The sequence below is a fragment of the Lemur catta genome, chromosome 1 (assembly GCF_020740605.2).
Source record: "Lemur catta isolate mLemCat1 chromosome 1, mLemCat1.pri, whole genome shotgun sequence".
Taxonomy (NCBI): domain Eukaryota; kingdom Metazoa; phylum Chordata; class Mammalia; order Primates; family Lemuridae; genus Lemur; species Lemur catta.
This window is the reverse complement of record NC_059128.1, coordinates 234,844,630-234,986,038: the sequence shown is the minus strand read 5'-3', so window position 1 is coordinate 234,986,038 and position 141,409 is coordinate 234,844,630. Positions and strand designations below refer to the sequence as shown.

The 141,409-nt window shown below is 39.1% G+C and overlaps 1 protein-coding gene and 1 pseudogene across 4 annotated transcripts; one reads left to right on the top strand and one right to left on the bottom strand.

Moving 5' to 3' along the window:
• The first annotated feature begins 46,250 nt into the window (after positions 1–46,250).
• Positions 46,251–122,377, top strand: HHLA2 (HERV-H LTR-associating 2). 4 transcript variants are annotated; one of them, XM_045540344.1, is made up of 9 exons: positions 46,251–46,347; positions 80,358–80,442; positions 107,553–107,642; positions 109,146–109,502; positions 110,752–111,018; positions 113,139–113,456; positions 117,700–117,825; positions 120,491–120,555; positions 121,324–122,377. In XM_045540344.1, the coding sequence occupies exons 3-9, from the start codon at positions 107,579–107,581 to the stop codon at positions 121,351–121,353; spliced, it is 1,227 nt and encodes a 408-aa protein (XP_045396300.1). In that variant the 5' UTR covers positions 46,251–46,347; positions 80,358–80,442; positions 107,553–107,578; the 3' UTR covers positions 121,354–122,377. The 4 variants fall into 4 exon arrangements, with proteins under 4 accessions (XP_045396300.1, XP_045396302.1, XP_045396303.1 ...); XM_045540346.1 differs by lacking the exon at positions 46,251–46,347 and adding an exon at positions 51,031–51,170; XM_045540347.1 differs by lacking the exon at positions 46,251–46,347 and adding an exon at positions 51,031–51,180 and having other exon boundaries at positions 117,705–117,825.
• On the bottom strand, positions 77,775–86,166 carry LOC123648427 (annotated as a pseudogene).
• Positions 122,378–141,409: the final 19,032 nt, after the last annotated feature.

Here is a 141,409-nt window from a genome sequence, read left to right as displayed (position 1 = left end):
TTCTGCAGCTATTGACCTAGAAAATGCAAGAAAGAGGACATAACTGACCACAGATACAGCCCAACTTTACAGTTTTTAAAAGGCTTGTGTATGAGGCAACAGCTATAAAAAATGAGGTAAGTGGTAGATGCCTGGCAGTTTCCTTGAAGAAGATAATTTAATGCAAGAGTTTGAACAAATGTTTGTGTTCATAGTGTGACTTTTAAGGGATCTCTGATCTCTTGTATCTGCCACTAAAGAATACAGAAGAATCACATTTTTGACATAACTGCAATTTGAGATGTATCTATAATATCTTTGTGTGTTTGTTAGAAAAATGAGAAGAGCACACTTTTCATTTTGATAAGTCTACAGCTAACTTGTTTCTGATATTAATAAAGGTATCAAAGTGAAAAATCAGAAAGGCAAATACTGTTTTCTATTCAAAGAAATACATAAAATTACTGATTTATCTAGAAAATAACCTAAAAGGGAAGCCCACTGAGAATTGCTTTTTAAAGAAAAAGCAAACATTGATTGCTACTACAATTCATTAACCAGCTGCTTTTAATTAAAAAGAGTTTAAAAATTGGGTTGACGCTACCCCACTGTCGAATTGGTCTTTCCCTTTCTTTGCCTTCTTAGAACAGTGGTTCTCTCCTTTACATCCATACCTCAATCACCACATGTGTGGGCTGGGGGTGTTGTTGTAGATGTGTATAACATTCAGAGTAGTAGTAAATAGATGTATGCCTTTAAGGATTAAAAAAAAACAAAAAAAGAAAGCTCAAATATATGTTTTGAGGTAGTTGGTTAACCAGCAAGCAACCTGTGGCTTTTAAAATGACTGTCAAAAAGTTCTCAGTCTTTAGAAGTAAAGTGGTTACACCCAGAGAGATAGATGTTCATGCTGGTTTTGCTGCCTGCATAGAATGTTCTGACATTTTCAGGAAGTTATATTAACACATAGTATGAAATAGTCAAACGTTGCATTTCCTTCCCAGGTACGATACTGACCCAGCCTGGCTTGAAATCAGTATGAAAAATTATTCTTCCCCTTAATTGTGGAGAAGAACAAAAGAGATTAAAACATAAGGTGTCCCCAGTAACTGTGGCACAAAAAGAATGAAGGAAAAGCCAAACTGTTCGATACTGAATGTTTTCCCACAGGAAAAAAACAAAGGAGAACACTGAAAGGTCATTTAGTTTTATAAGGCCCATGGATTATTTTTGCTGAATCTTTGTTTACCCGTAATAGTTGGTAACACATCAAAAGGTCTTTTCCTTGCTAGGAGTTTTCTTCTTGTGTTTAAGAATGCACTCTCAAAGCCTCTTCTAGCTGTCTCAGCCAATTGGAAGATTTGCAGAGTGTATTTGTATTAGTTTTTTGCAGGACTAGCTCATTCATTGACTAAGGAGTTAGAACTTGAAGAGAAGGGAACATTGAGGCATGTTCATACTTCCTGTAAAGGATCTTAAGAGAAGTTTATCCTTGGTTTTACTGTACTGACCACTATTAATGGCAGGGCTTCTGACTTTGACTTTTATTTCTTACAAACTATCTGTAAAGTGATTGGAGGGAATTTTTAAGACCCTTAAGGTCTTTCTGTGAATGTCTGAAAACTAAATAGCATTCTAGTCAAAAGTGATTTAAACTAAATTGATTTCCTTGGTGCTTAGCAAGGCTAGGGGTGAAAAGGAGGCAGGTTCAAAGATGGAGGAAGGCTTTCTAGCTGTATCTCCAAATCTAGGAGCAAGTCTTCCAAAAAGACTGGGCAGGCTTAAAGAACAAAGCTGTGTTGTGTCATAAATGGCTTAGTGCCACTCATTTAGGGTGTTACAAACTTAGAAAACCACTAATGGAGCAAAACTTTATTGAAATTACAGGAGAGGGAAAACTTTAATGCTACTCTTTGGTTTTGTGGCTGGGCCTGAGAATTAAACTGACATAAGATAGATTAACAGGGAAAAAGCACACAGATTTTATTTAGTATTTTTATATGCACACAGGAGCCTTCATAGGAAAAATGAAAGCCAAAGAAGCAGTTAGGACTGAGAGCTTATTTGCTTTTTTTTTTTTTTAAACAAATAACAATACATTGGTAGAGAAGTGTCAAGACAAAGGAAAAGCGGTTTAAGCTTCTAGAGGTGGTAAATTGTGGAAAACTGGCTAGAAAATATATGGGTAAAAGTAACAGATAAGGATAATTTTAATAGTTTGGTTTGTGCAGACCCATTTCAGCATCCATTTCCAGTCTCCAGTCATAAAAATTTTATTCTTTTCTTGGTACAGGAATGGCATCTTTCTCATTGGAAATTTTATAACTTGCTTTTAGGTAGAAAGGGGAAGGTCAGAGAGCCCTTCGTGCATCTGCTGTATCTCAAGTGCCTTCACCTCAAAATCATCAATATACAACAGTGGCATATTTTGGGATGGCATGTTCTAAACCCCATTCAACCTAATAAAAAGTGTCTGCCAAAAGTCTAGAAAGAAAAGGTCATACTCGTATGTGAAGCATTACAGGTGATGTCTTAGAAAGCACGGTGAAGACATCATTTTTCAAAACTGTACTAGTGATCAAAGCCAGTGCACTGAGATAAAAAATAGGAGTATTTCAGAAGAAGAAACTATTGCAGGTGATATGATTAAGTAAAAAATTAAAGAGAATCTATAGGCAAGCTATTCAGACAGCTCAGCAAGTTTGGCATATATGAGATCCAAACTGAAGAAAAGTTACTGGAGATAGTTAAACAAAAATCTCAGTAATAAATAATATATGGCACCTAGGAATAAACCTGTCATTATATGAATGGAGAAATTATTAAATTTCACTAAAAGTTTTGGAAAACTCCAAATATGAATACAATGTTCATGAATGAGAAAAATGAGTGTCTTTGCCCAGTCTGTAAACTCAGTGTAGTTTCAACTAAAATTCCAAGAGGGTTGAGCCTGAAATTCATATATAAGAGTAAATTTTAAAGGGTATGAAGAAGAAATCACAATATCAAATAGCAAGGCTTCTAATAAAACTATAACTTAATGATATCACAAGAATAAATATAAAATAGCCTGAAGCAGATGAGCTTTTATTAATATATGGAAACTCAGTACACAACAGAGTTGGTATTATTAATACTAGCTAGTGGAAAACAAACTTCATAAAATGCTATTGAAACTGTGGGTTATCCATGTGGAAATAAAATTTTACCCCTGATTTCCATCACATAAATATGAAATATTTGTAATATTTTTAGAAGAAAACACAACCTCCAATGTAGGAAAGGATTTCTTAAAGGAAATAAAGAACAAATTTTAAAAGAGAAACTCATCAAAATTTAAGAACCTAGATACAAAATAGAATTCTACAAACAATGAAGAAGGAAGATATTTGCTACCCATATAATGGCAATGGATTAGTCTCCAGGGTACACAAATGGATCATTGCAAAGACTCTGTGTCATCTAGAGGATTTTAGGTGCGTTCTTCTAGGTCAGGGTTTCTTGGTCTAGGTATTGTTGACATTTTAGGCTGGATAATACTTTGTTGTGGTGGCAGGGGGCTATTCTGTGCATTATAAGATGTTTAATAGCATCCCTGGCCTCTACCCAGTAGATATCAGTTGTACCCAGCCCTAGTGGCAACAACCAAACATGTCTTCGGACTTTGCCAAAAGGCCAGTGGGGGGCCAAATCACCCCAGTTGAGAACCATTGCTCTAAATGCATGGGTTGAAATTGCAAATGCCTTTATAAGGACCAGGCATGTATCAGTAAATGAGTGACGTGTGTGTGAGGGAACTATGGGTAACTAGAAAACTCACACACCAACTCAAAGAGGTGGCATCTTTGTCAGGCAGTGATGCAGCCTGAGCTTGCCATGTGTTCTAATTTTTGCAATGATTTGAACTTGGGTTTGTATGTTATTGTGAGATCCTGATGCTCTTGAGGGTGACTCTTCTGCACAGAAAATATTTCAGGGGCCATGTTAGTTTTTAAAGATATTTGACTTATTGCCTTAAAGTTTAAAATTGAAGAGCCTTTTTCTGGACTTTTTAGTTTGATATTGAAATCTTATTCAATTTATCAATGTAGTAAAATTTTGATAGTCCAGCTTAAGGGGAGGTGTACAATTTAAATTCCTATGGAGGTTTTAAATTGCTTATAAACTTGTTATATTTGTTTTAATATTGTCTGAAAAACCATTTCAGTTACTGATAAAACTCCTAAACCCAAAAGTAAAAAAAATGAAAGGAAGAGAGAGAATTAAGTTCTGTTAAGTATTCTAATGCTGTTTGTAAATATAGATTTCAATGTAAAACCCAAAGTCTTAAATTACTCAATTATACACTATAAACTGGAATCACAAGTCAGTCTATTTATCTAATAGGCCAACTTTTCAACTGTTAGATGCTTAAATAACAAATACATACAAATTATTCTCCAACATAATTAATACTACTATGGGTTTGACTTTCATCATTACTGTACTTAGTGTCACAACTTTTCAGAATTAAGATACAGGCAGCCTGGGAAACAATCATCATACCAAACTGAGTACATCCAATGTACTAAGAGATTCTTGGGCCAAATATAGAAGAGATTCTTGTCCAAAACACCAGTGGGAATCACTAAGTCCTAATTTGCTATAACGAACTCCCTAACTCAGAAAGGGAAGTGGTTTTGTAACGCAATCCCCTGGGTTTACTTCATTCTCTGCTTCTTCTCTGCTGATGGAAATCTAACCCTGTTAAGATTATGGTAAACTGCTTCAGCTAACTTTGACTTTCAAGGTAGATTAATGCCATCCAGTTGTATTGTACATATTTCAAGGTTTTGCTTGGCTCCATGGTTTCATTTTCTTGGGAGAGAAACAAAGTATATGTGTGAAGTGACTTTTGATTACTGCCCTGTGTAGATGATGAAGACGATTATTTAAGAGTTTCAAGTAGGTGTTGGGGGGGTGGGCAGTGAATGATGTTCAAATTTGCATCTTAGTGTTCTGGCAATAATGTAGAGAAGGGACTATAGGAAGGTGAAAATTGATTGAGAAGACAATTTGAATAGTTAGATGAGAGATGGTCCTAAACTGGGATGGGTGGCCATTAGAATGGTGAAAGCATGACAGTTCACAGATTTTAGGAAGTAGATTCAACAGAACTTAGTGACTGGCACCATGAGAGGTTCTCTGAGGCATGAATACCACTATGAAGTTGCCCCATTTTGGGGCAAGAAAGGTGGCTTTTGTACCCCTGTCTCACTGGAAGCTATGAGCTTCCCCAGACATCTGTGGCTGAGGTGTCTCCTGTTGGCCAAAGGTAATTTTCTAGAAAAAGAGGCAGCTGTGAATGCTGAACAGTCAATACACATAGCAACTGGGGGAGGGGTACATCAGCCTGGTAAAAGAGGAATCTGGGCAGGCACCAGCAGCTTTTGCTATAATAGTTGACATTAAAATGCAGCTCTTCTCAATTTCTTTACATAGGATGTATACTGAAGTAGTAAAGCTTAGATTTTCGAAAAAAAAAAAAAAGGTGGCTGCTAAAGGTATAAACCATATAAACTGTCAGAGGGAAAAATAGCATATAAGTAACTCTCTGCAAATATTGAAACGTTCAGCCTAGTTTTGCGATAAGAGTTCTATTCCATCATATATGTTAGTAACACTTTGATTTGATACATATGGGTACTAACAAGAAGGATCTGATCTGTGAGAATTTTTAAGGTTAAATAAAAATTGATTTATTCTTCAAGGGCTAGATTAAAAAGATTCAATTCATTTTACAGTCTGGGACAGCATTTTTCTCCTAAGGAAAAATTAAATTTAGGATGGAGAGTAGAGTTAACAATGAATGTCATAGGAGAAAGCTCTCTTAATGGGGCTCCCTAGAGCTTAATAAAAGCAAAGTCTGCTAGCTGCTACCTCCTGTAGAATTATACCTTCACGGTACAACTCTGCTTCTCAGTGCACAGTATGCCAGACTTTCTGATGGCCTGTTTCACAAATGGTTATTGGCACCTTATTTTGAGGTTTTGGAAACTGTTGCCCAACCCATTACATGGTAATAAAATGTTAAATCTGAATGCCTTACTTTTATTCGTAGCTCCTTAGTGGAGATGAATTCCTACTTTACACCTCTATATTTTGCTTCATGAATAGAAAAAGTAATCCATTCTGCCTTGGCATCTAGTGAAATTTTATTGAGAGAATATCTTTTTTTTTTCCTTCTTTCTGAAGGTGAGAGTGTGAAAGCCCAAACTAATAGATCTGGGGATTAGAGTTTTGCTTTTTGACAGCCACAGAGAGTATTTTTTGAAGATTTTTTTGCACAACAAACACTTGAGTACATATAATGTGTGAGGCAGTAGGCTTGGGCATGATGACACAGACTCATGGGCCTGGTATCTGTGCCCAAATAGCTCATACTCTAATGCAGGGACATACATACTTGGCAACTGAAACATAATATAATAGATAAGTAGAGTGTGTTTTGAAAGAATGCTTTCCAGACTTCTTGTGTTTCGCCCCTCCACAAAACAGTTGATTGTTTCTCCTCCGTACCCACAGAGGAGGATACTTCCTCTCTCTGGAGTCCCATTTTTCTCTTAGGCTCTGAAGGATCTGGAAGAATTAGGCTGGGGAGATTAGTAGAAGAAGCAATATATTTGAGGTAGATCTCTTGTCTGGAGAGGCAGACTTTAGAGTAAAGGTGATGGCTCTTCTCTTTTGTGTATAACGTGAGGGCTAATGACCTTTCACCTTTTGCTTAGGTGTGTAAGGGCATAGGTTGACTCTTCCTAGGAACTTCAGTATGTGGTCTACATACATAGTCAGATATTTCCAGAATCTGGAAACAACATATCCATCCACTAAGAAATCTAATCTGAATGTATTTAAGTTCATTCATTCCAAAGAAATTGCCACAAAATGGCCCTACATTGGGAGCATAAACTAAAACCTAAAACCTTTTTTAATGACTTTCTAACAACCTACAATTTTCACTAGATCTTTTTTTTTGATCTACATGCCCAGTATACATTTTTTTAATGGTAGCTACAGACTTCACAGGAATACTCATAAGCTCCATAAAAGATTTTTCTTCCTTCTCTCTAATACCCCAAGTTGGAGTATGGATTTATAATAGTAACTTTCTGAGGAAGAGTAGACAATTAATTGTATGTAGACTGTGTGGTTGAGCCCCAGGAAGAAGGGGAGATCTTCCCCCTAGTTTACCCATAAAGTAGAATTGATGATAATTCCCCTTTTACCCCATAGAGTTGTGAAAAAAATGGCTGGCCATCTATTGGCCAATTCTTTCTCTATTAATGTGAAATGTTTACACTTGTGCTATGGTTTGAATGTTTGCCCTCTCAAAAAGTCATTTTGAAATGTAATTGCCATTATAACAGAATTAATAGATGGGACCTTTAAGTGGTGATTAGGCCGTGAGGGCTCCATGCTCATGGGTGGGATTGGTGCTGTTATAGAAGGGCAAGTTCAGTCCCCCTTTACCCTCTCTCCTTCTTGCCTCCCACCATGTTAGGACACAGCAAGAAGACCCCTCATCAGATGCCAGCACCTTGATGTTGGACTTCCCAGCCTCTGGAACTGTGAGTCAATAAATTTTGTTTATTAGAAATTACCTAGTCTCAGGTATTCTGTTATACTAGCACAAAATGGACTAAGACAACTTATCTGGTCCATTTCTAGACTTCAAACAGACTTCAGTGGGTCTCTTTGCTTATTCTGATTCTTTGTGAAAATGTTTTCATTTTTGTAGCTTTAAAGTAAGATTTACTCTCCGGTAGAACAATCTACCTCTTCATTTCTCTCAGTCTTCTTGATTATCATATATTTATTCTTCCAGGCAAACTCTAAGTTTATCTAATGTCAAAATGTATACTCTAAGCTTTTTTTATAATATTGAGTTTATCATCTAGAGATACAACATACACTATTCAAATGTCTTATTGGGTTAAAGAAAAAAAACACTGAAAAACTCTCCTATTTTCTATTTTTAAACTGACAGTTTACTGTAAAACAGAAATACTTGCTATTTTCCTTATGCTAGTAAGTTAGCACTATTGAGTATGAAAACTTCATATTTTACTTTCTGAAGGCAAGAATAGACTATTACACTGTGAAAGATTTTAATCTCAGCTGCTTGGAGGAAGAATAATACTTCTGAAATAGGGAGGAGAGAGCTTTTATAAGTAAAATTAGAAATGCCTCAGAGGATCTTGCTCTTTCAAAGGAAACACCAACTCCTTTTATGAAATTAAAAGCAAAAGATCTTTATTCTTGCTTGGAATACAATGATGGCCTCCTTATAGTTTTTCCCTCCAGATCTAGTCCTCTTTTAGTCTTTTGTCTGCATTGTTCCCCAAGTAATCTTTTTAAAATGCAAATATGGACATGCCACTGTCCTATCCGACATCCTTACATGGTTCCCCTATTCTGGACAATATCCAAATTTCTTAGCTTGCTGTATAAGCCTCTAGGGACATTCAGGCTTTGTGGGGCTTGAAGCTTAATCAGTTGGGGGAGGCTATCCTTTTTTAATAAGAAGAAATACAAAATTTTGAATTGAAAATCAGCTACAGTACCTAGATGGGGCTATGCAATTGAACTACTTTGAAGCATAAATTGCACTAATCTCCTAGCATATCTGCCTCTGCTAAGGGAATTATTTTATCATCTCCAGTGAGTTGAGGTTACCAAATCAATAAATAGTAACTAAGATAAAGTAAGCTGAAGTTGCGTATTGCCCAGAGATCTCTAACTAGAACCCAAGACTTAAGTGGCTACATATGGCCAGGATGCCAGGATGATTCAGACATGCTGAACCTTCCTTGTAGTCATCATGATAAGGAGAATATTAAGCCCATAGTTTTCAGACTAGATCGTTTTCAAATAGCTTCAAGTTTGTCCCTTAAATTACTTAATTAAATAAAATTAGTTAGATTACTTCCCTGTGACTTGAGATTACAACCCTCTACCCAGGAAGCAGCTACTTTCCTTCATTAATCCTCTACTATCTGGTTGAAATATTTATTTAACTATCTTCCTATCTAGCTGAACCACAATTCTTAGTGATATTTTAATGGTGGCTGATTGGATTCTGTATCTCTTCTACCTTTGTTTGGCTCTGGAGTCAACACCACTAAAGTCATGCTGATGGCACCTATGATTAACTTCCTCACACCAGACAAGGGCTCTGATTTCTCCCCAGTTGAGACTAGAGGATTTAGTGATAGGATCTGCTACACATATTCTGTGATCATTTGTTCCTTCCCTTTATAATCATCCTCTCTTCATACTGTAAATGTTGCTCCTCTCTTTTATTTCCTCTAGAGCATCTTTTTTTAAATGAGCAATGGTTCTTCATTTCTTTGACTTTTCTCTAAGTATTTATGTTAGGCTGAGTCCTTCGAGAAGCGGAGGCTGAAATGGGATTAGACATCCATAAGTTTTATTAGGCTATGTGCCTGGGATAGAGAACGGGAAGGGAACAGGCAAGAGCTGGGACCATGGTCAGATCTTGATGCAAGAATGACCCCAAGTGAAGAGTAAAGAGAAGGAAAATTGGGTGGAAGTGCTTGCTGTATGCAGCTATGCAGTCTAGGGGCCCCACTTAAAACTGGAAGCCTTCTTCTGCGTCACCCTGTATATGGGAAGAATCAATATTCCTAGGTTTGGCATATATTACCCCCAGCAGCCAAAAAGGCCTTCCAAATGCTGCACTTCCTTCTTTGTGTAGGGAATGCAAGATATAGCAGTTTGTCTTTTATTTTGGAGGGGTTGTTGTGGCATGTCTCTGATCACTGAAGTGACTAGCACCTGGCTCCTTGTTGGGTTGATCTTTCATCCTCTAGAGTGCATGCATCTTACCGAGGCCTTCCTTCCACTCAATCTACAACGTGTCATGGATATAATGGGTCAGTGTGATACTCCATGGGATATCTTGGAGGTCCAGGTCTCTTTGGACTCTTATGACAGAGGACAGGACAGTTAACATAGCTTTGAGAGAAAACTTTAAATATATATTATCCATCTATGGAAATGCAAACTCTTTCTGATTCTCTTTTCTGATTGGGAGTAAATAGAATGCATTCACTATATCAGTGGATGCATATTGTGTATCTCAGGACATATTACTTTTCTCTGTCAACCACACCATGCCAGACCCAGCAGTATAATCTAGGATACTTCTTGGTTGACTCTGTGATAGCCTATAGTCATTCTCCAGTAGTCATCTGGTTTTTGAAGAGCCAGGGTAGCAAATTAAATGGAGTTAGGTACCACCATTCATGCATTCTTTGGATCCTTAATGCTGTCACACATCTTTGCCATGCTCCTCCAGAGGATACTATGTTGTTTTTGATTTACTTCTTGGGGTGACAGTTTCAGAGGTTTCCATTTGGCTGTTCCCACTATGACATCTCTTACTCCACAGGCCAGCAACATGGGGGGCAGGGGGAGGTGGAATACTCCCCATGCCAAATGTACAGATTTGAATCATGCATGCAGGGACTGTATTGTTATGGAACATGTTGCTACAGCATGGCAAAGTCCTTCTTTCTTGGGTTCCAACTCATTCTTTAGTCAGTGGATTACAGATGTGAAAATTTGTGTGTTTTGGGAACTGAGCAAGTAATTGTGACTTTGTTGGGCAACCACCCTCAGCATCCTGCTCCTCCATTTCTGTCTTTATTTGGTTGTAGTGTTAAGCAGCACCCTTGTTAACTGCCCATCTGTTTTTCCCTAGGGACATGGTGCTCTATTAATCATCTCTACGATTCCCTGTGGGTCAGGGGACCTCTGCTGTCCCCTAGCCTTGCCAGTCACGATGGTAATTACAGCCTCCTGGCTCTTGATGATAAGTACTGGCATCTGGCCTCTATTACTTCAAGGGCCCATCATCTTCATGGACATTTATCAGCCCAGCTGCGTGACTGCTTCTAGTATCATCATCCCTGCCTGTAGAGGAAGCCATCACAGAATTCCTTGGTGGTGCTGGTGTGCCTATCACCAGAGCATTTTGATGGCCTTAGCAAATGGTGTGCTCTCTAAGCTACTCTGAGGAACATAATCTTCTGGTGGGTTTTCTGGCCTTATATCATATAACCACATGCCCACTTTTCTCGACCTCTTAATTCCTTCATCCACCTTCTGCTAGGACACCTTCGACATTTCCACTTTACTGAGAATTAGGCAGGCTTCTAGGAGCTATTCTAGCTACTTGTTTACCCATCCCCTGGGGTTCTTGCTAGGATGTAAAATCCTGGGTCTTGAGAAAGGGCCCCCAATCAATCAATTCTTGCTTATTCAATTGTATTTTCTGGCCCCTTTGATCAAACACTTTCAAAATCCACTCCCAGGAGTAATTCCCTGACTCCCACTCATATATGCGGTCTTGTTCATGTAATTCTTCTAGGTGTAGAGTCTCTTTCCTTCCTTATAAGGCCCAGCACATCCCCTGCTGGGTTCCTGGGATTTAACCCTAGTTACTGGCCTGGCAGCTAGGAGAGGTAGTAAGGGTCGCCTTTGAGGGCATCATCTGTTGCTTTGTGGGGTGAGACTTCTGCTGTGCTGGGAAATGCCGCAGAAGTGCCAGTTTGTACTGGGGAGGGGCGAGCTACTTCTGCAAAACCACAGGGTCTGAAAGATTGCAGAGTCAGCATCCTCAGGACATCCAGTCAGATATTCCTATCTTTTTTCAGGGTTTCGGGTTTGCTCTACCAGGACTCTGGCCTTTATGCAACTGACCTGGCTTGGCTGAGGATTAAAGTGGCTCCAGACCACCTCATTGTGAGACTTCTTAAAAAGGCAGCTTGGGGCTCCAGGTGTAAGCATTCCAGTGAGCAAGGAGTATCTTTTATGGTAGCCTCTGCTATATTGTATTGTCAAAATAGTCACAAGCCCTCCCTGTCTCTTGGAGGAGGGAAAAATAATGCCCACCTTTTGATAGGCGAAATACCAGGTAATTTTGTGGAAATTCTTTTAAAGTCACCACAACCAGCCAACAGGTTTCCTGTAAGGAAGGTTGTAGAAAACCTGAAGCTTAATCTGTTGCTTCTAAGCTCTGCTGCCATTGCTAGCTTTACACTCATCATAACACTCTTTGTATTGAAGACACAAGTGTTACATTGCACTACCTATTTACTTCTGTTTCAGTCTTCCTTGTTCCCCAGCACCTGGTACACAGGAGCTTAATAGGCATTTAATTAACTGTTCTTCCACTAAATCTACTTTGGGTAAAAAAACTAACATATAATAGTGTACAATGTAGAATAATAAAATTAAAAGTTCACGTGGTTCAAATTATCCCATAAGAGCTAGGTCTTCTTTGAACTCTCATCTAAATTAAATCTAGGTTGATGAAAACCAGGAATTATACCAATAACAAATTATAGGAAGCTGTTTTGGGATTCATTCTTTTTCTGAGGTGGTTGAGAAACATTTCAACTACAGACTGACATATAATTACAAATAATATAACCCAGATTTGCCTCTCAAAATGGCCTTTCTGAACTGAGAAAGAGGGAGCTGAGTTCTTACCCAAAAGCAATTAAACAGCCTTTTATAGGTAACTAATGGCTTCGTGAGGGCATCTCAGTGTAATCAAGAATGATGTGCTATAAGAGAATTGTAAGAGAGTTGGGGAGAATGACGGTACATTGTCCTGAAGGACATTCAGAGTAATTCTTTAGCCATTTTACTTTAGTCATTTCTCCCTTGTAAAATCTTACCAAAATGTAAATGAATATTGATATAAAGTGGATTAAAGTATTTAATGTCTATCTGCACAGTGGTTAAAATTCAAAGTAATAGAAGAAGCAAAGGGAAATGAATAAGACTAAACCAAAATATATCTTATGGCTGTGTGTCAAATTGCCCTTGAGTTTGTTTAATCTCCATGTGATTTATACATGAAGAGCTAGCTAATTTGTGATATTGTTTAGAGAACTCAGAGGTATCAGAGTGAAGCCAGTTTTTCCAAACTAAAATGAGTTGGGAAGATAAGAATATCTACCATTTAAAATAAATTGGCTCAGGGACTAAATAAAACTCAGGACAAAGCTGTATCACAAATGAAATCCTTATGGGAAACTTAGCTTTGGACCTATCAGTAAATATAAAATTCTCATTTAGTTTTGTGCAGCAATAGATATCATTTTTTTTATCATTTTGATTTTGCCTGTGACAATTTGCATAACTTGGTAATTTAAGAAATTTACAGAATTTTAAACAGAAAAAACAGATCTATTGAAATTACGAAAAAAAAGAACAGCTTTTCTACTAATCCATGCTTTTTATAGTTGATTTAATAAAGCAATAAGTTTGCCTTGAGTTGTACAGAATCTAATTATTGGGCTTAGGCCTGTGATTCTTGAAGATTGGTAGGATTATACCTTTATCTTTCTTGTATTACCCTTGTTTTTGTAGTCAGACTACAACAGGGCAAAGTGGCCTGCTTTTTCCATGATCTCCCTACCTCACATCCAGCAGGACTGATCAAAGAAACAATATATAATATATGTGGAGATGGGAGATAGGTCTTTGACTTTGCTTTAGCATAAGCTCTACTGGGTTGAAAGCTTAAAATAATAGTGAAAAGCACTATGAATCCAGAAAGTCTGGTGGGGTATCTATATCCTGATTAGAGACCAACTCTAAGAGTTATGGGGAGAGGGGAAGCAGGACAGCTATGTCTGACATCAATTAAGGCTACAAAAGTAAAGAGAAGATTCTTTTAGTCTGCGAAATTCATTGAATTTACCTAAGTCTTAAGAGAACATAATTACTCAACATATATTCAGAAATACATGTATTTTATGATACCTGTTTGTTATCAGTAGTTTCTAGCTATAAAGTCCATGTAATTAACTGAGACTTAATCCTTTCAGGTACCAAAATTAACATTTTATGGGAGTCTTCTTAATCATGTGATGTAAGTGATCCAGGTCTATTGAAAACTGGTTCACCAAACAACAATTGTGCAGCTGCTGTAAGACTCCCATCTCCTACCAACAAGGTGGGACTTAGGTGTTTGGATGGAGCCTGTACATCTGTATGTTTAAAATCTGAAATGCAGCTAGGAGTTATATCATCCTCCAAGGGAAGTTACTGCTTCTATCTTGCATCTTGTTGCTATGGATAAGAATTCAGAACTACCTTCTTTCTTTTTCACCGACTATTGCTTGTCAGATTAACTATACTGCCCTGTGATATTTTGCAATGTGAATATTCCTCCCTTAGTTATCACTTCACTCCATCCATCTTGGGCTTCATCTTTCTATTAATACTGTTCTACTTCAGCATTTTCTCCTCTATGAAGATGAAATAAAGCCAAAATTAAGCAGTTCTGCTTTCTTTCACTTGACTTTTTAAGAAATCATATTCTTGAAGCAGTAGGGTCTATTCTGTCTTTATTGATGTCTTCTCCTGCAAACCTAGTTTCAACTTCCTGGTGCAATCATTTATTATTTGTGGTTATATCCTGTTCTCTGAAACTATAATCTGAAAATTGAATTTATCTACATGTTTCTCTTTTTTCTTTCCTTTATTACCTCCTAAGTGACTCCTGTGCCAGAGTTTAGTTCTAGCTTCCCATCAGTCCTGAACCTTCTTTGACAGTAATAGACTATCTGGCATTTGAATGTTCTGAATGTTTTGAAATAAACCTTCCTCATATCTGACACATTTTTCACAATGTGCTCGACATTCTTTTCTTGGTTATAGATTCTGAGGTGATTTTACTTTTTCCTAAAGTTTCCATTACTTCTGCTTCAAAAGGCATTAATTTATGTTGGTCAGAATGAAATTAATTCAAGGGGAAAAAATACTTTCTTCCAAAAAAGCAGCTTCTTGAAAATCCTGCTTCATCCTTTCTGGATGAATTTGCTAGGCAAATGAAGAATTTTAGAGTATATGCTTTTTTAATATATATATGTATATTCTCTCTATAGCAAGAAGCATCTCTATATCAATAGTCAACTCAGACAAGGTTTTATGTAAAAAGTATTTTTTATTAGTTTCTACAATAGAAAAAATTGGAATCAACTAGCATGTCTAGTGGTACATAGTTAATAGTCCATTGTGTATATGAGTGCTAATTTAGGCAACATTGAAAAAGATGTTTTAAGATATTTAATGACATGGAAAAATACTCATGCAATCAAAAAGTAGGTCTGAAAATCATGAAAATAACATAATGTTAGTGCTCTAAAAATATATGCATACAAAAAATCAGATTAATCATCATGTTAAAAAGAGTTATTCTATTATGATTATTGTATTTCTTTTTTAATTTTCCAAAGTGTCTATAATCATATACTATAAAAATAAGGAAAATTTATTAGATCATTTTCATCATCTATACACCTGTAATTGGATATCTGCCTGGTTGGATTCCTTGTTTTTATACTTTGTTCTAGAATCTGTTTAATAATCACTTTTTAAGTATAATACAGAAGACAAAGGAAATAGTTGTGTGGCAAGTAATTTTTCTAATTCCCCTTTATTATAGCATTGGCGTACTTATGTGCTGGCACAGTGCCAAGGTTCAAAGTACACGTTTTATATATCTAATTTAGATACTATCTTGCTTAATAAGCCTTAAAAAAAAATCTTGTGCTTTGTAGAAGAGGACACTGAAGCTCAGATTGCTAAAGGTCACACAGCTGATATGTGGTGAGATATATTTGACATAAGGTCTCTAATGACAAAGCCAGAATCTTTCTACTAGGACACTACCATACTTCTTCCATACCCTAGTACTTGGATAATGTAACAGCCCCTAATGGAATTACTTGCGTATACAATAAAACTTCTCCATTCCCCAGCTCTTCAAGGAGATTTTTTTTTATTGAATTAAACTTTTTATTTTGAGATGATTGTAGATTCACATGCAGTTGTAAGAAATAATACAGAGCGATAGATGTATCCTTCACCTAGTGCACCCCACTGATAACATCTAGCAAAACTATGGCACAATATCACCACTAGGATATTGACATTGATAAAGTCAAAATACAGAACATTTCTATCAGCACAAGGACCCCCCCCCCCCCGTTGACCTTTTGTAGCCACATTCAGCTTTCTCCCCATTCCACTTAATGCTTGGCAACTACCAAGCTGTTCTCTATCTGCATAATTTGTCATTTAAAGAATGCTATATAAACAGAATCATACAGTATGTAACTTTTTGTGATTGGCTTTTTAAACTCAACCTAATTTTCAGGAGATTCATACAGGTTGTTGTATGTAGCAATAGTTGGCTCCTTTTTATTGCTGAATAATATTGTATGGTATGGAAGGAAGTACCACAGTTTATTTAGCCATTCACCCATTGCAGGATATCTGGGTTATTTCCAATTTGGGGTTATTACAAATAAGGATGCTATGATCACTACTATGTAAGTTTTTGTGTGCCTATAAGTTATCATTTCTCTGGGATAAATGTTCAGGGGCACAGTTGCTAAGTTGTATGGTAGTTGCATGTTCTGTTTTCAAAGAAACTGCCAAAAAGTTTTTAGGAGTGGTTGTATCATATTACATTCTCATCAGCAACGTACCAGTGATTCAGTTTCCCAGCATGCTCACCAGTGTTTGGTGTTGCCATTATTCTTTATTTTAGCCATTCTGATAGGTGTGTAGTGATATCTCGCTGTGGCTTTAACTTGCATTTCCCCAATGTCCAATAATGTTAAACATCTTTTCATGGGCTTATTTGCTCTCTGTAAATCCTCTTGGATGCAGTGTTTCTTCATGTCTTTTGCCCACTGTCTTGTTAGAATCTTTGCATTTTTACTGTTGTGTTTCGAGAATGTTTTATGTATTCAAGATACTAGTCCTTTGCCAGATATGTGGCTTACAGATATTTTCTCTCTATCTATAGATTGTCTTTTTATTATCTTAATGGAGTCTTTCACAGGGTAAAAGTTTTAAATTTTGCTGAAGCCCAATTTATAATTTTTTTCTTGTATGAATCATGCTTTTAGCATTAAATTTAGTGCCTAGCTCTAATTCCTGATGATTTTCTGCTATTTTTTCTCTAAAAGTCTTACAGTTTTACATTTTATATTTAATGCCAGGCCTGTCTTGACTATTTCCTGCCACAGTGCTAGAATCAGCCATTTCTCCAAGGAGGCCTGGTTGCCTTTATTGGAGAATGGTATTAGAAACCAAGATCTGGGTTCTAGGCATGTTCATTGTTACTGAGGTGTCATTGTCTCTAGGTTCTATTAGTTGACAGAGCAAGAAAATATATGGGTGTTATACTAACCCATGTAATAAAGTTTGCATATGTATATCTAATAATATTTTATATGTAAACATCTATATCTATATTAAGCTAAATATGAGTTTATGCTAATGTCTCCAGTTCTATTCTATTACCACTTGGATCATTCGGGCCTCCTCCCTTTGCTTCCTTGTAAATTCCCAGTAGTGAGAAAACTGGCTCCTATTATCCACCATGTATTTACTTAATTATTCAATTTCAGTATACATGGATAGTGATATCAGAATTGATAAGCTGTACCCTGGTGGGAAATAACTTTATCAACTAGAGTACAGTGTTTATATACAGTTTCTTTTGCTTTAGTATCAGAGATTCTACTCATTTCCAAAGTTACTTAGGTTAGCACCTATTTCCTCACCCACATCAGTGAGGTGGTTCTGCATATTTGTAATACAATTAGATTGTTTTGTCACAGTCTGCATTCCATCCTGGGATTTTCTGACCTTCTAAGTGCTTTTTTAAAATTTGCATATATTAAGGTTTACTCTGTGCTACGAAGTTCTATGTATGGGTTTTGACAAATGTGTAATGTCATGTATCCGCAATGACATTATCATACAGAATACATGCCCTAAAAAATCCCCTGTGCGTCGTCTATTCAACCTTTCCCTTTGTCCCTGGCAACCACTGTTCTTTTTGTGGTCTCTGATTAGTTTTTTCCTTTCCAGAATGTCATATAGGCCAGACATGGTGGCTCATGCCTGTAATCCTAACATTCTGGGAGGCCGAGGTGGGAGGATCACTTGAGCTCAGGAGTTCAAGACTAGAATGTCATATAATTGGAATTATACAGTATGTAGCCCTTTCAGACTGGCTTTTTTCATCTTGTAATACACATTTAATATTCATCTATGTCTTTAGGCAGTCTGATAACTCATTTCATTTTTTTAAATCACTGATTACTATTCCATTGTATGGACATCCTGTAGCTTGTTTGCTTGACAACTTATTGAGGAACATCTTGGTTGCTTTCAGTTTTTTTGTAGCTATGAATAATGCTGCTATAGACATTCATGTATAGATTTTTGTGTGATTGTACATTTTCAAATCAGTTGGGTAAACATCTATGAGCATGATTGCTGGATTTATGGTAAAACTATGTTTAACATTGTAAGAAACTGCCAAACTGTCTTCCAAAGTGACTATCTTTTTCCATTATTACCAGCAATGAATGAGAGTTTCTATTGCTCCCTATCCTTGCCAGCAATTGGTATTGTCAGGGTTTTTCTTTTTTTGGGGGAAGGGGGGCGTGGATGGGGGGAATGTTTTTTGCTTTTTGTTTTTAATTTTAGCTGGCCAGGTGCAGTGGCTCATGCCTGTATTCCCAGCATAGGAGGCTGAGGCAGTAGGATTACCTGAGGCTAGGAGTTCGAGGCCACCCTGGGCAATACATCAAGACCCTGTTTCTACCCAAAAAAAAAGTTAAAAAATTAGATGGGTGTTGATAGCACATGCCTGTGGTGCTAGCTACTCAGGAGGCTGAGGCAGGAGGATCACTTGAGCCCAGGAATTCAAGGCTGCAGTGAGCTATGATTGTGCTACTATACTCTAGCCTGGTGACAGTGCAGATCCTATCTCAAAAACAAAAAATTCTTTTTAGCCATTATAATTGATGTGTAGTAGTCAGTTATATTTATATTCTTAAATATCTACTAAAGGCAGGTTTGGTGGTTTTCTCTTTTTTTGGCAATGCAGGAAAATTAAAGGCAAATATTCTATTCAAATACTGATAACCATTGATTGGCCTCCTCCTCGCAGAATGAGGATTGACCTCACTGCTAAAGAATTTGCTTTAAAACGCAGGAGATCCCAAGTTTGTAAACATTCCCTTAAATCTGTAATTCTCAGTCCTGTCAGACTTAATAAATATACCCTCTTACAAAAAATCTTTTGCCCTCTTTGCTATGCAAAAATGAAATTATCAATAATATAACCTAACTACACAATTTTAAAAAATCAATACAATTCAATGTCCTATTACATAAGGGAGAAATTTTAAAAATTTAAAATACATTATATATTCCAGTGCATAAATGTTCAGTCATATTCACATTAAAAGACAATGAAAGGCTGAGGCGGGAGGATCATTTGAGCTCAGGAGTTTGAGACCAGCCTGAGCAAGCGTAAGACCCTGTCTCTACTAAAAATAGGAAAAATTAGCCGAGCATAGTGGTGCATGCCTGTTGTCCCAGCTACTTGGGAGACTGAGGCAGGAAGATTGCTTGAGCCCAGGAGTTTGAGATTGCTGTGAGCTAGGCTGACACCATGGCATTCACCCGGGGAACAGAGTGAGGTCTCAAAAAAAAAAAAAAAAAAACAGACAAGGAAGTAGTCAGATTTCAGTACCTTCTTGAATAAGTAGGGAGAAGATAAAAAGTCATTCTATTCATGACAAACAGAGAAATTGAAGCAGTGTGTTTTAGTCCATTCTGGCTGCTGTACCCAAAATATCACAGATTTGGTGGCTTTAAGAAACATTTATTTCTCACAGCTCTGGAGGCTGGAAGTCCCAGATCAGGGTGCCAGCATGGTCAGATTCTGGTGAGGGCTCTCTTCCAGGTTGAAGGATGCTGACTTTTTACTGTGTTCTCACTTGACTGAAAGAAGGCTAGAGAGATCCCTGGGGTCTCTTTTATAAGAGCACTAATCCCATTCGTAAAGGGGCACCCTCATGACTCAATGACTTAGGAGGCTCCACCTCCTAATACCATCACATTAGGGGACTGGATTTCAGTATGTGAATTGGGGATGGGGGGGAAGGACACAAGTCCATTGCAAGAGGTATGGGTAGACACTAGAATAAAATCTAGTGTTACTCTTGTGTATAAGAAAGAGGGCTTATTTGTATACAATGAGAGGAAACAACCCCAGTTGAAGTAAGAATAAAATGCCAAGGTAAATTATAGACTGTTGTAGTGGAAACAACAAGGATATATGACACTTGCAAAGGAGCTCAGCATTACAAGTCGGGTGTTAAAATTTCCCTATATATGATATAGGATATAATAGTGACAAACCATCACATCTCCTCCTATTCTGAAATCCCATTACATGTTGGGGCATATGCTCAGTCTCATCTACAAAGGCATGGAAGGCTCTACTTTTCCACAGGCAATAGGAACTGCAGAATGGGTTAGAAGGAAACAGTAAAGTAAGTGGCTACAGAGAAATTATGTAGCAAACCATTAGGGATAGTAGTTTGAGGTAAGAGCTGCAAACAGGCAACCCCAACATAATTTCAATGCTATTTTCACAACGTAAGTTTTTATCCTTGCACTACAAAAAATAATGTAAGCTGGTAAGAACGTGAAATTTTAAAAACATTTTTATAGTGAAATGTGAAATCCTAATGTGTTCTGCTAATTTAATAATATTTGGCATCAAGTCACTTAAAAGAAGTCCCACATCTATTATATATTTGCAATCTGCCTTGTCATTCTTGCAGTAATTTCACTTCTGTACTGAAACCCTGTTTAACTAATAAGCAATTGGAAAGCTATACTACATTGAGTAGATAGAAAGCAGAGAGTATGTAAATTATTCAATAGTTTCAAAACAATGTCTTAATCCCATTTAAGCTTTTCTCTGTATAACATCCTTTTCTAAATTACATTGCTTTCTTTCATAAATGTATGTAAATTTTTTTCAGTATTTCATTTACTAAAGTATCATTGATTTTACTTGTAATGTTTGGCACCATGAGTTATTAAAAAGTTGTGCAAGAGGATACTTCCTGTATGGGATTGCTCTGTGTGTTTTACAATATCTAGCATACTTGGCTCCTACTTACTGAAAGCCTAAGCTCCACATCCTTGTCCGCAGTCATCAGACAACCAAAAATGATCCCATGTTTTCAAGATGTCCCCTAGCCTTCAGTGCCTGACTTGCTGAGAACCACTCAGTCTAAATCTATGGTTTTTGCCCTTTCGTGAGGAGTATTATGAGTTTCAGCTATTTGAATTTATGGAGTGCTGTTTGGATAAAGAGGTTTTGTAATGATTTTCTGGTGGCAGGAGAGATCATAATATAATATGTTTGATGAAATGGAGTTTTAGAGCTGAGTTTAAATAAGTGTCATGTTTTCTTAAAGGTGAGTACAGAAAAATGTCCTTGAAGAGTAAACCAGCTATTAGCAAAAAAGATAGCAGGAAAGCTAGGTCAGAAACTAATTTTACTCATATTTTGTTCTTATTGTTTTAGTCCTCCAAGCTGGGTCAGGATGAGGAAACCAAGAAGAAAAAGAAACTGATATGTAAGCAAGTACCATGTGCCAATGGCTCTATTGATGCTTCCAAATCTAATCTTCATGAAAGCTCTTTGAAGAGGTTGTCCTGTCCTCAGTTAATCCTCACTTAATAGTAGAGGAAACTGGTATTCTGAGAAATTATGTAAATTTTCCTACCTCTATTGAAAAACAGAACTGGCCAAAAAGAGGAAAATGGAGAAATTTGGATGTTGGAAGTGGAACATATTAGAAATTACTCACGCTGTTGAATAGGCAAGCAGGCCCATTCAGTGAGAGACATCAATGTATCTGAGGGGAAATAGGAAGCATTTGTGAAATGGTAAGCAGGCACTTTGCACCTGATCTAAGGTCTTTTGTCCACGTTGTAAGAATATACAACTGTTCTACTTTGTTCCTTAGAGATGGGAACAAAATATACCACCCAGGGTTTAGACTTTTTGATTCATTAAATAACGGTGTCTAAATTTGTACAAAAAGTAAACTTTTCAATGTGAACAATCAAAGAAGTTCCCCTTCGCTCAGACTAAAGATCTGATGCAAATGAAATACATTATGTTCTGGGAGATTATGGTCAGAAAACTTTTAAGTATTTGTTTTATGTGCCACCTGTGGCAAGATCTACATTTAAATCAGGGGGTATTGTACCTTAATTCTGGAGTCTCAAATGCGGTGTGCTGGAGCATACTCCTGCCAGCTGGTCAAGGTCAATTGTTAAATTTCCAGGAGTTTTGCCATGTGTTGGTTAAACTCTTGATAGTTTAAAATCAGCCATGATGGGAATATTTACATCACAGAAATAAGCAAACCCTACAAATCAAGCCTCTCCTCCTCCCACCCAGAACCAATTGTTCAATATTTATTAGCATACTAGTGTTTAAAGTTTATAAAATCATTCTACTACGGTCGTTGGCATTAACTTGTGGTCAAGAGATCTTAGATTTCTCAGGGTTTCTTTCTGTGGCTTAAAATCTTTGGCCATATGACAACTACTGAAAAAGTTATTTGCTTCTTTGCTTTCAGTTGGGATGAGGAAAGTAACAAAGTTACTTATTTTGGGGGAGATCTCTAGTGCAGATGGTAGTGTTAATCGGTTTGTGGCTCATTATCATTAAGGCTTTTATTATTTCCATTTATCTTCATTCTTTCCTGGCATTGCCCTCTGGTGTCATTGGCAAACATTCTAATCGATTTAACGTCTATCCTTTTGTATATATGTTCTTGTAAAATGTGTTCTGCATATATCTATGAACTTACAGAAATGGTTTATCTCATTCTGTTTTGTTTTATTTCACACCTTTTACACCTAGAACTAGTTTTAAGGATTCTTCATTTGACTACGTAGTGATCAATTACCCGCCGGAAAGACTTTCCCATCAGCCATCCTTGAGGATTCCCATACCTCCAACATTCTTGCCAACACTCAACAATTATCTAGCTTTCTATTTCTAGGCTAAGAGGGGTAAAGTGATATCTTTTCTTGATTTACATTTCTCTGATTACTAATGAGTTTGAGCATCTTGTTATATTCTTGCTAGCCGTTTGGGTTTTCTTTTCCATAAATAGCCTGTGGATATATACTTGGCAGAATTTTTTTCCGTGGAGTTCCTGTCTCTTTATTGTACATTTTAAATATTAATATCTCATCAATTTCACATCTTGCAAATATCTTTGGAGGAGCAAATTTAAGTACCTTTGATACCTAATCTCTGAAATTGGAAGCACATAATTATATATTTTTTGGAGGGAGTGTAACAAAAAGAAAACTGTCTCCATTACCTTGCTCTTTGTCCTTCCCATTGATTCTTTTATCAGTCTGTATTAGAAATTACCAAGACGCCAAACAGGAGTCACAGGCAAGGCTTTACTGGGGCTCATGTTTGAACATAAGGGAGACAGCACAAAGGAAAAAGTCCTCAGGTTGGCTCCCTGAGGGTTGTTCAGGGAGAGTTTTAAAGAGGCTTAGGCAGGAAAAGGGTGACATATAAGCATGTATACGTGGAGATTTTCTTGCACCTACATAGTTCTATTACAGGCTTCTTCATGCATGGCATGTCCCATTAGCATGTTAAATTTCCATCCCTGGGTGTCATTTATAGCATTAAAAAGAGATTATAATGAAGGAAAAGTCAGGGTAAGTTCAGTATGGGGGTCTTTTCTGGCTTGGAGGCAGCTGGATCCACATAGTTCTGGTTCTATTGCAGCCTTATCAGCCTGTGTCAGTACCTTGCTCCAGTGGCTCTGAAAAACATTACTCATAAGGTCATGTTGCCCCTTGCTGTCTCCCTTGGTCAGAAGTGAGGCCCAAGTCCTGTCCCTATACTGTGTCAAGACTGATTGCATTATATTGCAGTACCAAACATCCCCCAGATCTCTGTGGCTTAAAACAGGCTGCAAGCCTGAGTGAGAAATGAACATGTCAACTGTGGATCAACAGAGAGGTTCTGCTTGTCACAGTCACTCAGGGACTGACATATCAGCCATCATGTTAAGCATTGCTGGTTGCTAAGGCAAAGGGAAAAGAGAGAATTCTGGAGGATCTAGCACCAGCAATTAACTGGTTGGCCTGGATGTGACCCATGTTACCCACAACTCACTGGCCAGGAGTGGTCATGAGGCCTTATGCATTTCCAAAAGGGCCAGGAAGTACAATCCTGCCGTTTTCTAAGCAAGCAGAGAGATGTAAATAGTCAACGTAAAGCACTTATGTCTGCCCTTCTGGCCACCAAATAGGCAGGTCACTTTTTTTTCCTACAGATTTACCCTTTCTTGAGAGATAAAACCCAAAAGTCACTTCCCGTCAGCACGTGCAATTCAAATCCCAGGATCTGTGAGTGATAAATAGAATTCTTTACGTCAGGTCCAGGGCTGAGTCTTCCTTATCTGGAAACCTATAAACTAAGGTGACAAGTTATTAGCTTCTCAAACACCCGATGTACATTGGTGGAATAAGGAAAAAATAACTACAATAAATAATCTTGTTCAGATGGGAAAGAATGGGACACTTGAGGTCTATGGGATGTAGTGATTCAAAAATTGCCCTGGGAACATGTTGTGAGGGACTTTTTATGCTAAGGTTGGGGGATGTTTCTAATTAGGGCTCAATTCTACTTCCTGGAAGGAACTTCCCACACCCTTTATTTCCCAGTGTTTTTAACTTCACCCTTGGAGAGTTTTTTTCCTCTTCGTTATCTTCCTAGGCTATATCTGAGGAGAGTATTGAGAATATGTCCTCTTTGGGGGTTGAGAAGCTTTCTCAGTCTGCGCCTTAGGGCTCAAGGATCATTTTAAGTTTCAAATAGTCATCGAATTTCAGTCTAGTTTTGTGGTTCTTTGGACTACAACTACAAACGTAATTGGGTTCTCATCAGTTTGATTCTAAGCAGCAGCATGTGCCAATAGACATGTATGTAATTATTTTCAACACTGGGCTATTAATGAAGTTCCCATCTTAAGCTGACAAGGTTTTGGTGGGAGAATCATAGCCTTTGTCTCTTTTCACTGACCCATATTGTCTTTCGGAAAGGATATAGTGGGTGCTAGAACCTTCACTGGATCTGGTCCTGCCTTTGATTTGGTTCTTGCTGTAAAACTAAATTCTAATAGCCTTTGTTGCAAAAAAAGCTTTCTCATTTTTATCTTTTAACAGCTGGGAATGAGAAGTAGTGTCTCTCCGAACCTAACAAGTCAACCTCTCTGTTCCCTTTCCTTCTTGCTTGCAAACCAGCCACCTCTTTCCTGAGTTAATTGATTTCTTGTGTGTTAAAAAGTATAGCCAATGGTAACTAACGTTCTCCTCTCCAAACTTTTCCTTCACAGATGCAAGTGTAGCAAACATATACATTATCTATCTTCTAAGGTGTCACAAGTGACAATTTTACCAAATGTTTCATCACTCTATAATATAGATTATTATTCTTCAAGCCTTCAAAATTTGTTTTCTTACCATATAACACCTAGGCCAATGCCAAAAATTTTGAGATTTTAGCTATGGGAACACCCCAGTTCTAAGTACTTATTTGTAGCATGATCCAGGCATCTTTCTCTCCAGGATGGGTGATGAATGTAGCAGGTAACTGTGAGGTCCTGCTGTTTACTGTACTATCTTTCCCTGTGCCACTGAGTTAGAAGAAGACAATTAACTGGTTTATTTTCTCTAAAGGCCTAATATTTCTAAGTCAGTTGCCCAAATAAAACATATTGAAATACAGAATAAATATCAAAATCTAAATCATCAGTAAACTAATATAGTGACTATCTCTCTTCCCCCTTGCTATAACTGTAGCCATCCTGAGGAAAGTCCTTATATGATTGGAGTTCTTGCTAAACCCTTTCATATTGGTGTAAAGAATAAATGGGTAACTTGGTAATACCTTTCTTTTGTCAAAATATACTTGAATGATCAGAAATTTTCAAGAAATTACATTAAGTCAACTCAAGGTCCAGCTTCATGGATTTGTCCTTTTAAGGGATCCTTGAGTAATTTTAGACATTAATATATTTGAGTACCTATTTTAGACAATAAGAGAAATGAATGATGTTCCTCTGCCTGGGGGTTGGGGTGGTCAATAGACTTCCATGAGGCTTGAGAGGATTGGAGCCAGTTTCATGTTTGGAGTTTGTTAAGTGACAGAACTCAAACCCACGTAGCAATGCCAGGGCACAGGAGGTGGGTGGGGATGGTAAAGAAGTCTGAATAGGCTAGAGAGGGCCAAAACAATCCCTGATTAACCACAGCAATGAGCTTGGCATGAAGAAGACTCAAGTACCCTGTGAACCCAGGTGGTGAATACTTGATTATTGGGTACAATAATACCAACCCCATAGAACTGACAAATGGAGAGAAGTGACAGCATCAAAGGGATATGTGGGCCAGGTCATGGGATCTGTGTGTATGGCAGGGATTGGCAAACATTTCCTCTAAAGGATCAGATTGTAAATACTTGAGGCTTTGCAGGTTACATGTGGTCTCTGTCTCTTCTCCTTTCCCTTCTTTACAGCCCTTTGAAAATGTAAAAACCTTCTTAGTTCTTGGGTCATACAAAATTAGGCTGTTTTTGGCTATGGGCCATAGTTTGCCAATCCCTGATATTGTGGAATTTGACCAAATCCTCAAAGGACCATGGATGACGGAAGCCACAAGGAAAGTGAGGGGCATCTGCAGGAAAATCTCATGCCATGTGATAGAGTCCTTCTTGGCCAATGTCTGTGCTAAAAGACCAAACCCCTAGGCACCAGCAGCTATGCAGAGACACTTCGAAAAGATGTGGATGTGCCCTTTCTCCCCACAGCTGAGTGGACATCATTTCTTAGCAACCAGAGAAATGATGAAAAAGAAGCCTGAAAAAAGATTTTCAAACAAGAATGCAATTAAATGATTTTGAACTCAGCTGAAAATAATTGTTGGTTTGGACCACTTTTTCTGCTACTGAGCAGGAGTGAGACCCCAGAGCTAAGATGAAATTAGTTATAGAGAAAGAGTTTTCATTGTGTTCTTTCCAATTTGACTTTCAAATCTATATCTGGTTTATGAAGATATTTGAACAACCACCGGTGAATATTAGGGGCTATAAACCTACATTTTTCTGCCATTGTCACTCTGAGTGTCAAGTTTGCACACTGCCCATTCAATATCCAAACCTCTGATAAGAGATAAAGTGATATCAGAATCCCCACTTACTTTTAATCACTTTGTACAAGAGAGGTAAGATGCATTTTTAAAATAGTTTATTCCTTTGAGTTACTTTTCTAGACATTGAAAATGGGGTACTTTTCAAACCAATCCTGACAGCACCAAACCCATGGAAAGATACTATCAAAGTGTATTTGATTAGCAAAAATATTAACACTGTCTAGGCTATGAGAAAAAAATCAGGAAAATTAATTCTGATTATTGGAAATATTCAAGTTTTTAAAACATGTCAAAAGTTCAATTAAAAAATACATTTCAAAGTAACCCCTATACTTGCTGTTTGTGATTCTTAATATAAGGATCTGTAGAACAAACATGCCCTCAAATCTTGAGCTAATATCTATAAAGGGTTATTTGGTTCTTTCAATACCTTGTAGTTTTTTGGCTTATGAAGTATTAATACCAGCAATCATGCTCACCTTTGCAGTGGTCAAACTCTTTTAATTACAGCTCTTGCATACTAACACTGGGAAAAGGCTTCTTATGATTTTAAGAAGTCCTACTCCATGTGCCTTTGGTCTTCACACCTCCTCTTTTGAAGGTTTTTTGAAATTTTTACCGGGTAGCTTTTCATTCTACTGATAGACACATGTCAGAGCAGAGTTGTACAGGGTTTGAGTTAGGCTGGTGCATATGGTGTAAACCAGGTTTGACCTCATGGAATCACCAGGGCCAAGACAGATGAGAACCCCAAAGATGGAGCATGGCTATCAAGAGTGTGTATATACCAACTTTATGATGGTTTCTGCTGCCTTTGAGAGCTTGTTTGGAGGTTCTAGCAGGGGAGTGCAGCTACTCATATACCCTTGACAAAAGAACAGTCCTTCTCTATTGGGGAAGGTCATCCCCTTCGACTGGGCATGCAGCTTCAGGAGGGACACACATGGAGCAGTGAGGGAGGAAGGGAACACCTGCCTAACCACTAGATCAACTGAATCAACCCTTGTGATCAATGGATAATAGATGTCACAGCCAGATTGCCCTCAAGTCTAGTTTTTGCTGCCTTTAATTTGCAGATAGCCCAAGTCCCCTCATCCATTTCTATCCTGACTATTTAGCAGTGTAAAAATTAGATTTAAAGCACCTGCATTTTATCTCTTGGTCTAATGTCCAGCAAAATTATATTCTTGGGATGACTTAGGAGTCTTCAAAAAGACCATTTCTCAGAGGTGAGTTGCCATCTTAAGATGATCTCTCTCCATGAGATATACAGGAATTCTTTCAAGGGTTCTATTGTATCTGCGTCTGAGAACAATTCTGTCCTGGTGGGTCCCCACGCTATCCAGTTATCCCTTGTTTGCCCAATCCTTGGGCAATAGAGAGTGTGGCAATTAATATTTCTGGACATCTTTTTCAGATTTTGAGAAGAAGTTAACTTCATCCAGTTAGTTGTTTGCTTGAAGTCAGCAGCTAACCTGCAGGTCAATAGACTTCAGTAAGATCTTGGGTTGGCAGCTGACCTGCAGGTTTTCTGGGGAATGTCTTTAATGGTTGCACAACCATTAAGGCCTCTAATGGTTGTAACTTTCCAATTGTGCTAAGAATCTTTTTACTTTCCCAGAGGACTTGGGGTTAATAAGGACAGTGAAGTTTCTGAATGAAAGACAAAGCCTTTCATAAACCATGAATAATTGCCAGGGTAAAATGTCTTTCTTTTTTCTCTCTCTCTCTCTCCTCCCACCCTTTCTCTGTGTTATGCCACTGTTATTGCTATGGCTTTAACCTATTGATGGCAGAAAATTTTATAAAATTTATTTGGAGGTGCTCAACCAATCCTGTTTTTCATAGTTTCTGTATTACCTGTACAGTTTTTTCAGAATTATGTTAGTTACAAATGAGGCATGAAAGGGCATATCCTCTCTTATTCTAGAAAATTTCTACATCAATGTTGGCTATCAGAGCCAATTTTTCCCAATTGTAATAAATTGTTTCATGGAAGATTTTATCAAGACCCATTTAAAGTTCTCTGGTGACATCAAGCATCCTTCAGGGATTTGGCAGATCTTCTCTCCATAAATTTTAAAATCTGATGATTCTAATTTTTTTCTAGAACTGGGGGTCTAATTTTATGCTTCTATTGTAGAATTTTTTAATTTCTCTGTGGATTTTTCTTTCTGTTCTTTAAGGGGTCTTAGCATTAGAACTTTAGTCAAAGCAACCTGTTTAGCATGGTGCTATTAGTATCTCTTTTACTGTGGGCCTCTATCTTGATGACAGCAAATTTCTTGTATAGAAAACCTTTGTGTTTGTGTTTCTATAGCATTTCAAAGTCACGAACTATAGTGTTCCAAAAGCATATCAGTGGTCAGTGTGTGTATGCATACACATATACACATGAGTTTCTATATATTAAAATATATTTACTTTTATATTTATTAGCAATTTAACATGCTTTTGATAGGACCACAAGTACAGTCACTTTATCTGGCTTCCAGTAAGGGATTGGGTTCTACAAGAGTCTGGAGTAGTTATTGTATGTCCATCTTGGTATTATTCCTTTTCATTTTAAAGATAAAACTCATCAAAAACAAAAAAGTCAGAATTTGGTATGGGCTTGTCCAGAAGATCTGTTCAGGGATGTACACTTCTCAAGGTATAGAAAAAGAACCATGAGATTCTCCTTCAGTAGGTAAAAGTAATCAAATTGGTGGATTAAGAATGTTAGATCAGTAGATAGGAATATGACAAGGAGAAAATAACAATATTTCATAATTAGTTTTAGCCTCCACAGAAAATGTTGGATGCTTTAAGTTAGTAAAAGGGTTTGATTGTACTACATATAATACCATCATCTTTGTAGATAAACATGTCAGCTCAGGTTCTCTGGGAAAACATATGTCAAGAAGAAGTTAGAAGTGCAAGAGCTTTATTGGAATCAATGCACGTGAAATATAAAAGTGAGAGGGAGAGAGGAGGAGTCAGGCAGTCTTTGGACTGTGATACAATCTGACACTTGTGAAAGAAGAGAAGGAAAGAGAATTAAGGACATAATCCTTATGTCAAACTGAGCTACCTCTCAGAGAAAGTCATGTGATCAACCCAGCTGGGAGCCCCAGGGTAAAATTCACCCTTTAAGGAGGCACCACTTTGGGACAAATGGCCAGGGTCTAACGGCTGAGCCTCAGAATGACTGAGCACAATCTGCCTAAGGAGATTGTGTTCTTGACTGTAACATTGTGGCAGATCTCCCAAAGCACAGACCTCGGAAGTTGTCAGCTGACTGCATTCCTTGTGGCAGGTTTTCTCTTTATGAGAGACCCTAATGTAACACCTACATTGCTGCCACAGTACACAATTGCATGATGCAGACCCATTTCTCCATACAAATTCAGGGAATAGTTTCTTCAGGGTTCCTATGGGCCTCTTTTCCTGAGTGGGGACTTAGAAGTGGGAGGTTCGTGGCACTAACTATAGCTCTGTCATTGCAGTCGGTCGTGGGGCTGTAACTGGTATGGTAAGTACTAGTTGGCAGCCCAGACCTCTTTGGACTATATTATGACAAAGGATCAGAGAGCTAATGTGTCTCTGAGGCAAAGTAAAGGAATTTTCTCTGTTCCATGTGAATGCAAGTGTTTCTGATTCTCATTCTTTATAAGGATAGAAAAGCAAACATTTGTAAAATCCATGGTTGCAGACCATATACCTGAGGCCTTATTGCTCTGCTCTAGCAATGCTACCACATCCAGCACAGTGGCTCTGATGGGGCTGCTAGCTGGTTGAGCTTGCAGTGGTCTGTAGTTATTCTCCAGGAGTCAATTTCTCCAGGGCCAAAGTGGTAAATTAAGTGGAGATATGACAGGGACCACCACACTTGTATGCTTTAGATCTTTAGGGATGGTACTCTTCTCTGCCATTCCTTCTGAAATGCAATATTGTTTTATTTTCACTACATATTGGGGATATTTCAGAGACTTCCACTCAGCCTTTCCCCACTGTGATAGCTCCTACCAATAGGACTAAGACCCTATATGAGGGTGTGCCAACTGCCAGTATGTCAATCCTAATTACACACTTGAGGACTAGGGAAAGGATGGCTGCTGGTCTCATTAACTTGCATTAATGAGGGTGGTGACTGCGCCCTAGTTTCCGGCATTTAGGTACCACCACCTTGTCTCTATTATCACAATTAACCCCACTGCTGTTAATGAACCAATCTAGACCAAATAGATATACTGTAAGTGGGTGGAATCTGTTTATTACCTGATCTTTGCATGCCCAACTCTGACAGTGGAAACTTTATTTTGTTCTGTGGATATCAGTGTCAACTAAGAACCTATAACCAAAAGTCCTTGAAATGTCTGGATACTCCGTTTTCCCCTATATTCAAGTAAATGGCCATAGATCTTGTTGGGAAGGAGTGGTAGAATCACTACAGTGGACATTTACCTTGTTTTTGCAAAGTCCTTCCTCCACCTCTTTAAACAATGAGTTCTAGATCTTAAAACAGCTCAGTTCAGGAACTAAGCAAAATCACGTGACTTTTAAATGAGATGACTACCTTTAGCCTCCTGCTTTTCCATTTTTGCCTTCTTTTGTTTTTATTTATTGTATTAAGCGGCACCCTCATTAACTGCTAGTCTATTCTGTCTCTAGAGACACTGCAACTCCCTGCAGGCTAAGCCCCCTCGGCTGCCCCTTTAACCTTGCTGATTGTTAGGTAATTTTGGCCTTTTAGTTTATGGCATTGTGGCATCACCACATGGTCCCTCTTATCTCCCATTAGCCCCATTTCTATGAATGAGCCAAACTCTGAGACTACCGTTCCCACTCTCAGCGCTGGCCGGAAGAGGAGAGCAACCACTGAACTTTGAGTGATTCCAGTACACCTCTCTCCAGCACGTTCCTACTTGCTGTGTTGAATGGTGCATTTTCTGGATCCTCATGTGGACCATAATCCTGTGGTGGATATTCTGCCCCATATAATGTATCTATTCCAGCAAGCCCACTTCCCTGAGTCTTTAATTCTTTTCTCCACTGTCTCAACAACTCAGGTGCTTTTACTGTGTACCGTACTTACCTGGGTTTCCAAGAACCATCCTTTCAGCATGTTCACTCCAACCCAAGGGTCCTTGCCATGTTCCATTAAGTGCTGCCAAGTCAAAAAACTCATGTTTATCTAGTCCAGCAACCTTGAGCAAATCCCCTCAAAATCTAGTACCAGGATACCTTGTCCCTGCTAGGACAAACTAGAAAATTCTTGTAGTTGATTTGGGATTTAATCTCTACCCTCCCTTACTAAGTCTGGCATACCCTTGGCTGGTTTATGCTGTGATTTAACCCCAGTTATCAGCCTACCACCCAGGAGACAAAATTGGGGCATTTCCTGAGGTAGGTACCTGATGCCTTATGAAGAGCCCTTTAAAGTGTCTTCTTACATGAGGTCAAAGTTAGCCCTTAATATCGAGGGCTGGGCCACTATCGTAGGCTCTGGTTCAGGGTGTCCACAGAGCCACAGTCTTTAAGGACACCCATACAGACATCTTTCTACCATGTTTCCCCAAACAGGGCCTTGCCCTTGACATGCAGACACTGTCTTGGCTGAGCTTTCAATAGTCTTTGAACCTTCCCAACGTTAACTATGAAATTTGGGGTTTGTTCCTCAGTTGTGCCTGTTCTCCTTCTCTGAAGAACCTAAGGGCCTCTTTGTGAGCTACTAAACAGACCTTCTGGTTCTCACACTTAGTTTTCAACTTTTAAACTATCCTGTAGTGTCTTATTTCCCTTCTCTAGTTAGTTCATCAGTGCAACTTAGCAATAACCAGACAATTGTACTTTCCTTGTATGTATTGTTACTCTTATTATCTTTTAAATGTCTGAGTTGTCCCATTGGCAAGGGTATCAGGATATTTTTCTTGTCTTAATTAGTGAAATTTTTAGCAGGAGGGCCCCCACGTTGTGCCAGGGAGTAGCCTTGCCCCACATACCACTTAGGATGGGGTTCTTCTTACCACCCAGCTGGTGAATGAGCCAGTTCCCAAACCCCATCTTACTGCCTGTCTTCTTATACCATCCAGGTACCAATTGTGTTAGGTTGTGCCTTCCGGGAAGCAGTCACAAAGACAGAGATAGAAATGCATGAGTTTCATTGTTGGTAACGCCTGCGGAACATAAGGGGAAAGTAAGCAGGAATAGGAAGGACTTCAGGCTATGATGCAGATCTGACACCCATGAAAGACCACAGGGAAGGAAGGTGGATTGTACAGAAAGAGCATGAGACTGAGTTGCAGCTTTGAGAGTCTGTTTTAGTCTGACAGAGAGCTCCTGAGCAAAGATTGCCTATTATAGGAGGCTTGCACTGGGTTCCTGCTGTTCTCAGTCATTGGCTGGGAGCTGTCTGGGAAAGGTTGTCCTTGGCTCAAACACAGGGACAGATCCTAAAGGTGCTACGGGTAGAAGCTGTCAACAGACTACACTCCTCATTACAGGGGTTCTCTCTTAAAGGGCGATCTGAGCAATGCACTTTTGAACCATTATGCTACCAAATGAGGTGTGGGCTACCGACTAAGGCTAGGCATTACTTTTTACGGTTCAGCTCCTTTATCTGGAATCATTTCCCATCTATTTGAATAACATGCATTAGAATTTATATAGTGAAGTTCTTCCAGTTGTAAAAACAGTTTTTAATGCCATTTTTCTTGAGAACATCTCTAGGTATAAATTGCTAAGCTGTCTTTTCTCCCTACTTTAAATACATAATTAACTGTCTTCTGCCTTCCATACTTCTCTGAGGGGTTCAGTCATCATTCTAATTGCCTTTATTTTACAGATTATTTTTCATTTCTTCTCTGACTACCTTTATAATCTATTTTTCTGCAACATTTATGATGTGTTAATATGTGATTTTATTTGTATTGCGCTGGACTTCTTAGGAGTCTTGGATTTTAATAATTGTAAATAATTATCAGGCACTATCTCTTCCTTAGGCTCACAAGTCCTTTTGGAACTCCAGGTAGACCTATGTTAGGCTTTTAATTCCATTCTCTATGTCTCTTGCCTTCTCTTTTATATGTATATGTATAAATCCTTCTGTGTGTTTTAGAAGTTTCCTCAAACTAAACTGCCAGTTTAGACAGGGCAGAAATAAAATTAATCAGCTTAATACATACTCTGAATTTTACATTTGATGGAATGTATTGTTCTTTTCTACATATTATATTTGATTGTGTTTTAAATCTCTTGGTTCTTGCTCTTTAAAATCTCTTGTTGCCAGCATGTTTTCAAGAATGTCATTTCTTTAAATATATTTGCTTTTTATTCTGATTGATAATTCTGGTATCTGAAATCTTTGTGTGTCTACTTCTGGTTCCTGCTCACAGTATGTTTTCCTTTGGTATGGGTGTGGAGATGCCAGATTTCTATGCAGATTTATCTGTGGGTATCCCACAGGACCTGTTAAGTTCCTCAGAGAAGATTCATATTTTCTTTTTGCAGTGGCCAGGGGTAGGACTAATCCAGGACAACTCCAAATTAAAATCTGTGTTTGGGATTTCCTTGGATCACATAGGTTACTTGAATTTAGACAGCAAGTCTGAAGACCAGTTTATGGTTATGTATTCACAGAAAAGAATTATTTTCTTTTCCCTTCACCCACAACTAAGTTTGAGAAGGTATATTTCCCTGAGTTCATCTTTTTTGGCATTTTTTTTCTTATATTCTGAAAGAGTCAAAATTTTATGCAGGATCTCCCATTAGGTTCCCCAACTAGATGGGCCACAGGACTTAGTTGTTCTTCTTCATATTAGCTCACACACACACACACACACACACACCCCTCAAAAATCTTTGGAGTTTAGCAGAAACAGACAGGTCGAGAGACTGATTTGGTGCCTGTTTATACCCCAGCATTCCTGGTTTTAAATAATTTGAGGAATTTTTCATATGCCTTAAGTTTATACCAGCCTATTAACACTTTTGAAAAGACTTTTTTAATATTTCTATTCATTCTCTTAGATTCAGTTGGGAGGGGTTGCTTAGGATTTTTAATCTACACTATTCCTAGAAATATAACTGATAACTTTTTATCTGTTATGTTTTTCATGCAGCCTCAATTTTTTCCAAATGTTTTTCACTGGAAAGTAAGATTGCGTATTCTGGCAGCTGGGTACTTTAAATAATGCCAATTTTCAATAAAAATCTAATTTACTCAAAAATACTCTTGTGAGAAAAGTTTCCTGTTGAGGAGAAAGAAAAAAGTTAACATGGTCCAAGACAGAAGAATAATCTGTTTGTCACAAAAGGGTTTATTTTTGTTGTTGTTGGATTTATTCCCCCAGAGCCAACTTGAGGTTTACCTTTGCTGTCTAATGTAATATTTTTTTTTTTTTTTTTTTTTTTTGAGGCAGAGTCTCACGCTGTTGCCCAGGCTAGAGTGAGTATCATGGCGTCAGCCTAGCTCACAGCAACCTCAAACTCCTGGGCTTAAGCAATCCTTGTGCCTCAGCCTCTCAAGTAGCTGGGACTACAGGCATGCGCCACCATGCCCGGTTAATTTTTTCACTATATATTTTTAGTTGGCCAGATAATTTCTTTCTATTTTTAGTAGAGACGGGGTCTCGCTCTTGCTCAGGCTGGTTTCAAACTCCTGAGCTCAAACGATCCTCCTGCCTCGGCCTCCCAGAGTGCTAGGATTATTGGCATGAGCCACCACACCTGGCCAAATGTAATCTTGATGTTAACACAATGTTCGTCTCTTTCTGGTTTACTCATACTCTGTTCTACTTCTAGAGCCTCCCTGTTTCTTTCTATTCATCTATCTTCTGTTCCTTTCAGTCCCTTCTAGAGTCAAAATTCCAGGCTCTATTTTGAATGCAGCATTCAATCCATTCACGGGAAAATAGAAACATGTGTTTCTAAGGTCCCCATTTAGATTATTCTCTCTGTGAAAGATGTTGAAAGATTAAAAATTTTCCGCTTACCCTTGCAAGACCTTAGCCCCAGCTGTGCCCTCCACTTACCAGTTGTCCCAGCAATGGTTGCTAAACGGTGGCCCCGATCTTCAGTGTCTTGCTCCCTCCAGAACACTCAACTCGAGCTCTCATCATGTTGCAACTCTTTAAATAAATGTTTGAGGAAACTCCTTTTGAGTGTGTGTTTTTAGAAAATATCCTTTCACATTCCTTTCATTCATTAAATGCTTATTAGTTTCCAGGCAATGAACTAAGACAGAAGCTAGGGTGAATTAATATGACCCCTGTCCTCAAAGAGACCTATTAAATATGTTATACAGAGAAGTAAATAGTTTCCATGTGACTTGAGACATTCTTCACCTTTCCTGGTAGCTGAAGAAATATAACCTAAAGTTTGGGTAAACTTGGCCTCTGCAGATGAATATTAATAGGAGAAAAGAATACGAAGGTGTATATGACTCATTTGGAGATGACAAGCCTGTTTATCTGAGCATGTGAGTTCCTTCTACAACACACAAAAACAAAATATATTCCCACAGAGGAAGATATTCACTTAAAATAGGCTGGTGTTAAATAATTTGATCATTCAACTCCCTTCCAAAGTAGGTAAGGAGATACTGACAAACATGAACTTTTAGAAAAATAAAGAAAAATGGGTATGTGAAAATTAGATAGAATCATTTACTGTGTTTATAGGGAACTAAATATGTTAAACAGACTAGAATTATTTACTGTGTTTATGGAAAACTACCAGTGAGGCAATCAGATCACCATATGTGGGGCTCCTCAAAACGCTTGAGAGAATCTATACCTTAATACTACTTTGACTTGCTTGAATCCAGAAGCTGAACCAATTAACCTCAGGGGTACAGCTGTATACCTTGCAATGGTCTCCAACTCTAAAGCTTAGAACTATTTAATAATTATTAATAACTAATAACTACTTAATAGCTTAAAGAACATATCACTGTGTACTCCACTGTTACAGGGGACTAAAATTAATTAAAAATTAGTGTTCTTCCCCCAGTAAATGATATGCTTTTGAAATACTGTTGTTTAGATTTGCTTATGCATAGCTCTCATCCAATAACTTAACATAGGAGAAGTAAAATGCCATATGTCTACATTATGCTAGCAATGTACCTATGTTGCTATTTTAATAGTAAAGGAAAGCCTGATCTGTGACTACGGCAATGGAGTCCTGAGTTTCCTCTTGCGGTGGATGTAACTCCCATACGAGATAGTCCTGACTCTGCTGGCAGCTCTCCTCAGCTGTAATTCACTATAATTCTACTTCACCCTACGGTGGAACAATGGGGAACTGGGAATAAAGACAGGGCAAGACCCTGTGGTAATGATAGATGTTATTGCAGTCATGGTCTTCTTTTTTATTTTGTAAAAGGTGAGGGTATTTTTCAGAAGCGAGCATTTGCATGTGTAGCCACTTTATTCCTATGAGATAGGTGTCAAATGTCATTCCCATTTTGTTATTGAGGAAATGGCCTTGTTGCTGAGGATTGAGCTAAAAAGACTCACTGTAAAATCACAGTAGCATAGTAGGAATTGGCATTTGAATGTCTGCTGTGTTCTAGGCTTTGCTAAGGAAATCACATTTGCCTCTACAGAGCAAAATCACCAATTCAGGAGGGAAAGTCAGGAATATTCCTAATCATATTGAGAAGTTATGAGGGTCTGGCAGATATTGAGTCTCCGTGGAACTAGAAGATTCAGAAGTCTTTTGTAATATACACTTGAAAGATCAGAAGAATGGGAGCATAGTTTCATTTCAAAGAGAAGCAATCCAATATTTCAGTGTCTACCCTGAGTCACCTATGTAAATACCTTACATAGGCTCTTGTTTAATCTTCTGTACCACCCTGTGAAGTAGATGTTTTTCTTGTCTCACAGACAAGAAAACTGTGGTATAAGGTTAGGTAACTCACCAAAATCAATAAAGTGACAAAGAAGGACTCCTACTTCCAAGAAGATAAAGTTGAAGTACCTATCCCTTTTCCTTCCATTTAATACAACAAAAAACTTGGACATTATGTATAAACCAAACATAAGGCTCTGAAACATAGGAGACCAACAGGCTAGGGACCCTAAGACCCAAGAGCATCAACATGGAACATTCCCTGGGCTTTCTTTTAGCCTCATGTATCCCAGAGTTGGAACTGAAGAGGCTGGCAACCTGGAAATGCCGGTGGGCATAGTGAAAAAGACCCTAACAAAAACTTTCTCTCTACTAAAAAGACTAGGACAGGGGAAACCTAGCAAGACAGAAAACTTTTACACAACAACCTCTCTACTCTGGCCAAACATCCCAGAAAAACTGGTAGAGAGCTTTGATCGCCACTTCGGGGAGGCTGCGGAGGAAGTGCCAGGACCTCCTGCTGGCTGAATAGGGAACCTGGACTTTCATCCTCCTGGCAGGCAGTGACAAGCACCCTGCCCTCTGCAGGGTGTCAACGGAGGCTATGTGCAATGCCTGGACTTCCACCTCCACTCTGTAGTAAGGAAGTGGCATCCCCGCTTCCACTGCTGGAGCTCTGTCAAAAAAAAGCCAGCCAAAATGCAACGTAAAAATAAGATCCAGTGTCTCATAAATGTAAAACTTTCCCTCTGCAGAAGTCTCTGTTAAGAAGATGAAAAGATGAACTACAGAGAAGATATTTGCAAACCATCTATCTGACAAAGGACTAGTATCTAGAATATATAAAGTGCTCTCAAAATGCAACATTAAAAAGACAATCCAATTAGAAAACGGGCAAAAGACATAGACATTTCACCCAAGAGTATATACAGATGGCAATAAGCACATGAGAAGATGTTTGACATTATGAGACATCAGGGAAATGCAAATTAAAACCACAATGAGATATCACTACACAGCTATAAAAATGGCTAAAATAAGTAGTGACAACACCAGATGCAGGTAAGGATTTAGAGAAACTGGATCACTCTTATGGCTAATAGATCACTCATATTGCTGGTGGGAATGTAAATAGTATAGATGTTCTGAGAAACAGTTTGGCAGTTTCTTAAAAAACTAAGCATCCCAGAAATTGCACTCCTGGGCATTTCTCCCACAGAAATGAAAACTTATGCTCACTCAGAATCCTGTACATGGATATTTATGGCAGCTTTATTTATAATAGTCAAAAACTGAAGACAACCCAGATGTCCTTCAATGGGTGAATGGTTGAACAAAAAAACAAAGGAATGAACTATTGATTCGTGCAACAACTTGGGTAAATCTCTGGAGAATTATGCTGAGTTGAAAAAGCCGATCCCAAAAGGTAATATGCTATATGATACAATTTATAAGACATTATTGAAATGATAAAATTATAAAGATGGAGAACAGATTAGTGATTGCCAGGGTTTGAGTGGGGTGAGGGAAGGGAGGTGGATGTGGCTAAAAAGGTCAGTATGAGGGATCCCCGTGGTGATGGGAATGTTCTTAATCAAATCAATGTCAACATCCTAGTTGTTATGGGCTAAATTGTGTCCCCTCAAAATTTGTATGTTGAAATCCTAACTCCCAGTACCTCAGAAAGTAGCCATATTTGGAGATAGGGTCTTTAAAGAGGTAATCAAGTAGAAATGAGGTCAATTAGAGGGGACCCCTAACACATATGACTGCTTTCCCTATAAAAAGAGGTGATTTGGACACAGACAGGTAGGTATGGAGGGATGACCCCATGAAGACACACAGAGAAGACAGCCATCTATGCGCCAAAGAGAAACACTTCAGAAGAAATCAACCTTGTTGACATCTTGATCTTGGAATTACAGCCTCCAGATTTGTAAGGAAATAAGTTTCTGTTGTATCCACCATGTGGTACTTTGTTACAGCACCCCTAGCAAACTTACATGCCCGCTGTAATATTGTGCTATAGTTTTTCAAGATGTTACCTTCCAGGGAAAGTAAGTACTATGTACATGGGATCTCTTTGTATTGTTTCTTACAACTGCATGTGAATCTGCAATTCTTTCAAAATAAAAAAGGTTTTTTTGTTGTTGTTGTTATGTTATTTTGAGGTTCAAATGCAAGTATGTCTGTTGCTAAAACTGATGATCAAAACTGACCCACGCTTTTGACTTGGTCCTGTGTCAGAGGACCTTCAGTTCTGAGGCTAACAATAATCCAGACAATGAATTCAGACTCAGGAGTTTGATGGGCTGACCTAGAGTCTTAGTAGTGATAGGTCAAAAATGTAGCATTTCATGGAGTTTGCTGATTTTCTTTATTGAAGTTTGTCACTTCTTGACTGCTTTCTTCCACATAGAAATGACCCAATCTCATAGACCCAGAGCTTAGAGCAAGGAGTGACCTCAAGTGCTATTGCTTTCATTTGTAAGTAAAAAGGCCTCAGCAGTCTCAAAGGTAATTGATGCCACATGGTGTCCTGTGACTTTCCAAAACTCATGCTGCATAATTTTGAGTGCAAGCATTTTATAGTTATTAGGAACATACTGCTTTTAAATAAATATCATTGGTAACACATAGCCCTTAAATGCAAGCCACCTACATTGAATCTTCAATTGAAGAAAATAGTAATCTGAACTAAAGAAACGGTAAATTTTCCTGTGTTTAAAAAACAAAACAAAATAAAAACTCTGTTAGACTTGAGATGGTTCTATTTCTCATGTGGTCATGGATTTTCATAAGGCATTTTCAGAGGTAATTCTGACTTTGTGAGTGTTTTACTTTATATGCTGACTTTAGAAATTAACCTCCTCATAAAATCCAATCCCACTTTGCTATTTTGACACTTCTTTTGTCTGAAAGTATTCATTAACATTTCACATAATTGCCCTGTTTCCAGAGCAAGTATGTAATTTCCTGCAAAATGAAGACTTCATAATGCATATCCAATAAAGTCCACCTTGTCTGCCACTAGTTGATGCCTTAGCCTTATCGTGAGCTTCAAAGAGAGATTTTTCTGCTGTTAGTCCTGTTGGATCCTGTTGGTTGTCTGCACCATTAAAATGTGACCAATAGCCGTGGCCATTTGTAGTGTCTACTATTTTCCAGACATTGTTTTTCCGTCTCCCAAGAACTCCTGGCTCTTTTCTGAATATATACTGCTAGTGGTTATTGCCTGGTCAGCGTACAGGATTTTAAGCAAATTGATTAGAGTACTTTCATAATTTTGTCTTTACCAAGATGGTTGTGTAAATAGCAATCAAATTTTGATAATATTGGAGACTAGGGAAAGCCAAGATAATATGCCTGTGAGAACTTATGTCCTAGTGAAATATGCAGTCAAGGAACAGGCTTACAGAAACAAAGGTATTTCACTTTGTGACTAAAGCATAAATTGTACAGAGCTTCGAGAGGAATTAAAACATTTTTTCCTAATTAAAAGCAATTATGGAAAAAGCTTTCACTTTATAATTTTTTCAACTGAAATATGCTTCAACAAATGACAGTTATATAAAGTGTTCTTTAATAATTTCATCAAGTTATTAATCATGGATAGTTCTGGTGGTCAGCTTATAGGATAGTAGCTGAAACAGGTATCTCTAATTTATGCTTTGAGGAAAATGGACTCCTTGGCTCCCCTGTATAGATTGTATATACATTCTTTAGGAAAGTCATGAAATAAACTCAATCAATTGCTTTACAGTGTTAAACGTTTCAGTTAATATATCTAAGATCCAGAAGCTGGGTCTTTGTTTCTTTTCTTCATATTTATTTATATTTGTATAAACACACTACATTTCAATCTTTAGTGACAAACACTCATGGCAATGTTTATTTTTCTGGTGTCTGTCAACTATTGTAAAATGATACTTGTTGGCTCTTAGAAGCAGTGTGGTCACCTGATCTTATAGTCTGCACAAACTGAATAGAATTGCCCCCTTTGGACTATTATTTATATTTTGATTTGTCCTTTCCAAATCAAGAATAGTTTGATATTCAGCAGTTGGTTTTTCTTGATCTTACACTGGTATGCTGATAGCAATATGGCACTTCATCTAAGAGGTTTTATTTATTTTTTTCTCCATATCCTTGTTGTACAAGAAACAAATATGAATGACCATGCTCCATCTTTATTAAATTCTTGGAGGGCAAACTTCCATTAATATGTACATATAATCACAGCTGGCAAATATTGATATTATTGCGATTTTAAACCTCAAAGCTCTAAAGACATCATTCTGTTTTCTCCCCTTAGTGAGGCTACTTAAAATAAGCCATCAGTATATCTAAAATAAGAAGCCATAAGAATAAAAATCTTACTTGTTATTAGAAAACATAGTGTAAAGAGATGCTAGCCAGGAAGGTTTATAGACATGGAAGCTTTACAGACCCTAGAAATATTATTGTGTAAAGATAGCTACTTCAAGCCCTCCCATCTGTACAATGACAACTTGTATGTTTCTCTTCATATTTACATATACATCCTTCTTAAACAATCACTACCTTAAACATAATCACAGTTTCCTATTATTAAGCACCTAATATATGCAAGACATACAGATCATAAAGAGATTATACTTTGTATTCAAATATTAAATCTTAAAGCCTTTATAGCCTTTGTTTATCTGTGATTAGAAATGAAAAAAGATGAGTATTGAATTTTAGGTCTGGTGATTAATGAGATAATAAGAAGAATGAACCAGAAAATCGAAAAAATATGTTTGCAGCCTGTTTTAACTGAGCTTCCCCCAAGAAGCCGAGCCTGAGATAAGTCTTTTGTGCAAATACTTTATTTTGGAAAGTGACCTCAGGAAACAGAAGAGGGGGCCCTGAGACGAGTGAAACAGAAAGGAGGGAGAGCTGGTCCAAGGGTGTGTTGTTCAGCTGGCTGTCCTTATGGGCAGCTGGGGCTTAGTCCTGGTGGGGACACTTTAAGGAACCTTATAGAAGACCCTTCAGCATTGTGGACAGAGACACAGAATAGAGGAGCAATTCAGTCTCCACAGGCTAAAATGAACATTGGAGGGTGTTAATGTTCTCTGTTTTGGGAGTCTCACTAGGAAACAGAGAATCCCTGGGACAACAAGCAAGACAGACACACAATGGAGCTGGGGTGAGGTGCTGTGAAGGGCACCTGTGTAGAGCTGGTTGACTCAACAATGACAGGGCAAAAAGGTGGCTGAGGGCGTATGAGAGGGGCATGGCAGGTGTCTGATGTAATGCCCAGCTTTGACAATTATTCATTGGGTACATCACTGTTCACTCTTAGCATCATCTGTTTCTCATCCTAAAAGAGGCAGGAGGATCACCAACCCTACCTTTTTCCCAGAGTGATCATTAAGAGAGTGGTAAAAGCACTTTGAAGCAATTTAAAGGATAACTCACTGGAAAACTTAGAGTTGCTAAGGCAATTTTAGACCTGAGACACGTAGAGATACCAGGAAAATAAAGAACCAAGAATAGGTCACACAATGCATGTAGAAGGCCGTAGGAAGCCCCTGCACTGATATGGCAACTCTGTAGCTACGATAACTAAAAAAATAAAAATAAATTGACACAGAGGTCAAAGAAAATAGTATTTATTTGAGAAATAAAGAATTGCAATTCAGATATACTAAATCAGGGCAGCCCCAGAATAGTGTTTTGTAAGGCAAAGGCAGGAGATAATTTTTTATAGGAGATTTCCACAGAAAGTTGTTTTTGGAGGCAACTCATTAGCTGGGCAGAAATCCTAAATTGCAAACCCACTCTGATTGGTTAGTTAATTAGGGTACTCCCCGGTTAGAGATGTTGAAGGCCAGTGGATACTGACTTCAGTTGTTATCCAAGTTTATTGGAGCAGGCTTTGGCTTGACCTTTAGAAGGTGTGAGTGCAATCCTCTCACAATCACCTAACTCCACTTTAAAGCCGTAGCCTCAATTACTTCATTTTCTTTCACAGCAACAATGGGCCACGAAAGGAGGGCATGCACAAATGATGACAAGCACCACATTTAGCATCTTGGGACATAAATATTTGGATTTAACACCTCAAGTGTTCTACTAGCTGGAATACTAGGAGACTATTTCTTGTTAGAAATAAATATTGACTGAACTGATTCAGCAATGCCTAATATATGATAATGCCTAGTCTGCCTCTCAGACCACTTTAAGTTCTTCTACATTTCAGTCCCGTCTGTCCACCTTTCAGCTTTAGAATTCAAATTCACTTTCTTCTACAGTGTTTTGACAATTCAAAGACTCAAATTGGGTTATTAATTTCAGCCCTATTTTATGTGTTAGGATTCAGCCAGTGGCTTCTTTCCCATCCTCAACTTACATGATGGTTATATTAATACTTTAATTTCATCAGAACTTTTGCAAGTTTATTAAATGTTAAATGCCAACATTACTTTAAATTCTCCTGTGAGCCTTAGTGTAGATCCGTATACATGATGGATATAATCAGGGTTAACAATATGCCACACACCATCTCTCCTCCCAGCCACTTGAAGACATTATGAAGGAAGTTTGCAGAGGAGAACCCATGCTAGTATTGAAGTATTAATAGTAACAGATCTCAAAGCCTAACAAATGAACCTCTGCAGCAGTGACCCTATAGGCTTTCCTAACATGGAGTCCTAATGGTTCATCCTGCTTCTGTTCAGGTACCCCTTCCTGGAGTGGCAGTGCCAAATACATTGCAAGGGAGGGATACATAACTCAAAAGCCATTGATCTAGTCTTTAATGGTGGCCTAAATTTTATGGTAACTTTTGCTGTGACATAAATCTCAGAACAACCCTTATCTCTCAGCCATTGATATTTCTAAAAACCTTAGTTCTATTTTTACCTTCAGCTTGAACAATCTCTACATAGCATATATCTTTGTATGTCATGATATTTCATCCTAAAACTTCAAATATCTTCAAATATCTTGTTCTTCTCTTTTGAGATTCCATGAGAGTCTGTCCTCCACATGTGTATGCTTTAGGATCTTTGATATTTTCCTCAACTAACCTTAGAGTGGCCACGATGTACCAGAAACCACATGGCCCTGGGGATTCAGAGTTAAAAACTGGGATTGCCTGAATCTTTTAAGGAAGTCCCAGTTGGATCTTATTTCACAACAGATCTTAATAAATAATGATAAAGGTTGGCATGGCATGGGTGACTTAGGGGATTCTGGGAGGGGGCCTGGGGTTTCTGACTTGGTCTCCAGTTTGCAGTAGAAGGCTCACTCTAGGTCACTGCTCAGCAGAAGGAGGATGTCAAGGAAGAGATGGGGAAGAAGGGAGGAGGAATTTCCCCAAAGCACTTTGCCATCTCCCCTGAGTGCCTAGGTGTGGCAGGAGGTTAAAGTAGGTGTGGTGAGTAATGCATGAAAGCTTGAACTCTAGACAGGGCCCTCTGGTCATATGATCAAGGGATTTGTGGATGGCATCCTTCAATCCAGACAGAAGAATCCTGTTCATTGTCCTCATGAAGTACTTTTTTGTTCCCTTTGTAACTTTCATTCCCATGCATTCCACAAGCAAATATCGACCATCTACTACGTGCTAGTGTGTGGTAGTCACAATGCTAGTTGTTGGGAATAAAGGCTTTTCCCCTAGCTACAATACTACTGCGTATGCTGGCATGGATGTGACACAGGGGGCGGGGGAGAGAGATTAAGCTATATGACAGCATAGAGGTGGGGCACTGCTAAGCTCTTCCCGTGGAGTTCAGGGAAGTCTTTACAAACAAGGCTTTTCTCGGAAGCTGAGTTTGTTAAGCTTGGTGTTCTAGCAACCAGAACTACAATGAGAATTGCAGGTGAGGATGAACTATGACTTTGTGTAGGGTTATGTTTCTTTCTTGAAGAACTGTCAGCACCTACTGCAACCAGCTGCACAATTTTCTTTACCACTCTGCAGCAAACTAAACAGGTTTGCTAGGGACATGAAGGTCAGACAGTCTCACCCAAGGAAGGTACCTGTGTCACACTGACGGTGAAGGCTGACCCACAGCATGGAAACCAATGTGCACCACCCCGTAGGTCAATGCTCCGCTGGTCCATTGTGTTATCTGGAACTGCACCTTCTGATTTGTGGACTTTAAAAATCTGTCTGACTCAGATCTGGGTGGGGCTTAGTTTGAAGGATGATACCTTGAGTTTCTTTGGTCTGTTACAGGTAAATAATTAAACATACTTTAGACTTTACTCTCTGAGAAACTCAAACTATAGTCATCATTTCTCCTTCTCACGTCTGAATTCAGTGTTTTCTCTATGGCCTCCTTAGCATTTGACTAGAAGGTATGGATTTATAAGGTAAGGATTTCTAATTTTTTTACACTTAGAACTTAAAAGTGGGCATGAATAAATCAAATATGTATGGTTTTTACTTGACATTTTATTTTTCTGTTAGGAAAAAATTGTGACTGCTCTTTTAACTTGATTTAGTGCACGTATTAGGTAAAGTGCATATGTGCAAAACAAATGCTTAGTAAAAGGTTGTCTTGAAGGATCACGCTGATATATTTCAAATAAAATAACTTTGCAAAAAAAATGAGGAAAAGTCCTAATATTCTGATAAGATGGTGAAGAATGGCCACCATCTTATCAGAATATTAGGACTTTTCCTCATTTTTTTTGCAAAATTATTTTATTTGAAATATATCAGCGTGATCCTTCAAGACAACTTTTACTAAGCATTTGTTTATAGCAGCACAATTCACAATCGCAAAGATGTGGAAACAACCCAAGTGCCCATCAATCCATGAATGGATTAGTAAACTGTGGTATATGTATACCATGGAGTGTTACTCAGCTATAAGAAATAACAGTGATATGACATCTCTTTGGTTCTCCTGGAGAGAGCTGGAACCCATTATATTAAGTGAAGTATCCAAAGAATGGAAAAACAAGCATCACATGTACTCACCAGAAAATAGGTTTCCCTGATCATCACCTAAATGCACATCAGGGAAGGATACCAATTGGATATCAGACTGAGACGGGGGGTGGGGGGAAGGGATGTGTGTATGCCTACATGATGAGTGCGTTGCACACCATCTGGGGAATGGTCATGCTTGAGGGTGCTGACTCGAGGAGGTGGGGGGGGAGGGGATGGAGGTATGACTACATGGTGAGTGCCAGGCGCACTGTCTGGAGAATGGACACGCTTGAGGCTCTGACTCAGGGGGATGGGCAAGGCATGGACAATGTATATAACCTGAGCTTTTGTACCCCCATGAAGAGCTGAAATAAAAAAAAAAAAGTATTCTGGGACTTTTTATCTGTGAGGGTATATTCTTACTAATAATTGTTTATCTAGTTACGCTACAAAGGTTTGTTAGCTGCCCCAAAGATGCACTTTCCCCCAACTCTGTGGTAGAAAAGAACACCAAGTACTGTATTAGTGATTTTTTACAAGAATCAAGCGATCTTTGAATTCTAAAACAAGAAACTTAAAAGTTTCCTAGATATTTCCACTGCCTCAGGGAGAGTCATTAAGTTTATCTAATTTCTAACGCCTAAAAAAGTATTCAAAAAGTTAAGATTTAATTCTCATTAGGCTTCTACTGTTTGGGACTTTGGACAATAGAAAAAAAACGCTAAAACTTAAATTTTTTGTGTGTTACTGGTACCTGACAATGCAAACATGAGTTTCCACATTTCCTACAAACTTGGAGGAAATCATTTCTGTCCAGAACAGTAAACTGGTGCCATATTCCACATTTGTAAGCATATTTTAATTAAAAGACATAATAAGGTGTAGTGGTCAAGATCGTAGTCTTCAGAATGAAATAGTCTTTGGTGTGAATTCCTGCTCCACCATTAACCAATAGTCCTTGGTGTGAATTCCTGCTCCACTATTAACCAACTGTGTACTTTTTTCTGAGCCATAGTTTCCTAATCTGTAAAATGGAGCAACAGGAGCTCCTGGGTTTGCTGTGGAGATTAAATGAAACATTTTAAAGCGCTTAGCAAGGTGCCTGGTACATAGGAAGTATCTAATAAATATTATCTCAGAATATAAAATATGTAATAGACAAATATTTTTCTATACCTTGATATTGAGTGGCCTAAAATGTGATGGTTCTTGAAGTAAGTAAAGTTTGTGAATGAAGGCTATGCCCATGGTCAGCACATGGCCCACCAGCATGCACTACCCATTGGCCTGAGCTGGGGAAGGAACCAATTGCTGGATTTAATTCTCCTCCAGACACTAGAAGAGATCACAGCTTGATCATTATCCAGGGAACCTGGGCAGTTCCTCTTTGCTCTGGTCATAACCAGGTATATGTCATATTACAGTAAGGCATTAAAAAAGGTGTCTTGAGGCTGTCAAATACCTTCCCAGAAACTTGCCTAGGAGTGGAGATTTTGTTTTGAACTGTTACATAACAGCGCCCTCTTCTTTGAGGTTTTGAATGAATCTGTGTAATTGATTTTCTACTTCAGACATGCAAAACTTTCCCTTGCTTAGTAGGAATGAGTATCCCTTCTCTAAGAGTCTACATAGTAGCAGCCCAGGGGCTACCAAAGAGCCCAGTTACTTCCTCACTTCCTTTAAGTCCTGGGAAAACCAAACTCAGGAAAAACCACGTCCTCCTTAGCCTTCTGCAGTTGAGACGGCCATAAGTATTCACATTCTAGGGCTCTGACTTGACTTTGACAGAAAAGAAAGCAAGGGTCCAAGTCCATTCCACTTAACAGGCTATAAACATAGGCACTCTAAAAATCCTGCTATTCTGGTTTTGCAAACTCTGCATTCTCCTTTCTAATAGATTATGATCTTTCTAACCTCTCATTGGTATTCAGTTGTGGTGTTTATGTGTTCAAACTCCCTCTAATTCAGCCCGTAAAGTTTTCAGTATATATTTTAGGGCCTCTTTTACCCCCACCATCTTCAAAAACATGCTTATTTCTCTCTCTTGAGCATAGACTTTACCCTTGGAGGCTTTCTTTTCTCTGGGTGTTCATTTCCAGCAGGTCTCTGTGATAATGCACTCTATCACACCCCTCTCTTTTGGGAACTAAGATGTGGCTAGCAGGTGCAGCTTCTTATAATAGCTTCAGTTTCAGAATTTTTCTCTTTAAAAACTGTTAAATGTCCATTCAAAGGCTCACTTTTAAATTATGAGTAAGGGAGGGAGGACAGGTTGTTCTTCCCTAGCCCTTGATCTTGGAATCTTACAATCAGTAATTGTTCATCACTCCTTATCAGCCATTTAGAGTTCAAACTACTAGTCCCCAAGCAATAAGATATTAAGATACAAACTGGAGCTAGGCTAATGTACACTCACAGCTTTCTTACTTTAATACTTGTGTTTCAGGTGAGATGTCTTCTCCAAGGCCACTCAGGTTCTGTCCTAGACATCATCTTTGAAAAATGAGGTCTTTTCTATCTAATGTAACCTAGATTAGTGCCATCACAGAGAACACCTTGTGAAGAGAAAAACCTTTTGCTTTCTCTTTCTGTTCCGTCTTCTGTTTGCCTTAACTGTAATCACTACACTGTCCTGTCAGCTATAAAAAATCAATGTTACTAAGACTGACTTTGGTGATATTTCTATCTATGGGATACTAAGGTCTAAACATCACTTCTAATGAAGTAATCACATTAATTGCTAAACATTCCTTTTAGAGATTTACAAATTAACAAATCATATTACTAATTGGATTACATGCACGCTAAACTAGCACCTCTGTAGTTATCAAGATCAACTTGACAACCAGGAAAAGGAACCTGTTTAATCTTTTTTTCTTAAAAAAAATAGCTCAAAAAGTTAAATTGTTTTTGTAAGAGACCCAGGAAATAATATGTTATTAATATATATAATAGCATAAGTGAAAATGGGGCTGATTGATGGAGCCAGAATTGGGAAATGTTAAGATTGTTCATGAGGTGGGAGGGGGGAAAGGAGAGGAATTATTAGGATGATAAGAGGTTCCATAGGGATAGGATGTTCTGAGTTTGAGAGTTCAGGGGTGGAACTGAAAGTTTTGGACAATAAGGGCAGGAATTCATCTATGGAAATGCTGAGTGGAGCAGAAGTGACTAGTTTTGGAGTTCTTGGTTTTTTCCTCACAGAGTTTCATATTTGCTGATCAGGACTTAATAGATAACAGGGGAAGGAGGGGCATAGGAAAGCCCAGAGAGATGACCAGGCCACAGGTATTTCTTAAATACTTCAGACCTATGAAGGTAAGAAGAATACTCTAACCCTTCCATATGCCCCATCCAGCTTACATACTTAAATTGACACTCACTAGGTACCGTCCTGGGTAGAAGTCAGATTCCCAGGTGAGGTATAGAAGCCCTAAAGACACAGAAGCAATGGCAGGGAAACAGCGTAGCTGTACGTGGAGATTGCTGGCTTTATTTCTAGATTCCAGTGTGGAGAGAAGATGAGAAAATGAGCAACTCTTTTGAAGAAAAAGGAAATGGGGAAAGAGTGCTTTGGGGAAAGAATCGGGTTCCAGTGGAGGCTGGAAGGCAGCAGGAATCTCAGCAGGTTCTGGGTAAAGGGCAGTTTTTGTGGAGCAATGTTTTTAGGGACGCAGTGAAGAGGTTTGAGAGGAGCAACAGGAGTGGGAGGCTGGGCGGGTTGGAGAGAAGCAGCAAAGAGGGTGTGTGAGAAGACGTGTAAGAAGCCATCCTGTTCACCGTGGGATGTGCCAGCCTTTGCAGACACAGGAGGCAGGGTGGGTGGGAAGAAACTGCCCAGGGGTTTCAAGGGTAACCTGCCATGTGGTTTCAATGCTTGCCTTTGTGTTACATGGTAGATTCCATTGCAAGCAGCTGATGAGTGAAAAATTCAGGTGCAAGTGATTTACTAAAATAGTGCTTTCAGGAAAAGTCAGTTAGAGGACTAGGGTGGGGAAAAGCCAGAGGGGTTGGGTGTGGCAGAAATGTACCCCAGGTGAGCCAATGACGTGCAAAGAGCGATGTGCTGGCATTTCTGGGAAACAAGCTTCTCTTCTTAGCAAGAGATGCTGGTGAAACTCCTGTCCTTTTCCTCTGGGTTTTGTCGTGTGCAGAATAGGCCTGAGACAACTGCAGCCCATTTACTACCACAAGGGAAGCCAGACTGTATGTGGAGCAAACCCACAGGAGGCAGAGGACAGACAAGGGACGCGGTGACGTGAGTCCTGGTACGAGCTGGCCTGCAGCTCACAGAAGTTATGTTTCTTAGAAAATTTCCTTTGTTGTCTAATCCAGTGCTGCTTTGGTGGTGGTGGTGTTATTGCTTGCAACAGAATGCTAAATTCTCAAGCACTTTATTTTGATAATCCTATCATGTTTATCTAAATGTGCTTTAATCTTGAGATTAAGAGTAATCAAAAATGACTAATGACATCAAATATTTAGGTTTCCCTTCGAACACAGCTGAAATATTTCATAGCATTACAATTAAATGAAAGAAGAGAATTTCCTTTCACATGAGAAAGGAAGAAAAGGATTATACATCCACAAATATCACTGCTAACTTATGTCTTCTGATCTTAGCGGGGTTAGTCTTTTTAAAATTTGAGTGTGAAATGTGAAGAGAACTATGCCCTCCAAACCAGTTTTTCTCATTGATTTTAGCTTTTTATTTTATATGCAAAACAATGGTATATCCTAAGTGTGCTTTGTAGATTACATTTTTAATTCTCGTACATTCTTGTGGTGTTGCATGCTCTGACATAGTTCTGCAAGCTGTCTTTGAAAAGCTTTTTACCTCTTCTTTTTATTGTCCTTTTGTCTTGCCTGTGAATTCCAGAGATGTGACGGCAGAAATAGATGACTGAATACCAAGTATGCTTAGGTTCTATTTTCCCACTTTTGTTCATTTTCTTTTCTGAGAATTCCAAACACGTCTGTTGTTTTCAAGGCGTTTGCTTTCTTCTAGAGTTGTCATCTTGCAGTCTTTTTTATTAAGGTACCTCCTATTCAACTGAAAGTTCTTTCCCCATATTTTCCCCCCACCACAACTTGAAATAGGCTGTATTTTCCTCCCCTGCCCCCAATCACTTCAGGTGTCCTTATCCCTTATATCCTTAGGCTAATTTGAGAGACTATATTGTTTCCCTTTTTGGAATTTTAAAGGTGGCCCACAGTAGTTAATCTGTTCGGCAAATTCTTATAATCTTTTCTCATAAGGGTTCTAGGTCTATCTCAACTCAAGCAGCCTCATGGTCGTTTTGCCTCCTCTCGTCTCGGGCGCAAGCAGTACACTTTATCCCCCACTTCTCGTTTCTTCCTACCTTATATCCTTTCTGTGATCTCTCTTGTACTACTGATTCGTTTTAAATCTGAGTGATTCTCTTTTACCGAGCGTCTGCTATGAACTCAGTAGCCTGTGTTGTTTGCACATTATGAAAGATAAAGCTAATTTAGTCCACACAACTGAGCTCAGGCATTGTGTTGGTATTTTCATTTTATTTGGTTATTGTTAGGTCCGGAGTTGAGAGACACACGAAGCCTCATGTGTAGCTGTTTATTTTGAGCATCTGGTGGGTGGAGGCTGAAAAAAGTGTCCACCCCAGGAAAGGGAGAGCAGTGGGTTTTATAGAGGGTTTTTCCAGGGGAGTAGGTAAGTGGGCCAGAACAGCTGCTTGTAAGAAATTATTTTTCAAACAACCAGCTCCTAAGACCCCTGCCCTAGTCACATCCATCCTTCAGCTCTGTTGTTGTCCTTATCAGTACAGAGAGGGAGGGATAAACTTCCTCTCTATCGGGGAAAAGGAATGCAAGCTCCCCTTATGCATTCCATTCCTTTAACTTCCTAGGTGTCTGGCAAAGGCTACTTGCCTAACAGTTATTAAGTATGAAATGTCCCATTTCCTTAAGCACTAAGTTTGACAGTTGATGTCTCTGACATTTCACTTTGACACTTCTTGTTTTATTTTTATTGTGAAGGTACATCCTCATTCTTTCAAACACACGGTTTGGCTGTGATTATCTTTCAAATTCTTTCTACGGCAATTTTTGTGTAACCATGAATAAATCAAAAATTCGTGTTATTTTCAAATATGAGTTCCATTGTGGAACCAGTGTAGCACAAACAGCTCGAAATATCAACAAAGTGTTTGGGAAGGATGTGGCTAATAAACACTCAGTATGTCGATAGTTTGAGAAGTGATTTTAATCTTGAAAATGAGCCACAGGGGCGACCCGAAATCAAGGTGGATAATGATGAGCTGAAAGCTATCGTGGAAGCGAATCCATCTCAACCTATGTGCGAACTAGCAGCAAGGTTTGACATTACTATTCCAACAATATGGGACCATTTGAAACAAATCAGCAAGGTAAAGAAGCTGGATAGATGGGTTCCACGTGAATCAAATGAACATCAGGAGAGAAATCATGTCAAAGCTTGTCTTTCTTTGCTGTCATGACATAAAGGCAAACCATTTCTACACTGTATTGTTACATGTGAGGAAAAATGGATTCTTTTTGACAATCACAAGCATTTGGCACAATGGTTAGATAAAGATGGAGTGCCAAAACAGTCCAAAACCGAATATTCATCGAAAAAAGCTAATGGTGTCTATTTGGTGATCCAGTGCTGGTGCTAACCTCTATAGCTTCATGAAACCTGGTCAGTCAATTACAGAGGATGTCTATTGCAATCAACTGGATGAAATGATGAGGATTAAGCAGCCAAGATTGGTCAACAGAGACAAGTCAATCCTCTTGCAAGACAACACTCAACCACACATTGCACAAACAATGCTGCTCAACAGAGGCTGGACTTGGAAACTCTGTGTCATCCACCATTTTCACCAGACCTTGCACCAATGGATTACCACTTCTTGCCTTTGGACCGCTTCTTGCAAGAAAAAATATTCCATTCTCAACAAGCTGTGGAAAACGCCTTTTGCAATTTTATGGCCACTCGCTCTCCAGGCTTCTTCAATATTGGCAAAAGTGTGTTGATAGTTTAGGTGCATACTTCGATTAATTGTACTGCTTCTTGTTTGAGATATAATAAGCTAAACTTTTTATTCGAAATCGGACATTTCCTATTTAATGACCTAACAGAAGAAAATTGAGATGTGTTATAGGTTTAGGAAATAAGGAAGGTAAGAATATGAGATTTGATTTCTATGTTGCTATTTACATTCCCTATCTAATTCATACAAGAATGTACACTTACTAATTACATAAATCTGATTTTTCTCATTGGGAAATGAATATTAACATGAAGATTTAACAGTCTGACCTTTGGTATATAAATGAGTTTGGAAGAGAGACTCCCTCATTTCATTTTCTGTATAAGGAGGGTTAATTAGTCAATAGGTCTGAAATATTTAATGGTAAGTATCGGGATAAATAGAAACCTGTCAATATTTTACTACCCAAGGTTCAACTCACTTCCCTTTTATTCTACTGAAAGTGTGTCGAGATAGACATTATGTTATTGACTATTTAACATCTCTCCTAACTTTTTTCCCCTGCTAATTGTACTTTGATTTGTTCGGGTTACAGGTGAGGATTCCTTGATTTTGACATTCCAAGACTTTCAGTTCTGTTCAGTTCTGTTCAGGTCTATACAAAAAAATAATGCTTTTTTTGAATTCGTTTTTCAGGGTTTTATTTTTCCCCCAATTCAATTTCAAGTTGCAGCCACTTCCTTTAGTATTTCCTTGCCACAAGGGATTTTGCTAAGACTAAAAATGGATGCTCTTTAGGGCAGTGTTTTTTCCTAACATGTTTTTGGAGGTCTAACTCACAGCAGAGATTATGCAACAGGGTCCTGAAGTCAAGCGAGAGGAGGTAGGAGGAAGAGGAGAAAAGGAATTCCTTGGGGGCATTTAATAGAAATACTTTTTTCTAGTGCTGCTTTCTATTCTGCGCTGGTGCTCTTCCTGAAAACAGCACACCCTAACTGGAAATTGAAATTCATGGAACCAGCATACTCTGTCTTTTGTGGAGAAGTCAAAGGCCCTTTTTAGAAGTCAAAGGTCCTTTTTCTTGTCCACCCCTGCACCACCTCTTTGTTTATGCAAAAAAGGAAAATATCTTCTTCCCCTTTTGAGATTTAGTTGCTTAATCAGGATATGTCTTGGTCCTGAGTATTGTGTATCAACTTTTCCTGAAATGTGGATTTTTTTTGATCCATGGATTCAATTTTGCCTTCAATTCAGGGAAAGTTTCTTCTGTTTATGTATAAACTTGACTTGATGCATCCTTGACTTCAGGGGCCAATACCAATTATCCTTATATTGCATCATTTCTATTCTGTAGTTTGACCTCATCTAATTGCACTCCATTTGTGTTCTATAGCTTAACCTCATCTAAGTGCCTTCATCTCTTCTTTCATCTGAATTCATCAGGAGACCTCAAATCTTCCTCTGCTAAGGTAGTTGTCTCTTGGTGGTATTTCCTCTGCACTTTGCTAGCTCTATATTGTTGTTAGTTCTGTCTAGGAACTCTAGTCTGTGTTTTGTTTCCTTAGATCTACAATCCCTTTTTCACCTTATTATTTTGTTTAGCTTGTTTTTGAGTACTTGTTTTATTGCATACATGTTCCGGGTATTACTTTCTAGAGGGTATAGACCTAATATAAGTGAAGGTTTTCTTTCTGTTCATTGAACTGTTTTATTCCAGGCTGGGCTTTTCTTTATTTTATGTTTTGGTCGTTGGCATGCTATCCTTGTACCCCACCCCTTTTGGGGCTATAGTATGTACTGCATATTTAGTGTGTCATTTCTTTATTTTGCTCAGTCAAATTGCTCTGACATGGTAGGTGTTATAGGCTCTTGATTTTTTTTTTTTCATTACTGAGACCTATAACCCATTATCCCAACCACCACTGCCACCACCTCACATCAAAGGACTCACAGGGGGCTAGGTATTTTGTGTTCTATCCTTATTTTCTTAGCCTGAGTCATCGGCCAAGGATGGACATTAAGCCATATGCACTTTTTGTTACATAACTAGACTGAACTCTTCTTTTGGATCTACTAAATATCACATTCCAGTGTTTACACCATTTAGTTGGGGGGGAGATGTAGTTTTCTAAGGGAGAGTACATCAGGGATTTGGATGATTTCTCCCAGTTTACGATACAGTTGTGTAATCTCTGCTTCCACTGTAGAGTGAACTCTGTTGTTTGTTTCCATTTCTTCCCTACTACTCCTTTATCAAGAAAGACAGGAGAAAAATTTTCTCTCCTAATCTAGGTGTTACATCAGTTTCCTAGGGTCCCTATAGCAAACTACCACAAATATATTGGCTTAAAACAACAAAGACCTATTCCTTTAGTTCTGAAGGATTGAAGTCCAAAATCAAGATGTCAGCAGGGGCCCCCTCCTCCCTGAGCCTCTACAGGAGGATCCTTTCTTGCCTCTTTCAGCTTCTGGTGACTCCCAGCATTCCTTGCCTGTGGCGGCATAACTCCAGTCTCTGTCTCAACTTTTCCCTAAGTCTGTGTGTCCTTTCCTGTCTCTCATTGAACTTCGGGCACAGCCTAATCTAGTAGGATCTCATCTTAATCTTTACCTTAATTACATCTACAAAGACCCTATTTTTCAAATAAGGACACATTTTGAGGTTCTAGGTAGACAGGAATTTGGGAGGGAAAACTAGTTAACCCCTTGAAAATATATTAGAACTTTCAAGGTTTTGTCAACACAACACAAATCTGCCGGGTCTGAGGGTTGGCTATACCTATCTACTATAGGCCTGTCTTGCAGACCCCTGATCTCTCTAGATCTGTAAATTCCTCCTTTAGTCCAGGGTAACAGGATATTTGTTCCTGTTGCCAGCCTTGAAGGTACAGCATCATTCTTGTTAGTTTCCCTTAACCCTGCCTATAGCTTTGTAAACTATTCTTGAGTACCCTGATATGTTGTCATATTTGCTGCCCAACTGGCATTCCTGGCTGATTGTGCATCCTAGCCATATAATTGATTGTAAGGGGAATATTTCTAATGTTCCCCCCTTTAAAACTATGTTTGTTATAGGTTTCACAAATATATTCTTTCATATTAAAAGTCTTTTACTCATTTAGTGAGGTTTTTAAACAATTATTTTGTATATTATTTTTTTCTGCATATATTCAAATGATCAGTTTTTCAGCTCTAATCTGCTTAATATATTGTTAGCCTCAGTTTTCTAGAAAACAGAACCTGAAGCAAAAATTAAAAGGCTGATGCTTTATTTGGGAGGTAAGAACCCAGGGCAGGAGAGAGAAGGGAAATGGGAGTGAGGCAAGGAAAGACAGGAAGCTTTGTGAAAGGATGGCTTACCAGGCTGGCTACTGCCTCACGAGTAGTTCAGAAGAGACCCAGCAATTCTCTTGGTAGTTGTATGCACTCAGCATGAGGGACTATTCTGAATGGGCTATAGAGAGACCTGTGTCTCAAAGCCATCCACAGGAGAAAGGAAGGAGGAGAGAGGGATTCATCTGCCCAGACCTACTGGTTCCTATTCGTTAAAATTTACCCCACAGTAAGTAAACTGTCTCATATATCCAAATGTCATCATGGTCCCTCTGATGGCAACTTAGGATGCCAAGTCCCATGCCCTGCAGTACAGCACTTCGCTTGGTTCCAGACACTCCGGGTATGTGGCTGGGTGGCTCAGCTTGGAAGTGGTGGCTGAGGAGGAAGGCATAGTACTCAGGGCAAATGAGTCATCAGGTCCTCACAATGACAGGTCAGGGAAGCATCTGAGGCAAGGGAATCTGAACAGGTGCACAAGATTTGAGTCCAACACATGATAAATCACATTTATCAATCTTTCTGATACCAAACCTTGGATTCCTGGAGAAAACCCAACTTGGTCACTGTGGCAGCCGTGTAACTGTGGTGCTCAGATCTCCTGCTGCAGGGCTTTGGGTGACTGACAGCCCTGGGTGCTGCCCTCGGCGTGCATCCCTGCCTTTGTGTCCTGGCTGCAACTGGTCTCAGCTGACGCTCAACCGATTATTCAGCCCGTCTGTGGTCAGCACAGTGGCGATGCTAAGGAGGGATCCCTCTAAGGGGTGACTTTGGTGCGAGGGCTCCTCAATGATCTTGCCAGACTCTTTCAGAACTGCGGCAGTCTCAAGTTCTTTTCGCTCCATTTCCACCTTCCACTCTCCTTTAAGATCACAGGTGGAAAGTTCTGCTGGCTTCTGTTTCCTCCCCTTTATCCTTCACAGGAATTTCTCTCACTAAAATCTTTTGCACATCTTATCCCATCTTGGTGTCTGCTTTTTGGAGGAATGATTAGCACTGTCATGATATATTATCAGTTTTACCGTTGTTAGATTTGGTTTACCCCATTTTGTCTAGACTTTTATACCCGTTTTCCTGAGTGAAATAGGTTGATTGCCTTTGTTTTTGCCTAGTTTTAAGTTATATTGTCCTTGAAGTTTGGTGCACTTTGCCTGGAAAATCATCTGGGTCTCTTGAGTGTGGTCTCTCTCCCTGTGTGTGCACGTGTGTGAAGCTTTTAAGTTCGGTTCTTTAATAAGACTCTTTAAGCTTTCTATCTTGTGTGTGTGTCAGTTAAGGAAAGATTCCTAGACGCCGTTTTCAAATCCATTGGCAGAACGTTGCTGATAATATTATCATTTCAAATCTCTGCTTTATCTCTAGTTATGTCATCTTTTTCATCATAATGGTTTTTCTCGTTTAATTTTGTCAAAAGTTTATCTATTGTCAATTTTTTAGTCTTGTCAATTTTTGACTTTAATTGTTTCCAATGTATCTGTATAAATATTTTCCATTTTGTTTCCACTATATTTTCCTGCTATCTTGCTAACTTCTTAGGTTTTATACTTAATATGTTCAACCTTTATTCTTTTTCAATATTTGTGACTAAATTTCCATCAAGATTGCTTTTACTACATTCCACCTGTTTTTATGTGTTGTGTTTTTTCATTTAGCCCTGAGTAATAAACCTTTTTTAGTTTTAGAGTTATGGAAAATTTGCAAGAATATTACAGAGTTCCTGTTTACTTTTGCCCAGCTTCCCCTATGTTAACATCTTTAATACATGGTTCATTTGTCAAAACTTAAGAAATTAGCAATGGTACTATACCATTAACTAAACTACAGATTTTATTTGAATTTCATCAGTTTTCCCAGTAATTTCTATTTTCTGTTTTAGGATCCAATCCAGAATACCACACACATTTAGTAGTTCAGTCGTCTTAGTCTTCTCTAAACTACAAGTTTCTTCATGTTTCCTTGCTTTTTATAGCTTTGACAGTTTTGAGGTATAATTGTTGGGTAATTTGTAAACTTTCTCTCACTTTGGCTCTGTCTTGTTTTTCTCATGATTTGACTGGGTTTGTGGGTTTTGTGACAGAATACCACTTAGTGCCCTTCTCATCGTGTGTGGGGTGCACACGATGACAACATGACTTATCACTGAAAGCGTTAACCTTGATCACTTGGTTAAAGTAATGTCTGCCATTGTAAATATAACATTTTCCATTGTAAAGTTATTAATTTTCCTTGCTCTAGTTGTTGGGACTGAGTGACTAAGTCCAGCCACACTCAGGGGGAGGGGAATTAAGCTCTCTGTCCTGGAGGAGGGTGGTATGTGTGTATGTATATGTGTGTGTATATATTTATATTTATATACACACACTTTGGAATTATTTGGTAAGGAAAATTATTCATCTATTTATGATTGTATGAACCTAGGATTTTAAAATGCTTTGGGTTATAATTTAATATTATAATTTATTTTGCTGCTTAAAATTTCCAGCTTTGACCATTAGGGACTCTTTGAGGTTGATCCCTGTGTCCTTTTGACATACCCACCCTTTTGTTTTAAATTAGCACTTTCTTTCCCCTCTCTATAACTCCCCAAATTTGTTTTCTCATACCACTCATATTACCTAGATCAGAGAAAATATATATTTTTTGAGAAATTCTATGATAAATTAATAAAAAATATTTATTTTATCACCAATTGATATTTATAGGAAAAGCAGTTATATATTTTACAAATTGCCTGCAGGGGAGAAAAGTACCTGAAGAATCCAAAATTCATCAAAAGTGTCTGTTAATACACTTGTGTTATTGTCATCAATCATATTCTGTTGAAGCTAATGACATATTGTTCCCCTCTAACTTGTTGGAAAAAGTCAGCTGGCTTAATTGTTAATTTTTTTTAAATTTCTTGGCAAGTCAGTAATTCATTTGGATTGTCAAGAGAAATTTTTATAGTATAATGGTCTGAATTCTGATTCTCAAAAGTCGTTAATCACTAAGAATGAACTGCATCCCGCATCTAAATTGGCAGTGAGAATGAATTTGCTTTTATGATCATGGATTTGATTTCTCATCTCAGCAGATATAGAACTGGATGAACTTTGGGTATGTCTCAAGGCTGATTTGAAAGTTCAAGAGACCATTTAAAATTTGGATTTGGGGCTGGGTGCAGTGGCTCATGCCTGTAATCCTAGCACTTTGGGAGGTCAAGGTGGGAGGACTGCTTGGTCTATAGCGCAGAGTAAGTCCAATGTTTCTTTGTTGGTTTTCTGTCTGAATAATCTGCCCAATGCTGGAAGTGGAGTGTTGAGGTCCACAGTGATTATTGTATTGGGGTGTCTCTCTTTAGCTCTGATAATATTTATTTTATATATCTGGGTGCTCCAGTGTTGGGTGCATATATATTTAGAATTGTTATATTCTCGTGCTGAATTGACCCCTTTATCATTACATGGTAACTTTATCTCTTTTTACAGTTTTTATCTTGAAATCTATTTTATCTGATAGAAGTATAGTTACTCCTGCTCTTTTTTGGTTTCCATTTGCATGCTTTTTCCATCCCTTTATTTTCAGTATATGCATGTCTTTAGAGGTGAAGTGTATTTCTTACAGGCAATATATGGTTGGCTCTCAGTTTTTTAATCCATTCAGCCTCTCTGTCTTTTGACTGGAGAGTTTAGTCCATTCACATTCAATGTTGTTATTGATAGGCAAGGACTTGTTACTGCCATGTTGTTACTTGATTTCTGGTTTTCTGTGGTCCTCTTTCTTTCTTCCTTCTTGTTTTCCTTTGTTAAGTGATTTTCTCTGGTAGTGTGTTTTAATTTCTTGTTTTTCATTTTTTGTGTACCTGTTGTAGGCTTTTTGATTCAGGATAACTATGAGGCTTGCGAAAAACATTTTGTAACCAATTATTTTAGCACATTGATTACCACACTAGAAAAAAATTTTTTCCTTGGGGCCACGGTGTTTATTACAAAAATAGAATAAAAACATTGAAAACAAAACAATTGTTTCTAATTTAATGAAAAATTTATTTTTTTTATTGTTTTCTGTGCATGAGTTATATGCAACTTGAAAAACAGTTCTTGCAGCTCCCAAGGTGAAGAGATGTGTGAGTTACATATGCTTTGCCAGGCCCTGGGCTCAAAATTAGCATGAGTTAAATACAACTCCCATGGTAGTTAATGTGTTAAATATATGACAACTGTGCTTATAATCAAACAAATAAACAAGAAATGTAACAGAAATTCTACCTTTAATCTCATTGACCTCCCCTTTTTTAACTTTTTGATGTTTTCTCATCCATATCTTTTTATACTATGTATATTTCAAAAGGTTATTTTTGATAGGTTTGTCTTTTAGTCTTCCTACTCCAGATATAAGTGGTTTATATACCATGATTATAGCAATAGAGCATTCTCTATTTGTGTCCTTACTACTACCAGTGAGTTGTATACCTTCAGAAGATTTCTTATTCTTCATTGATGTCCTTTTCCTTCAGATTGAAGAACTCCTTTTAGCATTTCTTGTAAGACAGGTCTGGTGTTGATGAACTCCCTTAGCCTTTGTTTGTCTGGGAAAGTCTTTATTTCTCCTTCATGTTTGAAGGATATTTTTGCAGGATATAATATTCTAGGGTTAAGGTGTTTTTCTTCAGCCCTTTGAATATGTCATGCCACTCTTTCTTGGCCTATAAGGTTTCCATTGAGAAGTCTGTTCCCAGATGTATTGGAGCTCTTCTATATGTTTTTTTTTTTTTTCTTTTTTCTTCTGTTAGGGCCTTTTCTTTATCAGTGACCTTTGGAAGCTTGATTATCAAATGCCTTAAGGTGGCCTTGTTTGGGTTAAATCTGGTGTTCTGTGATCTTGTACCTGAATATTGATATCTTTCTATATGTTTGGGAAGTTCTCTTTTATTATTTCTTTGAATAAAGTTTCTACCCCAATCTCTCTCTCTGTACTTTCTCTTTGAGGCCCATAACTCTTAGATTTGCTCTTTTGAGGCCATTTTCTGGATCTTGTAGGTGTGCTTCATTCTTATTCTTTTTTCTTTTTTGTCTTCTGAATCTGTATTTTCAAATAGCCTATCTGCGCTCACTCATTTTCTCTTCTATTTGGTCAGTTCTGCTATTGAGAGACTCTGATGCATTTCTCAGTTTGTGAATTGAATTCTTAAGGTCTAGAATTACTACTTGATTTTTTAAAATTATTTTTCAATCTCTGTTAAATTTCTCCAATAGGCTTCCGAATTCCTTCTGTGTGTTGTCTTGAAACTCATTGAGCTTCTTCAGGATAGCTATTTTGTATGATTTGTCTGGAAGGTCACCTATCTCCAACACTGTGGGTTTGGTCATTGGTACCTTTTTTAGTTCATTTCAGGAGGTGACGTTTTTCTGGATGTTGATGCTTATGGATGTTCATTGATGTCTGGGCATTGAAGAGTTAGGTATTTATTTTAATTTTCACAGTCTGGGCTTGTTTGAACCTGTCCTTCTTGAGAAGGCTTTCCAGATACTCAAGTGTTGTGGTCTAAGTCTCTGTTCATTGCAGCTGTATCGCCACTGGAGCGCCCCAAGAGCAGTAATGCTGTTATTCTTACTGACTCCTGGTGGCACTGCCGTGGTGAGTTTGGGTAAGATATAAGAGAATTCCCTGTATTACCAGGCTAAGTCTCTCACTCTCTTCTGTCACTCTCTGTGCTGGGCTGCTGGAGTTGGGGGAGGAGTGATGTGGGCACTCCCTCGTGGCCACCAGTGTCAGGTCACACCTTAAGCCAGCCCAATCTCACACGAAGCCAGTGGTGGCTGCTGCCTGGCTACCTGTGGTGCTTTTCAAAGCCTAAGGGCTCTTGAGTCAGCAGTGGTGAATCATGCCAGGACTTGGTCTTTCCCTTCAAGGCAGCATGTTTCCTTCTGGCCCAAGGCGGGCCCAGAAATGTCATCCATGAACTTTGGCCTGGACTCAGGGGCTTTAGGAGTCTGCTTGGTACTTTATTTTACTGTGGCTGAGCGGGTACCCAAGTTACAAAACAAATCTCTAAGCTTTTCCCTTTTCTTTCCTCAAGTGGAAGAAGACTCTCCCTGAGCTGTGCTGCCCATAGTTGGGGGAGGGGTGACACAGTCACTGGCTTGGCCGCAGCTGCTGGTGCCTCCCTGGGTCGTGTGCACCCAAGTCCACTGACTCTGAGCCAGCACAGCCGCAGGAATTGCCCAAGCGCTGCAGTCATTCTGGCCCGACTGCTTTACGAATTCAGTCCAGGCCCCAGGCTGCTCTTTTTCTGCTGGTGGTGGAGCTAGCAAGAACTTGGGCTTCAGGGTGGAGGATTTCCTTCTGGCTGGGCTGGGCAATATGCTCCCTCTGTGGGCACCGCCCGCCCTGTGCCGTGTTCCCCTGTGCCAGGGCAGCCCTGAGTTTCAATGCAGAGCCCCACTATCATGTCACTGTCCCTCTCCGAGGCACACAGATTCTCTCTCCACTCAGCGTGCTGGCGCAGCACTGCTGGCAGGGGGTGGGAGGGTGTCATAGGCAAGGCAGAATTGTCTTTTCTGCCCTCCTCAGTTCCTCTTTCTTTGGTATAATGTTAAAACCCAGTAGTATGATTGCTCACCTGATGTTCGGTTCTTCTGAAAGTGCTTGCTCACGTGGATAGTTGTTAAATTAGGTGTTCTTATGGAGGGATGAGTGCTGGAGCTTTCTATTTGGCCATCTTGCTCCTTCCCCTCTCTCAGAAACTTTTTTTTTTAATGTAACACTTGACAGATGTATTGAGTCATCATCTTTAGCACAAATAAAGTTTTGGCAAATGTGGGCTAATATGCCTACAAAAAAAAATACTATTTCTTGCATAAGCTTTTACCATTCACCAGAATGCACTATGGGTTTGGTAGAGTATTATAACGTACAGACCTTCCAGGTTGTTTTAAAGCAATATGGAGTTGAGAACATTTATGGAAATCTACTATTTTTATCACTTTACCAAATGAAAACAGGAGTATGTGTCTGTCTGCGGTATATGTACTTGGGAAATTGTTTCACTCATAGCAAACCTATGTTTGTTTGTTTTTTTTTTTCCCTGCTGCATGATTTGCAAGTGGGAGACAATACCTGGGAGGCTTGTCTTTCTATGTTTTCTAATAAGCCTGTGATCACTTTGTTAAGCCCCTTGGGATGGCCTTTGTCTACACTGTCTGTTGAGTAGTCTCAAGTACTGACACAAAATGACAAATAATTAAAGACACATGTAAATGTGCCATCTAAATTTGGACCAGTGGTTAATGCTTAATTATTATTTAGTGCACAGTGAAGCATTTAAAGCGATAGCTAGCATTTTGAAAATATCAAGTAATATCAAATAGTAAGTTTTAGTTGCCCAGATATATAAAGGAGAAAATGGAAATTGAAGCAAAAGGAGCATCCTGGCAAGTCAGCCTGTGCCAAAATTATGAATAGAATGGAACTCAGTTCTTGATGCTACCTTCAAAATCTTCCAACTCTTATCCCTTTTGCCTAGATCTAATTTGGGGTTGGGAATGGGCATGAAGAGGAGTGTTGCTTTCAAGTTTGGTCTTTTCCACAGTTTGAGAACGAGAAACTGAGCTGAAGAAACAACACATGCTATATGTAAAAATTTGATTGCATTAACTGGGACCTGGCATAGACTTGATTACTTCTATTTTAATCTAAAGAGATGTCTATGTCTCCAAACTAGTTTATTCTGTATAATAGCAGAGAAAATGGACAAAACACTACTGTTGTGGTAAGCATGTAAATCACTTGGAACGAACAAGAGTGTGCGCTGTACTGCAGCGGAGCATCAGGACCTGCCTATTGGCTCTTGTTCTCTTCTGCCCTTCCCTACTCTGCATTGCAAGGAGCCACATGTCTGGGGCTCCTTTTCCCTCTGGCTTCTGTGTAGGGTTGGCCGATGGGAGGCACAGGCAGAAAACTGGAGCATGGGAGGGAAGGGGAGAAGCCAGGTTCTTCCTCCCATCCTTACTTTAGGAGGAGTCCTGGAGAGGCTCCCCTTCCTCTGCATTCTCTTAGTGGTTCTCACTCCCCCCAGACAGCCCCAACAGCTAACGCCACCTTTTTCTGTTGTCCCTCCGGCTTAGGGGTGTAGCAGCTGCTTGTCACTGCTAATCACCGGCTTGCCTCGCTCACCCCTATTGCTTCCCAGCCATCACCCATGTAGCCAATGTTCTGTAATTGATTTCTTCTTTATCAAAAACCTATGGTGTTGCTGTTTCCTGACTGGACGCTGAAGACTATCAGCCATGTCAATGGACAGGTGTCAACAAGAGCAGCATCCTCTTTGGATGTCTGGCAAGATCCCATTTTCTGGGCAGCGGCACCCAAACTCCAGCTGCTGTGAGTGTTGGCTGCTAATGGCTCATGGATTCACTCTTCTCCAGACACTTGCCCTTGCCCGGAGATGCCTGGGAAGCTATGCGGTTCCATCTGGGGGTGGTCTATGGCCAATGACTGACTGACTCACGGACACAGAAAGCTTGCCCTTTACTGCAAGGGTGAGCAAGTCTGTGTTGCCACTCAGGCTCCAGTACTCCCCTGCTACGAGCTAGAGACCAGACCTTAGCCAAGCCCCTCTTTGCTTGGTTTCTTCTTCTCCTTCTCTGCACTGTTTCCTCATTTCCTTACAGCTTTTTCTTGAAAGCTTACCCTCAGTAACTCTACTGCATGGTAACCCACATCTCTGGCTCTGCTCCAGGGTAACCTAAACTAAGTGTATTTTACAGAGGGAATAGAGAAAAATCTGTTAATCTGGTGAGATGGTTAAGTTGAGGTTGTGAACAGAGCTTCAATTACAATTCCCAACAGTGTAGTGATGGTGAGAATGGATAAAACAGTAGCTGAACATCCTTGAAGAATAGACAGTTGTTGGAGGATTCAGTTTTACCATTGTGGAGGAAAATAGTACCTTACCAAAATTAAGGAGGTCTGGAGAGATTAGATTTCATGGTGAAAAGATGGTACTGTATTTTTGACCATTTGAGCATGAAACCCCAAGAGTTTTCAAGAGTACAAACACTTGTGGGATAATTAGAAATGCAAGTCTGATCTAAGACTAGAAATACAAACTCTGTAAGATAATTATATGAAGGCAGTTTTTCTCAGACTTGAGTCATACATAATTCTTTTTTTTTTTTTTTTTGGAAAATGTCTGGTACAGGTAGTCTTGTGGTGCTATGAGTAGGACTTCAATTCAGGGGGAGTAAAACCAGGAATAAAAGAAGGAAGGTCAGCACAGATGCAATATTGATTAGGTCACCACTGATGGTAACTGTGCTTAATACTGCGGGATTTTCTGAGGAATGTTAGGAAATGTGTTTCAGAACCATTCAATAAAGGGGAATCGGCAGAGCATTTATCCACCCCCTCCATCCCCCAGGGACATTACCTCCTCAATTTCTGGGTTGTGCGTGCATGCATTGGGGATGATGCTGAAAGAATTCTCGTGGCCCTCTCAGTCTCTGCTTCAGAACTCTCTGGGCAGTGGTATGGTCTCAAGGCAGGGAGCCCCAGGCTGCCTCTGCAGCCCACTGGTTGAAATCTTTGCAGAACTCATTGCTACAGTGTGGCCAACTCAAGTATGAGGTGGACTAAGTGGGACATGTGTATGGATCCGACCTGCATGTACACAGTGAGGGATGGCTACGGATAGTAAAAAGGCTTGATTTGGAGTAAGTCCTGGCTCTTTGCCACATAGAAGTTAACCTCTGTGATCTTTGGGCAAGTCAGTCCTAACTTGCTAGCATGGAAATGGAAGCTGAGGGAGTTTTGGAACTGACCTCTTATCATACCTCTTTTCAGGGTTACGATGACTTCATGAAAGCTCCTCCCTTTTCTCTCCAGACCCCAACTAAATCCTTAATTTGCAAGGTACAATTCAATTATTATCTTCTAGGGACTATGATCACTTCACAGAGCAAGTACTACTTTCTCTTGTGTGTGTCCGCTGTTCCTGGCATGAATCTAGTTCTTCACCATGATGGAGTGTAATTGCCACCACGGTGTAGTGTAATTGCACGTACCTTTACTTCTGCTGGACTGGGCTGTGTGGGGCACAGATTGTTGTTGTTTTTTTTTTTAGTCTTTGTGCCCACAACACTAGCAAGTTGGCAATCGATCTCTTGTACTACCAGTTCTGCTTATGAAAATATTTGATATAGAGAAAGCAGTTAAGGGAGAAAGAGGAGGTTGGGAACAAATGTAGAACCCATTCCATATTCTTGTGAGCACCTACTCTAATCATCAGGAGCAAAGCAAATTCATGGCTCTATACTGTCTCTTTAAACAAACAGAAGTTTTCTCCACTGTCACATCCTTAGGTTTGCCTTTTGCCATTTTGTGGATTTCTTCCCCCTTTTGAATCTATTCTTGAAATTCAATGCTTCCCAATTTTTAAATAGAATAACATTAGGGGTGAGGGAGGTTGGCAGGGGAGGGGTCCTCAGGGCAGGGCCTGGTTATACCCATGGCTCCTTTCTCCATCTGTTCTGCAACTTCCCTCCATCCATAGAAAACTTAGAGAGGCAGGAGAAGGTGAAGACAGGTGGTAGAATGTGAACAAATGTTTGTGTACCTATCACATAGCAAGACACTTTACTTCATCAGGTTGATGTGAGGATTAAAGAGACTATTTGTATCCTCCACCAACCTGAACCTCCATTTCACAGGCAAGGAAACAGTTTAAAGATTATCCTATTACCAGTGATGTAACTAGCAGATTTTGGAGCAGAAAGTCAAACCCGGGCCTGACTCTGTAGCCCCTGCTCTCACCTGCCTCCTGCTGACGGAAACACCTGCTGGTATAGGCAGCAGGGCTCAGGTTTCCCCCTGCCAAAGGAGACTGCCACTCTGAGCTGGGACTTTTCCCTCTACTCATCTGAATACAAAGGTTGCTGTGCCTACCGAGCAAGATGCCAGGCTCTGTGCCAACATTTCTTTTTAGCTTTTCGGAAGAACACCCTTATTTTCCCAGATGGGTTGAAAATGGTGCTTTTGTACTTAGGTTAAGCCTTGCCCTGTGGAATTAGATTAAATTCAAGGTGGCTCATCAAATGTGTGCCAGGGGTGCCTTCTCTTGCCTCTCTACCCTTAAAAAAGCCTTGAGTTCAGAACTGAGCCCTGGGTGTTCCATAAAAGTGCTGTGCATACGGATTGAGTGTGTTCTGGGGCTTTGGAGACAGGAGCATCAGCAATTGGAGAATCCTCGCATATGACAGAGATGGGCCCCTGTTCCACAGAATGGGGGAAGCAGTCTCTGATAGCCTAAGTATGTGCCCAGGGTCTGTGTCGTACCCTTTCTCAGAGCTGTTGACCTATCATTACAGGTGATACATGCCTTAGATGAGTAATTAAGCCAATCAGGGATTATTAACCTCTGTATATTTTGTGTTAATCCTCTTTATTAGAAAATAATGCAGAATTTGAAGCTTAATTGATATTTGGCCTGGTTTTAAGTAGTATTTACCAAACCAGAGAGAGCTAGTCTAATCCATTTAGAATGTTAATAGCAGACCTACAGAAGAAGCTTTATGGGAGAAAGAATGTCTTGATGCTTCTTCAAAATCTTTGGAAAGTACCTCAGCTGGCAGCTGGCTTTTCTTGGTATTTTAAAAGGGCATATAATAAGCATAAATAGAAGTATAGTTTTCTTATGATTGTTTGTTTGTTTTTTAAACCAGAATGCTATACCTTGCATTTTCTTTTCTCTTGGTTTTCAAATATCTACCTGGCCCTTAAAACTACCTCCATTCACAGGCCTGATCTATTTGTGTGGTTGATGTTTATTTGGATAATCTGAAGTAGCAGAAGAGGAATATATTTAATCATCTAACCTTTACAATAAGGAACATTTGAAATGTCAGCATTTTATTTCAGGAACAGGTGAGCTATTGCATTATAAAAAGCTTCTATTTATTTACACCCTGCATCTTTCTAAAATTCGAAATGGCTTAGAACAGCCTATAATAAAGAGTAAAAAGGAGAAAGAGAGAGAGAGAGAGAGAGATGAAAGAGGAAACAGAGTAAATATTGCAACCAGAAAAGTCAACACAGTTGCTGTGATGTAACATAAACCTGTGTCTAAGATTCTAGAAAACAGGGCAAGGCAAGAAACCAATTATATAATCTTTAATATTCAAAAGAAGGGAAGAAGTTCTTCTGGTTCAAAACTCAGATCTCTCACAGAGAACATTCTATAAAGGATGTTAGCTTAATTCAGTCAACAAATACTTAAGTATCTATTACGTAGCCAGATTCTGAGTCAGGTGACAGAGGGAAAATTACATGGGCATAAAGATTCTTCTCGTAAAGCTCATAGTCTAGCAGGTGTGATAAATATTAAATCTATTGCTTGTGTAACCGATTATACTTTTCTTTTGTATCATTTATGAAAATAGTAACAGTTCCTAAATTTGCTTAAATGTCTCTGGCTTAGAATCCTTCCCTGACTCCCCAGTCTGAGTCTTGAAAGACTAATAGGCACCAACCAGGTTCAGAGACTGAGAAGTGGTGGGGTGAGCTAGAGAACCTAAAGACAACCAGTATTGAGAGAGTGGCACAGGGGACACTGGAAAGGCAGGCAGTGACAGCTAGGTCAGCTGTATCCTAACACATTGATTTAGCTTTACTTTATGAAAGTATAAATGTGGGTTTAAGTAGATAGCTTTTATTTCTTGAAAAATATTGGCCTTTTATTTTTAAATTACTGTGTTTAGTAAGTCACATTCTTTAAGTCCTATTTTTATTTTTCAAATAAAACTTGGCAGCCCTGTGTCAGTTCCCCAAAGCCATTTTTGGGGAATTTAGTCCATGAAATCCAAAAAGCTGGGAAACCTTGTTCCACTAAGACCCTCAACAAGTATGGCTGGAGAGACATGAGGATAGTAAAGGTTTAGAGTTGAAGCATGATTTTGTGGCAGGATTTCCTCATGGGACTAAATTAATGTCTTCTAAGTACATAAACCATGTTGCCCTGGACAGTTGATCAGATTGAACAATGTATTAAGGTGCTCAGCTCATGGAGTAAAGAGAAATTGAAAGTCAATCCTGGTTCCTCTCACCAGATCATGTAGCCTGGTATAGGGCACAGTCTGCCTGGGAGAGGGGAGCCTTTTGTCCTTTATAGGAAGACATTGTGGCCAGTGGTTTAGCTTAATTCAGGGATAGAACTTGATGAGTCTGTAGGATTAGATATAGGGCATGCAGTTATGATATCTGTGACATTCTTTTAGCCAAGAATTTGTTAATGAACAGACCTTCATTCGCCTCTAGTAGGCGGTCTAAAGTGCCAGCTGTTGCTGATTGATGGATCCATAGGCTTTAACAACTAAGCAGGCAAGTGGAAGGCTGAGTAGCAGTGAGGGAAGAAGGGAATATCTTAATGTCCCAGTCATTGAGGGAGGTCCTTTATTATTTTTATATAAGTAGTACAAAAGTTTAGTAATAGAATCCTGATAAGTCAAGGCCATAAGAGGGTGAGGTAGCCTAGGATACTGGGAGATTGCTTCATAAAGAAGTGTTAACTATAGCCAATTTTGAATTTATTATACTACTTATTGGAGCAATATTTTTCTTCAGACCTCATTATAAAGCAAAGAAAAAATAGTACTGGTCAAAGAACTTTTCAGTGAAGCTATCATCAATGGCCATAGGAAAAAAAATACTAAGAGTTCTTCTTTGACAGACATGGTCTCCTAAATATGTCTGCCGAGATGAATTAGCTGCAAAATGCATCCACAGGTTACAGGGTAAATTGAACTGCTCTTTGGAGTTCTTTTATAATTGACCAATTATGTTGGAAACTGTGCTGAAAACGATGACTTTACTTAGCTAATGTTCAGTCTAGTCTCTGGAAATATGCGATTACCCAAATTATTTCCTTTTCCCACAAATATCTACTTCTTTATATTATACCAATTCACGTTCATTGAAGAAAAGTTAGAAAATACAGAGAAGAAAAAAATGTCCATAACCCTCTCATGTATAGAAACAATACTAACATTTTATTCGTGCTGTCAAATATTTTTCTACCCTCATATATTTTGTGTGTGTATATTTTTAAGTAAGATATAAGTTGTGTTAACCCCGTCTCCTACAATCTACAGTACCTTAGCTCGTATTGTACACCCACCCTAAGTCACGTGGAAGGTTTAGTGCATGCCCCAAGATTTCTGGAATTTCTCAGAGGCTCAGATTTGTCTTTGTCTCTTTGTCAACAGTGGTTATCATGTCTCACTTCATTCATCTTGTAGCTATTGCCTTATCTCCATTCAGCAAACAACTCCTTCTCCTTATTCTCCCCAAACATATACTATATCACTCACTAAGCAGCTTGAAGTCCTTTGGCCGCTGACTACCTTATTCCTTCTCTCTCTTCTCCCTTCTTTCCCACACCCCAAATTCTTGTTAATTTCTTATTCACAGTGCCTTCGGAAAATGCCTTGCTAATATAGCCTAGGACTTGAGAGTCTGGGTGGGAAGCAGGTAAAGTCCCTAAAAAGAAATGTAGTGGTAGCTAGTAAAATACTTTTTAACCTCTACTATATCATGTATTTGACTTTAAAACAATGGAGTCATACCATATTCACATTGAAACACTCTCACCTACTTAACAATTTTGTTGGGAACAGGTTCCAGCTAATTTGGCCATTTTACAACCATCAGATTCTTTTTTGTAGTTATCTCTTGTTTCCAGTGACTAGATTATTGATGAGGGCACTCACAGTCTTTCTACTAAGTGGTTTGCCTTAGTCTGAATTCTGCCACACACTATGGCAACCATGAGAATACTCGGGCCTCCTGCTGGGGGGAGCATAATTGGCAGTGGCAGCTGTTCGGTTGGGGGTGTTAATGCAAGATCTGATTCTCCAGTTGGGTGACTTTGGCATAAGACCTCTCCATATGTCTGGCTGAAACTTTCTTTGAACCTCACTGTATGTAATCTGAGACTCTTCCCACCTGATCTTCCTTCATTACAGTCAGGCTTTCATTATGGTCTGAAGGTTCTTCTTGCCGTCTCCACTTTCCTCCCCTTTCTCCCAGTAAATCTCCTGCGATTAACCTGTCTTGGCATTTGCTTCTCAGAAGGACCCAAACTAATGCACACATTTAGCAAATGACCATAGTCATAAAACCTGTTCATCAAGCTTGGTGATGTACCAAATTCTTCTCTCTTAGGTACTCAAACTTTCTTTCATGACACGTTTACTAGAAGCAGACACTGAAATATTCTAATGCTAACCACTTCTGTGAATATGGGTTTCTGTTGTACTCTTATTTGTGCAAGAGCAGATGTGCTTATATATTTTACCAATGAAAAAGTATTTGAGCATGTCTTACTCTAGTTAGCAAGTCCTGCAACACTGGTGGAGTTAGCTATCATTTGAAGGACTTGTAGTAGCTGCTTCTAAAGCACAGACTTCTGGAGTGCTTGCTCTGAACAGGGTTCTTCAAATACCCACTAACCCACCCTGGGGAGTAAATTAAAACCAGTGTATGCACATATCGCATGGTCTATGCTTAAGTATTTGGAAGTAAATTACAGTGTAATGTGGACTTTACCTGTGTCAGTAAACAGCATCACATCTAGTGACTGCATGCTGGTCAACTGCATGAATATAGCCCACTTATTTTAATCAATTCTGCAAGACTGGGTGTTTTAGGGTCCTAATTTTTAACTGTTAGTTTCTGATTTAGCAAATTCTCTATGTATTTTATGGCCATTTTCTTAACTTTTCACAGCATATTTCCTACATGTAGAATTGCTGGGTCAAAAAGCATGCCTAATAGATTTTGATATTTGTTGCCAAGAAGTCATCCAGGAAGTTTGTTCTAATTGGTTGTACTTCAACCATTTCCATGAGTAGGCTTATTTATTTTTCCTTTATTTTCTGTGTGTGAAATTATGTGTAAAATGTACAGTCCAAAGAACAATAAAATAACTTAACCGTTGAATCCTCCACCAAGGTTATGAAATAGGATTTAGAATCCTGAGTTTGTCCCTTCCTCTCCTCCCCCTCCCCATAAGTAACCAGTCTAGAATTTAGGGTTAAGCATTCCCTTCATTTTCTTTATAGTTTTGATAGTTTAATGATAGAGTGTGTGTATCTCTATATAGTCCTAAATATTTAGATTTTTTAAATGTGGGTGGCAAATGCAAAGCTAGTTATGCAAGGAAAGTATGGTCACCGTACTTTAGGTGAAGCTTCCAGGACAGAATGAACTCAATGGTCTCGGGGTCGTAGGCTTCTGCATCCTGCCAGTTTATAAGAGGGCCCTCTGGGGTATTCAGAGGGAGAGCCCATGAGTGAGTTCTAGAAAATCTGACGCTCGCCAGTTCATAAATTAGGGAGGACTGTGGTGTAAACTAGGCACTAAACACATGATCAGTGGGAGTGGAGTGAATTGCCCTGGCATGGGTTTCTTGCTGCAGAGCTTGTTCCAGTTCTCAGAAATCAGTCAAAGCAGAATACTTTGGTGGGATGAATAAATGTCCACAGCTGATCTAGGCAGCAGGACCTGAAAGAAAGAGCAGGGAATTTATTAGCAAATTGTCAAAATCACCAGATTCTTATCTGGGTCAGGCTCTGCAGGGTATTTATCCAGCTGTTTTTTTTTAAAAAGAAAAAAGACTAGGACCACGATGCCCACTGCTTTGGTATAATGGGCTGTAGCATGTCTGTCTACACTTGCACTGTCCAGACTGGTCCATTTTCCAGCTAGCATTTTGGGATGCCCACTATCCTGGTAAGCCCTTCACGGCTCTCCTAAAAGGAGGATGGATAGTATACTTTTTTTTTGAGACTGTGCATGTCTGAAAATGTCATTCTGCCCTCCCAAGTTTGAGCGTCTGACTATACTTCTAGGTTAACAAGTAATTTTCCTTTAGAATTCTGAACATGACTGTATTTTCTTTTTGCCTGCAAGTCATGGTGCTGCAAAGTCTGAAGCCCCTGTGATTCCTGATCCTTTCTGTCTGCTTTCTCTTCCTGGAAGTTGGTGAGATCTTTGTCTCTAGTGTTCTGAAATTTCAAAATGGAGGACCTTTGGATATTTTCCATCCACCACTTCTATTCATTAAGCTTTTTTCAGTAATAGCAATTTACTTCCTATCTTTCTGGGAACTTTTCCGGAATAATTTTGTTTTCTGCTATTTTCTCCTCCTCCTTCTCTCCCTCTCCACCCCCCCCACCCCCCCCCACCCCCCGTCTCTCTTGGTTTCTGGAGTTGTGTCACCCAATTTTATCTCTTTTTCTCCTGTTTTCTGTCTTTGGCTTTTCACTACCTAGGAGACTTCCTCTACTTTTATCTTCTGACCCTTCTAATGACTTCACTTCTGCTCTTGTGTTCGCAATTCAAGATGCCTTTTTTGTTCTCTGAATTTTTTTATGGCATCCTTATTCCTCTTGTATGGATGTAACACTTTCTTATCTCTCTGAAGGTGTTCTGTTTCACTTGGTTTTGCTCATTTCCTCCACTTCCACCACCACCACCTCTGCATTTTTTATTTACTTCAAGATGTCTTTTTGTGGGGGAGGTTGGTTTTGTTTTAATTTCTGTCTTCTATGAGAAGGGGAGCTTTCCTCAAAGTATCTGGTAATCTCTGAATGTCTGCTTAGTACTGGAGGAATCTAAAAGCTCATCCATCAGAGGCTCTGACAGCTTGGACTGAGGGCCATGCTTAGCAGCACAGGTCCCTGTAGGGCGCTGCAGGCTGGGGGATGGCCAGGGTCACTGTTCAGCATTAGGCACACGCATTGGCTGACTTAATCCTGATTCTTACCCTAATGCTAGTCTGTGTCTGGACTGTCAGTCCAGACCTTCTTGCTTTCAGTTTGTCCAGGGAACAAGCCTCCAGATTTCTCTCAGTCAGGAGAGACAATAGCTCAGCAAAGTGGAGTGCAAGAGGGAACCTGGGAGGTTTAACTTCTTAAATAGTGTAATAGAGCCTGACTCCATTTAAATAAAAAAAAAAAAAAAAAACTTGACTGCTGAGAGCTTCACACCCTGCCTCCTTCTTCCCTTTCTTCCAGGCTGGTAAGAAAGCCAGCATACTCCTTCCCTTGACACAACAGCAAGTTCAAACCATGTGGGGAGTGAACTCTTCCCTAGTGCCACCCCTAACTGATAAAAAAACCAAGCCTACTTGCTCTCATTCTTTCTCTTTCAAGACACTCAAATCAATTCCAGAGAGGCTTGGGTGTTGTCCTGCTCTGCCCAGAAAGTTCCACATTGTAATATGATTCGTTCTTATCTCTTGATGTGTTCATGGCATCATTAGTCAGGACATCTCACCTGTTAGCTGGGAGGGCGCCCATCCCACCTGGATTGGATGGCTACATGTAACAGCTCTCCCATGAGCTTTTCTTATATTCGTCTTCCTTTCAGCACCTGTTCCAAAGGCCATTCCTATGCCCTTTGAGCACCCCGTGGTACAAATTGAGTAACTCACATTTTCCCAGTACTAACTAGGGATTCTCTTTCTTGGGTCAACTGGGTCAGTTACTACTTGCCCATATTTCTTTAGCTTCCACATTTTTTTGATTTTTTAATTTATTTATTTATTTTGCCTCTCCTGTTTTTCTGCTTTGTATCTTTTTTTTAAATCCCTTCTCTAAGTTTTTATCAAGTTATGGAGGTAAGAAATAAAATTAGAGGCATGTGTTCAAGCTTCTGTCTTAACCCAGAAATCCTGAGTGGGCTTATTTCTTGATCCTTGTCAACAATGGGTGCTGTCTTTCCATTTATTGCTAAGGTCCTAAAATGCATACTATATTTACTTTTAAGTGCTTTGACAATTCAGATTATCCATGTTATTAGATACTGATCTACTTGCTCATATGACTGAAAGCTTAAAGTACAATTTCGTGATCTGTGGCAGATTTTTAAATTCAGCCATTTGGTTTACCCTAAATTTCTTTTCTCTTTTTTAGTAGCACTCCATTGTAATGCAGATGAAAACAATCACAATGTTCTAGAAGGGAGCTGAAATGCAAATAAATTATCTATACCTATCTCAACTCCACTTATGTGAGAGAAATGGAAAGGTAATCAATTCATGAGTATCAATTTAAAATAAAAGCCACTTTTCTTCCCTTTTCAGTTATGAAAATTTGATCCATCTTTTGAACAAATTTAGCAATGATTTACAATTCTTGGTTAAAAATCCCAGACTTAAATTAAGATTTCAAAATGTAATCCTTTGTTTTGAAAACATTGATTTCATCAAATGGTAACCCTGTTGTTTTCAGTTAACTGACAGGTTGGTGAAACTTATATTATTAAAAAATATAATTTAGTATATTTTCACAGTAAAAGCATGTAGATAAAAATCAGCCCCTGCTTCCTATAAATACCAGAGTCCTAGTCTCCCCTCTTAGAGGCAATGGGCCAGATTAAATTTATTATGTATGTTTTCAAAATTATTTATGTGAACACAAGCATGTATAGGAAGGAGTGTGTGAGCTTTTTAAACATAAACAGGAGCATACCATTTTTGCCATTCTGTACCTTATTTTATTTAACTATATATTTCTGAAGATTTTACCATCACATTTAGATCTCCCTAAACTCTTATTATTTTTTTGTGGAAATAGAATAAATACAGAGAAATGCACAAAATATAGCTAAGTGAATCAGCACAAAAGCCCGGCAGGTGAGCACCTGGTTAGCCAAGCAATAAAGCCTTCCTAGCCTTTCACGAGGCTCACACGTGTCCCTTCCACATCCCTGCCTTCTGTCTCCCTCAAAGGAAACCAGTTCCTAAGTTCTGTGGTGATCCTTTCCTGGCTTTTCTTTAGTGTTACTACCTAAGAGTGCATTTTTAAGCATTAGAGTTTAGTTTTGCCTGTGTTTAGGGTTTCAGGTAATTCAAATCCTATAGTATGAATTGTTTGTGTCTGACTTAGTGTTTTCTACTTGTCCCATCTATTCTGTTTTTCCCCCCAAATTTTCTTCTTTCTGGGCCTTATTGCAAATTTATGATTCTATTTTTTTCCTCTACTACCTTGGAAGTTATATATTCTTCTATAGTTTTTTACTTGTGAATCAAAAAATTATGATATACCTCACTGTGTTCTTAAAACCTTATATTAATTGGTTTTAATGAGCAGTAAAAGGACCTTAGATTCCTTTTAGACAGCTCAACTCCTTTTAGCCCCTTCTAAACTCTTAAGTCATTGTTACGTCCTTTAATTCTATCTTTAATTCATATTTAAAACAAGAATGTCAATAATGTGTTTCATTTATATTTCAAGCATCTGTATTTTAAGCCTCATTGCCATTAGTCTACTTATTTTTTTAAAGACACATTTATTCAGCATCATGATCAGACGATTACATTTAGCAATCAACAGCATGACTGCAAAAAAATCTACATTAAAATCCTTTGTTGGAATGCTTTACACTTTCCACAGAACAGAAACTAAAATAACCTGGTATGCAATTAGTCACACATATAGTCCTCGAGTTTTTTGCCCATATACATGAGTATTGTCTAAAACATGTCTTTGTAGCAGCTAGGCCCTACCATCGCTGTGCTTGACTGAGTTCACCAATCCTATGTAACCTATACCTCTCCTGTCACTTCTCTGGCTCTCCTCTCCTGCTAAGATTTGTTTTCTGTAATTAAAATCTCCTGCCACTGCCATAGCTACTGCTGCTGCTGGAACTGCCATAGCCACCTTGGTTTCATGGTTTGGCAAAGGGTTGGTCTCTACCACAATAGGGGCCAGAGATTGTGCCTACAAAGTTTCTTTGTTTTGTGGATCCAGAATTTGAAGATTGCTTGATATAGTTGCCAAAACCATCATACCTTCTACTACCTTCAAAATTGCTCCCATCATTACCAAATCCATTAGAGCCATCCCCACTGCTACCATGTCCACCACCACCATGGCTACCACCATGACTAGCGAGGTTTCCTCTGAGACCAAAGGTATCATTCCCACCAAAACCACCTCCACAACCACCACCAAAGTTCCTAGAACACTTCAGCCTCTTTGGCTGGATAAAGTACTAGCAATTTATTGCTTCCATAGGGGTTTCCTTACATCACAGTTGTGGCCATTCACAGGATGGTGTTTCTGAATGATGATCTTATCCAAGGAGTCATGCTTTTCAAAGGTGACAAAAGCAAAGCCCTCTTCTTGCCACTGCCTCAATTAGTTATGATTTCAATCACTTAATTTTTCCACATGGTTCAAAATAATTTCTTAGGTGATGTTTTTCAGTGTCTTCTTTAATATTACCAAAAAAGATCTTTTTCGCAGTTAAGTGGGCACTTAGTCTTTGAGAATCTTCTCTTGGGACAGTTCTCTTTTATTCCACAACTCTTCCATACACCTTGTGTGGCCTTGCATCTACATGGCTGCATCTACTTCCTCCACAGTGGCATATATGACAAACCCAAAGCCCCTGGAGCACTTGGTGTTCGGATTTGTCGTTACCACACAGTCCATGAGCATGCCCCATTGCTTAAAATGGCTCCTCAAACTCTCAACAGTTGTTTCAAAGCTCAACCATCAGGTAAAGAGCTTCTGCAGCTGTTCAGGCTCTTCTTTTTTTTTTTCTTTTTTTTTTTTGAGACAGAGTCTCACTTTGTTGCCCGGGCTAGAGTGAGTGCCGTGGCGTCAGCCTAGCTCACAGCAACCTCAAACTCCTGGGCTTAAGCGATCCCACTGCCTCAGCCTCCCGAGTAGCTGGGACTACAGGCATGTGCCACCATGCCCGGCTAATTTTTTTCTATATATACTTTTAGTTGTCCAGATAATTTATTTCTATTTTTTAGTAGAGACAGGGTCTCACTCAGGCTGGTCTCAAACTCCTGACCTCGAGCGATCCACCCACCTCGGCCTCCCAGAGAGCTAGGATTACAGGCATGAGCCACTGCGCCCGGCCTATTCAGGTTCTTCTTAAGGAGACTGTGACTTAGACATGACTACAGAGGGAAGAGGGACTTTAATGATGCTTTCTCAGTGGCACCCATGGGCAGAAACCTAGTCTACTTATTTAAATTCGTCCCATACTCTACTTTTCATCTCTTCCTGAATTTGAGCTTCCACCTGTTATCATTTTCCTTCTGCCTGAAAAGCATGCCTTTAGTATTAAATAATTAATACAGATATACTGGTTACAAATTCTGTTTTGTGTGTCTGAAGATTATTTATTTCACTTTATTCTTGAAATACATGTTTGCTATAATTTGGGGTTAGAAGTTATAATTTGGGAGTTATAATTTTCGGTTGAAAATTATTTTCTTTTAGCACTTTGAAGATGATATTCTCATCTTTTGGTTCCTATTACCTCTGTTTAAAAGTCAGCTATTTGCCTATTAGTCTTTTGACTTGTTTTTGTTCCTTTGACTGTTTTAAAACTTTCTTTCTCTTTGTTTTTTAACATTTTGCTGCAATGAACCTGGTTGTTTATCCTGGTTGAGGTTTATAGGGCTTCTTAAATCTATGAATTAATGTCTTTCAGTTTCAGAAAATTCTCATCTATTTCTTCAAATAATTCTTACACATTCTCATTTTCCTTTCCTAGAATTCTACTTAAACTATATTACACCTTCTCACTGTATCCTGTTTCTAATCTTTCTTTCTAATGTTTCCATCCTTCTGTTTCTCTTTGCTTCATTGTAAATAGTTCTTTTGGACTAATCAATATTCAGGCTACTGATTCTCTTTAACTGTCTAGTCAAATTAATCTATTCAATTGTTGCTAATTTCAATGATTTCCCAGATCTTACAGTTTCTATTTGGTCTTTATTATGGTTTTCAGTTTTCTATTAAAATTCTTTATCTTGTCTTGTCTCTTTGAACAAAACAAGTATGGTTATTTTAAAGTCTATATCTAAAAACTCTAATATCTGAAGTGCTTGTTAGTTTTATTTGCAGTTATTTCTGTCTGATTGCTCTCTTGTCTCTGAATGCCTGATTATTTTTTACTGTGTGTCAGACATTGTATTTGCAAAACTGTTCTAGAAATATTTTTTGGCTTGATATAATATCTTATTTCAAAAATGTTTTCAAAATGTTTTATTTTGCTAGTCATGTGAGGCACTAATAGTCTCAGATCACTGTAATCTAATTTCATCCACACAGCATGCAGGAGAGTACTCACTCTGCACCAGATGTGATGGTGATGCCGCTTTTGAATGATACTAAAGCCTAAGGAACACCTCCTATGGTAAGTGGGGAGATACACAATCAGGTGTCAATATGATCTCTGCAGCAATTTAATAATTATTGTATGCCAGGCAATATTTTAATTACTTTGCAAACATTAAGGTAATTTTTAAAACATAGATTTCAAGGTGGATATTACTATTATCCCTGTGTTACAGATGTGAAACTGAGGCAGAGTGGAATTAGGTAACTTGGCCAGTGGTACACAGCTTTAAATGGAAGACCTGGGCTTTGAACCCAAGTAGTCGGTTCTAGAGTCTCTGATTTAAACTGATAAGGTAGACTGAGAACATTCTTTAGGGGGAAAAATGCAGGATATTGTTTATACTAATTCCTCTGAGTGCTCTCAACTTGGTTCCTGGCTGCTCTGAATATTTTGAACCAAAAGGCAAAAACTATTAATAGGAATATTTAACTTGAAGTTTTTAGGTTTTTTTTTTTTTTTCCTTTAGGAGCAGGTTTGCGAATGGTCACCAGGGCAACTTAAAGAAATTGATTTGATAAGAGATGATGCTTTTGAGGTGAATTTTCAGACTTTGTATACTATATTATTCTGAGAAATGGTAAATTTTGGAATTATGGGGGAGGGTAATTAGGGAGTGGCATTTTACTTTGTCTAATGATTATAAATTTAGAAGTGCATTATCCATGTGTCACTTTGGTAGTGGTATTAGGGTGTTAGGAGAAAATCACAATAGCATTTGTTGTGCAAGGGAGGGGACTCACGGAGAAAGATCCCAGTTTGTGTTAACGCATTGCTGCAGTTCAGCACTGGGAGGAGGCAGAATTATGGGTTAAGCATGGGGTCTGTAAAGACTCTTTTGCACTTAGAGCAGCAAGTATGGAGAAATTACATCTTAGAACTCAGAATTTTTGCTTGATTCATGCGTGGGATTTGTTTATTGTGTTTCTCTTCACAATGACTGCTCAGGCTGCTTCAGCATGAACAGTTGGCTCAGTACCCAGAGAGTGTTTGATTAGCTAAGTTAGGAAGCAAAAAGCCATACATCATAGAGAAAATTTACCCTGAAATAAATGTAGATCATTTAGTCAAATTGCTATATTCTCAGCATGTTAAGACTTTCCTAGGAGAAAATGCCACAGGAGCTTTCTTAGATGCACGAGTAAACAGAAGTTATTTTCCAGGGAACCTGAAAAGCATGACCTAACACGTGATTCAGGGTCAGCCAATATGACCTTGAGGAACAGTTGCCATAAAAAAAGAAAATGACCAAAGTGAGTCATGAAACTGATCCTCCACAGGGTTTTTTGAGTCAGAACTCCTGGTTGCAAGTGACAGAAATCAGATTCAAACCAGCTTAATCACAGCTGTCATGGTGGGGGTGGCAGGGGGAAGGAAAAAATGACTGTTTTTGGCTTTACTTTGTTGCATATCAGTATAAATTCACACTTGCAGGAGTTGGAGAGAAGGCTTAAAATGTTTTCAGCAGATCTAAACGTACTTTAAAGGTTCTGAACTTAAAGGGAGGAAAAAAAGGAATGCCTTGGCTCATTATACTGGGAACAACAGGCAAGGCACTAATTCACACCTGGCTGGATCCAGAGACTGAAAGAATACCACTGCTGCTCTTGCCACCATCAAACTACTTTTGATCTCTGCCCCTCTCTTGGCAGGCTCGTTAACTCCTGCTGCACATGTGCTTCTCCCGTGCTGCTAGGGAAGAGGGACGTGGGTATCTTTCACTCTTCCCAGATTAGTCAGGCCTGGGTCAGGTGTTTATTAGCAATCTTCTGCATAACAAATTGCTCTAAAATTTAGCAGCTTAAAACAACACTCATCTATCATCTCAGTATCTGAGGACAGGAATCTGAGAACAGCTTAGCCGAATGGTTTTGGCTCAGGGTTTCTCAGGGGGTCGCCATTATCTGAAGGGGCTGGAGAAACTGTTTCCAAGCCCATGTGTGTGGCCATTGGTAGGAGGATTCAGTTCCTTGCCGTGTGGGTCTCTCCACAGGGCTGTTCATATAGCACAGCAGCTGGCTTCTTTAAGGGTATGTGATCAGAGAAGGGAAGAAACCAAAATGGAAGCTACAGTGTCTTTTATAACCTAATCTCAGAAGTGATATATGATAATTTCTTATGTATTCTATTGGTCACACAGACAACCCTGGTAAACAACGTGGGAGAGGAAGATAGAGGGGTCTGCATACCAGGAGGTGGAAGTGACCATTGAAGGCCATCTCAGAAGCTAGCACCACAGGCGCCGTGGTGGGCAGAACTCTAAGATGGGCCCCAAGATTCTCACCCCCCCCCCACTATACACACTGTATAATTCCTTCCCCTTGAATGTGGGCTGGGCCTCTGAATATGATTGGATAGTCACTGCCTTGGTTAGCTTATATTATATGACAAAAGCGAGGGGCTTTTGCAGGCCCCATATCAATTTGAGTTAGCCAGAAAGTTTGTTCTGGGTCAGCCTGACCAAACCCAGTAAGTCCTTGAACAGGAGGGTCAGAGACTTAAAGCAGTTGTCTCCTGATGGCCTTGAGGAAGCCAGCTGCCATGTTGTGGAATGATGGTTATCTCTGGTGGCTGAGGGCCTCCGCGCTGCAGCTGCAAGGAACTGAATTCCGCCAACAACCAACGAGCTTGGAAGGGAACCCAAGCCTCAGACGAGACTGGAAGCCTGGCTGACTCCTGGACTGCAGCCTGGTAAAACCCAGAGCAGAAGACCCAGCTAAGCTGTGCTCACACTCCTGGCCCACAGTGATTAGAGATGATAAATATATGCTGCCTTAAGCTGTTAAATCTATGCTATATTGTTATTCAGCACAGAAAACTTATACAGGCGCATGCTTCTGAAAGGTAGGGGTGAGGTGGGTGTCATCTGTCGATGTCTCCTCAAATTGTGAACTGGGGAGAAGATCCCCACGGAAAGGAAAGTGCTGTTTGAGGGACAAGCGGGATGCAAAGGCTGCCAGGCAAACCAAGCTATTGCTACCACAGCTCATTAGAGTGTTTCAGACCTGGGGACCCTAGCCATTTCAAGAATCTGAGTCATCAAGTAAACAACATTGTCTGTTAACATCTAAAACTTCGTTCACAAGATGTGGTCTGTGTACAACCTGTATGGACCTCCAGGGAGTGTTTCAGATGCAGGCTCCTAGGGCTCACGCCAGACATGCTGACTCCATCTCTGTGGGTATAGCTTAGGCACATGCATTATCTTGATCATTTCATAGAGATTTTTATATTGATTTCCAGAATCTGGAAAAAGTTAAAGGGAATAGGGCAATGATCATTTGTCTTTCACCAAGATTCATCAGTTGTTAATACTTTACTCCATTTTCTTTATTTCTCGTATAGATATTTATGTACATAATTTTATACCTGAACCAATTGAAAGTAAGTTACGGGAAGCACGACACTTCTCCCCAAAACACTGTAATACGTGTCTCCTACAAATGAAATTACTCCATGCAATCACATGTGTCTACCACACTGTAGAAATAAAACATTGATGTATTATTTAAAATGCGGTGAAATTTTTCCGGCAGGTCTCAAAATGCCCTTTAGAGTATTGCTTCTCAAAATTTGATTCTTAAACCAGCAGCATAGGCAGCACTGTATTTTAACAAGAACCCAGTGAATTGTATACATATCAGCTTGAGAAGCCCCAGAGCAACTGTGCAATGGAAAATCTAATCAAGGATCACATTACATTTGGTTATCAATGTTTTCTTTACTCTTTAGCATTTCTAAGCTAGAATAGTTCATGTTGTTTTCACTTTCTCCGTCTTTCCTCTTCATCTTTCCCTCCATCTACCCTGGCAAAAACAATGTGAAATTTAGAAACCCTCCCATGCTTTTGAAACTAACCATAGAAAGCTCTGGAAGGGCTTAATGAGTGATACAAGCAAGATGGGAGTAGTCTTGTGGCAAGTGAGATTGCTAAGAGTTGATTGAGGATTTCATGAAAAACGTGGCATTTCTGTGAGTCTTGAAATCATAGACCAAGTTAGCCAGTTTCTCTTGACTAGCTAGTTCAGGAAACAAAGGACAACCATTTTGAAAGGTAAGCTGGAGCCAACCAAGGAGTTTAGGTCATAAGCAATCAGATATTTTAACTTAAAAAAAATAATATCCTGACTCATAGAAAAATGGAGGCTACTTAAGTGGGCAAAATTATCTCTGGGTGGTGGGGACTAAGTTTTACAAAAAGGAACCATTATAAAATTCTGACTTGTATTATAAATTTCATGTGGGAATTTTCCATAACATTAAATATCAATCCAGCATTAATGATCACCTGATATATAATGTACATTTACATTCCATAATTTTATCTCTCCCCTATTACTAGACATTGAGGTTGCTACCAAATCTTCACTGCAATAAGAAGCTTTGCTCATATACTTACTACATCTGATTATTTTCTTATAATAGTGTCCTAACTATAGGGTTGCTGGGGCAAAGCTTACAATAGACTCAAACTGGGGCATGTGCCCAGCTCACATCAATTCCCTTAGAGGCTGTGCCATCATTCCTACTCCTAGGACCATTCCAATCCAGGAATAGAACACCCAGATTCAAGCTGGGCAAAAAAAAAAAAAGAAAGAAAGAAATTAAAAAATGTTAGAAATCTGACATGCAAGCAGTAGCAGAAAACACTGGAGTCAGCTCAGGTAAGGACCTGGTACAAAGACATCAGGCTTCTACAGTTGGCTTTTGATGTTGTACTGCTCCTATTCTTGTCTTTCCTGAAGCTGGTTTGTGTGGCCCTTCTTCAAATCATGTGAGCAACCTTGGACTCCTTCCCTCAAAATCTGTGGTTTCCTTGTTAATCTGAATTCCTTTCTGTTGAATCGAACAAGAGAAACCCCTAAATAAAACATACAGTAGACACCTAGAGAAAGATAATTATCTGGAATTAGCCATTAGATCTTATGGGGGTGAAAGGCAGTAAGGCTTCCTTCTATGTGCTGGTATAGAAATATGAAAGCTCTTGGTGAGTGGTGGCCAAATAGCTAATCGATCTGTTACTCCAGGCAACTGGACATCTCTTTGTGGGCAAAGCTCTGGACATCTAGGTAGCTGTTGCCGAAATGAAGAGAATGGCAGCTGGTGAGGTGCCCCAGCTCTACACGTTATGTAGCTGGTTCTGGTTCAAAGTCACATGGTCATTAAGTAGAGGTTACATGATTCAAACCCAGGCAATCTCAGGCGGTAGCCTTAGTTCTTAACCATTTCTTCTTTCTCCCTTGCCAAAAGCAATCAATGAAGTCTCCTTTATATAAAAAGCTAATGTTAGCTGTCCTACCTATACAATTGCCAGATTTGGCAAGTAAAAATACAAGTCCCCAGTTAAATTTGAATTTCAGACAAACAATGAATGATTTGTTTCAATATAAGTATGTCTCAGATATTGCATAGGACATACCTATATTAAAAATTATTAGTAGTTTAACTGAATTCAAATTCAACTAGACATCCTATATTTTATCTGGCAACCAAATGTGGCCCAAGCCCATATCAGTCTTTTCATTTTCATTGTTCTCTTGGTAGCAAAAAAAAAAAAAAAAATTTATTCAGCACATATTGCTTCAGAGGGATAGGGGGATAAATATTTTCAGAAGAAATTTCAGAAATTCAGATCTTGCTGAAATCATTGCAATAGTACTCACCAGGTCGTCTGTATTCAATGAGCAAGCCTAGGCAGACAGCTTTAATTTCAAGTCTGATGGCCTGGTGAGTGCAAACCATTGCTGAATGCTGTCCGATACTAGGTGACATTGAAATTCTTTCCCTTTATTATACTGGGGATTTTCTGGCTCACAAAGACTGTAAGAACTAGAAATATTGGTTTGGATATTTGTGTGTGTGTGTGTGTGTGTTTGACTCACCTACCTCTCATTCTGTTCTGCTTCAAGGCCCAGAAGAATCTTTTCTCCATGAGAAATAGATTGCTGAGGCAGGCTGCAGAATCCCTTAAAACGCACATCACTGTTCATAAGCCAGGACTGCAGATGGGAGGGTGCAATGAAAATGGGATCCCTAAACTAGCAGAGTTAGGAGAAGTCATGCTGAAAGCAGGTAATTGCAGACTCCAAGTGGGTGTAGTCAGAGATCCAAAGGCAATGCAATAATCAGGGCTCAGGAAATGGTCAGATAGGCAGAAATCTCTGGCTCAGATTAAACATGGTATCTTGGGGAATTAAATGGAGAAGCTAGCCTGTAAGGTCTGTGTTATTTTTATGTTTTGATAATAAAACAAAAACTTTTGTTCTCCAAGGGTCATCAGTGTTGTATGATGGCCTAACCAAGAAACTAGATGGGCATAAGGTATGAATATCCATATGTACATCTTTCAATCTTTTGAAAATAGCCTAGGATATGATATCACTTTTGATCAATGATTTTGACAGTACGAGGTAAACAAAGAGCTGCCACTTGGTTCTCCCACTGTCATAGCCTTTATAAAAGAGGTCAGGCAGCTAATTTGGGGTTTCTGAAGGTTGACAAGGACAGACATTTCTATTATATACTCAGAGAAAAATGTGTTAATTATATCCCACAGGGACTAATGTGAGTCAACTTAGCTGACCCATAGTCTACCCAGGAAAACAGCATCCACTTCAAGTATTTACAACAAGGAAATTTAATGTGGGGAAGCAGATAAGAGGGGAGCTGGAAAGTCAAATAGAAGATGAGCCCAGGAAACAAGTAGGAAGTCACTTTCATGCAGGAAGGAAATGATGGGATCCCGGGTTGAGGTCACCTCCTGGAAGCTGGAATGGCAGATCTGTCTATCAGGAGCTTGAGTCATGGAAAAGATGAAGCTGGTGCCAGAAAAGCTGCCCCGCATATCATTACTTCATCAGGTGGTGATTCTCACTGCAACTGCTCTTCCATATGTTGTCTCCTCAGTGGAACAAATTAATGCAGTGACTAAGGCAGACCCGAATACTAAATGATTCCTGTGGCAAATCTTAATAGAATTGCAACGAAAAGCTCCTAGACTTGGGAGAAAGCCTTCGCTTCCTTTAGGAAGTGACTCTCCTTTTCTGAAAATTCATCTAAGTGAATCAGATAGTATACAGTGCATGAATATGCTTGAGTTTTAGCTTCTATGATCAAGGATCCAGGATCTGCAGCAAAGTAGGAACAAAGTGGAATGTGCCTGGCAGAGTGCCATCAAGCCCCCAAAGAACAAGTCAGTTACATGAGCAGATTGCTTATGTGCCCCTTAAGCATATCACGCTGCTGTTCCATCCTCAACCTGAGCTTATGGCCTCATGGGGAGCCCCTTTAACAAGCTGTTAAATACAAAGGATGACTTTTTTCCAGATAACAACTGCCACCAACTATAAGTAGACTTTGCAGCTTTAGTGCCCCTGACAGGGTTAACTCTGAAAGATAATAGAGAAGGGAAAACCTCCAGTTAGGTAAAATGTTGAGTGAAACGTCTCATTATAACTTCACCTGGATGGAGATGAGGCCTAAAGTCAGGCTCTGACCAGTTCTTGGACATGTTGCTCTAGGAGATAGAGGAAGGCTGACTGAGGAAAAGGATGTGAGCACGGAGAATGGATCCACAAGATGAGACGGTTCAGGAGTCCATTGAGCAAGTGTGAAAAAGAGCTGAGCTGACTACTTTAATGACTATTCATGTGATTGAGAGCCTCTTTGGCCGCGGGGACTTTCTGGTGGGCATCCAAATGGAAGGTGACTAAGACACCATGGGAGTAGGCATGGAGGCTTTGTGTAGACCCCACCACACGGGCTTTTCCCTCATCAGAGCAGACCACGCTGCTACCAGAGCTGAGTGCTCAATTTGTCAGCCTTAGAGACCAGCCCACATCTCTGATGGGCATCACACTTAGGAAACACAAGTCAGCTCCTTGTTGAATTTTATTTAATTGCCCTCATTATGGAAGGGAACAGCATTCCCTTTTCTACTTCCTCCTGGCCATGCCTCTGCTGGAACTAACTGCAAACTTTTTGAATGCTTTATAGGCCATCTTGTTATCCCACCCAAACTGGCTGTAACGGGAGTTCCTTAATCAAAAACAAAGAATGAAGACAATGGACTAATCCACATGTAATTCACTATTTTATGTTCCGTATTAATGAAGCAGTTAGCCTTTTGACATGGTGGAATGGTCCTTAAAGTCTTAGCACCGTAATCTCACAGGGCATTTTCTTCTACCTGGTGATATAGCTACTTTGCAGAATGCTGGTTAGGCTCTGAACCAGCATTTGAGATAAGACACTGTTTCCCCACAATTAGAAAATGCAGATCTAGGAACCAAGGAGTGAGAAGGGACTGATATGTCTAACAATTATAACTAATTACTCTCAAAATTTTTACTCATTGTCCTTTTTAGTGTCACTCACTCTCATCAGTACCCAAGGGAGGAATGCTTTTATCATGAGTATAGTGTGGTTTCTCTGAATTGGAGGCTGAAACTGGCTGGGCTCTTCATACCAGGGGACAAATGGCAGAAAATGAAATACTGTGTTCGTTGCAGTGACTGACCCTGCCTAATAAGGAGAGATGCACTTACCACTGTATAACTGGACCTAGGAGGAATAGGAACTTAGTGGCTTCCTTTATTTTTCTTACTTGCTAGGTGGGAAAGGTTGATAGATGACTGTTGCCCTTCCATAGGCAAGACCACCAAGAACTGAAATAGCTCAAGAATCAAGGTTCAGCTTACCCCATTGGGGAAGTAGCTGAAGGGATGTCAAAGGTAAAGAGAGCACAGAATGGATATTAGAAAAGGGAAGACCAGCTCTGGCTTAGGGATAAATGGCAGAAAGGGAGACTTATTTCCTTGCTTACTACTTAGAACAAAATGTCTTCCTTTCTTTGACATTGTATACAGAGTATGTTGGTGGTGGTAAAGTATGGCTTTTGGACCATGTGATGAAGTAGAATTTGAGGGGGGAATGGATGTCTTCTGAAGCAGTACTACTCAAAGTGGGGGTGTGCAGGCTAGTGCATGAGCTGTTTATTACTGGTTCATGGTGAGAGAAGTAAAGACATAGAGAGTATTTAAGATTATTCTGTCAATTTGGCATTAAAATTTCTATGCTTATTGTATGTAATAATAAAAATCAAGGCTTGCATTTTATGTTCTTTTAAATTTCGTTTTTCTAGCAATTCATTGTTGTTGCATTTTCTTAGTGAATGTGTCCATGACAGATTAAAAACAAAAGCTTAGTGCTCCTTTACTGGAAATAGTTTGAGAAGCACTGATCTTGATGAGCAATGGCCCTGTGAAATCTATTATTACTCCTGGATGCAGCAGCTGTAGGTAACTTTGGTTACTTCCTGCTGTGATGGAGGTGAACAAGTTCACCATCGTTCCTAGTGTTTGGGTGGTGGTAGGCAGAGGCGTCTTTGGCTGTACAGGTGTGTGTGTGTTGGAAAGCCAAAGGTGAATGTATATATGTATACCCACATGTCTTATTTCTTGTTGCCCTCTCTCCGTCCCCTAGTCACTGGATGTCCTAGCCATGGCTGGACTTCCTGAGGGTGGAAATACATAACTAAAGCTGGAAAGTAGAACAGAGACCCACCCAGATGAAATTTGATGGGAACTGAGTCACTGTATGGCAGAACCCAGGAAGTCTTTGGGTTCCTGTTGCTGACTTCTTGAAATTGTCTGGGCCACTACTCTTTCTGATGCTTGGTTGGTCTTCAGTCCTAGAGTTCCCCAGTGTCTTTCTAATTTCCTTCTTGCTTAAGTCCTAAACCTTGTGGCTTGTCACTAAACTCAAATGATACAAAAGGTCTTACAATTCTAAAGGCATTGGATAAATATCACCAAATTGCTTTCCAGGAAGTTGAATATCAGCATATGGCATCACTAATGACATAAGCAACTGTCTCCAGGTTATCTTTCCCAGAAGTAAATATCAAATGTATATGAGTGTGCATATAAGTGCATGTGTACATATGTATAGAGAGATACTTGTCTATATATATCTCGCTATTCTGCCAGGCTGGAAATGGGGCCTTTATTAAAATATTTTTCATGTCTTTGAATATTATTGAAGGTGAACTTTTGGAGAATGAAGTGTCAGGTTACTATTCTGTGCATGCTTAAAAACCAAATTCAAATGAACTTAAGTAGAAGGGATTTTGTTAGGTACTAGGGCGGTTTACAGAATTGAATTAAGAAGGATGGGAACCAAGTCATGAGGAAATGCTTATTGGAGGGCATTCATATTCACTGTCATGCACTTTAGTGCTTACTATCAAGCGCTTCATCCTCAGCCTTCCTGTTCATTCCTCATCATTGATTTCTTTCCAATGAAGTTCTCCTTGTGTGGCAAGAATTACTGCTGCCAGTGGTTCCAAATACATTTCCCTAGTCTACAAGCCTAGCAAAAAGAGATCCTGTTTAATTGCCAGTAGTGCTCTGGTCTTTCTTGGATCACTTGCCTACCGCCTCTTTTTGCAGATTGCCATGATTATTCACAACTGAATTATTAGCCTGCCTTTGGCTAGAGTGATAGGGCAGGACATTGTGATCAACATTGGTTAACAGTACCCACTCCCAACAATGAAATAGGGAAGGAGGGTTGTCCTGAAGGCAGGGATGCTGGGCAGGCAGAAATGTCCCCTACACACTTAGTAAGAGCTCTTAATTTTCGAGCAGATGAATTACCTGTTGAAATCAGTGTTTTCAGAAGACTAATGGTAATGGTACCTAAACAGGGTGACCATATAATTTATCATTCAAACTAGGACACTTTTGAAAGTGAAAGAGGCTACTATTAATAAGTAACAGAATGCCTGTTTACCCTGTCTGTAGGAAAGCTGAGCAACTGGAAGCCGAGAGACCACTGTGGAATTGTTGGAATTGTTGCACTAACCTCTTCCCTGACGTGATACGGGTCTAATAGCAGTTATGGCTATAAAACCATATATAGTTTTCTCACCATCAGCCACTCCCTGAAAAAAAAAAAAAAAAAAAAAACTTCTCATAATCAGGGCCAAGATTGCAAAAAGTCAAGATTCACAAAAGATTAAATTTTCACTGGAAGGAACTGTCTGCTCCTAGAGCTTTGGTTCTCAGGAAAATAGCCTTGGGGTCGTAAATCACTGATGGTGATCTGTGAGGTTTCACAGTAGAGTGGTTAATAGGAGGTTTCAAAGCCATGAGCCTGATGCAGTTTAAAGTCTTGAATTTGCCATTTGTCAATTGTGACCTTGAACAAGTTAGTTAATCCCTATAAACCTCAGTGTCTTTATCAATGAAATGGAAATTATACATCATATGATTGTGTTTAGAATTATGGTATATTACTATATGCTATATTAAGATATACCATATAATATACACATATTACTATTTTCTTATTAGCACTGAAAGATGTATTACATTTATTACTCCAAAATTAGTGAAATGCAGAAGAAAATAAAACTACAGATTTTTTTAAAACAGGTAGAGCCTCTTAGTACACATTGTTCTCACTGGTTCTTTCATTCATCTTTATTTAAATAATCTGCTCTTCTGATCTGACAATTCCTCCCCCCCGCAAGCTGACCACAAATACAAAAAAGAAAAAAAAATCCCATATTTTGGCCAGGGAGGAGTGGCTAATTATCTCCTGTGTGGTTTAAGAATGTCTTTGGGTTGGTCAGTGTGTCACTAGGGCCTTTCAAAAATAATTTCAGGATTTGTAGGAAGAAAAAGTCTGGTTCAAAGGACTTTAATCAGCATGGCGTAAGAAGGAATGGCAATGGATAAGGTTCCAGATAAAATCCAGAAGGTAGAAGTAGTTGGGAACTAGGATCATAGCTAGAGGGAACAGCAGGGTTAAGGAATGTCATTGAGCATGTGTGCAGGGATGGGGGAGAAAGCCACCAAGTGAGGGGGTTGGGAACACTGGGAAGAAGGACTGAGGTCTAGGGAAAGATAGGAGGGGACAGAATTGAGACAGGGAGGAATTGGCAGAAGGTGGGTTTGATAGAGAGAAGATGAGAGGATTCATATTTCTCAAAGAAGGTGGTAGCTAATCTTTTGACAGTAAAGGATTGGAAGCCAATACAAGGAGACTCATTCCATAGTGACTTGTAGCTGGCCTGGATCTCACTGCCTAAACAAATGGGGACATGGGCCAAGACATCCCACTTAAAAAGATCCTCTTATCCTATATATCACTCAGCATTGCTTGATTGATCAATCAATCTCTCTCTCTGCTGAATTTGCCAGTGTATTTACTAAACTCAAAAAACTCCATAGGTGAATTCTAACTGTAGAAACAAAACTGAGCAGACATTGATTGATCTACCTGGTGCATCTGGGCAGCTTGATTTGTATGAATGGACCAACGTGCCCACATGTCCAAATGAGTCAAACTCAAGATCTCTTCATTTGAAAGTCTACACAACAAATTAAAGCTTTTATATTATCCTTTCTTTAGTATTTATAAATTCAACAGTGAATTTATGGCATTGAAGTACATAAGTATGTCACAAGATGTCAAATTCACTCTGTCTACAAATATTCAAATCCTAGTTGTATACTATGAAGTTACTTTACTACATTATAGCCTTATTTTTAAAGATCCCTTGAAAGCAAGGATTTATTCTTTTTTTTCTTTGAAAGTAATAAGGTAACAGGGGTCCTAGAAAGTGAAATAGCTAGCCAACCTCTTTTCTTGTTGTATAAAAGAGAATTTCCATATTTGTAAGACAATGCTTTAGTTGAGAGTGTTTTCCTTTTAATGTTGACACTAAAAAGAAATAGGAATTTTAAAGTTAATGTGGTTTTGCTACTAGAAAACTCCTGTAAAAAACCATAAGGCACATTAAACTTACTACAAATTTCCAATGGCTCATAACTAATGTTTGTTTTAGCTTCAAGATTAAAAGTGTTTTTGCTACCATTACCAAGCAAATGTATGTCTCTTATATTTTACATTACTCTTTTAAAATATGACACGACTTCTTTCAACATTTCACTGTGGTGAAGAGATTATTTTTTTCATTGATTTATTTATGTATGTATTATGAAATGTTGGTTCATGGTGTGCTCTTGGCCAAAGAATGACCAGACACACCAAAAGCAAGGTAAGCATGAAGCAAGATTTATTAAGGAGAGAAAGATAGGATTACAGAACAAGAGCAAGATACGTTTGCTATACAACAGTGAATGGGTCTCTTGTCCTAACAAAAAGGACTTTGGTTATGGTCTAGGCCTCATTTTATAGTGTCTAGGTTGGGCCCTCTTCATGGTTCAGACGTCTCCATGAACTACTTTGATGGACAGTTGGGGGTTATATGACCTGAGTCTTACCGAGCATGCGGATCTCCCATGAGCCTCTCTGAAAATCTATTGGGGGGTGGGGGGAATCACAATGTAGATTTAAGCTAATGACATGATATTAGCTTTAAGTTGTCCTAGGTCAGCTTCCAGACCCTACTGTACTTCTCATTCTTTTGTAGTTGGTGTGCTAAGTTCTGATTTGGCAGATTGTTACATCCTCCCCCAGATGTAGCAATTGCTCGAGGCAGGATCAAGGTGGGGCAACACCAAGACGGGCCACCCTTGTCCTTCTTCCCAGGTGGGGAAATTGCTTGAGGCTGCACCAAGGCAAAGCACCCACTTTTATCCCTAGGAGAGTCTTGGAGGTTCCTTACTATCTACCTAACAGACACACAGACATTGTAATTGGAATCTAACACTCAGAAGTCATGTAAACATGGTTAGTTAGTGGACTCTCGGTTTCCAAGAAAACTGACAAGCTCTGACTGGCTTCCGCTTCTCACCCCACACCCAACTTTGCTTCACAGTGGCCACCCCCTCAACCCATCCTTTCCCAAATTTAGAGGCTCTCACTCCTATTCTGGCCCAGACATGGTCATTTCATTTGCCCTTTAGGTATACTTTCTCAGTTCTCCCTTTTCAATAAAGGTAGTTACATCCTGCAACACGGATGGGCAGAGGAGTTCTGTTAGCCAGGAAGCAGGGAAATGTCACTGGTGTCTGTCACAGAATCCATTTCATACTAACACTTTCTTTTAAACAGCTTCCTATTAAATTTACTTAGTTGATGCTTCTAGACTGGCTCCTTTTATTCAACCACTATAATCCCACTGCCATGATCTTCTTAAAACACAAATCTCACTTCAGCGTGAGCTTTCTAGTGTGGCTCACAAGAACGGCCATAATCTAGCCCTTGTACATCTTTCCAGCATTTTCTCTTCCATGTGGCCTGCTTGGTATTCTTATCACATAGGATTGATGTTCTTGCTGCTGTGTCTTTGTTCTATTATCTGTCTGGAATATCTTACCCTACTCTGCTTCTCTGTGCTCCTTCTGACAGGCCAGTTTCCCCTTGTCCTTCAAAACTGATGCCTTGGGAGGCTTTCCTAAACACCCTGCCCCCACCAGGCTCAAATGTTTTTCCTCTGTCCTTCCACAGCACCTGGTGAGAGTCCTTCTTGCTGTGTCTCTGTATTATGATTTATTTGTTTACATAATTCACCTGTCTTTTGGTACCAGATGGAGCTTTCTGAGATTAGGGACTGACTCATCCCTATACGGTTTGTGACCCATAAGTGTACTCAAATTGTATATTTTTAATGGCAGGAAAGATGTTAAACTTCCTGGATGACAGTGTGGGGTAGCACACAAAGACCTAGTCCTATTTCCTATGAGGTCAGGATAAATTTGAGGTATTTTGTCCTTGCTTGTTTCTCAGAGCTTGAATGTGTTCTGGCTGTAACTTAGGAATGGATTGTGAGTAGAAGACAGGGCTGTAGCAGTGGAACTTTACAAACAAAAGTTATTTGGCAAAATTGACTCTGAGCTATACAGAAAACTCACAGCACAAAGCAAATGTGATAACCAGTGTACTTTGGAAATGACTCACTGAGCTGTAAACACAGAACTAGGCCAGGAGTCTTGCTTTTCTGGTGTAGTAGCTAGTTGGGTTAGCAGCAGCTTTAAATTCTAAGGACTGGAAGCCACTAATTCAGGTATAAATAGGCACAACTACTTGCCAGAAAGCAGATTATTTTAAAGCATCACTTAATAAAAGATCTAAGTGGTCCATACAGCTAGGACTAAGTCTCGTAAAGATGGAGTTTTGCCTATTCTTCACACCAAATCCTTGATTCTGATAATCACTTATGGCTCACCCACCCCAACACATGGATATGCAGACACAAAGAAGAGTTCTTTACTTCTGGATTTGAAAAGATGACACAGGGATTGGGTGAGAATGATTAATGTCATACTGGGGAATAAGGAATATTGGATGTATCATTTACCATGCATTAGATGTATTTAAAATGGAACAACTGTGACCAGCATAGGACGGAATTCTGATATTAGAATTAATTGAAAAGCCTAAATCAACATTAGAGAGGAAGCTTCCTACTTCAGCATTGCCCAGATTCTTTGACTGATCCTACTCTATGTTATAGAAACTTTGTCTCACATTATCTGTGGTTGAGAGTTCACTACAACATTTTAGAGTTTTCTTTACTTCAGTGCAAGTCCTTACACCTGACACAGTCAGGTCCAGTAGTTGGACTAGTTTTAAAAAAATTAGGTATCCAAATTATACATTTCAAAATTTTTAAACTTAAAATATAAACACTAGTTCTCCAGGGGCAGGCAGTCACCATTGTTGGGGTCCCCAGTCTGGAGATGCTGTGGTGTATGGCACTTTTGGGCAAGAGTCTCCCCTAGTCTGGGGACTTTTGCACCGGGCATGGCGGACTCCGCCCTTGGAGATGGGAGGAAGTGAGAAAAGCTGATTTTTCTGTGTGACTGGTATGAATCTGCAGGGCTTTGGTGCTGAAAAATAGTGGATGGCCTGTTGATTTGGCCCACTGGACTAGTTTAGGTCATCTAACAAGAACGTAACTCCAGGGCTTGCTCTCCAGGTCTGGGCAGCCGCCAGCATTGGGGTTTGTGGACAGGAAAGGAAAAACCTGGCCAGAGACGTCAGCAATTGCACCAATTGACCCCTCCCATCAGGAGCAACCTTCCAAGTGTGGTGAAACAGCCCTGAATAACATATTAGCAGCTCCCCCTAGCGGCAGATCGAGCAACCACAGAAGCATACACACCCAGGCTTGCACACACCAGCTGGGATCTATCTTCTCCTTACCCCCACCTTAATGGGGAACAGAGTCCAAATAAAGCTCGGGAGTGGCAAGTCCCCTCCCAAAGATCAGGGCATTTGTATACCCCATCCTGGGGATCAGAGCCTACCACACAGACATCAGATTACCTCAATAATTGCTCCTCTACTCAAACTGCAATCAACGACAGAGAGGGTAACCCCATAGTTTAACATAGTGCCTTCCATCTCAAGCTATTCGAGGGCAGTGGAGTCATACCCACAAGTGCGATCCACCAGCTGGGAGCTTCAGCTGGGGGACCAAATTCACTAATCTCCATTGGCAATAGGTGAAGACAACAGGTCAGAGGTAATCCAACTTGTTAAAATTACCCCTAAGAAGATAATGACCCAGCACTGTCAAGGAATGACCCTTGGGGACTTGGAGATAGGGCCATGAATCAGTCCTAGCACCCCTAGTTCTTAACCAAGTAGCCTGATGAGAAAAAATCAGTGAAAGAATGCAGGAAACATGAAAGAGCAGAGACAAAAGTCACCACCAAAAGAAATCACTACATCCTCAACAGTGGACACCAACTTAAATGAAATGATTAAAATGACAGAGGAAGAATTTCAAATATGGACTGTAAGAAAACTCAATGGAATTGAAGAGGAAATAGAAACCCACCACAAAGAAGCCACAAGAACAATACAAGAAATGAATGAAAAATTCTCCAAAGAAATAGAAGTTTTACAAAAGAACCAAACAAAAATACTAGAAATTAAAGAAGCATTCAAGGAACTACAAAACAGAGTAGAAAGCCTTAAGAATAGGGTGGATCACACAGAGGAAAGAATCTCAGAGCTTTGAAGATAATGCTTATGTGCTAAACAAATCAGATGAAGAAAAAGAACACAGAAGTAAGAGACATGAACAAAACATACAAGAAATATGAGAATATGTAAAGAAACCAAACATAAGAATTATAGGCATCTGAAGAGAAAAGAAGAAAATACACAAGGGCTGGAAAAGCTATTTCTTGGAATAATAGATGAAAACTTACCTGACCTGACCAGAAATCTAGATATCCAGGTACAAGAAGCACACAGAACTCCTGGGAGACTCAATGTGAAAAGGTAATTTCCACCTCACATAGTTATTAGGCTGGCCAAAGTGAGCACAAAAGAGGCGATCCTTCGAGCAGTAAGACAAAAAGCAGATAACGTACAAAGGAAAACCTATCAGAGTAACTGCAGACATTGCACCTGAAACCTTACAAGTCAGAAGGAACTAGGGACACATCCTCAATCTTCTAAAACAGAATAATGGCCAACCTAGAATTCTTTACCCAGCAAAACTAAGCACCATCTATGGGGGAGAAATAAAGACTTTCCCAGACAAGCAATCACTGATGAAATTTGCGAAGACCAGACCTGCCCTGTAGGAAGTACTCAGACCTGCATTATATACTGAACCATGCAATAGATACCCACCAAAGTAAAATAGCTCAAGAGTTAAAGTCCAGAATCCTGATTCCACAATAGTTCAAAAGGTAAAACAAAACAATAAAAATTTATCCAACAGTATGAAAAGAAATGTACCCCCAATATCAATTCTCTCAATAAATGTGAATAGCTTGAATTGTCCACTGAAGAGACATAGACTGGCTGAGTGGATTAAAAAACACAAGCCAAGTATCTGCTGTCTCCAGGAAATGCATCTTATCCACAAAGACACTTTCAGACTCAAGGAGTGAAGGGTTAGAAAACAAACTTCCAGGCAAATGGAAACCAAAAGAAAGCTGGGGTAGCTACTCTTATATCAGATAACATAAACTTTAAATGAGCAAAAGTAATGAAAGATAAAGATGGTCACTATATAATGGTGAAGGGAAAAATCGAACAAGAAGATTTAACAATTCTTAATATTTATGCATCTAACACAAGAGCACTCAGATATATAAAGCAAACCCTGTTTGATCTAAATAACGTGATAACAGTAATGCCATAGTAGGTGGGGATTTCAACACCCCACTGACCAAACTGGACAGATCCTCCAAGTGGAAAATAAGCAAAGAAACAATGGACTTAAACAGAGCTCTAGAACAAATGGGTCTAACAGACATCTACAGAACATTCCACCCAAATAAAGCTGAATATACATTCTTCTCATCAGCTCATGGAATTTTCTCTAAAATTGATCACATCATAGGCCACAAATCAGGTCTCAACAAATTTAAAAAAAAAAAAAAGAAATTATACCATGTACCTTTTCAGACCACAGTGGTATAAAATTAGAGATCAATTCCAACAGAAACACTGACCACTTCACAAACTCATGGAAATTAAACAATCTATTGCTGAATGACTATTGGGTCAAGGAGGAGATCCAGATGGAAACCAAAAGATTCTTTGAACTAAATGATAACGGGGATACAAGTTATCCAAATCTGTGGGATACAACAAAAGTATTCCTGAGGGGAAAACTAATAGCATTAAATGCTCACATCCAAAATACAGAAAGCTCACAAATCAACAAACTTAAACCCTCTCAAGGAACTGAAAAAAGAAAAGCAAAGCAATCTTAAACCTAGCAGAAGAAAAGAAATAACTAAGATCAGAGCAGAACTAAATGAAATCGCGAATAAAAGAACTACATAGAAGATTAATAAAACCAAAAGTTGTTTTTTTTAAGAAGATAAACAGGCCAGGCGCGGTGGCTCACGCCTGTAATCCTAGCACTCTGGGAGGCTGAGGCGGGTGGATCACTCGAGGTCAGGAGTTCGAGACCAGCCTGAGCAAGAGTGAGACCCCGTCTCTACTAAAAATAGAAACAAATTAGCTGGCCAACTAAAGGGTATCCAAATGGGGTCAGAAGAGGGCAAACTCTCACTCCTTGCTGATGATATGCTAGTATATCTAGAAAATCCCAAGGATTCAACCAAGGGACTCCTGGAATTGATAAATCAGTAAAGTCTCATAATATAAAATCAGTGCACACAAATCAGTGGCATTCATATATGCCTATAACAGTCAAGCCAAAAGTCAAATCAAAGATGCAACACCTTTCACAATAACATCAAAGAAAATTAAATATTTAGGAATATATTTAACAAAAGAGGTGAGAGACCTATATAGAGAGAATTATGAAACACTGAGGAAAGAAATTGTAGAAGTTGTGAACAGATGGAAAACGCTACCATGCTTATGGATTGGCAGAATCAATACTGTTAAAAGTCCATACTACCTAAAGTGATCTACAGAATTAATGCAATCCCTATCAAAATACCATCATCATTCTTTACAGATCTAGACAAAATAATTCTATGCTTCACATGGAACCAGAGAAGACCTCATATAGCCAAAGCAATCTTAAGCAAAAAGAACAAACTGGGAGGCATCAGTCTATCAGATTTCAAGCTTTACTATAAGGCTATAGTAACCAAAACAGCATGTTACTGGCACAAGAACAGAGATATGGACCTTTGGAATAGGATGAAGATCTCAGCTATAAAACCATCCTCATAATGTAATCTAATCTTTGACAAAATGGACAAAAAAATACAGTGGGGAAAAGAATCCCTATTTAACAAATGGTGCTGGGAAACCTAGGTAACCACATGCAGAAGATGGAAACTGGATCCCCATCGCTCACCTCTCACCTCTCACAAAAATGAACTCTCATTGGATAATGAACTTAAACCTAAGGTATGAAACCTTAAGAATTCTAGAAGAAAATGTTTGGAAAACTTATAGACATTGGCCTAGGCAAAGAATTTATGAAGAAGACTCTCAAAGCAATCACAGCAGCAACAAAAATAAATAAATTGGACCTGATCAAACTAAAAAGCTTCTGCATAGCCAAGGAAACTATCATTAGAGTGAATAGACAACCTACAGAATGGGAAAAAATATTTGCATGCTACACATCTGATAAACAGCTGATAACTAGAATTTACATAGAACTTAAGAAAATCAACAAGAAAAAAATCAACCCCATAAAAAAGTAGGCAAATGACATGAACTGAAACTTTTCAAAAGAAGACAGAATAATGGCCAGCAGACATATAAAAAAGTGTTCAACATCTCTAATCACTAGGGAAATGCAAATCAAAACTACAATGAGGTTATCACCTAACTGCAGTGAGAATGGCTTTTATCAAAAGGCCCAAAACAACAAATGCCGGCATGGATGTAGAGCAATAGGAACACTCTTACACTGCTGGTGGGACTGCAAATTAGTACAACCCCTGTGGAAACTAATTTGGAGATAGCTCAAAGAGCTAAAAATAGAAATACCATTTGATCCAGCAGTCCCACTACTAGGCATCTACCCAAAGGAAAAAAGACATTCTATGATAAAGATATCTGCACTAGAATGTTTATAGCAGCACAGTTTACAATTGCAAAATTGTGGAAACAACCCAAGTGCCCATCAATACATAAGTGGATTAATAAAATATGGTATATATACTACTCACCTACAAAAAACAATGGTGAACTAGCACCTCTTATATTATCCTGGATGGAGCTTGAGCCTATCCTTTGAAGTGAGGTATCACAAGAATGAAAAAACAAGCACCACATGTACTTGCCATCAAATTGGTACTAAGTGATCACTAAGGTGCTCACATGGAAGTAATATTCATTGGGTGCCCGTCAGGTGGGAGGAGTGTGGTGGGGGTGGGTAAACTCACAACTAATGAATGCGATGCACACTATATGGGGGAAGGACAAGCTTGTAGCCCTGGCTTGGGCAAGGCAAAGGCATTATATGTAACCAAAATGTCTCTACCCCCATAATATTCTGAAATAAAAAAAAAAAAAACAAGAACATCTATCCATTTTCTAGTTTTTTTGGGAAGGGGGAGTCAAGGCCTTGTCCTGTTTGAGCCACTGTTTGATTTTTCTGTAATAACAGAACAAGCTAAATCAATAATTCACTATTCAGTATTCCCAGTTTTGTTTCTCAAAAATGGCCAGAGAACTCTGCATTCAAATTGTTACAGAAGAGTCCAGCTCCTTCTAGACCTATATGATTTGCTTTTGGTCTTCTACCATTGTCTCTCCTATACTTAATCCAACAGCAGATTTTTTTGTGATTTGCTTTTATTTAGCCTTTCCACAGCTTTCATCTTATTCAACTTAGTTGTTGAAGAAATATCAAGTTTGTTCTTTTCCTCTCATTTAATTAACATAACATTTTGTTACATTATTTAATGATGATAACATACTGAACTAGTGGGAGTATATAGAAAAAGCAAAGCAGCTTCCCAGAGGCATTTGGTGTGCCATGGGCATCTATCAACATGTTTTATAGAGGGGAAGGTGACTATTTTCAAGAAGGCCTTGGCCTTACATGTGTCCATGTTCAGCACTAACTTCACTTAATGGACTTTTGTTCAATTGTTCACTCCCTTTATGTGCTCAACAAAACGCCTGCTGTCTGCCTTGTTAACCCTGGCAATTTCTTTTGTCTGTTTTCTTGGCTGTACAGCATTCTTGCTTTAAAAAAAAAACAAAAAAAACAAACCTTGCTCTGTCCAGCTATATTTTTTCTTGTGATAGAGGGCTATGAAGGAGAATTATGTAATCTACACTTTTGGCAAGAAGAAAAATTTTGTGATTGAAGCCTGAGCTGGAAAATGGTCCTTGGAGGCATGAGTAGTGACCTGGACCCTCCTGTATGATGTCGTCTCTTATACAAGTGCTTTATTCTGGGCTCTGTTTCTAGGGGGCCAGTGCCTCCTGAGGTGGGGATGTGTGGACAAGCAATGAGGAAGTGTTCTCAGTACCCGTCAGAAACCTGTACAGAAGTGTGGGAAGCAGGATGAGGCAGAGAAAGAAGCTAAATAAGAATGTGGCTTCAGGTGAGGGTTCAGCCTGAAGCCAATGGAGCTCTTGGCCACAGAACATTTCTTGCCTTGAAGGCACCACTGGGGCAGGGAGGAGTGAAGGAGTGTAACTCCCAGAACCTCAGCTTCCATCATCCAAGTGCAGTCCTCCAGAGAAGGTTGCAGTTATGTGAGCAGGTAGCAGCTAAGCAATGCGTGTGTGAAAACTAAATTGACAGAAGCAGTTGAAGGGGATCTGGGTAGATAATTAACTGTCTTCTAATTAGCAAAATATCAGATGTTAAATGTGTGGCATTTTAAAAACAGCTGCTTTTATTGGACCCAATTTATGAGCCTTCCTAGGTTTTCTTGGCTTTACTTGACTCCTGGGCCCTTAACTGGTGGGACAAAAAGAGCCCCTGCCTCAGTGCAATTGCCACGTTTCCAAATGTCAAGAGCTGACCCCATCTCTTCTGGGGAGGCCAACTTCAGCACGTCCTCCATTGTACCCACCACAGCAGGAACTGAAGCAGCTGCAGAGTCTAGACATGCCCCCGGGAGACTAAGAAGGTGGTTTCCTCTGCTGCCTTGTACATGCCAGACTCAAACATAAGGTATCATACAGTTCAAATGTCATACAGTGAGGCAAGGCACCTGGCTTTTGCAGTGGCTATCCCTAGGGACCAGGTGAACAACCAGGAAGAACATGGGAATTAACACCCCATGTTCTTAGGGTGTTCTTGGAAGAATCTTCAACCAGTGCTGGAAACCTGTGGATTAATTCCTTTTGCTCTCTTCCTCTGACGAATTGTTTTGAGGTGCTGAAGGTCTGGATAGCATGTCTAGAGATGGCCCTTGTGACTGAGCAAGTGTTTCTATTTTCTATTCTGAAGCTGTTACCAGTGAGACAGTTACCACCTAGTATCTGCTTTCTGTTCTTCCTTGTTTCACTTCCCCTTTTCCTTCACTCTTGCTGTCCTGTAATTGCATCTCTGCACTTCTCCCAAAATGTATTGGTGCATACTCTTAGCCTGTTTTTTTAGAAAAAAGAAAGAAAACCCTAGAGATTTAAAGTTTTAACCTAATATAAGAATCCTATAAGTGGTAGAATTTCATTGTAACACATCAGGGGAGATAGTTTGAGTAAAGAGAGAGTAATCTTAAAATTGTTCTTTTGTTCTTTTTCTGTCTAAACAAAGTCAATCCTATTAAAATCTAAGTGGATGCTAAGGAGAAATCCCCAGGATGCTACAAAGAGTTTTCCTTTTGTTAAGACTTCTTTTATAAATTGGCTCTACGCCATGAGTGCCGTGGAGAGGCACCAAATGCAAAAACAATGCAGAGGAGAACATAGCACCCTAGAAGCTGCTTTTCCTCAAAGGAATTCAGAAGTTGTGAACTGGAGTGATGATGTGAGTGATGTGAAACATTCTTCTTTTTCGAAAAGGAGAACTGATGTGTTCTGTGGCTCTGGCCAGATTGAGACCAGCAGGTATGAGGTCAGGACTAGTCTTTTTTTTTTAATTGGTGAATAACATTGTTTTTATCATGTACAACATATTTTGAAGTACATACACATTGTGGAATAGTCTTGAGTACTGCTAAGGTGCAGGCTAGAGAATCTGACCCAACCGCAAATGATGTTTGTCATTGTCACAATTAGTGCTGATGGCTATAGTCCATTTGGTCTGCAGTTATTAAGATGGGCAGAGAAATAGCTGTTCTACCCTCTTTATTTTATGGTTATAGAAATGGCCTCAATTTTCTCATCTGTCTGATTAGTCTTAGCATCTAAATTTCTTTTTGCCGTGTTTCATCACAGAGGCTGCCTCTCTCTGCCTTTCTCCCTCACATCTGAAATCTAGCCCAAATGTACCAGAACAAAATGCTTCTAATATTTGAACCCTTTTGTAAGGGTGCTGATTGCAACTTGGGTAATTTCAGTTTAATCCAAGGTGGAAGCTTTCTGCTGCTTTTGAGGAAGAAAATAAAAGTCTAAAAATAAAACTTAGGCATAAAAATAAGACCAAATACTCATTAAATGCCTCATTTAGCTGGAAACTGAAATTATTTCAACCATGCTAAATCAAGCCTTTGTGTAGAAGAGGTTGTGTATTTTTTTTTATTCGTAGTACTTTATCTTAGATGATAAATGGGTTACTGTAATTTGTCATTCAAAAAGCATGAATTAAATAGTTCTCAATTACCCAATTTTCAGCTCATGCTGACCGTTGAATTGGAGCACTTGTGTTCACAAGTCTTTTGGAATGCATTTTGAGGGCTGCCATGGGAGAGGTTGAACCAGGAGTCAGAGTATGCAAGGCTTGAGTTGCCAGGGTTAAGAATTTGGATCTTACTCTGCATGTGGTGGGAAGCCACTGGAGTGATTTAATTAGAAGACTGTTACAGAATAATTTATTTTTTAAAAATATGACTCGACTGCTGTGTTGACAGTGGATTGTAAGATGACAAAAGCAGAAAAATGATAACTAGCCAGATATCTCTTTTTAGCTATCCAGGCAAGAGATGATAGCGGCTTTGGAGGAGAATGGTAATAGAGTTAGAGGTGGAAAAATAACCATGTTTATCAACAACAACAACAAAAGACTGGTTAATGGATTAGATATGGAACATGAAGGAACGGAAGAATCAAGATTGATCTCTAAGTTTCTGGCCTAAACAACAGGAAGAATTTGGTACCAATTATTGGATGAAAACTGGAAGAGGAACAGGATAGTTTTATTGTCTCACTTTGTTTGGGGTGGGGCATGGGGCAATGGAAAAAGGGAAACAGGGAATGAAATGGAAATGAAGGGCTCCTGTTAGCTTTGGGCATCTAAGCGAATAGGTCAAATGACCGGTTGACTTAGTAGGTAAGTTTGAAAACCCTTGGCATACAGACTACATTCAGAGCCATGAGAGGAACTCTCCTAGGGAGAGAGTGTAGAAGACCTGAAAACAGTCCATATTTCCATATAAGTAGGGCAAGCAGAGAAGAACCAGTAAAGGGCTAAGAAGGAGCAGCAGTGAGGAAGTAAAAACTCAGAATGTGGTACTCCAGAACCCAAGAGAAGAATCTTACAGGAGGAAGATAACAGTCAACTTATTGAATACTACTGTGAGCGTGAGGAGGACGGGACAAATGACATCACTGTTTTGGGTAATATGGAAGTTCTTGGTGACACTGACAAGAGGAGTTTATGACATACCATGCAGACAAGAGCCCAGAGTGGATTGAGGAGAGATTGTGAAGAGAGAAATGGGGACAGTTATTTAGACAACTATTTTAAGAAGTTAATGGAGCTGAAAAATAGGTAGATAGCTACTCAAGAGTCAGAACAATTTTTGCTTTTTCTCATGTTCCTAAGATTGGTGATACTGAAGCATTTATGCTTATGAAATTGATCTAGTAGTGAGATCCTGATAATGCAGGAGAAAGGGGATCTTTCCACTACATTACCAAGAAATTGCCAGCACAAATTTCTTGAAGGTGTGGGATACAGAGCACGGTAAATGGTTTGGCCTTGAATAAAGGCAGAAGGAGAGGCAGAAAGAGTGGACCCAGCAGTTAATGGTTGGCTGAACTGGTGATAGGAGGATAACGGAGTATCCATAATCAATCACAATGAATTAATGAAGGGAGAGTATCAGCCAAAAGGAAGATGGGAAAAAGGGAATGTTGGAAGTTTCAAGAGAAGGTGACAAATATTGGAGTCATTATGGGCAGTGGGATGTTGAACATATAGTAGGATAGTGTGCATGGAATGTCCCAAAGTTACAAAAATCAAGGTGGATTTGAGTAAATTTTTGCCTGGAAAGAGGCTGTGATTAAAGTTTTTTTTTTAATGGCCTATGAAGGGAAAGTATTATTACATGTGTATATATTTTCATAACTATATTTCAATAGTTACTTGTAATCTTACCAGAGAAAATCATTGTCATATATCCTTTCGCATATTATATATGCAAATGCTTCTATAGGAAGAAATATAAAGGTCTTAATTTTGATAATACTATTTTAAAGAAGTTTCTACTATTTTAGCTGTTGCCCTAAGAGAAATGGAAGCTATTGGAGTGATAACTTTGTCATATTGCAAATGTTTTTCTTATTTATTTTAATATTTGTTTTTGTTGCTTTTCTAATTTTTATGTAGATAAAATAGAAAATGTATAATCATGCTAAAAAGACCCTCTTCTAAGGTTGTATATACAATTATTATAGTCTTTAAAATGTAAAAAGAACCTATAAATTATTAATCTACCAGGTTTTGATAAGATATGATAAAAGAATCTAATTTTACTTTTGAGGATAGTTTTAATCATTCTTAAAGCTCATATCCCACAACAAATATGGAATACATTTTTGTAATAGAGCTCTCAAATGATGTTTTTAAATATTCTTTTGGGTTTTAAAACCAATTATATATTATTATTTAAACAAGCTATTTCTTAAAGAGTAAAAATTATCTGTAATACCATCATCAGAGAAAATCAGTTATATTTTACTTACTTAAGAGAATGTATTATGTGTGTACACAGTGTTCTATCTGTGTTTGCTCACTTTTTTGAGTTTTTGAAACATTCTTTTAAACTATAATATGAATTTAGTGGCTTGCCCTATTATTGGACATTTAAGAATATATTTCTAGGTTTTAATTGGTTTTTAATGTGTGATTTTAAATAACACCATAGTTAATGTCATTGGCACTTAAGATTGAATTGAAATTGTTTTTAGTATTTTTTACTATAAAAGCAATACATGTCTATTATAGAAAACTTTAAAAATAACAAAAGCAATTATCCAGAGAAGCACCATTGAATGTATACCAAATCTTTATTCACTCAACAGCCATGTTTCAGCACCTATTATGTAGTAGGTAGTGCTTCAGATGTGAAACCTCTTCAAGAGTTAACATCCTAGTGTATATTTAGTCATATGTCCTGTCAGTATCGTAGTGCAGAAATCTGTGTTCTTTTTAAAAAGGGACCATGCTATTTGTAAGTTGTATTATAATCTTATTTTTCTCCTAGAATGTCTTAAGAACTTCCTTCCATGCCATTTAACCATCTTTTACAATGTCATGTTTAATGGCTACAAAAGAATTATTTGTGTGGATGTAACATAGTTTAAATAATTTCCTAGAGTCAGACACTATAATTCTTTTCTAATTTCCTTTTGCATTTAAAGTCCATAACATGTATATTTTGCTTCTTTGATAGCATAGCTAATATGACCTCCACAAAACATGACGGCACAGGTGGTGCTATCTATCTTCCTCATTCTCACACCACTTCTGAATGGATTTGAAGGTAACTTCCTCTATAATACAAGTGGTTTTTGTATCATTTAGTAGGAACATGAGTACACAATGCAAGGTGGCTATTGCCTCCATAGCCACAGCATTTCGAACTTTCCTAAATGACCAGTTAATGAGAAACAGGGATCATTCTGGAAGTCTACAAGAAGATTAAAAGTCATATTTTCTTCTGTTTGCTCTGATTAAGGCTCTTTCTAATCTGTTATCTGCTACCAGAAATAAAATCACTGGAAAGGCAAGTTTGATTGATTTTAAGTGTAAGCTTGGTATTTAACACTTGACAGAAGGCGTTATCAGCTTTGCTAGGTCCAGTGACCGACATTCTTAATTATCCAATGAAATATTATATTAGAGGGGTTTACTAGAGCAATTAGGGAGGTTGATAATCACTCCTTCCCTTTCCCACATTTCCATATCTTTCTCTCGGCATATACTACCACATCTCTCTCTCTCTCTGCAGAGAAACCCAATCTGAGGAAGACAGGGAGGGACGTGGCAGGGTAGAAAGTGCCCCAGAGGGGAACAGACTGTGCGGAGCCACCTGAGCACCCAGTTCTCCCATCTTGGGTGGTCTTGGCCAAAGTCCAAAGGATTTTACTACTTGGTCCATAAATTAGGTCCTTTGCTGTCCTACTGTCTTAGAATCCATAGAGAAGGGCACCAGATCTACTTAAAATAATTTGTAAATTGGTCAAAGAAACTGAATACTGCCTTCAATAATAGGAAGTGGCTAGATATATTTTCTTTGCAGAAATACTTCTTGAGTTAGATTCATTTGCCTTTTGCAATCAACTTCTGAAGTTGATAGAAAAAAAAATCAAGAAGATTGGACATCCACAATTACTCCAGAATAATATTCCTTAACTATGTATCCTGAGAGTGGTCCTAAAGTTAAAGTGAATGAGTTATTTCATTTCCCCTTTTGGACTTCTTCCCAGGTCCTCTCCTGCTTGAGACAAATGTCCAGATATTCTAGCAGAGTCCTGAGCCCAGAACTGTCTTCTATATGCTCCAAATATTTCCTAATCCTACCAAGCTAAATTTGTTTCATTTTTCCAGGGCCTGATGGCTCTAGTTAGCCGAATAAACTAATTTATTATTGTTATAGTAGGTGTTAAAAGTGTTCTGAGAATGAAAAATTAACAAGAGTCTTTTATATATATAATTTCCAGCACTGTGGCAGGCCAAGATTGGAGGAGAGACAAAACTATGGATCAAGTGGGTAGCAAACCAGCCCTATGCTTTGAGCTGTTGCCAATTCTCACAGTTAGATTGAATAAAACAGCTATTCAATTGAAATTGAAGAAACTCAAATCCAGAGCTTCATGGCTTCTTTCTAATAATCAGAATACCAAGAGTTCTTGATGATGTGGTCTGTTAATTTAGGAAAATCAGGCTGCTGATTTAGGAAAAGTTCTTCTTGATAGTCTTGATATGACACTTGACAAGCATTCATCACTAATTCTCTTTATAACTTCTCTGCCCTTGATTATAGATACCTTGTTTTCAGCTTTCTTTAGTTATTTGAGTAGTACAAATGAGCAAATCATCATTGGAAGATTTGATGAAGATATAATTCTCCCTTGCTCATTTAAGAGTGGGTCCAAAGTCATAATTCACTGGCAGAATCAAGGTACCAACAATGTTCACAGTTACTACAGAGGCAGTGACCATTTGGAAAGGCAAGATCCCAGATATACAAACAGGACATCCCTCTTCCAAAGTGAGATTCACAACGGGAACGCTTCTCTGTCTCTCAGAAGATTAAGCCTTGTGGATGAAGGAATTTATGTCTGCTATGTAGGAACTGAATTTGGAAAAAGCAAGAACACTGTGGTGCTAAAGGTGGGAGGTAAGTGTGCACGTAATGTTTCATAAAACACAACAATGACATCATTCCATGTTTTTCTAAAATGTCTTTTTCCTAACTTTATATGCTATGGGCTTCCTTGCCAGTGAATACTTGCAAATCTACCACATTGTTTTTAATGTGTAATATCTCATAATATAGACATGTTATAATTGATACAAGCATTCCCCTGTTGGTGGATGTTCAGGCATTTCCAGTGTTTTGTAATACATCACAAACAATAATAAATATCCTGATGGTTAATACTGGGACATGATCTGAAAACAAAGTACCAAATGGAAGATTTTAATACATTACTGACACTATCAGCATAAGAGTATTGATTTTCCCCTTAGTCTTACCCCCACTAAATATTGTCAATCTTAAAAATTTCTGCCAATATGACTGAAAAAATATTGACTTAAATTTTATTTTTCTATATCATAAATGAGGTTAATTTTTATATTACATGCTTTCTTGCTCTATATTAATGTATATCTAACTATATATATACACATAGATATATAACATATATACAGTTAATATGGTTAATATATTAATTGTTTCCAATTCTCACAGTTACATTGAACCAAGCAGGTATACAATTAAAATGAAGAAACTCAAACACAGAGCTTCATGGATTCTTTCTATTTATCAGGTTACCAAGCGTTCCTGAAGATGTGGTCCATTAATGATCAGGCTGATCATTAATATATATAATAGTTAATATCATATATATAATACAATAACATATAATTATCTATATATGTGGGCAGTATTTTCTAATAAGTTGTTTTTTCTAGCACTTGTTCCTTTTCCCTCTGTCCCATTTAGCTGCTTCAGACCTTGACTCAGAAATCTAAGAATTATGTGTAAACAAAGAGTCAAATAGGCTCTCTGAGCTAGTATCTGGAGAGTTTAGAGTGCTGCATGAACTCTAGTTTATAGACCATGACACCCTCATTTTGGTTGCTCAGTGAGGCCATTAGATTTCTTTTTCAGCTATGTTTCTAGAGAATTGAGATTGCTAGTTGACAAGTACCCCTGCAAACTCTTTTTGTATTCTTTCTAGATAACTATACTATATCTGAAGGTTCTACAGGGTTGTTTTTTCCCCCTGTCAGTAACTGCTGAGTTTTGCTCACAAAACTTAGCTTTTCATTTCATGGGTATTAAAAAGTATTATGCACAGATGGCCCATAAATAAGCTAATGATGACAGTTCTTCATGTACCCTTCTTTCTCCTATGTAGCTTTCCTCATGCCTGTGATGAAGTATGAGAAGAGGAACACAAACAGTTCCTTAATATGCAGCATACGTATTCATCCTCCTTCAAATATCATGTGGAAAATGAACAACACCACACCTGTCTCTGAAAGCAATATGGAAGAAATCAGGTCTTCGGGTCCTTCTTATATTAAAAGTACACTGGATATTACAGGATCACATTCATCTTATGAATGTGCTATTGAAAATTCATTGCTGAAGCAAACCTGGATGGGACGATGGGCAAGGAAAGGTAGGCGATGTAGGACTTTCTGTGGACAAGTGCTATGCAGAAGTTGGGAGGTAATAGGGATTTTTATTTACAAGGAAAGAAAAGAATAAAAAAAAGAAAGAAAGAAATCTATTTATGGCAGTTAGAAGACCAAGACTGAAGTCCTAGGACTAATCCTTACTGACTGCTTTACATTAAGCAATCATTTTTACTTCTGAGCATTAGTTCCTCATTGATAAAGTAGAAGTAATTCTTACCTTGCTGAGTATTTGAGTTGAATGAAAGCATTTGTGACATGGAAAGAAGCAGATCTATCCATGACTATTACTGTATCTCTTGATGGCTCATTCTCTAAACAGGATTTTCTATCTGCATCGCACTTTAAAAGATCAGAGGAGAAGGAAGGAGTACTTGTCTTTTAGAAGGTCACAACCTCCAATTCTTCCCAATCTTTCAACTAAACAAAAAATTAACTAATTAGCAGTATTCCTTCTGTCTAATCTCTATATCTACCACCTCTACAACAGCATGATCAGTTTTTAATACTCCTTCGTCTCCTTTATTTGAACAAACGCAAACCATGATCAATCTCTATGTAAACTACTGTTCAAGAAAATATTAAGGGGGAGAAAAATTAATTTGCTATCTCCCTATTCAATTCCAAGGAAAAATATTATTTTATATTAGTAACAAAGCAAAAATTTTCTTGCAATCTCCCTTATATGGGGAAAAAGGAGATTAGCTATTTTTTTTCAGGCTTCATTTCCCCAGGGTTTCATATTCTGAAAATACCAAAAAAATACTGAGTGATTCACCACCTTTACATGAACCCAGTGTTAAAGATATGAGCACCCAGTGTTTATTTTCCATCAGTCAGGCAGCAATAGAAGTATGGGAAAGGGTTGAAAAGGTTAATATTAGATTGTAAATATTTTCTTTGGAAAATCATTTCTCATGTTTACTCAGGATTGAGTGTCCTGAAGCACCAACAGTTCCTTAGGCTCAGTACTGTTTTGTCTTGTTGAGAATCTATTATGTGCCAAGCTTTGTCACTTTTAGACTGTGAACTCACGAACGTAGACTCTTTTACTCATTTCTAGATCCACAGCATTTAGCACAAACACACCGAAATAAAACTAAACTGGGAACATAGCATACAAAGGGAGTGATTTATTCTTTTAACTGGGGTTGGACGTGAGTGGGGTTGCTACAGAATATATGCTTAAAGAAGTTGCATAAGGGAAGAATTTTAGAAGAGTAGTAAGACATTCCAGGAGGACATAGGCATTCCAGGTAAAAAGCACAGAAGAGTAAATTTGCCTGGATTTGTGAAGTATAAGGTGGTTGAGGGTGAAACTAGAGGATTTAAGAGGTGAACAGTCCTGGAGGTAGGATGGAATCAAGGAAGGACTTGAAGCATCAGAGAGATCCTGGATTTGCATTTTAGAAGAATTGCTTTGGCCTCACTCACCTGCAGGTAGACTGGAAAGTAGGTGAGTCTGGAGCCAGGGAGAGCCATCCATGGTAGTCCATGGAACTCAGCTTACAGAACTGGGAGGATGAGACAAAGCTGGATCTGGAGACAGATGCCAAGAAGACCCAGCAGAATCCCTCTGCTAAAAGCTCAGTTTGGGGGCGGGTGGTGGGAATTACCTGTATATGCTTGGAAATATTCTTATGTGCAGGAAAAGAGACTTTGTCTAGATAAAGAGATTAAGAAGCAGCTGAGGTCATAAAAGTAACAGGTCTCTAGGAAGCAGGTAGGGTGACAAGAGGGTAGTCCTGGGCAATACCAGCATTTAAAGGGTCAACAGAGGAAAAACATTAGGTTAGTAACTGGTAGCAGCATTCCTGAACGTTTACTTTCAGTTGTAGGAGTTAAAACCCAGGGACATCATTTCCCCAGCTGGCCCTGGCTTTCTTGAAGGCCTAACCTAGTGTTGATGGGAAACTTCAAAGTGGTGGTAGCAAAGCTTTTCTTTCAAGAAACGCCACAGCATAAATATCTAATTGCTTTCCAAAAAGGTATCTCCAAAGATATCAATGTTAGCACCTCTGTTCCCTGCTTTCTAAGTGTGACTTAAAAAATACATTTGAAATTTTTATCTCCAATGATGTTTCCTTTTCTATTCTGTTGTTAGATGACCTTCGTAGAATGCAAAGTGAACATGTTTCACTTTCATGTCAACTTGTAAACAACTCTTTTCCACCAAACCAAGACTTCAGAGTTACTTGGTCCAGAGTAGAAAGTGGGACTTCCTCTGTCCTGGCTTACTATCTGAGCTTCTCACAAAATATAATTATCAATGAACCCCGATTCTCATGGAACAAAGAGCTGATAACCCAGAGTGACTTCTCTATGAATCTGACAGATCTCAGTCTTTCAGACAGTGGGGAATATTTATGTAATATTTCTTCAAGCAAATATACTTTACTCACCGTCTACGCACTGCATGTAGGTAAGTTGCAAATAAGTTTGGATAATGGGTTTTGGTTATAGCAGTAAAGGTTTGTGACTATCGCACAGAAAGACTAGCTTTTAAAGAATACATTAGTACTTCTCAAAATGTCATCTACAGGGATATTTCTGATCAGGATATAGATACCCATCCCTGTCCTTCAACCACACAAAAGCCTTATATTGGGGAGAAAAAATACTCCTGCAGATTTCCTCTTCAAGATTTCAAGGCTTCCGAAATGAAGAGGAGTCCCATACATTTTGATGACTTCCTGGACTAAGCATCTTAAATTTCTGCTTGCTTCTGTGCCCAATATGTGACTTAGGGCCTGGGGTTTGGGGAGTTGAGGCTGCAGACACATTAGGAAGTTAAAATTGAGGCCCTGATGCATACTGGTGAGATATGGCACTGTCCACGAACTTAGTAGAAATAGTCACCACACAATATTTGAAGCACTAAGTGTATGCCTAATTCAGCCCATTTTTGCCTCTGTGAACTGCCAAAATTCATTATCTAAAATATTTCTAGTCAACCAACCACAGAATCATGAAATGTTACTCTAGGTGAGCTGGATGTTCTCCCTACCCTTAAACTATCAATTTTACCTCATGGGAGACCATGGCAACTCTTTCTACCCTTTAATAAAGGTATTTGAGTCAGTAGAACATATGTTTTAGAAATAGTTCTATCATCTCAATTGTGAAAATCAGGAATAATAGATTTGAAAGTTTGGCAATTCTACATAGTGAGATTTGGAGATAAGAGCACAGAGTTGTGTCCCTAGGTTATATGGTCTTCAAATAGATAGAAGCTTCCAGTCGCTGAATGATAGCACTCCCTTTTTGTGGAGCTGCCACTTGGAAAGTATAGAATGAAAAACTTAGGATGCATTTGAAGCTCCTATTTTTCTCCAAAATATAAGAGTGTCAGTTTTATGTAGAATACAGTTAAGCCTACAGTCTATTTTTAAAAATGTTGCCTCATGTTGCATTCATTTTGGAATGTAAAAAAATAATCAGGAAGAAATGTCCCAAGGACCACATATGGCCCATCTTCCCACCCAGATATCTAATTTTTAGTTAATGCAAAGTGAAACATCAGGAACATTTCATCTCTGATGAAGAGGCTTCTCAGAAGCTCTCATTCTCGAGTAAAGCCTGGCCAGTTGGGACTGAGGGAGGGTCTGCCCTCCTAGGAAAAGGCCTGTAGCAACAAAACCACCCTAGCAGGAGAGAGAACAAGTCAAAACAGTCCTAGTACTCTAAACCCCACCCTTTTAAGGAAACTCGGTTTTCTACTCTGAATTGCAATTTTCCATTTGCAGCCTTGCCCAGGAGATGCTCCAACATTTGAAAAGGAGGCCCAGATGGGGGGTATTTATGATTCTGAGAATCTATTAATAGATCTGCCCAATTAAGGTTGCACTGAACTGAATGGAATGAAATAGTTCTTGCTAAATGTTGCTGCTGAATCAGTATGTGACCTTGGACAAATCTCATATGAAGGAACCTTAGGGTCATGGATAAAGTGAGAAGCAGCTATACCTTGCAGAATTTCCTTTGGGAGGAAAACAATGCATATCAAAATACTTTAGAAAGTCAGCCTAGCATTTCTATGTAATCTCTCCTTCACATAGGTATAGTAGCACCCCGTTATCCTTGGGGGATATGTTCTAAGACCTCCAGTGGATGTCTGAAACCATGGATAGTACCAAACCCTATGTGTGCATTGCCACATAGTACCAGAGTGAATCTATTCTTCCATGTTTTATGCCCTGCTGCCTCCTTTGACCTTTTATGAATATAGGTTCTATTTGGGATTTCCTTCCAGAAGAGCTCACTTTCATTGCAATTGAAACGAAGACTTGCTTTGGATGGTATCCTTAACTTCAACTCTGCCAGAAGTGCTGCAATAGCTTCTTTCTCAGCAGATGCAGCCTCTTCAGTAATTTTTGTGTTTTCATCCCAACCTATTCCCTCATTTTCAGTAAATGGTTTGGTGTCACTCATTTAAGGGGATACCTTGCCGAAATCTTCATATATGCTCAATGCTTTCTGGTACAACACATTGTCTTCAATTGGAACATGTTTCTGTTCCTGTCTTCCACCCACAAATTTAATGCTTTTTCTATCTTCACTAAGCATTTATAATAAATACACTGAGGCTGTAACTTTTGCAGTTTGAGATATGACAGCAAAACTAGCACAAATTTCTTCTTTCTTCACAATTTTATGGGTAGAAGATTCATCATTTTTACCATAGTTCTTCCAAACCTCAGTATATGATTTTTGTTGTTGTTACATCAAGAACTTTCACCTTAAAAAGAAGCACTTTATGGCTTCTCTTTGGCATATCCAAATTGCCAGCTTTACTAACTTTTGTGCTTTGGGGCCATTCTTAAGCAAAATAAAGATGACTTGAACAAAAGCACTGCAATTTCACAATAGTTGCTGATAACCAAGATGGCTCCCAAGTGACTAATGGCAGTAGCACATACAACATTGGATCTCTGGACAAGGATGAATCACACCCCAAGTGGGATGGATCAAGATGGTATGAGATTATATCATGCTAACTCAGAATGGCATGCAATTTTAAACTTACATATTGCTTATTTCTGGAATTTTCCTTTTAGTATGTTGAGATCACAGTTGAACACGGGTAACTGAAACCTTAGAAAGTGAAACCACGGATAAGGGGGGGACTACTGTATAGAATTTCAGGAGGACACAAATATGTGGAGAAATTAATGTTTTATTGGTTATAAAACATTATAACTAATAGTATGTTCATAAAATTGACATTTGTTTAAATAGAACTATTTGTTTTATAACATACTATTTTTTCCCCTGAGTTGGCCTTTGTGCTCTGATGCTTGCTCCCCACTTTTTAGTAGAACATAGATCACAAGATTAGCAGAGTTCTGACTTTGGTAACTGAGGGTTTTCAAATTTCTGCCTTCTGAAGCCCCCACTTCCATTAATACTAATTTCAAGAATTCTAGTTCTGTCTTAGCTGCTGCAGAAAATTTAGGTTTCTGCAGTTATTCCTGAGGAACTCCAAGTGCTAGCAGTAGGTTCCCCTTTCTTTTGCTTTCTGAGGTTTGTTACCCACAGTCAACCATAGTCTGAGCATCTTAAATGGAACATTCCAGAAGTAAACAGTTCATAAGCTTTAAATTGTATGCTGTTCTGAGTAGCAGGATGAAATCTCATGTTGTCTCCCCAGGTTCATGGATCATCCCTTTGTCCAGCCTCCCATGCTGTCCACGCATTAGTCACTTGCTAGCCATCCTGGTTATCAGATCAACTCTCTTGGGATTTCAGTGCTTGTGTTCAGGTAACCCTTATTTTACTTCAAGTGCAAGAGTAGTGATGCTGACAATTCAAATATCAAAGAGAAGCCATGAAGTGCTTCCTTAAAGTGAAAAGGTGAAAGTTCTCAACTTAGTAAGGGGGGAAAAAAATCCAAACCAAAAACATATGCTGAGGTTGCTAAGATCTACAGGAGAACAAACCTATCCATGAAATTGTGAAGAAGGAAAAAGAAATTTGTACATAGTATAGGTTAGGTTACTGGGTTAGATATTGTCTGAGGTTTCAGTCATCCACTGGGGGTCTTGGAACATAGCCCCTTGGATATGGGGGGAGTACCATATCTATTATCCCTATGGTCACCTGCCACCTCTAACTCAAGACCATGGTTTCTACTAGGTACCTTTTAACATCTCTGAACTTCTTATCACTATTTCCTTAAGATACTGTCTTCTCTAAGCCGGGGGTGGACTGTACCCTCACTTTATCCTCTAAAGTTAACACTGGCTGAGGCTAGTTTATACTCATTATTATTCCTTTATAAAAGTGTGTTTATTTTCTTATTACCATACACAACAATAGACTCTTAAAATGCATAATAGACTTATAGCCTCTCCAGTTTTCAGACTCTTTTTTTCCCCTCCCACCCTTCCAAGGTCCAATAATACTGTGGCATCTGAGGTTTCCCACAATGGAGACATTGAGACTGGGAGATACTTGTAAGCTCATGACAAACTCTCCTATCCAGACTGGGCTCTTGGTTTTATCTTTAAAGGACCTTTTCATTATGCATATGAATTCTGCCTCCTACCTGTAATGCAAAAATAACTAGTTTTAAAAATAGTAAACATACTCTACACCCACCCACACTTTTCTTATTTGGTAATTTTCCTTCCAGTTCACAGACTTTGTTTCTTTGTTTTATTTAGAACAGAGCCAAGGAACAGCTTCCTGGTACATATTGCTTCTGATGTTGGTGGTTTTTCTGATTTTGTCAGTTCCTGTGATAAAATGTTGCCTGGACCGTATGTTAAGACGTACCTATTATGGCATAGGTAATATCTCATGAATAATTTGGGCTCTACCCCTGGGTGTTCCACGTCATGTATATAGATAACATGGAAGTACATGCTGCTCCTGGGCATGTAAATGGATCTGAATTTTCTGGAGTCATTCACAAAATTTATCAAATGCTTTAAAATGCTTCTATGTTTTCACCTAACCATTCTACCTCTAGGAATTGGATCTTGAGTTAGATAATCAGGCACACCAACATATATACAAACACATTCATTGTGGCACACTGCCATTACTTCCAGTTTTCCTACTATTTTCAATAAATAATAGGTGAACTCGTTAATTGAAAATCATGTGGTTTTCTTTACAAAAAAATTTTAATCTGGCATTAAAATGACAAACAGGGTGATTTATTCACCCCACATAGAAAAAAGCCAAAGCTAAAAGAATAGCATCAAGTTAGATGGAACTGGAGACCACTATCCTAAGTGAAGTAACCCGGGAACAGACAACCAAATACTATCTGTTCTCACTTACAAGTGGAAGCTAAGCTATGGCTACACATGGTCATACAGAGTGGTAAAATGGACACTGGCGACTCAGAAGGGGATGAAGGGTAGAAAATTACCTCTTGGGTATAAAGTACTCCATTCGGGTGATGGGTACACTAAAAGCCCAGACTTCACTACTGTACAATTCATCCATGTAACAAAACTCCACTTGTACTCCCTAAATCTATTGAAAAAAAGAAAACACATTTTAAAGAAGCTAAAGCTTTAAAAAGTTGCCTTTGGTGTGATGAGACCATAGATTCTCCTTTTTCCTCACACCTCAGAAGGAAGCCCCGATACTTAAGTCCCTGGGGCTTCCTGCTCACTACTTCCAGTCCTGGGCTCTGTTCTCTTTTGCTCTGAGCTTAGTCTGTGGTTGGTGCCGATCAAAACTATATTGTTTTTATGGGTCATTTTAATCTTTGTTAATTTTTTTTTCTAAACTAAATTTTGTACAACCAACCTGTACTACTTACAGTAATTTAAAATATCTTAAGATGTCATGGAACTTGTTGCTTTTATTAACAGAATTTGAGCTGGAAGGGATTTGGGGAAAAATTAGATCTAGTTTTTCTCTGCATTTTACAGATTAGGAAACAGGAATCCTGGAAGTGAGCTCAAGTGCCAAGTGGGCATGTGAAACAGATTTGTGTGCACCACCTACAGTTGTGTAGCTAACCTAGTGGCAGAGGCGGGCCTAGGCCCCCAGCAGCTCTCCCTCATTTCATCATCCCCCTGAGAAGGCTCTGGCTTTCCTGGCAAGTTGACATAGATCCTATGTCCTTTTCCCATGTTCTTTTGGTTGATATTAGCCTATTGCCCATGCTAAAGTTAGGGGATTTGGGTTATAGCAGAAACCATTATTGAAGATAAAGTTTTAAGGGTCACAGCAAACAAGAGTTTCACTACTTCTAACCTTATGATCATTTGTAGTAATAGGCTAGTTCCTGTCCCTTAGCTGGCCAGAAGTAAGAGGTCACAGGCAGACTAGTTTGTCCCCCAAGGATAACCCCTGACTGAATATAATGGTACTTGTGATTGGATTAGCTTCAAATTATGGGAAAGAGGGTACCACCTACACGGCTCAAGAATGACAGTTTAGTGTCTATATTGGAAGTCTGCATAAGTCAGTTCCCAACAGAAAACACATGGCACACCAAACTATACAAAAGGAACTCAGAAGATAGTGCGTTCCCCCAGAGCTAGGAGCACCTGATTCACCACCAAACCTAAACTTGAAGGGACAAGGACAGAGAGCACTTCCCAAAACTTAGAAGGAGAGGGTCACATAAAATCAGGAGAATGATCTTCAATGGAAGGACACGGCCAGATCAAGGCGATTTTATAGGGAGGGAGCGGGGGAATGAATGCCTGACTTCACTCTTCCCTCTCACTGATCTCTAACCCAACTAGAACCCAGAGAGAACAAATAGTGTCCTATTGGAGTCCAACCAGGTGAGTTTCCACAGCAGAGAGAAGAATGGCTCCTGGCTCTGGGGGAGCAGTCAGAAGATATGGGCAAAAACTATGGTCACTGTATTGGCCACTTAAAAATAATATTCTATAGTTCTGCAGTTAGATGGGCTGACAATATATTTGAAACTGTTATACTAAAAGCCACAAAACTATGCCTACCTCCAGCTCCCTGGCTGTGGTTTCATTTGACTGTGGTTCATGTATTTTTAAATTCCCTTTTCTATTACTGTTTTAAAATGACCTTCATCTAGGATATTTATAAAAGGGGCCAGATTTTAGGAAAGCCCAGAAGGAGGCCTTCCCTGAGAAATGACACTGTACCCCATTCTCCTCTAACCATCACTCTCAGCCGCTCTTTGGCCATGACTTTTCCATTATTAGCAGTTGGGAGGAATCAGGCCAACAATCCAAAAGAGCCAGGAATTGCTGGGCTGATTGAACTGCCTCTGGTCCCTCAGGGGCACCTGAATCAACCATACAAATTTACTGCTGTTTCTGATGATGTGTTTCTACACTGAATACATTTTTAAGGCTGTTTGTTAAAAGAAAGACATGAAAGGGGGAGTAACGAAAGGGATTCTAATACCATAATTATACTGAGATAGGAATAAGGGAGAATTTCAGTGTTTAATTTTTTAATTTTAATTTAATGTTTTAAAATTCTTTTTTTCTGTAGAAAGAAGCCACGTCTTTAATGATGAGACAGCCAGCAAAGATGCTGACAATGCAAAAGAAAGTATGGTAAGGCATCATTTCCTTTACCAAACTATTTATAGTATAAAGACACTACTATAAAAAGGTAATTGAAGTTCTGACTGATTCACATGTCATCACCTAAGACTTTTACAGAGAAAAAACAGGAGGGATTGCTGGATAATATAGCAAGAAAAAAATACAATTAGGCTTTTCCCAATGTCTGTAATTAAACAGGCTTTATGTGCTTAAATAAATGCTTGCTCTTCCCATCTCCTATTGTTATTTGTGGAAAAGATCTCAAACAGCGTTGAGATATGAAGGTGCGACAATGTGCCTGTTCTTCTGATAGGAGCATGGAACATGAGACTGTACAGCAGGGGACAGAAACGCAAATACAGACGTCATGGAGAAGAGCAGGCTCCGGTTTCCGCCCAGACTCAAATAGCTGAACTTCCATACCTTTCCAGCCACTTCTAGGTGCCTTGGGGAGTGATAATTCCCTTACAGATTAGTTTGATTGTGTACTTTCTTTTTGCTACCTACCTTTTACTTGTGTGTTCCATTAATCATAATGTAAATAAGGGCCAGGAGTACGGTAAACTCTTTTCCACTGTTAAAAAACTGAGGAACATCTAACAGGGAGCTTAAAATTAACTGATTAGACTCAGCTACTTATGTAGCTGAGTCATGGATCTGTAATTACAAATACAAGCAATAGCCTAAAGCTCCTCAATTCACCACCACACCTCCTCCTCCCCCCAAAAACCCACTAGCATCAAACAGACATTTAAAGTTCATTTTTCTTGGTTCTAGCCTCTTTCAGAATATCCAGCCAGTACATGAAATGAAGACAAGACTGTGACAACACATGACAACCATCCTTAATATCCAGTGACTTCATCTCCCCTTTCTTCACTGCAATCCCAGGCAAAGGCTTGTCAGACCAGACAGTTTTACTACTGCAAAGACGTGTAACCATTCTCTTTTATGGTATCACGTTACTCTTCAAGACATACGCATCGTTCGCTGATCTCCTGCCTACATTAAAAGCATAAATGCCTGGATGTTAAGGATTCCAGTTCAACTTAGAAGAGACCCGTCTCATTCATTTACATTCCTGCTGCAGTCAGCCCAGGAGGTTACAGTGAGACTCCCCTTGAGAACTGGGAAGAAATGTTTATCACTAGGAGATTATTCAAAATGTGATCAACTAATAATGGGTGAGAGAACAGGTGGTCACCTTAGTGAAAAGGTTAAAAACCAAGGCCTAGAAACCAAGACAATTGATTTAACAAGATATTTTATTCTAGTTTTATATAAATGGTTATATCAGGGTGAGCAACTAGATTTTGGATGGTGAGTCCTGGGGGACTCTGAAGAGTAAGAATGTCAGTATCTCTAAGACCACTTAGGGAAACAGGCTGAAATCAACATAAGAATTGACATTTTTCAAGTTGGGTTATGCCTGCTAACACCAGGCCTACATAGGTCAGTGATTCTAGTCATGAAGATAGTTTAATGAACTCTTCTTGTTCATATTGTTAATCAGCCTTGCCAAAGATTTAGATTTCCATATAAATTTTTATGCAAGAAGAGAAGGGAGAGCCCAGAAGACTTGATGATCTGTTCCCCTTAATTTTAATCATTAGTTTACATGGAAGAAATAAGCTAATGTTATTACTTGTGAATTTGTCACTATAACCAGGCTTTTTGAGACTTAATTGATCCAGATTTTGATCCTATAGTTTATTAAAGAAAACAAACTGAATTGTGGTGTTGGTGCCATCTGGTCTGATTTTTCTCCCACATATGTACAAAGTCTCCATACAAAGGAAAAATGTTATAATATTTTTTACATAAAGGTACATGTAGCTACAATTTCCCATTTTCCTTATATATGGCGACTTTTGGGACACCCTGTAGTTTTCTTAACGCTAAGTTTTTGCTACAGTATTGTGACAGGTGCTCCAATTAAAACTGGATGTGTGTTCCCAAGCTGAAGTTTGCTGATACTGATTTTACTGTGTGTGGAGAAACAATAGCATTCCAGTTTCAGGACTGGCAGTGTGACAACCGCAAATTTCTACAAACAGGTTTGGGATATGGAGATGTTTCCTGGATGTAAATATTGGCTTATTTAAAGGGTAATTTCAAATTTTTTTTTACAAAAGCTTTTTTAAAGTTATCCTAGGAAAAAGAGCTTAAATGTTATGTGTTTAACATTTTCTCACTGGTTTGAGATCGAGAGCCCATTGCTTTGGATTACAGCATGACAGACACCCCTGGTAGTTCACTGTATAGCTGTCCACCCACTCCATCCCCATCACAAAACTCAAATTTGGTTCACCTTGCTCAGAGTGGGCCTGATTTGGGGGGGGATCAGCTTTAATCTGTCTGAGCCAAACCAGGCAACTATAGCCCTCTTGCTACTAGTCTGGCTTAGCAAAGGCTTGTGAAGAAATCTGATCAATAGGATAGAAAGAAAAGTATCCCAGAGGGCTAATTCTGGGAAGGTGTTTCTTTTTCAGAAGGACAAATTTAAAGACTCACACCACTGAAGTGTCAGATAAGAATGAACCTGGGTCCTTTGATACTGCTGAGCCCCTGAATTAATCTATGAGTTGGGGTTGGATCAGAGAGGCAGACCACTGAGAATGACAGAGAGTAAGGATTCATTATAGACATTCAACCTTACACAATTGCTGGTGGAGAAGTCGATGCCAGGCTGCTCCCTCCACATCTGGTACTGGGCCTGAAGCCGCTGGACGGAGGTGGGCTGTGCCGGCAGTCAGAAGGAGAGTCCGTTAAAACAAACAGAACCCGTGTCTGTGTCTCGCAGCCTCCGTGGCAATGCTGTGGGTGATCTGCGGGAGGAACTTGTGCCCGTTGCCATGGAGCTGCGCATGTACCTGGCCTCTGCAAAGCTGGCGAAGGAGACCAGCAGGACCTGGAAGAACCATGGGTCCAGGGAACTGTCACTGATCTCACCTTTTTGTCCTGGGGTAAAATTTTCAAGCTGTCCCAAGGTTTTGCCTACAAGTTAAAGTGCTAAGAAAAAATTTTATCAACTTTTACCACCACTGGCAAAAGACATTGACTCATCATCCCTCCATCCATGAATCTAAGTTCACGACAGTAACAACCATTTCCCGACACACCCTAGTCCCCATGGAGCATGACTGGTGTAAGGCTGTCTTCCATGAGTCCTACCTATTAAGAGGCAATACTGACAACAAATCAAGTATTAATTCATTTCTTAACAGCAGCATTTAAAAGATTCTTGCCTCTATTTAATCTGTCATGTGAAGTGTTAGAAGGTACTTGCTTGCATTTGAGGATCAAAAAATCCCCATTAACCTTGGAAGCAATGATAGTCCCTTTAATTATTACATTTTTCTAATCTCTTATGTTTAAATTGCTTTTCGCACCACATAAACTGTTTCAAATGCAACCTAAGTTTTTGGTTATGAACTGGCACTTTCCTTATACATCTTCAGCTGTTGTCCTTTAAAAGCAGGGACTGTTTATTCTCCTTGAACCTGAAAAACAGAATGTCAGTATGTTCTGTGAAATTCCTGCAACTTTCACCAGTGGAACACATGCCCAGAATCAAGCTGAGGCCTTTCCAGAGGTGAGCCAGCCTTAGCCAACTCTTCATTAACTTCAACGGGAGGCAGGGAATGGAGGCAATTATCTGCATTATAGAAAGCAGACACCAGTAATTCACCCCAAGGGCATGCTTGGTCACTCTCAATTTTCTGCCTGCCTTTCCTTGCCAGTGAAGGCAACGCCCTCTTCAGCCTACCCTGAGGGAAAAGATTCTGCAGCTACCTCACCAGTTGGCTCCACAGCCTGGACACAGAATTCTATCAGAAAACCTTTTTCTTGTGCTTATGACAGTTAAAGGATTTTCAGGCTTTTTTCTTCTTTTTTCTGTGAATGGGAAACAATTAGTCATTGCACTGCCAAGGAAGGTTTTCCTATTCCTCTCAAAAGCACTTTCTGCTTCACTGGCTGTATTCTTTGTTGGAAATCACTGTGACAAAGTTGAATGCATGGCATCTGTTTGGGAGGCCCTTCGACCTCCTGCAGCTGAGTGCAATTGCAGAACATGGGGGGGCACCTCGCTAAACAAGTAGTTATGCGGGGTTGCTGGCAGGCTCTGCGCAGAAGACCCTAAAGCCAGTGCCGTAACACTGCTCAAACTGAGGCCAGAGGTCAAACCATTTAACGGGACCTCTCCACAGGGGACTCATCCTTGAGACAGCCATTCAGTCCTCAGTAAGAAACTTCTGGAGGCTGCCAATGATTCATGCTTCTCATGTTCAGATCTAAAAATGTTCAATATAACCAACTTTTAGTCTCTCCTTCAAAAGAGTTCCTTTTGACCTCCCTTATTTACATGTATTACTGGCAATGCCACCAACTTGCAGGGTTACTAGTAATTCACTTACAGTAAGAAAGAGGGATAGTCATGCACCAAATTTTTAAAAATGCAATGGTGGTGCCTTTCTGTGCTAGGAACTATGTTCAGTGCTAATATCACATTATGTAATCTCCTTTAACTCCTTTCTGCTAAAGCCAGACCTCATTAAAAAGCTGTTCCTGGGAAAATATCAATAAGGAAGCTGAGGCTGCCCTGACCCTGCCAAACATTCAGCTCAGTGTTCTTTGTCGCTCCGTCACTTTACTAGTAAAATTAGGGCAGTGGCCTCTACCATTGGATTAGAACGGCCGTTTCACAGGCCACCGACGTAGAAAGATCTTTTCTCTGTGTTTTAGGGAAAAATCAGAAATAAAAAGCAGGATTCTTGTGTTTGTTTTTCTTCACTGCGCCAGTTTTAAACATTTTCCCTTTTGGTCTCCTTATTAACACAGTACAAAGTCACGTACTGTCTACCATGGAAAAAGTTCACTCAGAATTTCAAGCAGATCCACCTGTGCTTTTTAAAATCCTCTTTGCTCCATGGACTCTTATTTTACACAAATGAGTCAAGGTCCCAGAGCTCAGAGCCTGCAAGTTAACATGGAACTAAGCATTTGAAAAGTATAAACAAGGTACATCCCACTCAAACACTTAATATTTCATTCTATCTGTAAAAATATAGTAAATATGGGAAGATTTTATTGGAACTTTTTGTTGTTTTTTAAAAGCTTTTAAAGAGAAAAATTTCTTGTTATATTGGTGTATGCAATGACATGAGCCCTAAACAACATGATTTAAGAGTGAGAACAGAGTTAAATATATGCCATACCTTTTTCCCAAACTCGTGCTTTAATCTTGAGTTTATTGATTTGAGATTCTGCCACCTCTGCCCTTTCTTTCACTTCGTTCAACTCATGTTGCTGCTGCTTATACTTGGAAAGATATTGATTGGCTTATGCTTCCTATAAAAATAATTAAAAAAAACCTCTGTGCCTATATAGTCAATTTTTTCTGCTTTGAGAGGAGAAAGTTGAAAAATGTGAAAGGAATGTAAAGTTCTGAGTATTGAATGGAATATCATATTTTGATATGATATATAGGGATTCAGATTTTTCTAGCAGGCACAAGATCCATTTTTACAACTTTTGTTGCCTGGAAATTCAGAACCTAGTCAACACTTTCCATCAACTGGATGTAGTACAGCATTCACTGACGTGGATATGATGAAATTACCACAGTTGTTTGCTTTGTAGCCAGTTTAACATCCTATTCTACCTCTTGGTAGAGGGGGCTTGTCTTTAAAATTATATGGATCAACAGGTAATTATTAGACATAGTAGTGTTTTAGACCAAATCATTTAAATAATCAATTTGAAACTCCTCGAGAGATCTTATTAGAGATAAACCAATATACATGGCACTTAATTACATTCCACGTAGCTATAGATATAAACCCAGGGAAGGCAAGTACATTTCAAGTGATGGTGGTTTTGTCACAACCGTGTCCAGGATCATCGAGAAAAAATACTGTGAACTGTGTTTATGTTCAACTAAGGTTTGGGGGTGAGGGAGGCCCCAAGGTGACTACTCTGCCAAAAATTTGCCATCCCTATGTAACACCCTACTCTTACTTGGCTAGTTTCTTGGAGTGCACATGTTTGGGTGTCACCATGAGGTCAAAGGAGAGAGCCCTGGCTTCCTACAGGGAAAAGCAGCACATATTTTTACCATGGGCAATAATTATAACTTGAGAAAAACCACAGAATGGGCAGACTCTAGGCCAAACGGGTCCTCTCCAACAAGCTGCTCGCCTAGTGTAGGGCCACATATCTCCGTCAATCAAAACTAATGCTGGGAAATCCATGAGGCTGCAACTGCCCCCGGCACTTACCGCAGCCTCCGCTTGCTGCTTTGTAGCTTTGCACTTTCAGCTGAAGTTTTTCCATCAGAGTCTGCATCCTGCTCAGGTTGTTCTTGTCTTCCTCGGCCTGACATGCATAGGTATGTATGGGAAAGGGATTGGAGGATCCAGCAGTCTCCACCAGGGGTAGCTTCATGTGAGGAAATAAAGATTAGAAAGCTTTATTAAACATTATCTGAGAGTTGTGATTTGCACAATGGGTTTAACTCTACTTGTCCCAAGAAATTAATAAACAGAACTGTAAGGACTAGGAGAGTCATTTCTCCTGATGCACCACAGCACTCCACCAGCTTGTGCTGAAATGGAAGTTACAGCCCTTAGGTTCGGTTTGGTCTTCAGCCTTTCCATGCCAATCAAGCTATGCCTGCCTGGGGTTTTTCAGTAGGAATGAAGTAGATTATTATAAAAGACACACATGTAAAACTGAAAACCAATCACCCCCAATCAAAACAACTTTTCTCTTGAACTTTCTAACTGACCTTTGGCTCTGGGTAATGGAACTATAGGAAAGGCCAGTTTTCTGCAGTTCTGGTGTGGGCATCATCAGAGATAGCTGTGGGGACTTCAGTGCGCCCATTCTCACAGCTTCAATTACAATCAGGCTCCGCTGGAGAAGGGAAATCTAGGGGCACAGTGTGTCTCAGCAGTGCTCCGTGGAGCTTTGGTATTCTGAGGAGGAAGGAGGGGAGAGGAGAGCAGATAGTAGGGCTCTGCATTCCCCATATCCCCTTGACTACAGCATTTCCACTTTGGAGCTGTTGAATTCCCAAAGGAAGAATATATCTCCATCTGCTGAGGGTTGAGAAACTGATTTAATCAAGAAAAACCTACCCCTGCTGCCTAAACTTTTTTTCTGGCTCCATTTGACCTATTTCAACAACCATCACTTCCTTTGGCAGCATCCATGATTCCCCAACCACCACTTACCTTTCACTGCCCTTCACAAACCTTCCACTCCAACTAGGCTTGCAGTCTCCTCTCCCCCCACAGCTGCCCGCCTTACTCCATCCTTCCTAGGTCTGGCCAAGCTGTTGCCATCACCAGAATGCCCCACCCCCACTTTAAAATACAATCTGACAGTAGATCATTAATTACTATGTTTAAGGAATGAATGCATAGGAAACCAACTGGCTGGGGAACTGGCACAAGTCTATGTTTGAAATAGAATCCCTTTTCTGTTCTCATCTGCTTATTCCTCTACCTCTCAGGTTTATGAAATTTGAAAATTCACAGAATTATGTATTTACAGTACATTCTAAATGTACACAGGTTTCATTGCTGATAAGCAACTTGTTGAGGGGAGGGGTGTGGTAAAGGAGGCCACATGGAAGAAAACTGAGAAAAGCTAGAAGTGGTTGCTGACATTAACGATGTTCCTCCCACTTGGGAAGGTGAAGCTGTTGATGTCAGGCCCAGGTTCACATCTCAGCTCTGAGGCTTTAAGTAACTGTGGGGCCCATGGTTATGCACCACAGATTTCCCTTCAAGAAAAGAACTTGCCATTTAGCTGTGAGAAGGGCAGTTCCCTGATAACCTCCAACAGCAGGGCCTTTGGGTCCTGCTATAGCATTGGTGCTCAGGCCACACACTTCCAAGGCAGCCCCCAGGCACTAACTGGGCACAGTGGAGTTATGAGTGTCTCGCCATGTCTACCCAACATGGGACTCCTCTCTGGGCAATCTTTGTGGAGATTTGCTCAGAGCTGCATTGCAGCCTGAGGCTCTTTCCATCCAATCCTGCCCCCTCAGCCTTTCGTTTTGCATCTCTGCCTGATCCTGTTTTGCTCTCACCTTCATTGTTCACAGGTGTTACCACCAGTAAATCTCCTGTACCAACTCCACCTTGGCATCTGGTTTCTGGAGAATCCACCTAACACAGCAACTTAACCAAATTTTGTTTTCTTATTCCTAAAAATAAAGATATTATATTCTTGACTAGATTTGAAAGAATTAAATAATATCTACACCCAGATTCCTGAATATAGGAGGCAGTTGAAGGTAAAACAGAGCAGGTAGGAGGATAGTGCAGAGCAAGATGGCAGAATAGAAACCTCCAGTGATCGTCCCTCCCTGCAAACACCTACTTCAACAACTATCCACGCAAGCAAGCACCTTCAGAAGAACCAAAAATCAACTCACCAAGGTAGTGAGTGCCATTAGGAGTCTGCAAAAGTCACAGCATGATTGGGCCTGGGACACTGTCAATGCTGATATGACTGCAATGACCAGATACTTAGACCGTAACACTCAATTCCCTTTGAGTATCTGGAAAGTCTTCTTAAGAAGGATGGATTCCAATAAGGCCAGACTGTGAAGATTAAAATAAATACCTAACTCTTCAGTGCTCAGCCATGGACAAATATCCACAAACATCAAGAACATCTAGGAAGACATGACCTCACCAAAAAAAACCTAAATAAGGTACCAGTGACCAATCCCAGAGTAATGGAGATAGGTGACCTTTCAGACAAAGAATTCAAAATAGCTGCCCTGAAAAAGATCAATGAACTTCAAAACAACACAGAGAAGGAATTCAGAAGCTTATCAGAGAAATTTAACAAAGAGACTGAAATAATTTTTTAAAAAAGCAAAAATTCTAGAACTTAAGAATTCAATTGACAAACTGAGAAATGCATCAGAGTCTCTCAACAACAGAACTGACTGAGCACAAGAGAGAATTAGTGAGCTTGAAGACAGGCTATTTGAAAATACATAGTCAGAAGAGAAAAAAGAGAAAAGAATAAATAAGAATGAGGCATGTATACAAGATCTATTATAGCAAACAGCCTCAGAAGAGCAAATCTAAGAGTTATTGGCCTTACAAAAGGAGGGAGAGAGAGACTGGGGTAGAAGGTTTATTTAAATAAATAATAACAGAGAACTTTCCAAGCCTACAGAAAGATATCAATATTCAGGTACAAGAAGGTCATAGAACACCAAGCAGATTTAACCCCAATGAGGATACCTCAAGGCATTTAAAAAGCTCTCAAAGGACACACATTTTTTAAAAGGGTCCTAAGGAAAGCAATATAAAAGAAAAAATAACACATAAAAGAGCTCTGATACGTCTGGCAGCAGACTTCTCAGTGGAAACCATACAGGCCAGAGGAGAGTGGCATGACATATTCAAAGTGCTGAAGGGAAAAAACCCAAACCCTAAAATATTATATCCTGAAAAAATATCCTTCTAACTTGAAGGAGAAATAAAGACTTTCCCAGATAAAGAAAAGCTGAGGGATTTCATCAACACCAGACCTGTCCTACAACAAATGCTAAAAGGAGTTCTTCAATCTGACAGAAAAGGACATTAATGAACAATAATAAATCTTCTGAATGTATACAACTCACTGTAAGAGTAAGGACACAAATACAGAATACTCTATTGCTAATAATTATGGTATATAAACCACATATCTGGAGTAGGAAGACTAAAATACTAACCTATCAAAACTAACTACAATAATTTTTTGAAATAACATAGTATAAAAATACATGGATAGAAACAATAAAAAGTTAAAAAGCTGGGGGGATATAGTTAAAGGTAGAATTTCTGTTAGATTTCTCTTTGCTTGTTTATTTGGTTGTAAGCAGAGTTGTCATGTGTTTAAAATAATTGGTAATAAAATGTTATTTACAAGCCTCATGGTAACCTCAAATAAAAAAACCTACAACAGATACACAAAAACAAAAAAAGCAAGAAATTAAACCACACTACTAGAGAATACTGCTTTTAACAAAGGAAGACAGGAAGGAAGGAAGAGAGGACCACAAAACAAGAAGAAATCAAATAACAATATGTCAGTAGTAGGTCTTTACCTATCAGTAATAACATTGAATGTGAATGGACTAAACTCTCCAATCAAAAGATGTAGAGTGGCTGAATGGATGAAAAAACAAGAGTCAACTATATATTGTCTGCAAGAAACACACTTTACCTATAAAGATACATATAGACTGAAAACAAAGGGATGGAAAAAGATATTCCATGCAAATGGAAACCAAAAAAGAGCAGGAATAGCTATACTTCTTTCAGATAAAATAGATTTCAGGCAAAAACTGTAAAGAGAGACAAAGAAGGTCATTATATAATGATAAATTGGTCAATTCAGCACAAGGATAAAACAATTCTAAATATGCACCCAACATTGGAGCAGCTGTATATATAAAGCAAATATTATCAGAGATAAAGAGAGAGATAGACCCCAATACAGTAATTGTTAGAGACCTCAACACTCCATTTTTAGCATTGGACAGATCATCCAAACAGAAAATCAACAATGAAACATTGGACTTAATCAGCACTATATGGACCTAATAGATATTTACAGAATATTTCATCCACCAGCTACAGAATACACATTCTTCTCCTTAGCTCATGGAACATTCTCAAGGATGGATCATATAGTAGGTCACAAAACAGTCTCAAAAAATCCAAAAAAATTAAAATCATTCCAAGTATTTTCTCTGACAGTGGAATAAAACTAGAAATCAGTAACAGAGGAACATTGGAAAATACACAAACACATGGATATTAAACAATGTGCTCCTAAACGAACAGTGGGTCAATGAAGAAATTGAGAAGGAAATTTAAAAATGTCTCCAAACAAATGAAAATGAAAACACAACATATCAAAACCTATAAGATACAGCAAAAGCAGTAATAAGTGGAAAGTTTATAGCAATAAATGCCTACATCCAAAAAGTAGAAAAGCTTCAAATAAACAACCTAACCATACATCTCAAAGAACTAGAAAACCACGAGCAAACCAAACCCCAAATTAGAAGAAAATAAATAATAAAGATCAGAGCAGAAATAAACAAAATTGAAACAAATACAAAAGATCAAGGAAACAAAAGTTGGTTTCTTGAAAAGATAAACAAAATAGACATACCTTTAGACAGACTGAAAAAAAAAAAAGACCCAAATTAATAAAAATCAGAGATGAAAAAGGAGACATTACAACTAATACTGCAGAAATCCAAAGAATCATTAGAGACTTCTATGAGCAACTGTATGCCAATAAATTTGGAAATCTAGAAGAAATTGATAAATTCTAGACACATGCAACCTACCAAGACTGAAGCAGGAAGAAATCCAAAACCAAAATAAACCAATAGCAAGTAATAACATAGAAGCAGTAATAAAAAGTCTCCCATCAAAGAAAAGCCCAGGACAGGATGGCTTCACTGTTCAATTCAACCAAGCATTTAAAGAAGAACTGATACCAATCCTACTTAAACTATTCCAAAACATTGAGGAGAAGGAAATACTCTCAAACTCATTCTAAGAGCCCGTGTCTCTCTTATACCAAAACCAGAAAAAGACACAACAACAAAACTATAGGCCAATATCTCTGAGGAACATAGATGCAAAACTCCTCAATAAAATTCTAGCAAACTTAATTCAACAACACATTAAAAAGATTATTCATTATGATCAAGTGGGATTCATCCCAGGCATGTGAGGATGGTTCAATATATGCAAATCAATCAATATGATAACATCATATCAACAGAGTGAAGGACAAAAATCATATGATCATTTCAATTGATGCTGAAAAAGCATCCAGTGAAATTCAACATCCCTTTGTGAATAACTCTCAAAAAACTGGGTATAGAAGGAAATTTACTTCAACATGATAAAAGCCATATATGACAGACTCACAGCTAGTATCATGCTAAAATGAAACCCTTTCCTCTAAGATCGGCAACAAGTCAAGGAGGCTCACTTTCACCACTGTTATTCAACGTAGTCCTGGAAGTTTCAGCTAGAGCAATCAGACAAGACAAAGCAATAAAGGGCATCCAAATTGGAAAGGAAGGGAGAAGTCAGATTATCCTTGTTTGTAAATGATATGATCTTATATCTAGAGAAACCTAAAGACTCCACCCAAAAACTATTAGAACTTATAAACAAATTCAGTAAAGTTGCAGGATACAAAATCAACATACAAAATTCAGTAGCATTCTATATACTAGCAGTAAACAATATGAAAAATAAACCAAGAAAATAGTACTATTTATAAAAGCTACAAATAAAATACCTAGGAATAAACTTAACCAAAGTAGTGAAAGATCTCTACAATGAAAACGAGAAAACCTTGATAAAAGAAGTTGAAGAGAACACAAAAAAGTGGAAAGATATTCCATGCTCATGGATTGGAAGAATCAATATTGTTAAAATGTCCACACAACCTGAAGCAATCTACAGATTCAATGTAATTCTAATCAAAATATCAATGACATTCTTCACAGAAATAGAAAAAAAAATGCTAAAATTTTTATGCAACCACTAAAGACCTAGAATAGACAAACCCATCCTGTGCAAAAAGAACAAAACTGGAGGAATAACATTACTTGACTTCAAATTATCCAACAGAGCTGTAGTAACCAAAACAGCATGGTACTGGCATGAATAACAGACACATAGACCAATGGAACAGAATACAGAATCCAGAAATAAATCCACATATCTATAGTGAACTTATATTTGACAAGGTACCAAGAATATACAGTGGGAAAAGGACAGTCTCTTCAATAAATGGTGCTAGGAAAACTGGATATCCATATCAGAAGAATGAAAGTAGACCCTTATCTCTCATCATAAACAAAAACCAAATCAAAATGTATTAAAGACTTAAGTCTAAGACCTAAAACTATAAAACTACTAAAAGACAATTTTGGGGAAATGCTTCAGGACATTGGTCTGGGAAAGGACTTAGTGAGTCATACCCCCAAATCACAGACAACCAAAGCAAAATTGGACAAATGGGATCATATCGAGCTGAAATGCTTCTGCACAGCAAAGAAAACAATCAACAATCAACAAAGTGAAGAGTCAATCCACAGAATGGGAGAAAATATTTGCAAACTATCCATCTGACAAGGGATTAAAAACTAGAATATATAAGGAGCTCTAACAACTTGATAGGAAAAAAACAAATAATTCAATGGGCAAAATATCTGAATAGACATTTCTCAAAAGAAGACATACAGATAGCCAACAGGTACCTGAAAAAATGCTCCACATCATTAGTCATCAGCAAAATGCCAGTCAAAACTGCAATGAGGCAGAGAGTAGAATGACAGTTACCAGAGGCTGGGAAGGGTAGTGGGGAGGGAGGAATAAAGTGGAGATGGTTAATGGGTGCAAAAATATAGTTAGATGGTTAGATAGAATGAACAATATTTGATAGCACAACAAGTGACCATAACCAACAATAAGTTAGGGTATACTTTAAAATAACTATAATAAAAGAGTAGAATTGGAATGTTCCTAACACAAAGAAATGCTAAATGCCTGAGGTGATGGAAACCCCAACTATCCTGATTTGATTAATTCACATTGTATGCCTGCATCAAAATATCACATGTACCCTATAAAGATATACAACTATTATGTACCCATAGTAATTTAAAAAAAAATCACAGCAGGTGGGAGAAGAGTAGGAGGCAGAGGAACTGTCTTGACATTCTGTAACAATTACAAGTTCCTAATCTTATGTTTTGTTTTATAGAACATTTTTCTAGGCACTGGACAAAGAAAATAGGATGAGTTTCCAAATGCTAGAGGAACATAAAGAAGATAAATGCTCAGTGGGGACCAGTCATAGAACTGCTGTGGAGTGAGGTCACACTTGATTCCTTTCCCAGCGGATTTTTCCTAGGAAAATAAAACTATATTTATGTCTTTTTCAAAATGATATTTTCAATTGGCACCTCTGAATGGGCTATCACCAAATACCCTGCCTCATAATTCTGATGGTTATTTTGGTAACTGAATTGATTCAGCATTGACCTTGAATATTTCAAAACCAAATATTTATATCAAGAAATGTGGAAGGCCCTCTAATATGTCTTTAACTTACAGGGTCCAGCCTAACACTTTCCATAAAGTAGGACCTCAATAGGTATTATCTGATTTGATGGCAGAAAATCATTGCATAACTGAATAGACCTACTCTATGCATTATGCAGGCACTTGGAAGAAATTAAGAAATGCGCCTCCATATTAGTACATGAGAAACACTACGACTATTGAAATGAAGAAGCAAAGATAAGACACAACAGAAAAAGAATGCATTCCTTGGAACAACGAAAACCAGAAAAGTATAACTTTGGTGTTTTGTTCTATAGTAAAATTGTTTACAGAAAACAATAAGAATAATCGACGGGAAAATAAAAAGAAGACAAACCCAGGCATATTAACAAGCAGCATTTCAGTCCACTAACATGGGTGGCTTCCCCACCCTTCTTAAAAGAAGAGTAGAATAGCAACCTTTCATTTTCCCAAGGTTTTTACTTACTTAGCCACACATACCATGGGCTCGCTCCTCAGGCTCCTCAGTCGCTTTGATATACCTAGCACAATCTAAAGGAGTGTCAGACTAACTCATCTTAGAAAAAGAACCACTTAGTAGTAAAAGAGCTGTACAACTAGCTCATTTCATCTTAATTAGCCTAAGATAATGCTTCGGAAGTGCTCTGCTTTCTTATCAGCCCTATCCTTCCTGCTGCAAGGAAGGAAGACTTTGACATCTCTAACAACTCAGCCTCAAGAACCAGAATCAGGCCTGGCAGATCTTGCGTTAGTACTGTCAAAGGAGCTGTAAAAACGTGTGCCTAAAATGAGTTTGCCTTTTCACTGGAATAAGCTATAGCGTGCAGTGTGAGGGGGCTGGAAAGGGACTTTTGGCATCTGTGTTCAACAGCTAAAGTATGTGCACCTACTGTGTGCAAGCAGGATGCTACACCCTAGTGGGGAGAACAACACAGTGCCCTTGTTATCAAGGAATCTGCGTCTACTGCATTAGAAAGAAAAGGGGAGAAAGTAAAAATGTAGATGAAGATGAAGGATTACACTTTGGAAATGCATTCGTTACTTGTAAGGAGTGTGCCCACCTCTTCAATTATTTGCTTGGGAGACCATGTTATTCAGCAGGTTAGATTCAGAAAGCCACAGAGAGGCCTCTCTAGTATATGCGCTTTATACCCTGCACCAGCAACAGAATCCTCAGTGGCCTTGAGTGTTTGTGCAACCAGAAAATAGGAGTGGAAACGTTCCCAGCTCCAATTTAGTCAGTGTCCCACGTAACCTGCCGGCTGGATAGCTACGCCAGCCTCTGCCAGTCACTTCATTTACATGTTGTTCTCGCTCAGCCTCTCACAGAAAGGCATCTTTTCGAAAGTGCTGCAAACACTGCCGTGTGAAAAAAATACGGATGGTATAAATAGCTTTTCACTTCTAATTGCAACTTGCCACTCACATTTTGTTTCCTGAGAGCTCTGAAAAAAGACAGACCCAAACCGCTAATAGCACAGGAGCCCTGGGAGGGTGAGTCAGTGTCTGCTGCTGGGGAAGAACAAAGATGGAAGGAGAACTGCAGGAGTCCCGGAAGGCCATTTCAGGCCTGAAGGAGCACGTTTCTGCAGGGGACAGCCCCGCCAGCCACACAGGTAACGGTCTCCTGGCATACCTGGTAGGTCAGCTCTTTGATGCATGGCTCAAGTCTGCGGGCTCCCCTGTGGGCCTCTGCGTTGCGACGGATTTCACCCTCCAGTTCACCTTCCAATTCACGAACCTGCAACCAAACCACGACCTCAGACCACACGCTGGCAGCAAGGCTGGCATTATGTCCGCCAACTGGCATGACGGTTTGAAATAGAGCGAAAATTAATAGTCAAGGGAGGATGCACCCACTTTCTTTCTGGTAGTGATTAAACAGGGCAAGCTCTCTGGAAAACCTCCTGGATAAAAGCAAGTTGGTTAAACTATGTGAGTTCACAGAAGGACTGTTTAGACTCTGAAGCACTTGAAAGGCTAATTCATGCAGAGGTGATAAGCTTCTCCGCCTAGATTACAAAATCACACCCACACGCGTGTATGGATGAGTGCGTGGAGGTAGAGAGTAAGCTGTATGCAGCATACTTTACAGATGCAGCCAATACACAGCCTAACTCTTAAGCTTCTTTCTCCACACTCAGCTCTAACTCTCTAAAGAAATCAGATCCTATGTCTGTCACACGTATGTCACACACCACCCCATGGCCCTGCTTTGTGGGAGAGCTACGGTACGGATGAACCGCCTGCAGGCTTATAGAGTCACACAACAAGGTTAACATAACATTCATTCAACAAAGACGCCTACCACACACCACAGCCAGTGCCAGGGATCTAGCGGTGAACAAAACAGACAAAAATCTCTTCCCTGTGTAAGCATACATTCTCAGGGGAAGCAGACAGACAAAACAAAGTAAACTACAGAGTATGTTTGATGGTGACAGTGCTGTGGAGAGAAATAAGGCAGGAACGGGGGCGGGGAGATGACAGGAAGGGTGCTGGCCGGGGGCTCTTGCCCAGATAGCCAAGCCTCTTTCCCTGCCTTCTCCTCGACTCCAGTGCCACCTTCTCCAGGAGGCCTCCTGACCCCATTTTAAAATAGAGAAGCCCAGTCTGTGCCCTGAGGCCTGAGCGTGCCTGGCAGTCCGGCCCCACCCCCAGTGGCCCTCCCTTCCCCCCACCACTGCGGCCATTCCGCCCTCCTACTCTTCCCCAGAGAGGCCCTGCGGGGAGGGAGGGGGACAGGTGTGTGAAGTCCTTCAGATGAAGTCCATTAAAACAAAACCCTCTGGAAGCCTCTCACACAGGGACTTAACACACAGTTCTGTCTGTTGGGATGTGAGAGAGCAGAGGCCCCCTCTACTTTTTAAAGGACTTGTTGAAGTTTTCTGGCTTTTTTTGAAAAAGGGATTAAGGAAAAACTGCTTTACTAAAGCAAATTGGAGGCATTATCTAATCTTACCTATAAATACTAATTTTATGGAATTCTAATGGATAACAATGGTATTATGAAATTTTTAAGAAAATTAACTATAATCCTTTAGTGTCTTTGATATTCAGGTATTCTTTGCTACTGAGTTATCATCAGTTCTAGGCCATAACTGTGGACAAATAGCAAGTGGAAATAAAATCCTGCATGCTTATATTTGAGTTGGAAAAAGCAGTATTATTCATGTAATTTTTTAAGGGAGAAATACATAAGCTCTTTGATTTTGGATGTTTATTCTCTTACACTAAAAATCATGGTTTTTATATATATTGTTGGATTAAATAATCATAAGTCTTACTAGTAGTGGCAACAAAATATTTTAAAACTATAAATGCAGTTTGTTTCTTTTGCCGTTTTGTTTTTGTCCTTATGATATGTTCCATGAGGGATGTGCAGACGAAACACTGTGTTTAAAAGCCACTGAGAATAATTCTTCTTTGTGTATGTTTTATGCCCCCAACTTGGTATATTATTAGCTTCATTTGCTTCCACTGATGTTAAAATTTTAGTAACTGCTGAGTTTTCTTTGACTTGTTCCTAAATTATGAAGCATGTAAATGACTTATATGACTTTACAGTCAAAACAACTAAGCAAGGTGCATTTAAAAGGTCTAACTTTACTCTGTGTTCCACTCCTATGGATAACTATTTTTATTGTTTTCCATTTGTCTTGTCACCATTTCATTTTGAAAATTTAAGCAAATACATACATATCTTCATATTTTCCCCCTTTCTTGAACAAATGGGTACGTACTCTCCATATTGCCTTTACTTTTCATCATCATTATACTGCTAGGCATGATCTCCGGGAGACAGTCTAAAATTCTTCCTCATTCCTTTTTTAATCAGCATAACTATATGGATGTATCAGAAATGTACATTGGTATTCCACTGTATGAAGGTACCGTAAATGTGCAAAGGTGATATCTTACTTTTCAGGGGCCCTTTTGATCAAATTCCAATTGAATATTCTCTCCATTCTTGTAGAATTTATCAAATGCCCTGGTGCATAGTCTTTGAAATTGATTCAACAAATTGAAAAATCTTACTTTCAAGATGGGTTACTGTTTGTTCTTAAGCTCCCTGAAGGCAGGTACTACATCATTTCTGTCAGCCCTTACTATATCTTCACTGAGTCCCTCTTGATCATTGATTTAGTTGTTTTCCCTCTCCTTTCTCCGGCTGTCAAAAAGTGAGCATTCTCTGCCGAAGAAATAACAAGAGTAAGGCACAGAAGCAAGACAGCAAGGGTGTGTTTGGAAACAGCAGGTAGCCCTGGCACGCGGAGCCCAGAGCCAGTGCGGTGAGTGGGAGGAGACACATTTCCACTTAGCAGTAAGAGGGAAGGTTGATTTCACAGTTCAAAGAAAGTCCTCTTTGGTGGCTCAAAGCCAAGCCAGAGTGAATGCATACATTGAGACCTGGCACTCCTAAAGAACTGAAAGTATTAAAAACAAAAGTGATGAAGGATGGGGGGACATCTGGAGTGACATTCCAGGACAATGAGGCCTTGAACTGCCCTCATGATTACCCAGGCAAACTCCTACCCTGGATTCTAGTTTCTGGATTTGCTTTCTACTCCCCATCAGGGCAGTCTGCTCTGCTTCATCCAGCCTTTTTTGCAAGTCTTCTGTCTGCTCCATATTCTTTTTCATCCTCTCCAAGTGGACATTGGTGTCTTGCTGCTTCTTCAGTTCTTCTGACAAGTCTGCTGCCTAGAAAAAAAGGAAAAGGATTGATACCCATGATCTTCAGTTCCTGGTCTGACTGGATGCCACGCCTGGACTCTGTATCCTTAATTTCTTTGCACTGTCACCTCCCTAGCCTCTACTACCCTCGAGATTGTTAATAATACAGCAATAGAGATGGCAGCAGCTACGGGAGAGATTGGTGTGGGGAGTGGTGGAAGCAGACCGAAGATGGAGCACCGTATGAACATTATTACACAACACCTGCATTGAAATAAAGATGACCAACTGAAGCAATGGCTTTTAATTGAATAAAGCTCTGGGACATGATTTATTATGGAATAAAGTAACCAGTGTCACCTGATGCACCAGAAAAGGTGTGGAGGAGTGCCTACAGAAATCACTTTCACATCTCACTTCTATAATTCTGTGATTCACTACACAAACAAGTTTAGGCTCCAGAAATTTGGCAGTAACAGATGCTCTCACTGCCAATACTCTGGCATGAGGAAGGTTAATTGTGAAGCCTGCTCTTGGCTCTGGCTGTGTGTACAGGGGCTTGGATTCTCAATGCAATCATTAAGAACTGTTTCGTGAATCTCTAGGTACATTTAATGTAAGAACATGGTCCTCCCAGCCAAAGCTTTTCTGTCTATCAAGTTACCAACCATCTGCAGAATTTAAGTGTGAGACTTCTGTGCAGATGGTGAGGGCAAAGAATGAATTACATTCTTCTATGTGGGGTTGGGACTCAGAGCTAAACTACTGGAGAACTGGAAGACAGAGGGAAGAGGTGGTGGGTTCACTTTTCAACGTTGTCAAGACAGTCTTCTCGAGGCAGGATTAAGCAGACAGCATCTTCATAACGTGTGACTGTACAAATTTACCAGGCAGGAGTAGCAGCTCTTTTTATTCCTTTCTACCTATGTGGATTTTCATAAATGTTACACATATTGCTTTTCACCTTGGCCAAACATCTTCAAGCTTTCATACACCTTATTTCCATCAGAGAGCAGAAGTATCTGCCTTGACACAAAATGGCTGAGTGGTGAGCACACTCCTCCATTCTTAAAGGGGGGCTGGATTCTATAACGACTTGGTGGCTGAGATTCGGTGTTCAGTTCCCCAAATGCTAAATCACTTGAGCAACTATAGACACAAGCTCCTCTCCTCTCTTGAACTTTAAAATGACTAATGTAAAATCTAATTGAATGTCCTGTCTGCCCAGTTCTCATACTCTTTTTAGCAGGGGGATCAACTTCCCTTCACACAGCAGGGTCAGGGTGGCTACAGTGGTTGTGCATTTGCTGGGCTGCACAAAAGACCTTGATGGGGAAGGAGTGAGCAAAGGCTGAATCAAGCCTATACACCACTCAGCAAGCTCTGGGACATGCAAAGCTGGACCTTCCACACACAAACCTCCCCTCCACTAATATTTATAGTTCCACGGTACCTTCTGCTTACCATGCCCTTTGAGAGAAGTGCTGCATCTGCTCACAGGGGACACCCAGAGGGTGGCGTTTTTCCAGTTCCCACAAAGGCACATCAAGGCTGGCAGCCAATGCTGAGCTTAGTGTCATTTAGGAAAAGCACTACCATCAACAACTTTAAATTTGCCAATAAAGATCGTATGAAACCAGCCCTGAAACCCTTCTTTACCATTCTGATTTGCTACTCAAGCAGTAGTATGGGTTGTAAAAATAAGTGAATTAAGCATTCTTTCCAGATCGTGGCCATAAAACCATTATAGATCCTAGGAAAATAGCTATTTGTAAGGAAACACAGGAAGAATTGTTTCTAGACACTAGATATATTGATTCACAAATGGAAAGTGGCTTAACTTGAACAAAAGAAGACTCCTGCTTTCATTAGGCTCTGCTTATAAGCAATCCAACTGCTCCTTTTCATCGCCAGGGTAGGTTCAAGGGAGGAACTAATTGGCCCAATTTTTCAAGATGAGAGCAAGGAGGCAGAGGGGTCACCTCCTCTTGGCAATACAGGCAATCGATGGAATAGTTTTTGGCTGCAGATTTGCC

Bases quoted from the DNA above. Each gene is read 5' to 3' on its own strand.
- HHLA2 (XM_045540344.1), top strand. From the start codon at position 107,579: ATGACGGCACAGGTGGTGCTATCTATCTTCCTCATTCTCACACCACTT. The intron at 111,019-113,138 runs GTAGGCGATGTA...TTCTGTTGTTAG, and splicing joins GGGACGATGGGCAAGGAAAG to ATGACCTTCGTAGAATGCAA. The intron at 120,556-121,323 runs GTAAGGCATCAT...TCTTGGTTCTAG, and splicing joins ACAATGCAAAAGAAAGTATG to CCTCTTTCAGAATATCCAGC.